General features: G+C 41.4%; 2 protein-coding genes across 9 annotated transcripts; one reads left to right on the forward strand and one right to left on the reverse strand.

Annotated features, from left to right (window-relative positions):
- Positions 1 to 4,467: 4,467 nt before the first annotated feature.
- On the reverse strand, positions 4,468 to 27,952 carry LOC123462149 (MLV-related proviral Env polyprotein-like). 7 transcript variants are annotated; one of them, XM_045154498.1, is made up of 5 exons: positions 27,721 to 27,915; positions 26,851 to 26,908; positions 19,203 to 19,286; positions 7,158 to 11,838; positions 4,468 to 6,713 (listed from the first exon to the last, which is right to left on the reverse strand). In XM_045154498.1, exon 5 carries the CDS (start codon positions 6,651 to 6,653, stop codon positions 5,625 to 5,627), a length of 1,029 nt encoding a protein of 342 aa, XP_045010433.1. In that variant the 5' UTR covers positions 6,654 to 6,713; positions 7,158 to 11,838; positions 19,203 to 19,286; positions 26,851 to 26,908; positions 27,721 to 27,915; the 3' UTR covers positions 4,468 to 5,624. The 7 variants fall into 7 exon arrangements, with proteins under 7 accessions (XP_045010433.1, XP_045010431.1, XP_045010432.1 ...); XM_045154496.1 differs by lacking the exon at positions 7,158 to 11,838 and adding an exon at positions 11,882 to 12,116; XM_045154497.1 differs by lacking the exon at positions 19,203 to 19,286.
- Positions 27,953 to 28,330: 378 nt separating this feature from the next.
- On the forward strand, positions 28,331 to 119,113 carry Arid4a (AT-rich interaction domain 4A). Of its 2 annotated transcripts, none has more exons than XM_045154492.1 (24): positions 28,331 to 28,467; positions 29,569 to 29,625; positions 31,759 to 31,869; positions 36,595 to 36,660; positions 39,230 to 39,320; positions 63,009 to 63,088; positions 63,179 to 63,273; positions 66,068 to 66,200; positions 69,443 to 69,522; positions 70,937 to 71,013; positions 71,492 to 71,658; positions 85,817 to 85,889; positions 87,240 to 87,334; positions 87,482 to 87,579; positions 89,246 to 89,477; positions 95,638 to 95,885; positions 99,204 to 99,398; positions 103,855 to 103,939; positions 105,555 to 105,696; positions 108,677 to 109,804; positions 110,166 to 110,270; positions 111,148 to 111,354; positions 114,669 to 114,815; positions 118,588 to 119,113. In XM_045154492.1, exons 2-24 carry the CDS (start codon positions 29,620 to 29,622, stop codon positions 118,689 to 118,691), a joined length of 3,765 nt encoding a protein of 1,254 aa, XP_045010427.1. In that variant the 5' UTR covers positions 28,331 to 28,467; positions 29,569 to 29,619; the 3' UTR covers positions 118,692 to 119,113. The 2 variants fall into 2 exon arrangements, with proteins under 2 accessions (XP_045010427.1, XP_045010428.1); XM_045154493.1 differs by having other exon boundaries at positions 28,335 to 28,463.
- The last annotated feature ends 2,783 nt before the right edge of the window (positions 119,114 to 121,896 follow it).

Raw genomic sequence — 121,896 nt, forward strand, 5'->3', positions numbered from 1 at the left:
TTAATTGGTGTATATACCCAATCTACGTGGGCCTCTGGATTGTGTCTGGACAACAGAACCAGATTTACCTAAGAAACAAAGATATACAGTACAGTGGGGCGCCCAACTTACCGATCTGGAGAACCAAATGTTCCTTGAAAAAAATGATCCACTATTGAGTCTTGGGGGGGGGGGGGAGTTACCCAGATATCCCGGATGAGCCCCCAAATGTAAGGGTCCAAAAATCGCTGAAGACCCCGGACTCAAATAGTATGTAAAAGCCAAGAGCATTTATTCTGCAGAATCAGCCAGCATGCGGGAGTCAACCATGCATACAAAATGGTGACCGTGAAAGGAACATGCGGGCCCCTTTTAAGCATAGCTAGGGGAATTCCGGGTGGGACAGGGAATCTAATGTGATTGGCTGGGGTGAAAGGCACGAAAGGGACGTTTGGGCATGTCTCCAGGAACTGACTCAGGACCCTGGGTGACTACTTTCCCCACCACATGTCAGGGTCACTGTTGATTGATAGCCCTTTGTTCGTGGTTTTTCCCAGAAGTCTTGCTTTCTTCTCTGGAAATTGAAACTTAGGCCTAGTTGAGGTGGCACCCTATTGAAGCCTGTCATGGCATTAGTTTGGTACCTTAGGTAGCACATTTGTATTCTAACTGACATGAACGTGAACTTGTCCCTATTTTAAGTGGAGGAAATGTAGTTGAATGTAGTTCTTGCATATTTCTGGGAGTATACTCAAACACAGATCCTTCCTTCACAAGAAATACAATACTGAACCATACCTTTGACATGTAAAGCCTAAAGGGCTGGCAAGTCACACACCAAAAATTTCTGACAACAAAAATTCTCTTCTTTACAAGCCTCTTTCATGGTACAAAACCAAATGAAGAAAAATGACCATGAGGATCTCGTGTGCCATTTTCTTTCCCCTCTAGATATTTGGATCCTTTCCAAAGTGAATTTCAGGGGCCTTAAACATAAAACTCAAACTAGCTTACTCTAAAACCCATTCTTTTTCCCTACATGGAAGTTTGACAAAACATGAAGTACACAGCAGCACAGAGAAGAAAATTTTGAGGCTAAAGTATTTACTGGGAATAGTCTAGCTCTTTCTATGTAATTAAATGCAGAATTTCAAACTTGGGAGAAAAACCGACAAAGTTTAGTTTACTAAGATCTCAAAATCATATAATACACAGAGGAATATGAAACAGGAAGATAGCTTTTCATTGTTAGGCCCCTTCTACATAAAATTCCCCTTCCCTCCTTTTGACCAATACATAAACTACCAAAATTATACAGACACTGGATACAGCCTAACAAATATATATAAAAAATCAGAAATACAGATCTTTGAAAACCAGAATTGTACTTTGGTTTGAGGGAAACAAATTGGAGGCTCCTCCAGTTTTTCCCCTTGCTGTAGTATTTTGAGATAACCATAAACATAAATACCTAAGAGAGCTGTTAACATTGATGACTCACTAACAGTATTATCCAACATACCACAAAATCAACAAAGAAATTGAGCTCTCAACATAGTTGTATAAACTAATTAAGCTACCACAGTTATGTCCAGTTCTTGGCACCCCCAGTGACCACCAAAGAGAACCAGACACGTATGTAAAATCAAAGAGCTTTATTTCGGGCTTAAGCTTCACCAACACAGTGGATGGTACAAGAGCCCCAAGTAGCAGGAAGGTAGGGGTTTTATAGGGATTTGAACAAAGGAAAAGGGTGTTTCCAGCTTGGCAGTTACATCAAGTCCTTCTAATTCCAGAACGCGCACTTGCTGTGAGTGGCTGTTTTTCTGAGGAGGCTTTTTAGGGCATTCTTTTATTCAGTGTTCCATCTCTTAACAATAAGCACATTGGTTGCATTGGATCTTGGGCCCATCTTGTGGAGGTCCACTCTTACCTTGCTCTCCTGCAAGTTTCTTGTATTGCTGGCTTTGGGCATCAGGGAACTCCGCAGTGGCTGCCTGGAGAATCTTGGCCAAATTGTGAGTATTCTTTTCATTCGCTGAAGCAATGGCTCAGGCTTGGCGTTCCTTGGGACTCTTCATATTATACACTCCTGCCAGTAATACTAAATCCTGTAAACTCTTATCTGATAATCTGTCCAAATTTTGACTTTTCCTCCTAAGGCCTGGGGCTACTTGGTTAACAAAACCGAGGATAACTGCCATCTTATTTTCTGGAAGCTCTGGGTCCATAGGAGTGTTGTATTATATGCCTCCATGAATCTTTGCAGAAAAGTGGTAGAAGTCTTGTCCTTACCCTGATGAACATCAAACCTTAGTCACATTAGTGGGCCGCCTAGTGGTGGACCTGAAAGCCCCCATTAGAGTTCTGTGGTACACTTTATTTTGGGATTAAGCTCAGTCTCTCAACTTCACCAAAGCTGTGGATCAGTACAAGAGCCCTGAGTAGCAGGAGGGTAGGATTTTTACAGGGATTTGAACAAAGAAAAAGGGGTTTTCCAGCTTGGCAGTTACATGATTGGTTGGTTTGAACAGTAACTGTACTTGTATTCTTTAGATTGGCTTTAAGATGTTGGCGGGCAGATTAAGTAAACTTCATTGTGATTGGTTAAGCAAGCAGCAGTAACATTTGTATGCTTTTGACTGGCTGGGGCAGAGAGGCAGAAGGGACAGTCTTAAGCATGTCCTGGACATATCTAGGGCCTGACTCAGGCCCTTGGGCAGATTATCTTTGCTTGCCATGTCAAGGGAGTTGCCCTCTCCTTAAGCGGGAACTTGAAATTTAGGACTAGCCAGGGCAGCGCTCTACTGAAGCCTGTCATGGTGTCACTCTGGTTCTTGGGCCCTTCATTTCACCACATTTAAACGTACAGCAATATATCAAACCGTTTAGCAAGCATTAAAGTACCAAAAGAAAGCCAGGTGTGGTGGCGCATGCCTTTAATCTCAACACTTCAGAAGCAGAGGTAGGAGGATTGCTGTGAGTTCAAGGTCATCGAGAGTCTACATAGTATATTCCAGGTCAGACTGGGCTAGAGCAAGACCCTGCCTTGGAAAAAACAAACAAAAAAACATACCCACAAAATAAAAAAGTAAAGCATGATCACCTAGTCAGTTATTTTTATCAAAACGCAGGAAGCCAGAAACCAATTATGTGTATGACAACACATTAAAAAGAAAATCAGGGCCAGGGAGATTGGCTCAGCAGTTAAAGGTGCTCACTCGCAAAAGCCTAACTGCCTGGATTTGATTCCCCAGTACCCACAGAGACCCAGATGAACAAAGTGACACATGCACCTGGAGCTTAAGACTCTATTATGCCTATTCATTCTCTTTTTGGCTTGCAAATAAATGTTAAAAACAATTAACCACAGCAGAAAATTTCAGTTAACTGAACAGTATATACACAACAGGAATTTCATTATAATAAAACCAGTAAGTTATCTTACTTTGCTACTATTTGAAACATCTTTTTTACTAGGTAATGAGAACAATTATAAAATCTAGACCTAGCTTAATGACAAAGCACTTGCTTAGCATACATAGTTCTGAGTTCAATCCTTAGCACTTCCAACAAACATCCAGGTCCTTCCATCCACCCTCTTGGACAGTAACCTAGGTGGGACATTAAAATTGTGTGAATTTAGTCCTATATAGTAAACACCAGCAATTTTCTTTTGTGCTAAAATTACTGAGTGTCTGGTATTTCTGATTCTTAGCAGATCTAAAACAACAGTTAATGTTTTAGAGATGCATGGGCATGGAAGGTATGCTTAGGAATTACTATTAGAAAATTATGGTGCCGAATTGGAATCTTAAAATATGAACAACTGTTTCATGGTCTAGCACCATGAAACTCATTCTCTCAAAGGAAAATTCATTAGCCATGTATCCCAGGCCAAAGTAAGTGCAGACTTATGATTTTAGTACAGTTTTCAAAACCAGTGTTTCTAGATTAGGATGTTTATTCAATACAAAGTCCTGATTATTGAAAAATTCTAGGTATTTTTTGGTTATGAGTACACAATTACCTCTTTAGCTCTATGAATCTCTATTATATAGGTCTGGAATTTTATCACCTCAAATCCCTACCATTTTATATACAAGCCATTATGAATTTCACAGCAACTAGGGCTAAAATATGTGTCCTCCCTCCATCCCTCCTTTCTTTTTCTTTTTCAAGGTAGGATCTCACTGTAGCTGAGGCTGAACTGGAAATCTCTCTGTAGTCTCAAGGTGGCCTCAAACTCGTGGCAATCCTCCTTACTTCTGCCTCCCGAGTGCTGGGATTAAAGGTGTAACCATGCCTGGCTCACTTTTTGGTGTTTTAAAGTAGGGTTTCATTCTTGCTTAGGCTGACCTGGAATTCACTATGTAGTATCAGGGTGGCCTTGAACTCATGGTAGTCCTTTTGGAGTGCCAAGACCCCCAGATGAAGTTGGGGTCCTTGGGAGTCACCCAGTGAACCAAGAAAGCCAAAACACTCAAATTGCAGTAACAGGATTCTTTATTGTCAAGCCTAGGCAGGGGATGCAATCCACACGGGCCAATGCAGCGGGAGTGGGAGAGGCCCTTGCTTCGGGGGGGAAGGGGCTTATATAGGGATTTAACAAAGAAGTAGGGGATGGGCACATGATTGGCTAAGATTTAAAAGCGCACACATGGGAACATTCCAGACTACTGATCCCATGTCAGCAGTTTGTCTTATCTATCAGTTGCAGGTGGTCAGAGGCCGGAGGCCCCCACAGTACAGTGTTTCTGGAATGTCCTTGAAGTGGAGACTCCTCAGAAACTGACCGGGGCGTGGTAGAGGATTCTGGGTAATAACCTGACCATAATGCAAAAGTCTTTTGTTAGGTTAAAGGTAGGTAGGTACAGACAAGGGGTCAGGCCAGTGGAACAGGCCCACCAAGTGTCATTATGGGGGACCAAATATTTTGGGGCCTGACTTACACGGTGAGTTAGGTTACAAGAGGGCTAAAGGCAGTCGGGGCTTTGCCTATACATGTACCTCCCGTTAGGCTATTAAGTTATCTGCTGGAGAGTTATTTTAGGTCCCAGAATCCATCTGCATTGGGAGGGCTCACTAGCTGTAGAGAAGGTTCCCAGGATAGCAGTAGCTTCATAATAAGGAGGGGCAACATCATAGCATAACCAACAGGAGGTAGTTAATTCTGGCCTAGAAGCGTTTAAAAAAGAAAAGCCTGTTGCAGCATAGCTAGGAGCCGATTATTAAGATTGGGATTAGAGGGCTGGAGAGATGGCTTAGTGGTAAAGCACATGTGAAGCCTAAGAACCCCGGTTCAAAGCCCGATTCCCCAGGATACATGTTAGCTAGATGCACAGGGGGCACATGCATCTGGAGTTCGTTTGCAGTGGCTAGAGGCCCTGGCGCGCCCATTCTGTCTCTCTCTGTTGCTCTCAAATTAAAAAAAATAAACAACAACAACAAGATTGGGATTAGACTTGGCCTTTGGGAGGACATATTATTTAAGAAGCTAGCAGCTGCTGTGTTGTTATCGGCACCATGTGTAGTAGGAGCTGCTAGCAGGCATTTCTTAGCCTATAGGAGTATTCTTTGTTGTGGAAATGCATTGTCTGTCTTTGGGCTAGGTGAAGTGGCCCCCTGTACCAAACAGTTAATTGTCAGGTCAGTTTTCGTGGTGGGGCCAGAGTAGAGGGTACTGGCTTTGTTGTGGGGAGAAGGGGTGTGGCCACAGCTGGTTTGTGGGCAGACCATGGTGCAGCCAGGGCCTTATTGGGACCTAGATATGGGCTATGTAGGGGTCTACTAAGTAATTTAATAGTAAATAGGCCGCTGGAGCCACTGGGATGGGTAGATAGGCCCCACATTTTTCCAGCCTCCCAAGTAGAATCCTGTTTCCCTCTCTTTGTAAAGCGAACCTGGATAGGGTTACAGGTATTTGAAGTTGCTCCAGAGCATGCCCTGATTCTTCTGCCTCTAATATAAACATCTGGAGGGTCATTACGTTTTACCTGGATAAGATCCGTCTTAACAGGGGCAGTCCAATAGAGGTCCCCAGTACTCACACAAGACCAGGACCGGCAGAAGAGCTCATGTGCCTCTCCACATTGTTTTCTCCAATCCTTGTCTGTCTGACCTGCCTGTGGTCTACCAGGGCATACATAGAAATAGGTATGTTTAAGTGACCAGTGAGACTTTTCAGGGAGCAGTTCTGACAAATCAAACTGTAGGTCTGGAAACCAGGTATTAACAGGTGCTATCTTAGATTTCTGAACTAGTATGTCACCTGTGGAAAAATCTGTTATTACCCAAGTAAGGTTGACTGGCTGATGTGGATTAGAGGGAGAAAGGGGGCCACAATAGGCACAAGTGGTGAATAATACAAGCGTTAAGAGTGTATAAGCTTGAGTTCGAGAGGGGCACTTAAGGGGAGATACAACCGGGGAAGCATTTTTGACCTGAGGGAGGGAGCAACAAGCAGTCAGGAGCATCAGGAGGTTGAGGCCTGGAGTGCAGCATCTCAGTTGAGGCAGAGCTTGAGTGGATCCTTTCGGTCGGGGTGACTCATTCAAGACTCTCCAGCTTTCCAGGGGACTGTCTTTACATGGGTCCAGTGGATCCATGATGCGATGCCGTCCACCTTCACAGCCGTGGGAGTGGTCATCAGTACGATGTAGGGACCTTTTCATCTGGGTACTAGAGTCCTCTGGTGGTGTCTCCTGACAAGGACTTTATCTCCACGTTGAAACCTATGGGGTTTTGGAGGGGCAACAGTTTTATAGATGGTCTATAAATGGGACCAGACTTCCTTGTGGGTCAGCTGTAGGCACTTTAGAGATTGAATCAAGTCTTGGTCATCTATCTCTGACAGGAGATCAACCTGTAAACTGGGGATAATGGGAGGGGGGTGCCCCGGGTATTATTTCAAAAGGGGTCAGACACTTATGGTACGGGGAGTTTCGGACCCTGAATAATGCAAAGGGGAGGAGAGATACCCAGTCAGTGCCGGTTTCTAAAGCCAATTTTGTTAAGGTCTCTTTTAGGGTTCTATTCATTCTAAGTGTCCTGAAATCTGAGGGCGATAAGCACAATGTAATTTCCAAACAGCCCCCAGTACAGTGGCTACTCCCTGACTTAACTGTGATATGAAAGCCAGTCCTTTATCTGAGCCTAAAAAGACTGGGAAACCATACCTGGGGAGTATTTCTTCCAGTATCTTCTTAGCAACCACCTGTGCAGTTTCAGCCTTAGTGGGGAAGGCTTCCACCCATCCAGAGAATGTATCTATAAATACTAAGAGGTATTTATATCCTGATTTACCCATCTTAATTTCAGTGAAATCTAGTTCCCAGTAGGCTCCCAGTCTTGTCCCTCTCAATCTGGTTCCTGGATTAGAGGGGAGAGCATTAGTCACGTAGCAACATTGACAACTGGAAACGATTTTTTAAATAATTTGGATAGCATTCTGTATTTTCAGGTGAGAATTTTTCAGTAACTCCTGCATTTGCTTGATTCCCAGATGGGATGAATGATGGACCTTTTTTTTTAGGATTCTTTGTCCAAGCTTCTAAGGCAGGATGAAGCGTCCATCCACCATGTTCCACAAGTCATTTATTTTATTAGTTCCTTTTAGTTGATCCATGCAAGATCCTCTGAAGAACATTTAGGAACATCTGGGAGCTTTCTGCTTCCGGGATCAACCAAGACAGGGGCCACTTTAGCTGAGAGGGCCACTCGTTTGGCTGTCTGGTCGGCTAAATTGTTTCCTTGGGGAATTAGTCTGTTCCCTCTCTGGTGTCCTGGGCAGTGAATGATAGCTACCTGAGTGGGACCCCAGAGGGCTTGGAGTAGATCCAGAATCTCCTGCTAGTTTTTAATAGTCCTTCCTTCTGCTGTTAAAAGTCCTCTTTCTCTGTATATTGCACCATGGACATGAGCCATAGCAAATGTATACCGGCTGTCCGTGTATATGTTCAGTCTCTTGTTGGCCCCCAGTTGTAAAGCCTTAGTGAGGGCTGAGTTCTGCCCTCTGGGCTGATGTGCCCATTGGGAGAGGCTCCGCCCAAATGACATCTGTCTCTGAAGTGACTGCTGCGCCCGCAATACCTGTGTCCATCCTTGATGAAACTGCTGCCATCTGTGAACCAAGTCACCTCCACATCCTTTGGGGGGCGTCTTTGAGATCTGGCCTCACGTTGTATACATGAGCCAGTATCTCTGTGCAGTCATGGAGAGGAGTCTCCAGGTCTGGGTCAGGTAACAGAGTGACGGTGTTCAGAGCTGTGGGAGTCTGGAAAGTTGTTCTGGCCGGGTTTAGCAGCAGAATCTGGTAATGGATCATGAGAGCATGCTAAGCCAACAGTCAGGTGGTTGTTTCAGTACCCTCTTGGCGTGGAGGACCGCTACCATCAAATTTTGTCCCAAAGTCAGCTTGTCTGCATCCTTGACTGAGAGGCTGTAGTGGCTATAATTCTCATGCATGGGGGCCACCCAGCCGCAACAGGGTCTCATTTCTTTGACAGGTAGGCAACAGGATGCCACCGGGGTCCTAAGTTTCATTGAGGACCCCCTTTGCTATCCCACTGTGCTCATCTACAAAAAACATAAATGGCTTGGTCACATCAGGGAGCCTTAAAGCAGGTCTTCTAAGAGGTGTACATTTAGGTCCTGGAAGGCTTGTTGGCAATGATTTGTCCATTGGAAAGGTTGGTTTTCCTTGGTGGCTTCATATAGAGGTTTTGCCAGTTCCGTGAATCCGGGGATCCACAGATGGCAGAAGCCCGCTGTACCAAGAAATTCTCGTACCTGTCTGGCTGAAGTTGGCGTTGGGATATGGAAGACAGTTTCTTTTTGTGCATCTGACAGCTACTGCTGGCCATCCCGGAGAATATATCCCAGTTCTCCCAGAATCCCCAGATCTCTGGTCCCTACCAGGCACGTTTTGTCGTCAGTAGCTGCTACTAGATGATCATCTACATATTGTAACATGTATGTACCTGAGTCTGACAGGTCTTCATGTAAGGCCTCATGAAAAATGGTAGGGGTGTTTTTGAATCCTTGAGGCAATCGAGTCCAGGTGAGTTGACCATTGATGCCAATTTCTGGATCATGCCATTCAAAGGCAAAATAAGATTGACTCTGTGGAGCTATAGGTAAGGTGAGGAATGCATCTTTTAAGTCCAGGACAATGTACAAAGTAATTTCAGGTGTTAGACTTGCCAATACAGTATAAGGGTTAGGCATTGTAGGGTGAGTATCAATTACTCTTATTAGCTTCTCTTAAGTCCTGTACTGGGCGGTAGTCATTTGAATGAGGCATTTTCACTGGTAGGAGGGGGGTGTTCCAAGCTGACTGGGTTGACTTTAAGACCCCTGACTGAGGAAGCCACCCTATGTGGGGAGTAATTCTGTTTGGCCTCTAGTGACATGGGGTACTGGCAAACCCTGGCTGGCGTACTTCTGGGTTTTAATTTTATTAGTATGGGGTGCCTATGCTGTGCCTATCCCACCCCACCAGTCTCAGCCCAAGCTTGTGGGTACTCAGTTAGCCAGGAAGGGTCTAAGGACTCAGGGCTCGCCACATGTTTTTGAAAGAGTCTATATTCCTCTGTCAGATTGGTGGTTATGAGAACTTGGGTCAGTGCAGTTTTTAGTTTAGGTGAGGGTCCGCCTGCTGTGGAAACCCTTGCCCCATGTTCTGAGAAAGAAATTTGAGCTTTCATTTTAGACAGCAAATTACGTCCCAGCAATGGGTAGGGACATTCAGGTATGACCACGAAAGAGTGGATTACTTGATTGGTACCTAAATTAACAGTCCTCTGGGTTGTCCATTGATAGGGTTTGGTACCTGTTGCTCCCTGAACCCAGGTGGTTCTTTTAGTCATAGGTCCCTCTGCTTGTAACAATACTGAATTTTCAGCCCTGGTGTTGACCATAAAGGCTATTTTCTTCCCTTCCACTTCAATGGTTACCCTGGGCTCAGGGAGGGGGACTGAGCCCTGTCTTCTTGTGTAGCTGCCAGGATGTTTGCCCACTGTTTCTTTTGGGAGCGATCCCTGGCCCAGTGTCCCTCTTCCTTGCAGTAGGCACATTCACATTGGTTCTTCCCTACCTCAGGCTTTGCTCTCATGTTGTTTCTTCCCTGACAGGTGTTGTCTCTGGTAGTAGGATTTCCTGTAGTCACCAAAATTTCCTTGAGTTCCTGGTGGTGCTTAGTCTGTTGGAATTCTAAAATCTTAAACATTTTTCCTGTCTCTTTTCTCACTTAATTTCTTTCTCCTCTGAACTTTCTCTCCCATCAAAAACCTTTTCCGCCACTGCATCTAGTTCTCTACTGTGTTTTCTCCTAGCCTTTCTAGAGACTGTAAGTTTTTATGTATCAGGAGCAGCCTGATTAATGAAGGCAAACACAACAGCAGTGACTGCCTCTCCTGACTCAGGTTCATAGGGAGTATACCTCCGAAAAGCTTCCTGAAGTCGTTCTAAATAAGCGACTGGACTTTCATCAGGTCCTTGTCTAATGTCATATAACTTAGACATATTAGCAGGCTTTCTTGCTGCTGCTCTGAGACCTGCCAATAGAGTCCGGCAACAGACTAGGAGTCTCTCCTTACTTTGTGCCATGTTGTAATCCCAAGTGGGACGATTAGTTGGGAAATAACTATTAATAATAGCTTGGTCTGGGGTGGGATCTCCCGATGGCCCTGGAATGAGTTTGTGGGCATTTTCAATGATTCTGTTCTGTTCCTCAGGGTGAAGAGGGCCTTTAGGAGCTGCTGAAAGTGGTCCCAGGTGGGCTGGTGGGTAAAAAGTACAGTTTCAATTGTATAAGTCACTAGTGGCAAAGGGCCATTAGTGAAAGGGCTGGTTTCCATCCACGTCCATGAGTCCTGCAGGTTAGAGTGGTAGCGCCACTGACTGGTCAGGGGCCTGAAGGGTGGCTGCCCTCTGGCTCCGGGTAGCCTGTGCTGGGCCCTCCAGATTGGGGGGGAGGGTGGTCCAGCCAGGGCCTGAGCACCTGCTGGAGGTTGGGGAGGGTTAGGAGGAGGTACATAGGGTAGAGGGAAGATATCTGCTTTCTCGTTGCCTCATGTAAAGATTGGGGCCGACGCCGCAGCAGCAGGCTTGGCGTCCTTTATAGGGGAAGTGGCCAATACCTGTGAGGAAGGGGGTGAAGGGGAGAGGAAGGGTTTTATGCAAGGGAGAGGCGCTTCTATCAGATTTCTCCAGGTAATGATGTAAGGAATTTGGTCAGGGTGTCCACTCCTAGGATGAAGGACAATTTTTTCTATTTCCAACATGTTCAGGTGGATGGTTCCCTCTGGTGGCCATACCACATTGAAGGTGAGCCACTCAGAGGGGTAGAATGTGACCCATTTGCTTTTTGAAACAGATGCCCCATTCTTTTGGGCAATGTCCTTGATGTCCTTCCAGTGGGCCAGGCAGAGACCTAAAGGAGGAGTCGTCTGTCCCATGTTATTAAAAGTCAAGAGGGGAGCATCCATAGGAAGATCAGGGCAACAAAGACATACAAGTACAACACAAACACAGAGGGCCCCAAAAAAGGCTAAGCGCGCTGCAGAGTCAGATTCCAATCCATGGTGGCCGTAAGAGTCCGAGTCCTTAGGGGATGGCTCAATAATGCCAAACACGGTACAGATGAGAGCAGGTCTCCCCAGCAGGGTTGTTCTGTCCTCTGGGACAGAACCCCTAATCAGAGGTAGCAGGTTTGCTCTGTCCTCCAGGACAGAGGCCCCACTCAGATGAGGCGGCAGGGTGTCTCATGCCTTCTGCAGGTCTGTCCTTAAGGTGCGGCCACCAGGACTTATGACCTGTTCAGAAATGCAGGCGCTGCAGATGCAACTTGCTGGCAAACTGAAAGTAAAAAGAAAAAGGAAGGGAGTGCTCAGATACTCACTCGACCAGTTGGAGAAGAATCCCTCGAGCCTCAGGTTTGCTGGGGTCTCTGGGGATCCCAGATGAGCCCCCAGATGAAGTGCCAAGACCCCCAGATGAAGTTGGGGTCCTCGGGAGTCACCCAGTGAACCGAGAAAGCCGAGACACTTGAATGCAGTAACAGCAGGATTCTTTATTGTCAAGCCTAGGCAGGGACTCAATCCACATGGGCCGACGCAGCGGGAGTGGAAGAGAGCCTATATAGGGATTTGAACAAAAGTAGGGGATGGGCACATGATTGACTAAGCAAGCAGTGGTCCATTGCAACTTTTGAAATGATAGGTTCAAAAGACTGCACGGGAACATTCCAGACTACCGATCTCATGCCAGCAGTTTGTCTTATCTATCAGTTGCAGGTGGTCGGAGGACAGAGGACCCCACAGTAGAGTGTTTCTGGAATGTCCTTGAAGTGGACAGTTCCTCAGAAACTGACTGGGGAGGGGCAGCAATTGAGCAAGCAAGCAAAGTTTACAGAAGCAAAGGTCAGCACATTAGTTGGCTAGTTCCCTATCTATGTCAGGCCTGGGCCTTTTTTACTTAAAATGGTTATATTTAGTCTCTCACTTTTACCTCTACCTCCCCAGTGCTGAAATTAAAAGCATGTACCACCACACCTAGCTAATGCTCTTTATAATAACTTATACAGTTCCTATTATGGGCTTCAATTCATGCCTAGAGGCACTATGGCATTGTGATTTAAAAGTACACTCAGGCACTAGAGAGATGGCTTGCCTGTAAAGCCCAAGGACCCTGGTTCCAGGCTCGATTTCCCAGGACCTATGTTAGCCAGATGCACAAGAGGCGTCAGGAGTTTGTTTGCAGTGGCTGGAGGCCCTAGCGCGCTCATTCTCTATCTGTCTCTTTCTCTGTCACTCTCAAATAAATAGAAAAATAAATAGAAAAATACAAAAATTTAAAAAAAAACTTTAAAACAAGTACCCTCAGGCTGGACATGTTGGTACATACCTTTAATCCCAACACTTGTGAGGCACAGATAGGACTGCTGTGTGTTTGAGGCCAGTTTAGGACTACAGAGTGAGTTCCAGGTCAGCCTAGACTACAGTGAGACCCTACTATGAAAAAAACTAAAATAGTTAAAAACAAATAAAAACAAACAATGTACTCAGACAGATGGCAAGATTCTGAATAAAAGAATTTCCTAAGCCAAGTGGCCTACATAAATTCTGTTACTGGGAAAAGACTCAAGTTAGTCCTTGCCAAATTTGTCTCATGTTTCTGGCAATAATGAAGACTTACAAAAAAAAAATCAGGTGTCACCAGAAAAATACACCCCCTTTTACTTATTAGACATATTATCTATTAAAATATAAGAACACATTCTAATGAAAATTCTGTTTTTAAATTTTTTTTTATTTCATTTATTTATTTGAGAGCGACAGACACAGAGAGAAAGACAGATAGAGGAAGAGAGAGAGAATGGGCGCGCCAGGGCTTCCAGCCTCTGCAAACTCCAGACGCGTGCGCCCCCTTGTGCATCTGGCTAACGTGGGTCCTGGGGAACCGAGCCTCGAACCGGGGTCCTTAGGCTTCACAGGCAAGTGCTTAACCACTAAGCCATCTCTCCAGCCCATAATGAAAATTCTTAACAGATACATATTCCCCTCAAGTGGTCTACTGCTCTCTCTCAATCCTGACCCAATTCCTTAAATTTTAATGGTCTCATTTTCAGTTACCACAGTGTTCTTGAATGTGTAACGATTAACAAAGCACAATTTTACTGGCATTTGTCTATGATATGTCTGCTTTTCATTTATTACACCTTTTATACACTTTTGCTCCACAACCAAGCATCTAACTACTAAGGTCTATTGATAAGTTCAACCTACAAAGGAGGGATGGCTTAGCAGTTAAGGAGCTTGCCTGTGAAGCCTAAGGACCCAGGTTCAGTCCATCAGTACCCACATAAGACAGATGCACAAGGCGGCACATACATCTGGAGTTCCTTTGCAGTGGCTGAAGGCCCTGGTGCACCTATTCTCTTTACCTATCTCTCTTTATCTCTTCCTCTCTCAAATAAATAAAAATACTAAACCTACAAAGGTAAACAAGATACAGTTTTTTCTGCCTATAAGGATTTCTTCAGAATGTAGAGGATATTTAAGTAAATAAAAAGCTAAAATATAATACACAAAGTAGTAGGAACCACGTACGTACGAGGAAGTATGAAGACAACAGTGGTGGCGAATACCTTAATCCCAGCACTTGGAAGCAGAGATAGGAGGATCCCTGTGAGTTTGAGTCCACCCTGAGACAACATGGTGAATTGCAGGTTAGCCTGAGCTAGAGTGAGATTCTACCTTGAAAGATAAAAAAGAAAAACAAAAGAATGTTCCACTTAGGCTAAAGATGATTTAGTGGTTAAGGCACTTGCCTGCAAAGCCAAAGGACCTAGGTTTGATTCCTCAGGACCCAAGTAAGCCAGATGCCCAAGGTGGTGCATGTGTCTGGAGTTTGTGTGCAGGGCTGGAGGCCCTGATGTGCCCGTTCTCTCTGCTTGCTTGCTTCCTTCTTTCTTCTCCTTCCCTCCTTTTCTCTCTCTCTCTCTCTCTCAAATAAAGGAAGAAAGCTCCACTTAAGGAGCTGGGAAGATGGCTCAGTGGGTGAAACAATTACCATGCAAATATGAGGACTTTAGTTTGGAACCCAAGAACCCATGTAAAATTCAGGTATGGTGGCACTAACCCTTAATCCTACCTAGCACTGGGAAACAGAAGCAGTTGGATCACTAGGGCTCACCGCCTAACTAATGTAGCTCAATCAGTGAGCTCTATGCTCAGTGAAAATAAGGTGGTAACTGGCCATGTAGAAGTCTCCCACATACATGTGTTCCACCCCTACCCCCAGAGTGCTTCACTTAATGACAGTATTTGAACATGCAGATACAACGGCATTGTAATTGGTTGGAAAAGAGTGAATAAAAAGGGAGAACAATGACATTAAGAAGTGACTGCAGCGCATGGCATCTGAAGTGAAATAAGGCTGAATGAAGAAAGGTTGCTAGGACCTTCAGAAGGGTCTTGAAAACAAGGCAAGAGTCTAGCATACTTTAATCCCAAGGCTCCTTGAAAAAAGACTCATATAATAGCATCACATACATCAATAATACTGAGTTAAGTCCTTAATACTTAGCATCATTCTAAGCATGTTACATACACTAACTTACAGAAAACTAATTCCAGACTGGAGAGATGGCTTAGTGGCTAAGGCGCTTGCCTGTGAAGCTGAAGGACCCAGGTTTGATTCCCACGCCCTACGTAAGCCAGATGCACAAGGTGGCATATGCATCTGGAGCTCATTTGCAGTGGTTAGAGGCCCTGGTGCATCAACATTCTCTCTCTCAAATAGAAAAGTGCCATAAACTATACCTCTTTACAAAATTCCTGAGCCATACCTACATATTCTGACATGCTAGAATTATCTTTTTTGCTATCCCTAAATGCTTTGCTTTTTTTTTCAAGGTACAGTCTCTCACCAGCCCAGGCTGACCTGGAATTCACTATGTAGTCTCAGGGTGGTCCCAAACTCATAGTTATCCTCCATCTCTGCCTCCAGAGTGCTGGGATTAAAAGTGTATGCCACCACGCCCTCATTGTTTCTGAGACATAGTCTTGCTATGTAGAGCAGATCAGTATAACAACTTGCAGTAACCCTCTTGCCTTTGCCTCATTAGTATTGGAGTAACAGAAACGTGCCACATGCCTTACCCTAACTTAACTGACCTTAAAGGTAGGGTCTTGCTATTACCCAGGCTAACCTGGAGTTCGCTATGTAGTCTCAGGGTGGCCTCAAACTCACAACAATCCTCCTACTTTTGTCTCCCAAGTGCTGGGATTAAAGGTATGTCTGCACCTGGCTGAAAGCTTTTTTACAGAGGAATAGGAAAAAATGTTAATCCTACTAAGAAACTCAAATGATTTAGAAAAGATATCAAGTGAACAATCAAAGTAAAAAAATAAAGGCATACATTTAACTGCATATTCATTAAAAACTCAGAATGCTAAAATGATGCATAAGAATTTATTGTATTAATTTTCTGTTTATAAACAGATATGTTATCTTTGGAACTCAGAGTTACTTTTATAATAGAAAAATATTAAATCCCAAGCTTCTAAATGAGATCAAATTTCATAAGTTCACATGCTATCCTTAAAAGAAAGTTTTAAAAGGGTTAGATTTTATGGTAGATTATACACGGTGCAATCAAAAAGGAAAAATAACTTAGAACTGGGCATAGTGGCAGACCTTTAATCCCAGCACTTGGGAGGCAAGAGATAGGAGGATTGCAGTGAGTTCAAGGCCACCCTGAGACTACATAGTGAATTCCAGGTCAGCCTGGGCCAGAGTGAGACCCTACCTCAAAACAAAACAAAACAAAAACTGGAAAAATACTTAATACTGTTACTGGTACCTAATTGATCATTTAGAGGATTTGGTTTTTCTTTGAAAACAAAACCAGAACTTTCCTCTTGCTAAACAATGGGAGTTGGGGTATGGGTGGCAGGAGTGAATGGGAACTAAATCAAAACCAAGTAAACTCACATTTTAAAGCTTTCAGGAAAAAAAAAAAAAAAAAGGTAGAGGGTATGTGTGTTGCTGGTTGAAGAGTCATACGGCTCTTGGCTTCCCGTTCATCACTCCACAACCTTCAGGTTCTGGTAAGTCTCCGCATGTCTTGGCCCTAAACCCTCTCTACCCACTTCTGCCCTCCACATGGCAGGAGCTCTCTGTACTTTGTTTTCTTTCCTACATTTTTTAAAAATGTTTGGCCAGAGCCATCACATGGGCTCTCTAAACCCTCCTGCCCTTCACGTGGCAGGAGCTCTCTGTATTTTCTCCTCTTTCCTTCTCTTAATCTAATAAAGTCTCTCTAAACCTTAAGAAAAAATGCCGGGTGTGGTCGTGCCCACCTTTAAACCCAGCACTTGGGAGCTTGGGAGGCAGAGGTAGGAGGACTGTCATTGTCTTGAGTTCAAGGCTACCCTGAGACTACATAGTGAATTCCAGGTCAGCCTGAACTAGAGTGATATCCTACCTCAAAAAAAAAAAAAAAAAAAAATCATAGGGGATTAACTGTTGAAGTCAAGATCTTTCCTGCTAGGAACACTCAAAAGTTGGCATATTCCATGTTTTGGTATTTGTAATTATTAAAATATTTCCTTATAATAACATTTAGATCGTATCAGGACAATTAACATCTTTACTTGGATTTCAGATACTGAAAGAATCTTAGCTAAAGTAATTCATACTCTATGAACTTGTTACTTCTCTCTTTGGGTTCTATTAATATCAAACAAATCAGAGAGACCAAAAATTAGTCCACAAAGTAGGAGGGAAGAAACTGTACTCCACATATTCGTGTGTGTGTATGTATATGTAGATAAAGGGTATTAAATATATATGGGGTAGGGAGATAGCTCAGCAGTTAAGCATGCAAACATACTACAAAACCTAAAGTTAGATGGGAATTTGTTTTCATACATACACAAAAATTAATATATATATAATTAATATATATATATATATATAAAGGGCTGGAGAGACGGCTTAGCAGTTAAGGTGCTTACCTGAAAAGCCAAAGGACCCAGGTTCCATTCGCTAGAACCCATGCAAGCCAAATGCACAAGATAGAGCATGCATCTGGAGTTCATTTCCAGTGGCTGCAGACCCTGGCATGCCCATTTTCTCTCTCTCTCTCAAATAACTCAAAATATCACCATGAGTTTCAGGCCACATAGTGAATTCCAGATCAGCCTGAGTTAGAGACCTTACCTTAAAAAACCAAAAAATAAAAACAGGGCTAGAGAGATGACTTAGAGGTTAAGGCCTTTGTCTGCAAAGCCTAACGACCTGGGTTCAATTCCCAGTACCCACATAAAGCCAGATGCACAAACTGGTGCATGAGACGAGTTCATTTGCAGTGGCTGGAGGACCTGGTGTGCCCATTCTCTCTGTTGTATCTCTTCTCTTCTCTCTCTACTTGAAAACAACAACAACGAAAAATTTCGAAAATAAATTGCTTCCATGGGATATTTTTTATAAACATGAAAAATTTTAATAAAAATTGAGAAAAAAAGAAAAATGCTTCAAAAAGTAATTTTTTAAAATCTAGTTTGAACTACATCTAATTTCCTGAACCTATTTTCTTTATGATCTATCTTTTCTAATTCAAGTTGAATTTTAAAAATTAGTAGAAGATTCTGTTAAGATTACCTATGTCTTATAATAAACTGGAATTAAAATTAAAAATTAAGCCAGGCATGGTGGCCTGGAATCCTGGCAACTGGGAGGCTGGGTCAAAGGAATTACAAGTTTGAGTCCAGCTTTGCTTACATAGAGAGATACATAGAGAGATTTGGGCCCTATACCCCACACAAAAATACAGCAGTAACTTAAGGGACAGCATAACATTTGTCCCAATTAGTGACACTATATGTAATTTGACCAAAGAAGAAACAGATGCTTACATTCAAAGCTACAATTTGAAGTTTAAAAATAGATTTCATCAGCATTACTGAAACAGTGGCGGCTCCTTACTTTTCAGATCAGCTCCCAGTGTGTTATTCCTTGCTCTTTAGTCCTTGGCAGTGGGCTTTGCTTTGTATTCCCAGAACTATTTAGACCAAATGTTGTCAGCTCTTTCTTCCTCTCCCATACCAGTAAGTTCTTGCTTACCTCCTTTTTGCTCCTACTAGTTCCCACTAAAGTTTTATCACAAGCTAAAATTTTATAGAATCTTGTCTTCCTACATCCAATTTGTCCTTTCTTCAATTACACAGAACACTGTTTTCAAATACTTTTCCAGCAAAATACTGGTGTAGATTATAATTGCGTCTATTCAAAAGTACTCAACAAAATGAGGGCTGGGGACATAGGTTAGTGGCAGTGCAGTCCTTGCCTAGCACAAGTAAGGCCCTGGGTTCAATACACAGCAAAGAGAGTGACTGCTTTCACAGCACATATACTAAAACTGGAACTACACGGCAAAGGGGAAAAGGGAACCAAAGTCAAAAGAGAAACTTTTAGCCTAAGAACCCTGGTTCGAGGCTTGTATTCCCCAGAACCCACGTAAGCCAGATGCACAAGGTGGCGCATGCATCTGGAGTTTGTTTGCAGTGGCTTGAGACCCTGGCATGTCTACTCTCTATCTGGACCCCCCTCGGTTGCTCTCAAATAAATAAGTAAATAAATAAATAAATAAATAAATATAAAACAAAAAAGTTTAATATAGGAGCAGGTATAGGGGCTCATACCTATAAACTCACCATTCGAGAGTAGGAGATAGTTATGAGTTCCAGAACAGACTGGACAACATTGTGAGTTCCACATCAGCTTGGGGTAGATGAGACCTGCCTCACAGAAGGACAAAAAATATATAATAGGGCTTGAGCCAGGTGTGGTGGTGCATACCTTTAATCCCAGCACTTGGGAAGCAGAGGTAAGAGGATCACCACAAGTTCGAGGCCACCCTGAGGCTACATAGAGAATTCCAGGTCAGCCTGAGCTAGAGTGAGACTCTACCTTGAAAAACCAAACCAAACCAAACCAAATACATATATAATAGGGCTACAGAGATGGCTTAGTAGGTAGAAGTTCTTCACAAGCATGACAATTTAAGTTGGATCCCCCAAACCCATGTTAAAAAAACCAGACTCCTCCCTCCCTCCCTTTCTTTCTTCTTTGTACTTGTTCTGATACTTTATGGCCTTTCCACCTGTTTCTCAATAAATCTGATTTACCTTATTCAAAAAACAAGTAAACACACAAACAACAACAAAAAAAATGACAGATGTGGGCTGGAGAGATGCCTTAGTGGTTAAGCGCTTGCCTGTGAAGCCTAAGGACCCACTTCAAGGGTTGATTCCCCAGGACCCACATTAGCCAGATGCACAAGGGGATGCACACATCTGGAGGCCCTGGTGCACCCATTCTATTTGTTGCTCTCAAATAAATAAATAAAAATAAACAACAAAAAAAATTTTTAAATGCCAGATGTGCCTGTAATCTGTGTGCCTATGGCGAGATGGGAGGCAGACAGAAGCCCAAACCTACAATATGCAGGTAGGAGATCCTGCTTCAAAACAAGGTGGAAGGACACGGAAAGTTGTCATCTGACCTCCAAATGAGCACTGTGACATTTGTGAACCACTCCCACTTAGGTAAAACTTTTCAGAAGTTAAATATAGTTACAGGGTTTGAATAAATATTTTATACAAAAATCAGTAAGTGAAATCATAGAAAAAGGCCCCAATCCACTAGTTATCAGACAGCTTAAAAAGAAAAAAGGCTTAATAAATTTTGTACCTATTAAAGTACTAAAAATTATTTCTAGACTATTAACTGCTAGTAACTAAACTCCCAAGGAGGGTGATAGTATAAATGACCTTTATGAAAACAACATTGTGATATTTCAAGAGTCATAAAAATATTTAATTAACTCTTTAAATAGATCCTAAAAATACAGTCTAAAAGGCAGAAAATAAATGTACTGAAATATAACTACAGCAAAATACTGAAAAATTGGACACCTAAATGGTTAGGCAATAGGAAAATAAATTTAAAAAATTTTATTTATTTATTTATTTGAGAGCGACAGACACACAAAGACAGATAGAGGGAGAGAGAGAGAATGGGCACGCCAGGGCTTCCAGCCTCTGCAAACGAACTCCAGAGGCGTGCACCCCCTTGTGCATCTGGCTAACGTGGGACCTGGGGAACCGAGCCTCGAACTGGGGTCCTTAGGCTTCACAGGCAAGCGCTTAACTGCTAAGCCATCTCTCCCGCCCGGAAAATGAAATTTTAAGCCAAAATATTTTCAGGCATTAAAATCATTATGGAGTGTGTGCTGCTCCTTAACTTAAAAGGCTGCAGAAGCCAGGCATGGTAGCACATACCCATAATTCCAGACTAGGGAGGTTAAGGCAGAGGCCAGCCTATACTAGTGAGACCCTGTCTCAAAACCCCAACCAGATTAATGAAGGACTAAAGAAAGGATACAACTGATTTATAAAATTTGAAACAAAAGTAGTATTAAATTTTCTTCTTATACCCCAAATTTCAAGGCCTTCAAGAAATCTGTACAGAAAACCCCAAAGGGTTCTCTCTGTACGGCTAGCTCTAGAAACCTAAAAAGGCTGGCCCCCAAACTCTTCCAACTTAATTTTAGCCAGTCATTCTTTCCTAATGGTTCATTGTCCAAAACAGCTCTCCTTATATATTCACATTCTTTTGGTCAAACTTTCATTCAACTAGAATGATTTTCTTCTAATTTGTCAGACCATATCTCATCATTCTTAAAGAGCCTTCATTTACTACAGAAATTTTTGTTTTGTTTTCCAAATAGGTAGAGTGTCACTCTAGCCCAGGTTGACCTAGAACTCACTCTATAGTTCCAGGCTGGGATCAAAATCATGATCCTCTTACCTTAGATTCCTGAGTGCTGGAACTTAAAGGCATATACCACCACCAAACCTGGCTATTTTTTTTTTCCTATTTGCTTTTTATTTTGTTTTTTTCAAAGTAGGGTCTCACTCTAGCCCAAGCTAACCTGGAACTCACTCTGTAGCCCCAAGAACTCACAGAGATCCTCCTACCTATGCCTCTTGAGTGCTGAGATCAAAGGCATGCACTACCATATTAGGCTTAAAAGCTTATTGGTTTATTAAGTTCTTATTCTAGCCCAGGCTGGCCTTGAACTCACAGTGACTCCTCCTTGTTCTGCCTCCCAAGTGCTGGGATTAAAGGTATGTGCCACATGCCTGGTCACTACTCTTTTTATATTTACTTGTTTTATGGCACTGAGGACGTAGCCTAAGACCTTGTATCTGTTAAGCATATGTTCTAACACTGAACTATAACAAAACTTCTGTCCCCCACCCCTTCAAGGTAGGGTCTTGCTCTAACCCAGGCTGACCTAAAACTCACTATGTAAATTCAGGGTGGCCTTAAACTCACAGCAATCCTCCTACCTCTGCCTCCCAAGTGCTTGGATTAAAGGTGTGCGCCACCACACCCGGCTTTCTGTTCTGCTTTCTAACAACATTGTTTCTTGAAAGTCTCTATCCTACTGTATGTGGAATTGTAACCAACCCATTGCCAAGAGCCACTACTGGAATCTTTAAAGCTATCTAACTTGCCTAAATCTTTTCAAGTAACTTTACTTTTACTGATGGTGATGGTAAGCTTCGTAGGCAGGCAGGTCTTTGTAGAAATGCCATTAGGTAAGCCTGGACCTACTTTAATACAAATTCTGAAATATGCTACGATTCTAGTTTAAATTATATGAATGAAAACCATTATATAAATAGTCAATGTGGCCATAAAATCATTAGCAAAGTCCAACAGGTCAAAAGACTCTCAAGATACTGCAATACAGATTTTTCTTTCTTTCTTTTTTTTTTTTTTTTGCAGTGCTGGAATTTGAACCAAGGGCCCTGTGTATGCTAAGCATGCATTTTTACCACTAAGCTGTATCTTTAGCCCCAAAGTTTCATTACATGTATGTTATGTAATGTTCCTCAAAATACTTAAAATTTTCTCAACATACTGACGCTTGCACAAATTATAAATACATTTTCCAAAACGTTAAGACACATACACACAAATAAATCAAAGTGGTCAGTTGATTACATAAGGTTAAAGCAAAATTACCCCCTAGAAAACAGAAGTTTTCAACAGTCAGCAGATTAGTCATTTAAAACTGTAATACTTTGATTCATTTTTCCCACAAAATCAATTTTATTCTGAAAGAAAGACTTCTTTTAACTTTGAATATAACTTAGATATTCAAAACAGATCATCATTAAAAAATTATTTTGTGGGTAGAGAGATGGCTTAGTGGTTAAGCTGCATGCCTGAGAAGCCTAAGGACCCAGGTTCATTTCTCCAGGTCCCACGTAAGCCAGATGCACATGGTGGCACATGAGTTCATTTGCAATGGCTTTAGGCCCTGGTACGCCCATTCTCTCTCTCTCTATCCCTCTCTGTCTCTAATAAACAAAAAAAATTTTTTCATGCTAAGTATGGCAGCTCATGCCTTTGATCCTCTTAGCACTTGCGAGGCAGAGGAATGTGATCAATATAAGTTAGAGGCCAACCTGGGACCAGAATGAATTCCAAGTCAGCTTGGGTTAGACAACCTGCCTCAAAAAAAAAAAAAAAAAAAAAAAAATCAGCTGTAAACACTCTTCACTTATAAAATCTTTTTACGTTAAGTTTTCTAAAGAGCATTTGTATTTGCTTATTTAGAGAGGGAGAGAGCCACAGACAGAGAGAAAATGGGCACACCATGGCCTTTAGCCACTGCAAACAAGCTCCAGATGCATGCATGCCTGTGCATCTGGCTTTATGTGGGTACTAGAAAACTGAACTTAGGTTGTCAGGTTTTGAAGGCAAGGGCCTTAACTGCTAAATCTTCTTTCCAGCCCTGTCAAGTTTTTATGCATAAAAACTCCCATAGGGGTGGTAACACATACCTATCTATAATCCCGTACTTTGTAAACAGAGGCAAAAGCATCAGGAATTCAAGGTTATCTTCGGCTATACAAGGAGTCTGGGCTATATGAGACCCTGGCTAGCACAAACAAAACAGAACCACAATCAAAAATACAAAATCAGGGGCTGGAGAAATGGCTTAGCAGTTAAGGCACTTGCCTGTGAAGCCAAGAAGCCAGGTTTGACTCCCCATAACCCACGTAAGCCAGGTGCACAAGGTGGCACATGCATCTTAAGTTTGTTCATTGCAGTGGTTAGAGGCCTTGATATACCCATTCTCTCTCTTAAATAAATATTTAAAAAATTATAAAGCCACACACACACACACACACACACACAAAAAAAAAACAAAACATGGAAATCTTCAGTATCCCGTGATATAATTAATACTTAGAAAGTGAGAAGCAGAATTAAGGCATGGCAGTGTATAGTTACAGTAGCTCCTAATACTTGGGATTTGAGGCAGGAGGATTTCTTAGGGAGTTAGGAGAATAAAGTGATGTATGTTAAATAAAATTCAAATATGTCAACTACACAAATGGGTATCCAAACCCATGAAGATGTTCCAATTTTGGAGATTTTAGTAAAAAAAGTACTACACAGGCAGCTAATTTAACATTCTCATCCCCCCCCCCTTTTTTTAAGTTTTTCAAGGTAGGGTCTCATTCTAGCCCAAGCTGACCTGGAATTCACTATGTCGTCTCAGGGTAGGCCTCGAAATCATGGTGATCCTCCTACTTCTGCCTCCTGAGTGCTGGGGTAAAAGGTGTGCACCACACCTGGCTCCCATGAACTATTCTTTGAAAATTCAGATTTGACAATCAGATTTTTTAAAAATTTTATTTTTTAGGTTAGGTTTACCAAAATAAGTAAGAGGCTGGAAAGATGGCTTAATGGTTAGAGTGCTTGCTTGCATAGCCTAAGGTTCCAGGCTCAATTTCCCAGTACCCATGTAAAACAGATGCACAAGGTGTCTGGAGTTCATCTGCAGTGGCTAGGCCCTGGCATGCCAACTCTCACATAAATAAATAAAACATTAAAAAAGTAGGCTACAAAGGTGCAAGTCTACCATAGTTTCTTTAATTTATATGTACACAATGATCTAGTAAATTTTAAGCTAATATTCATCTGTTGTGGTCTTCCATTAACCTATCATCAAATCTTTAGAAGGCCAGGATAATTTAAAAAAATGCATTTTTTGTTTGTTTCTGAGATAAAACTTCACAATGTACCAAAGTAGTCATGAACTCACAATCCTCCTTGCTTTGGCCTCCATGTCCATTGATATATTGAAAAGGTCTCTCTAAGTCTACACATTATTAATAATTACAAATTAATATACTATTAAGTTGCTTGGAATATTAAAAATGTGAAGGTAAGGCTGGAGAGATGGCTTAGCAGTTAAGGCGTGTCCTGTGAAAAGGCCTAGATTTGATTCCCCAGTACCCATGTAAGCCAGATGCACAAGGTGGCACGCTTGTCTGGAGTTCGTTTGCAATGGCTGGATGCCCTGGTACACTCATTCTCTATCTACCTTCCCCTCTCTCAAATAAATAAATATATTTTTAAAATGTTTAGGTCAAGACAGTGTCTGAGGAATATTAATTTTCAGAAGACTCACTCTTTCTTTCCTTTTTTTTTTTTTTAATTTTTATTCATTTATTTACAAGTGACAGAGAGAGAAAGAGTTAGAGAGAATGGGCACGCCAGGGCATCCAGCCACTGCAAATGAACTCCAGACACGTGTGCCTCTTGTGCATCTGGCTAACATGAGTCCTGGGGAAACGAATCGAGCCTCAAACTGGGGTCCTTAGGCTTCACAGGCAAGTGCTTAACCCCTAAGCCATCTCTCCAGCCCTGTGTTTTTTTTTTTTTTTTGAAGTAGGGTCTTGCTGTAGTCTAATTTGACCTGGAATTCACTCTGTAGTCTCAGGTTAGCCTCGAACTCACAGCAAGCCTCCTACCTCAACCTCCTGAGTGCTGGGATTAAAGGTGTAAGCCATCACACCTGGCTAAGAAGACTTTCACTGTGGAATATACCCTAGCTTATTATGATACATACTTTGTATACAAACATACATAGAGAACTTACTATGTATCAGGTGGGAAAATGTGATATTGTTTCAAAATTATTGATACCTTTCTGGGAACAGGGTATTAAACTACGTTAGAACCAAATAATTGTTAAGGGAAGTGGGCAAAAAGGATAAAAATGATCCTGTGAGGGCATAAAAGCTCTGAGGGCATGTACATAATAAGGGAAACTGTGGGAAAGGCTCCAAGAAAATATAATCTTTCACTACAGCATAGAAAGAACTTGTTGTCAGTATGTCCTAAGTGTCAAATTGTCAATTAAAATGTTTCAACGAAGTAATGCCTCAACTACCCCAACTAAACAATAAAGAACTTTACAAAATGATTCCTAAGGTCCAGAAAATAGTTCATTTTTCACTGCTTGAAGGTTATGTCATTTCTGTGCAGTGGTGAATATGTAGTCTTAGCTACCTGAGAAAGTGAGGCAGGAAGGACTGCTAGAATCAAAGAGTTCTGATCAGCTGGGGCAACATACACTGCTAAATCACACACACCCATTTTGTGGCATTTCTTTTCTTTAAAAGAAAAGTCATTGTACGTGAATAAACAAGATTCTAAACTAGAAAATTCAAAAATAAGGCTATAGAAGACCTAGAAAATTGGCAGTGTATTAAAAATACAAATTCAGTAAGAGGCAAAGCTTTCTGATCAAACTGAAATGTCAAATTCTCTAGTTCTTATATTTCCACTTCTTAGGATTTAGTCAAAAAAACAATTGGGAAGCCGGGTGTGGTGACGCATGCCTTTAATCCCAGCACTGGGGAGGCAGAGGTAGGACTACCAAGAGTTCAAGGTCATTCTGAGACTAGTGAATTCAAGGTCAGTCTGAGCTACAGTGAGACTGTACTTCGAATAACAACCCCCCCCCCAAAAAAAATACAACTCACTGGGAAGACCTTTTCTGAAACTTTTAAGTAGGAGGGAAAATCATGAAAATATTCAGTGTGTTCCTGATTAAATGCTTAAAAGTCCAGAAATGAATGCTGGGCATGAAGGCTCACACCTGTACACCCAGCAAGTGGGAAACTGAGGAAGAAGGATCATCTTCAGGTACATGAGACCCTCTCAATTAAAAAAAAACAACAACAAAAACCCCTAGTACTGAAACGAGAAAAACATGAGTGGGTAAACAAGTAAATATGTCCTTATTTTTAGATTTCACTGTAAAACACAACATTCAGAGGGCTAATGAAACATACTTCTTGATCATACAAACAATCTTTCAAAAGCCATTCCTACTGGATTTAGATTTAACCTATGGTACACTGAAAACCTTTCTTGGTAGTATTCCTAATCCAACGGATTCTAATAGACAATAGGACTCACCTATGTAATGGTGGTAAGATACATGTCACCAAGATGTTGTGTGTTTTCTTCAGTAAAACTGGCAAAACAAAACAAAACAAACCATAAAAACTTAATATATTGGTAAATCACCCACGCCCATTTTGTTGCTCTGGGCTGCACCAAATACAGCATTAAGCCTTAAAACAGAGTTAAGTGCGACTAGGAAATCCAAGAAAAAATATCAAGTTATGAATAAAATAGTTGATTTGGCATTAGTTCCGACGTTTAACACCTTCGTTCTTTTAAACAACTTTACAACTAAAGAAAGGCCGGTTTTTTTGGTTTTTTTTTTTTGCCTCCTTTGGCTGACAAGATGCTGATGGCCGACTAGTCTGGACCACGGGAGAAGAGTTCTTTCTTTCACTGAGCCTCGGGCGGTGCGACATAAGTGCTCATCTTCGGTCGCAGCAGCGTCGCTCCCCGGGCAGGCATTCCTGAGGCCGGGGCTCGGGTTCGCGCACAGCTACCGAGCGGGAGCAGGGGGCCGAAGCGCGCAGCCGCCGAGAGCCACACCTTCCCGGCGCGAACCCAGGCGGCTTCCGTAGCGGGGCACCTCGGCTCCCGACAAGCCAGGTTCTTGAAAGACCTTCCGAGAAGAGTAGAATAGGGACACTGGCTCGGGACGGGCAGGAAAGGATCACGGCCGAGAGCGAGCAGGGCGTCTCCGGGAGTCGGACTCCCAGTCTCCGCGGGAGAGGAAGCCTCGCCCCTTTCTCGCGCCCCGCCCCCCACTCGCTCCGCCGCCACCACTTTTACCATGGCTGCCGCGGCCCCATCATTTCCGGTGCCGGGGCTGCGAGAGCTGCGCCACCCCCTAGTCATCCGCGCAGCCACAGCCTTCCCACTGACCTTCCCGACAGCTCTGCGACTCCTCCGACCGTCACTAAGTGCTGCTCCGCGGCGAACGGGGTACTGGTGCTGCGCTGGAATCCACCGACCGGAGGACAATCCCGCTGCCGTCGCTCCACAAACATAAAACGTGAAAGAGCTACGGCCACCGCTGCCCGGACAAAATGGCGCCGATATACCAGTTAAGCGCAGGCGCCTTGGGAAGAGCCGGCCCCGCCCCCTGCAAGCCGCTGGCTGCAGTTCGGGGGTTCCGTTTCCATGGGACACTGCACCGCCAATCCTCGTGCCGAACAGCTCTTCCTGACCCCTCAATTCTCCAATCAGTGCTCAGTCAAGCACATCCGGAGTTACCTCTACCAATCAGTTTCCAGCACTCTCTTACTCAATTCCTGATCCTCCAATCACGGCGGTCTTCGGAGCTGGCCAATCATAAGTGGGAGATGTCCTACCTGCTGTTTTCCGTACCAATCGTTGAAGTTTCGGAGCTACATCCAATGAGAACCGCGGGTCCCGAGCTCCAATCCGAAGCCATTCGGCGTCATGACCAGCCAATGGGAGTTCGTGTAGAAGCGAGTCTGCTCAACAGCTTGTTATTTGGTGGATTGTGGCAGTAAATCGGGGCGAGTGGGGAACCCGGGCGCAGGAACTGTCGCCGCGGCCGGGAGTGGTGCTGCCCGGACGGGGGCCCACGGCGGTCAGTGGGGCGGAGGACTGGAGAGCTGACAGCGCGCACTTTACCCGCAGTAGGTGGGTGGGGAGGAGGGAAGCGAGGGACACTGAATGGGCGAAGCGGGCAGTAGCAGCTGGTGCTGCTGACGGGGTCCCGGTGCAGTTGGAAGCTTTGGAGGTGGGGAGGGGATGCTGGGCTAGCGGTGCAGCCGGCGCCGGACCGGTGGGACAAGTCCGGGAGCGGCGGCAGCAACTGCAGCCGCCGCCGCCCGCCGTGTCCTCGGCCGCTTCCCCGGGAAAATGGCTGTGGGGCTGGCCGCGCCGCTAAGTTTGCTCCGACGCGGCGGGGAGCGGGCTGCCGCGGTGCTGAGAGCAGCCGGCCCCCAACTCGGCGGCGCGTCCTCTCCGGTGCAGTCCGTGGCAGGACCCCGGGGCTCGGCGCTGGTGGCTCTCCGGGCTCTACAAAAAGTTGAGGCGGGCGCGGGAGGCGGCGGCGGCGGCGGCTCCCCTCCCCTCCCACACCCTGTCCGGGCCGCCTCCCCCCCTCCCGCTCCCCGCCCCCCACCTCGCCGCGCGGGGTCCCCTCGCGCCCCCCGCGCCGGGCTGCAGGCCGCCGCCGCCCCGGCCCCTCCGGGTGCAGGAGCGCTTCTCCTTCCCGATATGGTGCAGAGCGGAGGAAGGAGAGCAATGGCGCCGTGACACTCCGCTGCCGCCACCGCGGGCCGGGGCGGGCGGAGGGGGCCGAGCGGCGGAGGCGGGGCGCGGGCCAAAGTCGGGGGATCCTAGCGGGAGTGTGTGTGTGTTGTGGGGGTGGCCGATCGGGGGGCTCGGCCGCTGCTCCTCGCGGGAGGACCCCGGAAGCCCCGACCCTGCCCTGCCCCGCTCCGGGGCGGTGGGTCCTGGCGCTCGGAGTTGAGCATTCCGGGTCCGGGCGGGCGGGCGGCGCGGCGGGGGCGCGGTGGGCCGCCGGCGAGCGCAGGGGCGGATCGGGCTGCTCTTTGGCGCGCGTGGGGCTCCCGCTGCCCGCCCGGCTCCCGCGTCCTGCCTCCCCCCCGAGGGGGTCTTCCTGCTGGGCTGCGTCCCCCCCCCCAGATGCCGCTTGTTTACTTTCTTTCCTCGGTCCTCGCCCCGCTCCTGACCGATTCTCTCTGCCTGTCTTTTCCCCTCCGGTGCTTGCAGCGACCGCGGAGATAACTCGTGGAGCTGGAACCCCACAGGTCACCGGTCAAAATGAAGGTAAGCGGCGGAGTCAATGCTCGTGAACCGGGCGCCCCGGGCGCTGCCAGTCGCGAGGCTGCTGTCGTGGAATGGCAGCTTTTTGTTAACTCAAAATTGATTTCTCTACTAAGCACTTTCGGGAAAATGACGTGTGAATGGGTGAGAAATATGTGTGTAAACGCAGTCAGTTCAGTCCTCTTGTAGCAGCACTTTGCAAAGGCTGGTGCAGCCTTCCGATTGTTGTCCATTCGGCTAGTATTTTTAAACACTTCCTGTGTTGGCCAGCAACCTTTGCAGAAGTAAGGCTTTTGTCTTGCTTTGGTTCTTTGAAGGATTTTGTGGTATATCTTTTTTTGAAGTATTTTTTCTTCCTTACTGCTAGTGCTGTTTCGCAAAGGGAATATGTAGATTTAAAGGAGCTTTTTTTTTTTTAATCTTCCTAGGAATAAAGCAAGCTTCTGTGGTTACAGTATTTAGGTTGAACTGAAACTAAAAACGCTCAGTCTTTATAGTAAACATATGGATATTTGTATGTATGTGTATGTTTCTGAAGAATCTTACAAGAATCAGTATGTAGATGTTTAAAAGGACAGGCAGTAGTCTTCAGAATGCTTGGCTAATGTTTCAGGTCAGACATTTATTTGGTGAAAGTATTCTTCAATTCTAATCCTTTGCAAATGCATTGATTTTTACATGTGTTCAATCCATGTCTTATTTACCGTTGAAGTATATATATTAAATATATGTAAGTCTATATGTTGTTTAAGGGTCTCCTGTAGGTGATACTGACCTTGAACTACTGATCCTCCTGCCCCTGTCTCCTAAGTGCTGGGATTACAGTCATGACCCACCACACTGACTGTGTTTAAGTGTATTAATTTTTGAAATTCTCAAACTTTTTCTTGCTTTCCTATTTTCTTGAAGTGACAGACTTGCCATCCTTTAGTATTACTTGGGCAAAGGAGAAACGGTTTTCTACTTAAAAGTATGTAGTTGGTTGTAAATAGTTATCTTTGTACTTGGTAACGTTGGACTTGTGTGCATACAGCTAAGGATGAGGTAAAATGACATTGAAGTAGTACTCCTCTTGTTACTGTCAAGATTAAAATGAATAGCTTAATAAAACTTCTCATCCTTCACTCTGATCATGGATATTTTCTTTTTGTTTTTATTTGAGGCAGGGTCTCTCACTCACTTCAGACTTACTTTCCAAAAATAAGCCTTTTTTTTCCCCTTTCCTTTTTTCTTTTGATAGACACCCAGGCAGACCTGGAACTGGAGCTCACTCTAGTCCAGAGTGCCCTTAAACTGAAAGCAGTCCTCCTACCTCAGCCTGCTGAGTGCTGGTATTATAGGTGTGAGCTACCATGCTTTACTGGCTTTTTTTTTTTTTTTTAGTGAATTTATTGTTTGCTTTTGTGCTGGAATAGAACTCAGATTCTTGTGTATGTTAGGCTATTTACAGGGCAGTTTCTTTTTGTAAAGCCAAAAAGATGGATGTGGTAAACTGGATACAGCCAGTCTTGAGCCGTCAGTATATATTTGCATTCATAGCTATGTTCAGACTTAACTTTCAAATGTAGCCTGTAGTCAGTGAATCTTTCAAGTTGGCTTGGCTTCTTGTCTGTACAGATACATTGTAACCAAAACCAAAACGATATGGCCCTAGCCTCCAAACCAGCATTTGGGAAGCAGGCAGCACCAAGTCTAAAAAACAAATGAAAATACTGCCTGTTGAAAACTGTATCAGTAAACATTTAATTATGTATTGTATAGCTTTTAACAATAGCATTTCTTTTATTTTGAAAATACAACTTCTAGAAGGCCAGAAATAAAATTTGACACATTTAATACATTGTTTTCTGGGTTTTTTTTCCATTTTTTATAAACTGTAGAATTTTTAAAGATACCTTGTATTTGAAAAAAATCATAATATTTTCTTACAGTTCACAGTTACAGCTTTAGAACATTTTATAGTATCAGAAAATGAGCATATAAAATGAAGTGTTTGTTAATGTTTACGTTCAACTTATCAGTAGTATCAATTGAATTATTTCAGTGTTCTAATTATTTAAATATAAACCTTTAAATGCTGCTGGAGGTAAGGGCAGGAAAGAATGGTGACATTGACAGTTTCTGTTCTTTCATCAGGCGGCGGATGAGCCTGCCTACCTGACAGTGGGAACTGATGTCAGTGCCAAATACCGAGGGGCCTTCTGTGAGGCAAAGATTAAGACTGTGAAAAGGCTGGTGAAAGTTAAGGTAATATGCTTATGTGTATATTTTTACTACCACAGCTTTTTTGTGTGTTTGCTTCTCAGAAAGCAAGAAGGTTGGTTAAGCAGGTATGGGACCTGAACAGTAACAAGAATAGCTTCCATATAGAGCAACAGTTTTAATAACTGGATGGAAGTGATTGGCGTTTTTTTAAGCTGGAGGGGGAGATTACAAGTCATCAGTTGTCAGTCCATTGGGGAAAGCATCATTGAATACTACACTTCCAGGAAAGACACAGTAAGAACTGAAAATGGGAGATGATTATAAAATGTTTCCGTCAAAGTACTATGATCTTCATACTTAAATTATTTGGATCATTCCGTGTTTGTAGCATGCTTAAGCTATGATCCGATCTCCTCTTTGGTCATAGCTGGTTTCAGTGACTAGTGAGAACGATAGAGTAGGAATTATGATTCAGGTTTTATGTATGTGTATAGTTTTTGAGATAGGGTCTCACTGTGTAGCTCTGGCTGGCCTGTAATTTGCTCTGTAGATCTGTTAGGATGATAGATATTGGTCACTATGTGCACGCGCGCGTACACACACACACACACACACACACACACATATGAGGATCTCTTGCCTGCAGATGAATACCAGATGTATGTACCATTGCTTGCATCTAACTTTTACATGGATACTGGTGAATTGAACCCCAGGCTAACAAGTTTTGTAAGCAAGCACCTTTAACTGCAGAGCCATCTCCGAGTCTCATTCTAGCCCAAGCTGACCTGACACTCACTGTGTATTCCCAGGCTGCCCTTGAACTCACAGCTGCTGTACTCCTACCTCTAGCTCCATAGTGCTGGAATTAAAGGTGTGCACCACCATGTCTGGCTAGGATGATTTTATATATTTGTTTATTTGAGGGGAAAAGAGAAAGACAGAATGGTTGTGCCAGGGCCTCTAGAAACTGCAAATAAACTTCAGATGCCCCTGCCACCTTGTGCATCTGGCTTTACATGGGTACTAGGGAGTCTAACCTGGGTCCTTTGGCTTTGTAGTCAAGCACCTTAACTACTAACTAAGCCATCTCTGTAGTTCTAAGATGATTGTTAAGACCAGAAAAAAATTTAAACTGACTGTATTCCTGTACAATATTGAGGGATGCAGAAAAGTACAGATAAATTAATATCCATAGCTTATCAGAAGTTAACATTTTTTGTTTCCTTTTAGCGGTGTTCTGTATGTAGACTTCTTTTCTGTTTATGTGTGTAGGCATGTGATATATGCACACGTTTGTAGATGCAAGTACCTCATGTGTACATGTGGAGGCCAGGGGAAGTGTTCTCTTGTCAGTCTTCCACTTTATTACCCTGAGACAGTACTTCACTGAGCCTGGAATGCCCTGTTTCTGTGTTGGACTGGCTGACCAGTGAGCCCTAGTGACCCTCTTGTCTGCTCCGCTAAGCACTAGGGTTACAGGCATGTGTGACCACGTTTTTCTTTTGTTTTTTAATAAAATCCTGTTTTAAAATTTTATTTATTTATTTGATAGGGAATGGACATTCCAGGGCCTCTTGACACTGCAGACAAATTCCAGAAGCATATACCACTTTGTGCACATGGCTTTACATGTATACTGGGCAATCAAACTCCAGACCACCAGGCTTTGCAAGCAAACACTTTAAACCACTGTACCATCTTTCCACACCTTTTTTAAATTTTTTTGAGACAGGACCTTATGTCTCCCAGGATGGTTTTGAGCTGTCTGAATTTCTGATCCTCTTGCCTTCACCTCTCCAAAGTTGGGATTACAGGTGTGTACCACCATGCCTGGTTTATGCAGTGCTGAATTAAGCCCTGGGTGTCATGCATGCTGGGTGTTGCAGTCAGGTTCGCATTGCTGGCAGACATCACCCGACCAAGAGCAGCTGTAGGGGAAAAATAAGGTTTACTTTGGTTTACAGACGGGGAAAATAATAATGGCATGAGCAGAGGGTGGACATCATTTCCTTGGTCAACATCAGGCAGACAACAGGAACAGGAGAGTGTGCCAAACACTGGCAAGGGGAAACTGGCTATAATACCCATAAGCCCACCCCCAACAGTACACTGCCTCTTATTTCCCAAATCTCTATCAGCTGGGAACCTAGCATTCAGAACACCTAAGCTTATGGGGGACACCTGAATCAAACCACCATACTAGGCAAGAATTCAAACCAACTGAGCTACATCTCCACTGTCTACCTATAGTTCTAAATACTTTAAAATATGTATATAGTTTTACTTATTTATTTGAGAGAGAAAGAAGAGAAGGAGAATGGACACACCAGGGCCTCCAGTCACTGCAAACTCCAGGTGCATGTGCCACTGTGTGCATCTGATGATATATACGTGGGTACTGGGGAATTGAACCTGGGTCCTTAGGCTTCACAGGCAAACACCTTAACTTCTACCTCTGCCTCCCAAGTCCGGGATTAAAGGTGTGCACCACTATGCCCAGCCATATAAACATTTTTAAAATTATGAAGCTGTAATAAAAATTTTCAAAGTCCTTAATAATACTACAGATATTTGATGTCCTCTTCCAGATCTTATACTGTGCCTGCCATATTGTTATTGCATCACACTCCACCTACAGTTTGTTTTTTGTTTTATTCATTTATATAGCTGATGTTTTCTTAACAGGAAATACAGTGACAGGAGACATGTCAGAGGGTATGTCTTTAATACTTAGCACCTGATACATAATGTTCACTCAGAATTTGTTGACTGAATGAATGAATGTACTAGAGCAGTGATTCTCTAGCAGCATTAGCTTCACCTGGGAATTGTTCTAAATGCAGTTCTTTGGTCCATAGCCCAGACTTTCTGAATCAGAAACTAGGGGTGTGAGGTTCAGTAATTTTTTTTTGTTTGTTTGTTTGTTTTGTCTTTCAAGGTCGGGTCTCATGCTAGCTCAAGCTGACCTGGAATTCACTGTGTATTCTCAGGGTGGCCTTGAACTCATGGTGATCCTCATACCTCTGTCTCCCAAGTACTGGGATTAAAGGCATGCGCCACCACACCTGGCTCTTTTCTTTTTTATTCCATTGTCTTACTTTGTGCTGATGTGTTCATGTGTGAAAACACATGTATATGCAAGTGCACTTGTATGTAGAGGCCAGAGGTCAATGTCAGTGCCCCATTCACTCTACTTTAGTTAGCCTGTCTCTTTCTCCCAGCATTGGGATTACAGACACATACCACTACATCTGGCATTTTGGATGGGTGATCGGGAAGTGAACTCATGTCCTCATACTTGCAAGGCAAATACTGTCCCCACTGAGTTCAACCCCTTATGTGTTCTTCTAACTATATAAATACTATTAAATTTGATTGTTACTAAGTACTTAAGATTCTTTGACAATTTTAAACTTTTTTGGTATTGTGACTCCCTTTTTAAAACTATTTATTTAGTTGCAAACAGAGAGAGAATAAGAATAAGGATGTGCCAGAGCCTTTTGCCACTTCAGACAAACTCCAGATGCATGTACCCCTTTGCATCTCGCTTTATATGGGTTTTGGGGAATTGAACCCAGGCTGTCAGGCTTGGCAAGCAGGTACCTTTAGCCACTAAGCCATTTCTCCAGCCCCAGTATTGTGATTCTCTACTGATTATTTAAATTGAGTACGATGATTTTTGTTAGGTCTCATTTTTTATTACCCAGAATTTGGGTTTATGTATTTAGGTCATTGTTCTGTTGTGAGGTTTAATTTTTTTTAATTTATTTATTTGCAAGCAGAGAGAAATAGAAAAAAGGGAGAGAAGGAAGAGAGACTGAGCCTTCCAGGGCCTCTAGCCACTTCAAATGAATTCCAGATGCCTGGGCCACTTTGTGTATCTGGCTCTACATGGGTACTGCAGAATTGAACTTGGATCATTAGGTTTTGTAGGTATGCACCTTAAAGGCTGAGCCATCTCTCCAGCTCCCGCCCATTATGAGTTTTTTTTTTTAATTTTTAAAAATTATTTATTTATTTATTTATTTGAGAGCAACAGACACAGAGGGAAAGACAGATAGAGGGAGAGAGAGAATGGGCGCGCCAGGGCTTCCAGCCTCTGCAAAGGAACTCCAGATGCGTGCGCCCCCTTGTGCATCTGGCTAACGTGGGACCTGGGGAACCGAACCTCGAACTGGGGTCCTTAGGCTTCACAGGCAAGCGCTTAACCGCTAAGCCATTTCTCCAGCCCCATTATGAGTTTTTGAGACACTACATACCCTGGTGTTTTGGGGAATATGAAGGCAGTAAGGGTAAGAAAGGATAGTTGTTCCTGAATTGCTTCCAGTTATTTAGATTTAAGGACTGAAAGAGTTCTGGTTTTAAGTAGGCAATAAAATTTGGTACTTTTTTTTCATACTTGGTAACAATCAGAACGTTTTATGATTTATTGATGAAATACACAAGAAGCAATTTTATATTTTTATTGTAATCACTATTGATTATAAATCCTGTAGTTTATTCAGTGGTAAGCACTTATTAAATGCCTGTAATATGCTAACAACTGGGGTAATAGTAATGAAGGAGGCTCCAGCTCTCCAGGAGCTTAAGTTAATAAGAAAGAAAGACAGTAAACATCAGTACAGGACAGCGGAATAACTGCTGTTCCAGAGGTTACCACAGGGTATTAAGAACGTGTGAGTTAAAGACATCACTTAGAAGCACTTATTATAATGTATTGTTTTAAAAGTAGCTTGCAAATTATTGTGCATAAATGTTTTTCAGGTACTCCTGAAACAGGATAACACAACACAGTTGGTGCAAGATGATCAAGTAAAGGGTCCTTTAAGAGTACGTATGTTACATGGTTTAGAGTCTAAAATAATCATAAACATAAACCATAACTTACTGAATTTCACATTTATAAGTACACTTAAGGTTTTTTTAGTTATTGTTTTAAATTTTTATTATTTATTTTTGAGGAAGGGTCTTACTCTAGCCCAGGCTGACCTGGAAATCACTCTGTAGCTGGCCTCACAATCATGTTGATTATCCTACTTCTGCCTCCTGAGTGCTAGTATTAAAGGTATGTGCCACCATGCCCAACCAGTTTAGGTCTTTTTGTTTGTTTGTTTGTTTTTTGGTTTTTTGAGCTAGAGTTTCAGTTTCACTGTAGCCCAGGCTGACCTGGAATTCACTGTGTAGTCTCAGGGTGGCCTGGAACTCACAGCAGTCCTAATTACCTCTGCCTCCTGAGTACTGGGATTAAAGTTGTGTGCCACCACACCCGGCTTTTTTTTTTTTTTTTTTTTTTGAGGCAGGTTCTTGCTCTAGCCCAGCCTAACCTGGAATTCACTGTGTTGTCTCAGGCTGTCATCTAACTCACAGCGATCCTCCTACCTGCCACTTTTAGGGTGGTTTTTTTTTTTTTTTTTTTTTTTTTTTTTTTTTTTTTGGTTTTTCGAGGTAGGGTCTCACTCTAGCCCAGGCTGACCTGTAATTCACTATGTAGTTCAGGGTGGTCTTGAACTCATGGCGATCCTCCTACCTCTGCCTCCTGCGTGCTGGGATTAAAGGCATGCGCCACCACACCTGGCTCATTTTAGTTGTTATAAGTTTTAATCAGAAAACAAAAATACAAATGAGATGTTTGTATTATGATAAATTACGATATTGCAGTGATTGCGTTTTTAAGAACATCAAACATATCAGGTTATTTTATTTTTTTTGTTCTGGTTTTCTGAGACAAGATTTGATAACCTTGACTTATCAAGAACAAGCATTTAATGCAATCCGGCCTTAAAGACAGGATCCTCCTGCCTCAGAATCCTGAAATTGGGGATTACAGATGTGGACCACCATGCTTGGCTGTCAGAGCAGCTGACTACATGTATTAACATGTTATGTTTTCACTCAGCTTTTGAAATGTTAAGCAGATGTTAATTTTTTTTTTTTTACATTGTTGTCCTATATGAGGTGATGGAATAGTTTACATTCCAATATCAGAAACTTGAATTTCTTTCTTTCTTTTTTTTTTTTTTTTTTTTTTTGAGGTAAGGTCTCACTCTAGTTCAGGCTGACCTGGGATTCACTCTGTAGTCTCAGGGTGGTCTCGAACTCATGGCAATCCTCCTACCTCTGCCTTCTGAGTGCTGGGATTAAAGGTGTATGCTCCCACACCTGGCTTATCAGCTTGAATTTTCTATGTAATAAACTATTCATATCATAATTGATTTTAAAAAAGATTTTGTTTATTCATTTATTTGCAAGCAGAGTGAAAGAGAGAGGGAATGGACACCCAGGGCCTCTTGCCACTGCAGATGGACTCCAGATGCAGCAACCACTTTGTGTTCCTGCTTTTACTTGTTACTGGGCATTTGAACTGGTCTGCCAGACTTTTCATGCAAGCAGCTTTAACTACTGAGCCATCTCTGAAGCCCTCCATTCATTTTAATAAGTACCTGTGTTATGTGTTCCATCAGTCTCTGACCATTAGTTTATGTAATGAATCTTGTTGCATCAGTAGCACTTCCATTAATATCTGATATACAGAGTTCTGGAACGTGACTGGTCCATCCCTGTCCTGGAGAACTTTTATCTTAAAGGTCCCTTAAGTACAATAGCTGATTCCAGTATTAACTTTCTCTGTAAAAGAAAATTTAAACTATTTTTTTTTCTCTCAGGGTGGCCTCTTACTCACAGTGACCCTCCTACCTCTGCCTCCCAAGTGCTGGGATTAAAGGCGTGTGTCACCTCGCCAGGTTCAAAAATTGGAACTATTATGGTTGTCCTATAGTCTTGTATTTGTTGTATTTAGTTTTCCTGAAGGGAAATAATAATATGGTGAATAAACTGCAGTAATATTTGAGAGTTTGGGTTCACATCCTGTACTCTGCAAATTGCCTTCTCTTTCTGAGATACAACTTTTATTTATTTATTTATTTATTTTTATTTATTTGAGCGTGATAGAGAGAGAGAGAGAGAGAGAGAGAGAGAGAGAGAGAGGGAGGGAAAGGGAAAGAGGCAGAGAGCGATGGGCGTGCGAGGGCTTTCAGCCACTGCAAAGGAGCACCAGACGCGTGCGTTTCCTTGTGCGTATGGCTAACGTGGGTCCTGGGGAATCAAGCCTCGAACCAAGGTCCTTAGGCTTCACAGGCAAGTGCTTAACCGCTAAGCCATCTCTCCAGCCCCGAGATACAACTTTTAATTTGTAACATACAGGTAGAAATAGCTCCCTTACTTACACCACAGTGCTGTGGAGCTTCATACTATGTACTGGAGATATGCGCATTATGACTGAGAAAGACATGCCAGAATAAGGAAGACTTACTAGAAGTTCTCTTTCCTGGATCATGTTGCTGGGTGTGATTTGGTTTGTTTGCTCAAATGTGGTTAAGGGAGTTTGGGTTTCATGTTTTAGGTCGGAGCTATTGTTGAAACAAGGACTTCCGATGGATCCTTTCAGGAAGCTATTATCAGCAAGTTGACAGATGCTAGTTGGTATACTGTGGGTAAGTAGTTAAGTCATTTAATACATAGCTTTGCTCTGGAGGCTGCGTATACCTCTGCTTTGTGAATACACTGAGGCATTGTGTGGGCAAAGAAGCCTGTATCCTTTCCTTTCAATTTACTGGATGTAGCTAGCTAAGATTTTAATGATGCCCTGCTGGTAACAAAAATAGTTATCATTTAGAGTAACCTGGCCATTTATGTCTTTCATCTGTTTTAGGTGATTTGGACATTTATTTTCAAGAAAGTTAAATATATGATTGTTTTTCTTTCATAAGAAACATCAACACTAGTATAATAGTCAGACTTTTACTTTTTCTGTAAGGAGCAATGTAGGTGCTGTAATGGAATTGATAGACCTGAAACCTGTACCCAGACTTTTGTTACCTATTTAGTGTGGATTCTTCTGTATAATCACTTTTATCAGAGTTATATGTGCTGTTACTGTGAATGCATTCGTGTGTGTGTGTGTGTGTGTGTGTGTTTATATGTGTGGATGCTCATGTTTGCAGCTGTGTGTGTGCACGCATGTGGAGTCCAGGGATCTACATCAGGTGTTTCCCATTTATAGTTTTGCTTCTTTACAGAGTCCCTCACTGAACTCAGAGCTCACTGATTCAGCCAGTCTAGCTAGCCGTCCTGCCTCAGGAACCCACCTGGCTCCACCTCCTGAGGGGTGGGATTTATGTGGATGCTACCATAGCTGACACTTACGTGGTTGCTTGGGATCTCACCTCAAGTTCTCATGGCTTGCATAGCAAGTGCTTTACCAACCAGGCCATCTCCCCAGCCCCCACATTCTTTAAACATTTTGTGTGGAAATGTAGGCTAGCTTTAATAAACCTTTATGAGGGCTGTGGAGATGGCTTAGCAGTTAAGGCATTTGTCTGCAAAGCCAAAGGATCCCAGTTCGATTCTCCAGGACCCACGTAAGCCACATAAGAGGGCACATGCTTCTGGAGTTTGTTTGCAGGAGGCCATTGCACAACCATTCTCTCACTCTCTCTCTGCCCCTTTCTCTCTCTCATATAAATAAACAATAAGGGCTGGAGAGATGGCTTAGAGGTTAAGCACTTGCCTGTGAAGCCTAAGGGCCATGGTTTGAGGTTCGATTCCCCAGGACCCACATTACCCAAATGTACAAAGGGGTGCATGCATCTGGAGTTCGTCTGCAGTGGCTGGAGGCCCTGGCACACCCATTCTCTCTTATCTGCCTCTTTCTCTCTGTATGTTGCTCTCGAATAAGTAAATAAAAAATAAACAAAAAAATTTAAATAAATAATAAAAATATTAAAAAAACAAAAAACCTTCACGATCAGGGTGTGGTGGCCCATGCCTGTAATCCCACTACTCAGATGCAGAGGCAGGATCCAGAGTTTAAGGTCATCCTAGCTATATAGTGAATGTAAGGCCAACCTGGGCTACATGAGACCCTTTCAAAAAAAATAACAAGAAACAACTTTAGTGAGAAGCAACAAGTGTCAAGATACATATAAATTAAAACCTAAAAGTAAAACTAGGGTTGAAGAAGTGCCTTAATGGTTAAGGTGCTTACCTATGAAGCCTAAAAACTCATGTTCACATCTCCAGGTCCCATGTCAGCCAGATGCACAGTGGCACAAGTGCACAATATTGCACATGTGCACAAGGGGCACATGTATTTGGAATTCGTTTGTAGTGGCTGGAGGCCCTGGTGTACCATTCTGTCTTGCTCTCACTGCCTCTGTCTCTCACTCGCTCAAATAAATGAAAATAAATAAAAGTAATACTACTTGAGCTAGGGAGATGGCTTAGCAGTTAAGGCACTTGCCTGTAAAGCCAAAGGACCCAGGTTCAATTCCACAAGACCCACGTAAGCAAGATGCACAAGGTGGGATGTGTCTGGAATTCATTTGCAGTGGATGGATGCCCTGGCGCTCCTATTCTTTCCCACTCTCCCTTTGTCTCTCTCTAATAAATAGAAGCAAAATATAAAAAAGTAATACTACCCGGGTGTGGTGACACACGTCTTCAATCCCAGCACTTGGGAGGCAAAAATAGGAGGATTGCCATGGGTTTGAGGCCACCCTGAGACTACATAGTGAATTCCAGATCAGCCTGGGCTAGAGTGAGACCCTCCCTCTGGGGGAGAAATAATACTAAAGTAGTTAATATTATACAGGTGAGAATAGCAATTTCCACATCTCTTCCCAGTGCTTTCAATCTGTATAGTCTTATGGTTTATATCTATGACTGTCTTTTCTGATGGACAACTATAGTCTTGTTGGTTTACATTTATGTAAGTATTAATAGGTTCCTTTGTTTTTGTTTGTTTGTTTTTAACTTTTTAAAAATTTTTATTTATTTATTTGAGAGCAACAGACAGAGAAAGATGCAGCGAGAGAATGGGCCTCCAGCCACTGCATATGAACTCTAGAACTCCAGATGCGTGTGCCCCCTTGTGCATCTGGCTAATGTGGGTCCTGGGGAATCGAGATTTGAATGGGGTCCTTAGGCTTCACAGGCAAGCGCTTTACTGCTAAGCTATCTCTCCAGCCCTTTCTTTGTTGTTGTTGTTGTTTTGAATATATTTTATTTTAAAAATACATTTTATTTATTTGAGTGGGGGGGGGTCAAAGAGAGAGAGTGAGAGAGAATGGCCATGCCAGCCTCCAGCTGCTGCAAATTAACTCCAGACACATGTGCCACCTTGTGCATCTGGCTTATGTGGGTCCTGGGGAATCAAACCTGTTTCCTTTGGCTTTGTAGGCATGCACCTTAACTGCTAAGCCATCTCTCCAGCCTAACAGTTTCCTTCTTAAAGGAAAGGAAAAAATTATTTGCTCCAAAGATAGTATATGAGTATTTATAATAACATCTTGTATTCTGTTACTGAACAGTAAATAGTTGCAGTTCATAGAGTTTGTGGTTTGTTGTTTGTTTGCTTTGTTTTTTTAAATATTTTTTAAAAATTTATTTGACGGAGAGAGAGAGAGAGAGAGAGAGAGAGAGAGAGAGAGAGAGAATGAGAATGGATGCGCAAGGCCTCCAGCCACTGCAAATGAAGTCTAGATGTGTGCGCCCCCATGTGCATTTGGCTAACATGGGTTGTGGGAAATCGAACCTGGGTCCTTTGGCTTTGCTGGCAAACACCTGAACCGCTAAGCCATTCCTCTAGCCCTGTTTGATTTGCTTTTTAAGATAGAGTCTCACAGTGTAGCCCAGGCTGGTCTCAAGTTCACAAACCTGCTTTAGCCTCTTGTGTAGCAGTTATAGTTTTTTTTTGGTGGGGGGGCCATTAGAAATGTTTTTTCAGTCTAGAAAGATGGCTTAGCAGTTAAGACTAAAGATCTAGGTTCAACTCCCCAGAACCACCCACATAAGCCAGATGTACGAGGTTTTGTATGTATCTGGAGTTCATTTGCAGTGGCTGGAGGCCCTGGCACAGCCATTCTCCCTCCCTGCAATAAATAAAAATTTTAAAAAATGTATTTTCACCACACTTGATGGCATGTGCATATAGTCTCAGTATTTGGAAAGCTGAGGCAGGAAGATTGGTGTAAGTTTAAGGCCAACCTGGGCTATGCATGCAAGACCCTGTCACAAAAGAAATGTTTTCTCTTTTGATGATTAAACTGATTAAACTTATATCCCAGCTTAGTTTATGGATTTGACACATCTCATCCTTACATTCGAGGTGAAGAATCTGGAGTTCCAGGTCTAGCTCTGTGAGGCCCTGAGCTCTATCCCTAGCACTGCTCAGTAAGAAAAAGCAAAACCAAAATATCTAAGTGGCCAGGTTGCCTATGGCCATGGCTACTAAGCAACCTCCCTAAAAAGCCATTTAAAAGGAAAATATGGGGACTACCAATACAGTTCAGTGGTGAATGGCTTGTCTAGTAGGTTCAAACTTCTGGGTTTGATCACCTGCACCACTTAGTACTAAGCATCAAAAAACTATTCAGGGGGCTGGAGAGATGACCCAGCAGTTAAAAGCACTTGCTTAAGGGCTGTAGAGATGGCTTACTGGTGATATGGTTAGCCTGTGAACTCTTAAGTACCCAGGTCTGATTCCTCAGAACTCACATAAGCCAGATACACATGGTGGTGCATATGTCTGGAGTTTGTTTGCAGTGGCTAGAGGCCCTGGTGCACCAGTTCTCTCTCTCTCTCTTGCTAATAAGTAAAAATAATATTGTTTTAAAAAGCACTCTCTTGCAAAGCCTAATGACCTGGGTTCAGTTGCCCGCTCACCCACATAATGCCAAGTACACAATGTGGTGTATGTGTCTGGAGTTCATGTGCACTGGCAGGAAGCTCTGGCTAGTACACGCTCATTCTTTCTCTCCCTTTGTCCCACTCTTTCTTTCTGAAATAAATAAATAAATAAATTAAAAAAAATCTACTCACTTTGCTGACAGAACCTAACCCATTGTTTATATATCCTTTCATAAGATTTAGTATTCCCGGGCTGGAGAGATGGCTTAGCGGTTAAGTGCTTGCCTGTGAAGCCTAAGGACCCCGGTTTGAGGCTCGGTTCCCCAGGTCCCACGTTAGCCAGATGCACAAGGGGGCACACATGTCTGGAGTTCGTTTGCAGAGGCTGGAAGCCCCGGCGCGCCCATTCTCTCTCTCTCCCTCTATCTGTCTTTCTCTCTGTGTCTGTCGCTCTCAAATAAATAAATAAAAAATGAACAAAAAATATTTAAAAAAAAGATTTAGTGTTCCCTTTGTTAGTGTAATTATATATTTGAGTGTTAATTTCTTAAGGTTTTTGTTCTCAGTTACTGAGGGACTTCTGTAATTATCACAGTTGATTTTATGACTAAAAAACTATTAGAGGGCTGGAGAGATGGCTTAGCGGTTAAGGCACTTCCCTTCAAAGCCAAAGGATGTCTGTTTGATCTCCCAGGACCCATGTAAGCCAGATACACAAGGTGGTGTGTGTGTCTGGAGTTCGTATGCAGTGGCTGGAATCCCTGGTGTGCCCATTCTCTCTCTCTTTCTCTCCCCCTCTTTCTTCTCTCTCTGCCTCTTTCTCTTTCTCAAATAAATAAATAAAAATATTTTTTTAAATTTTTTTTGTTTATTTAATTTATTTATTTGAGAGCAACAGACAGAGAGAAAGAGGCAGATAGAGAGAGAATGGGCGCGCCAGGGCTTCCAGCCTCTGCAAACGAACTCCAGACGCGTGTGCCCCCTTGTGCATCTGGCTAACGTGGGACCTGGGGAACCGAGCCTCGAACCGGAGTCCTTAGGCTTCACAGGCGAGTGCTTAACCGCTAAGCCATCTCTCCAGCCCCAAAAATATTTTTTAAAAGCTATTAAAGCAATCACTTATAAAAAGTTTTTTTTTTTTTTTTTCCTTTTTGAGGTAGGGTATCACTCTGGCTCCAGCTGACCTGGAATTAACTATATAGTCTCATGGTGGCCTTGAACTCATGGCGATCCTCCTACCTCTGCCTCCCAAGTGCTGGGATTAAAGGAGTGTGCCACCATGCCAGGCTAAAAAGCATTTTTTGAAATAAACTGTAGGTCAGCATACAAGCATAATAGGTTTCATTATGACAGCTTCCCACATATGAGTCACTGCGCCTTGTTCTTCTTGCCTTCCCTGTACTGCCCTTGCCACCCATCTCTCTCTCACCCTCTGGTGGCTCCTCCTCCCTCATTCCCTTCGGCATTCTTTATCATGTGTACTCCAGCCTCCTCTCTTTTCTTCCCTCCCTTAACTTCTCCTTTCCCCTCATGATCCCTTTTCTGGGTTCATGGTCTATACAACCATTTTAAATCTAGTTTCTGCACATTAGAGGAAATAAGTATATTTGTCTTTCTGAGTCTGTCTTATTTTGTTTAACGTAGTGATTTTCATTTCTTTTTCTTACAGATATCATAATTTCTTTCTTTCTTTTTTTTTTTTTTGAGGTAGGGTTTCACTGTAGCCCAGGCTGACTTGGAATTCACTATGTAGTCTCAGGGTGGCCTGGAACTCACAGTGATCCTCCTACCTCTGCCTCCAGAGTGCTGGGATTAAAAAGGCGTGCACCACCACGCCCAGCAACATTTCATTGTTTTTATATACCTTGTTTTACTCATTTATGTGCTGATATCTAGGTTTTTCTTTCCAGCTATATTGAATAATGAAGCAGTAAACAGGGTGGATATACAGGTATCTTTGTGGTATATTGACTCAGGGGCCCTCATATGGTATTTGGATTTTTAGTTTCTTAAGGAACCTTGACACTGACTACACTGGTTTACATTCCACCGAGCACTGTATAAGGATTTCCAGTTCCCCACATCTTCTCCTGCGTTTGTTGTCATTTGTTTTCTTTCTTTTTTTTAAAACAACACATTTTATATTTTTTTTATTTATTTGAGAGAGAAAGGGGCAGATAGAAAGGGAGAGAATGGGTGTGCCAGGGCCCCTTGCCACTGCAAACGGATTCAGACACATGTGCCACCTACTGTATCTGGCTTATATGGATCCTGGGGAATCGCACCTGAGTCCTCTGGCTTTGCAGCCAAGTGCCTTAACTGCTAAGCCATCTCTCCAGCCCTCAGTAACCCATTTGTTGGACTAATTTTTATTTTTTGGTGTTCACTGTTTACAACTCTGTATATCCTATATATTAATCTATCTGATGTATATTTGGCTGTTGTTTTGCTCTTACGATTATTCTCTTGCTGGGCAGAAGCCTTTTATTACATATCATCGCATTTGTCAATTTTGAGATTACTCCCTGAGCTATTGGAGTCTTTTTCAGATTAATCTGATATTTTGAAGTGCAGTGTTGGGGTCTTTGATCCATTTTGAATTGATTTTTGTGCACTATAAGAAAGAAGATCTAGTTTATTTTATTTTGTTTATTTGTTTTATTTGAGTGAGAGAGTGAGGCAGATAGAGAATGGGCTCTCCAAGGCCTTCCAGCTTCTGCAAACAAACTCCAGATGCATGCACCACCTTGTGCATCTGGGAATCAAACCCTGGGTCCTTTGGCTTCACAGGCAAGCGCCTTAACCACTAAGTCATCTTTCCAGCCCCTGCCCCCCTTTTTTGAGGTAGGGTCTCGCTGTAGCCCAGGCTGACCTGGAATTCACTATCTAATCTCAGGCTTTCCCTGCAACTCACAGTGATCCTCTATCTCTGCCTGCTAAGTGCTGGCATCAATGGCGAGTAGCACCTTGCTGGCTCTAGTGGCATTCTTTCACATGCATCTAGTTTTCCCATCATCCTGCATTAAAGGTGCTTTTTTTGTCAATGTGTATTTAGACACACCATTGGAGTGGGATTGTGGCTGCTGGACAGCTGATGCTATGGCTTTGGGCCTTTTCTGGACTGAAATGTGGTAGAAATGTCCAAGGATTTGAAACCTTGGCCTAAGAAACGTCTTGCAGTGCTGTTAGCAGAGTTAGAGGGCCGTTCTGCAGTGAACTGCGCCACCACTGAGCTCTACCCCCTAGAGGACCATGCTTGTTAGCGTTGAAAGACCTGAATGTAGAAAGAACTGTGAACTGTGAGGCTTGACTTACAAGGGGAAGAAAGAGCTTTGGATGGACTAGGCTAGAAGTAGTTTGTGTGAGAGTAGCTGTGCTTTTCTCATGTCGTGAAAACTCGAGCAGGGTTGGATTTGGAAGAAAGAAATAGACTGGCGGGAGGAGACAGATAGGACGCAGAAAGAAATGAAAGTTCAGGCTGAAGAGGACGGCGCTATCAGCTGTAGTTATTTGAAGATTAAAATTACAATTGAGGGCTGGAGAGATGGCTTAGTGGTTAAGCGCTTGCCTGTGAAGCCTAGGGACCCTGTCTTGAGGCTTGATTCCCCAGTAAGCCAGATGCACAAGGGGGCGCACGCGTCTGGAGTTCGTTTGCAGAGGCTGGAAGCCCTGGCGCGCCCATTCTCTCTCTCTCCCTCTATCTGTCTTTCTCTCTGTGTCTGACGCTCTCAAATAAATAAATAAATAAAATTAAAAAATAAAATAGAATAAAATTACAATTGAAACTGAGCCAGCAGTTCTTCACTGGGACAGTAGGAACAGCGCTGAATTTTTTAAAAAAATATTTATTTATTTATTTATTTGAGAGAGTCAGACACAGAGAGAAAGACAGATAGAGGGAGAGAGAGAGAATGGGCGCGCCAGGGCTTCCAGCCTCTGCAAACGAACTCCAGACGCGTGCGCCCCCTTGTGCATCTGGCTAACGTGGGACCTGGGGAACCGAGCCTCGAACCGGGGTCCGTAGGCTTCACAGGCAAGCGCTTAACCACTAAGCTATCTCTCCAGCCCAGCGCTGAATTTTTGAAAGCAGGGATTTAGAGCGCTGAAATAGTTTTCCTGTTTTTTTCAAAGTTGGTTTTATTTCCCACCCTGGATTAATAAATTTTACAGCCCACTTGAAATTATGAATTAGAACAAATGCAGAAAAGAAGGGCTAATTGGCTTTGTAGCGTGGTTCTTTTGAAAGTGGCCACTGGGCCATGAGGCAAAGTTGTTAAAGAGTCCCTGCATGGAAGTCCAAAGGAGCCATGAGGATGAACTGTGGCTTGAAGTATGTATTACTTTAGGAATTTTTTTTTCCCCAAGGTAGGGTCTCACTCTAGTCCAGGCTGATAATTCACTATGTAGTCTAAGGGTGGCCTCAGACTCGCTGCGATCCTCGTAACTGCCTGTCCAGTGCTGGGATTAAAGGCGTGCGCCACCATGCCTGGCTTGACTTTAGGATTTGTAAAGCTAACAGGACTATGAGGTAGCTGCTAAGAAGGGCTGTTGGCTTTAGATGGAATTTTTCCCAGGTTCTGAAAGCAACTCAGCTGGAGGGGCGTCATTGGAACCTCAGTCTTTGCTGTGTATCAGCTGGGCATAGAGCTTCAAGGGTTTATACTTGCCTGCTTGTCGTAGCTCTTGCATTGGCTCATTTCCTCCTTGCAATGCCATCTTTGTAGTGTGAATGTTTACTCTGCCATTATGTGGCTTTGGTTTTGCAGGCTAAGAGATAAGAGACCTTGGACTATGAGGATATTTGAACAGTGTCGGAATGGATTAAAAACTTTAGGGAATTTTTTTGTTTTTTGTTTTTTTTTTTAGTTTTTTGAGGTAGGGTTTCACTTTAGCACAAGCTGACCTGGAATTCACTCTGTAGTCTCATGGTGGCCTTCAGCCCATGGCAATCCTCCTACCTCTGCCTCCTGAGTGCTGGGATTAAAGGCATGCGCCACCATGCCCAGCTTAGGGATTTTTAAGAAAATTTTTTTTGGTTTATTTTTATTTATTTATTTGAGAGTGACAGACAGAGAGAGAATGGGCGCACCAGAGCTTCCAGCCACTGCAGACGAATTCCAGATGCGTGCGCCCCCTTGTGCATCTGGCTAATGTGGGTCCAGGGGAAATCAAGCCTCGAACTGGGGTCCTTAGGTTTCACAGGCAAGCGCTTAACCGCTAAGCCATCTCTCCAGCCCTTAGGGATTTTTTTTAAATTTTTTTTGTTTATTTTCATTGATTTATTTGAGAGAGACAGAGAGAGAGAGAGAGAAAGGATGTGCCAGGGCCATCAGCCACTGCAAATGAACTCCAGACACGTGTGCCCCTTGTGCATCAGGCTTACGTGGGTCCTGGGGAATGGAGTCCAAGGGCAGAATAAGGTGGCTTGAGTTAGGTGTCCCCCATTAACTCAAGTGTTCCGAATGGTTGGTCCCCAGCTAGTGGCTATTTGGGAGGTGGAACCTTGGTGGAGGAGGTATGTTCTGGGGGCAGTCTTAGGGGTTTATAGCCAGTACCCCCTTGCCTGAGCTCTGCTCACTGTCCTGCTGGTGTTTGCCCCCTGCTATCCCATCTTTCCCCTGCTATCATGAGGCTTCCCTTGTTACTGTAAGTCAAAATAAAACCCTTTCGGGATGGAGAGATGGCTTAGTGGTTAAGGCGTTTGCCTGTAAAGCCAAAGGACCCAGGTTCAATTCCCCAGCACCCACGTAAGCCAGATGCACAAGGGGGGGGCGCGTGTTTCTGGAGTTTGTTTGCAGTGGCTGGAGGCCCTGGAGTGCTCGTTTTTTCTCTCCTTCTTTCTGCCTCTTTCTTTCTCTCTCTCTCAAATAAATAAAAATAAAGTTTTTAAAAATTTTATTTAATTAAAACCCTTTGCTTGTATCATCTGCTTTTGATCAGGTCCCAGCAATGAGAAGTTAATTGCAACAGACACCTTTCTCAAACATTTAGTGGCTGTAGCTATTAGTGTGTATTTTGGGTCTTCTGTTCAATTCCATCAGTCTTTTTGTCCTATTTGGTGTCAGGACTATGCTGTTTTTGTTACTATGATTCTGTTTAGGATTGCTTTGGTAATTCATAGTCTTACATGCTTCCATGTCAATCTTAAGATGTTTTTTTTTTCTAGTTTTGTGAAGAATGTCATTGTGTGATGAAGATAGCATAAATTTCTAGTTTTTTTTTTTTTTTGGTAATAGAGCTACTTTCATAATATTAATCAGTGAGTATGGGAGGCATATCCATCTTCACTTTCTTTCTGTGGTGGTGGTGGTTTGATTCAGGTGTCCCCCATAAAATTAGGTGTTCTGAATGTTAGGTTCCAGGCTGATGGAGATTTGGGAATGAACACCTCCTGAAGGCAGTATATTTTAGGGGCAGGCTTATGGGTCTTAAAGCCAGTTTCCCTGTGCCAGTGTTTGGCACACTTTCCTGTTCCTGTTGAACACCTGATGTTGGCCAGGAGGTGATGTCCACCCTCTGCTCATGTTATTGTTTTCCCCTGTCATAATGTAGCTTCCTCTTGAGTCTATAAGCCAAAACAAATCCTTTTTTTCCCCAAAAGCTTCTCTTGGTTGGATGATTTCTGCCTGCAATGGGAACCTGACTGCAGCAATAGTGTTTGACAGTTCATTTTAGAAGCATTTGGCCTCCTTGGTTAGATTATTCCTACAGAGGCATGTGTGTAGAAGCTATTGTGAATGGGATGTTTTGCCTGATTTTTAAGATTTGTATTGTATGTGTGTGTGTGTAGGCATGTATGCTGCAGCCTGTGTGGAGGTCAGAGGATAGCCTTAGCCTGTTTATACTGCCTGTCCACCTTTTTGTTTTTTTCCTGTGTGTGTGTTTTGCTTTGTTTTTCATATGGTCTCACTCTATCCCAGACTAGAACTCACTCTGTAGTCTCAGGCTGGACTTGAACTCATGCTGGCTCCACTTAATTGTCAAACATGTTCTCTTGTATTTATGCCACTCCATATGTGCCAGTCTAGTCCACAAGATTGCGTAGTCTCCTGGCTCTGCCTCCCATTGCCTTGTTGGGTTCATTGGTATTATAGACACGTGAGCTACTTTTGCTTCCGGTTTTACATGCGTGCTGAGGAATTGAACTTGGTTGGCAGGCTTGCAAGCAAACAAGCACCTGGAATTACTGAGCCTACTCTACAGCCCTCCCTTGTCTTTTTTTTTTTTTTTTTTTCCTGAGCAAATTTGGTTTTAGTATATAGAAAGTCTACTGATTTTTTTTTTTGTTTGTTTGTCATTTTACTGCAAATATTTATCAGGTCTAAAAGTTTTCTGGTGGAGACTTCGGTTATAAGATTAAAGCAGTTATTAACAAGAAAGACAAATATTGAGACATCTCACTACCTGATTCCAAAAAGCTACAGTAAGCTAGGTGTGGTGGTGCATGCCTGTAATCCCAGCACTTGGGAAACTGAGGTAAGAAGATCGCTGTGAATTTGAGGCCAGCATGAGACTACATAGTGAATTCTAGATCAGCCTAGGCTAATGTGAGACCCTACCTCAAATACATAAGTTTTACATATTTTATATATGTTTATTAGTATAATTTTTTATTGACAACTTCTATACTTATAGGCAATAAACCATGATAATTCTCTCCCCTCCCCCACTTTCCCTTTCACAACTCCACTGTCCGTCATATCCCCTCTCTCTCTATTAGTCTCTCTTTTGTAGTCTCAGAGTGGCCTTGAACTCACTGTGATCCTCCTACCTCTGCCTCCCAAGTGCTGGGATTAAAGGCAAGTGCCACCACGCCCGGCTACAACAGCTTTTTTAAAAATACGTTTTACTGGGACTGGGATGATGGCTCAGTAGTTATGGCACTTGCCTGTGAAGCCTAAGGACCCAGGTTCGATTCCCCAGTGTCCACATAAAGCTGGATGCACACGGTTGGTGGCTGCATCTGGAGTTTATTTGCAGTGGCTAGAGGCTCTGGCACACCCATTCACTCTCTCTCGCTTTCTCTCTCGCTTTCTCTCTCTTTGTCTCTTAAATAAATAAAAAAATTATATATATATATCATGCTGGGTGTGGTGGCACATGCCTTTAATCCTAGCACTTGGGAGGCAGAGGTAGGATGGATCACCATGATCTCGAGGCCACCCTGAGACTCCATAGTGAATCCCAGGTAAGCCTGGACTAAAACAAAAACAAAAGCAAAAGCTATAGTAACCAAAATGTATGATGTGGATATCAATGTGGATATATAGACCAGTAGAACAGAATAGAGAGCTCAGAAATAGATCCACACATTTGTGGTCCATTGGTTTTGAGAAAAGCGTCATGAATTTACACTAAGGAAAGGATAATCTTCAATAAATGGTTTTGAGAAGACTTGAAATCCACATGAGAACAGACTGAAGGTCTACGTGGAACTGTCTCCTCTTCAGTCCATCAGAGGCTGAACCAGTGGATTAACTGGTCTCTTTCCCACCAACAATGTGAGGTAAATAAACATCAGCATCCTGTATTCCTTTCAGGGAGGAAAGTATCTGAGTGAACCCACAAAAATGTCCACATGAGAGTAAATAAAAATAAAGATCTCCTGTACAGCCAAGGAAATAATCAGGAATAAAGAAACATCTTATGTGCTGGGCATGATGGGGCACACCTTTAATCCCACCACTGGGGAGACAGAGTTTGGAGGATCACCTTGAGTTTGAGGCTACCGAGACTGTATAGTGAATTCCAGGTCAGCCTGGGCTAGTGTGAAACCCTTACTTCAAAAAATCAAAAAAGAAAAAAGAAAGAAACACTTTATGGACTATGAGAAAATACTTGTCATCCACACATCTGATAAGGAGTTAATGGCTAGAATATATAAGGAACACAAACAGCTAGGTGGCAAAAAACTGCTATGGTTTAAATGTGCCCTTTAAAAGCCCACTTGTAAAGGCTTGGTCCATAGCATGTGGGATACTGGGAGATGGTGGAACCTTGAAAAATTGGGCCTAGTGGAAACTAGAAGTGATGGTTCCTACCTGTAATCGCAGCACTCAGGATCAGAATTTAGAGGACTGCAGGGCTGAGGAGATGAGTTAGCTGTTAAAAGGGCTTACTTGCAAAGCCTGGTGGCCCAGGTTTAATCCCCCATACCCATGTACAGTCAGATGCAATAAGTGGCACATGCCACTTATTTGCTGTGGTGGCGAGAGGCCTTCACTCCTGTCTCTCTCAAATAAATAAATTAAGTTATTTTTAAACAAATTTAACTACAATGTGAGACCTTGTCTCAAAAAAAGAATAACAACAACAATAAAAAGGAAGGAGGGAAGGAAAAAGAAAAGAAAGAGAAAAAGAAAAGGCAGGAAGGATGGGTGAGTGGGGCTTATTCTGAGGCGTCTGGGCATTGGGTTCGTGTCCTGGAAGTGTCCTAGCCCCTCATCTTCCTTGCTGTCACATTGCGCCTGACAGGCGGGTGACTTTGCTACTTCCCAGTGCCACGGTGTTCTGCCTCACCACAGGCACAAGAGCCATGATCCCAGGTGGTCATATGGACTACCAACCCCTAAAACTGAGCCAAAAGGAACCATTTTCCTTTGTAAGCTGATTACTGCCAGTATTTGCTACTGGTAATGGGAAGGTGATTAACACAGTTTATTTCTTAAAGATGACACATGGCCAACAGATGAAATGGTATTCAAATAATGTTTTGGTCACTGACTGAATGTGTAAGTGACAGCAGTTCCACAGGATTATAGTAGAGCTGAATAATTGCTATCATCTGGTGACTTCAAAGCCATTATAATGTGACACATTACTCATGTGCTTGTGGTGAGTCTGAGGTAAACAGACATGTGCTGCTGGTCAGGTAAAACTAGCACAATTACAAAGTGTCTGATGACAGTAAATGACTTTGTGACTGGTTGTTTACTCTTTATCCATTTTTTATTTATTTATTATTATTATTTTTATTTATTTGAGAGCGACAGACACAGAGAGAAAGACAGATAGAGGGAGAGAGAGAGAATGGGCGCGCCGGGGCTTCCAGCCTCTGCAAACGAACTCCAGACGCGTGCGCCCCCTTGTGCATCTGGCTAACGTGGGACCTGGGGAACCGAGCCTCGAACCAGGGTCCTTAGGCTTCACAGTCAAGCGCTTAACTGCTAAGCCATCTCTCCAGCCCATCTTTATCCATATTTTAGTGTTTACTTAAAAAGAAAAAGTTAGCCTGGCATGGTGGCACATGTCTTTAATCCCAGCACTCAGGAGGCAGAGGTAGGAGGATCGCTGTGAGTTTGAGGCCAGCCTGAGACTACATAGTGAATTCCAGATTGGCCTGGACCAGAGTGAGACCCTATCTCAGAAAAAAAAAAAGTTAACTGTAAAACACTGTGAGACAAGCCTCTTAGGAAATATTCCAGCTTATCAAAGGAAATGACCACACCACGTATTTTACTGCCCCTAAAGACCTTCCAGTGGGACAGGATGTGGAGGAGGAAACTAATGATATTGGTGATACTAACCCTACATCCGCCTAAGCTAGTATGTATTTGTATTCAAGATTTGTATTCAAGCTAAACTTAAAAAAAAAAAATTATAAAGGGGAAAGTTTGTAGACTAAAGATAGAAAGCAAGGAAATAATCTTGTACACTTATTGTGCACTGGGTTATCAAATAATTCAAGAAATCAGGGGCTATAGAGATATCTCATTGGTTAAAGGTGCTTGCTTGCAAAGTTTGCAGGCCCAAATTCGATTCCCAGTATCCTTGTAATGCCAGATGCACAGAGTGACATATGCATCTGGAGTTTTATCTGTAGTGGCAAGAGGCCCTCTCTCTGCTTGCATATAGATAAATGTTTTAAAAATAGCTTAAGAAATTAAAGGCAGCTTTATAAATTATAGGTAGCCAAGTTTAATTTATTGTGACAGAAAATAATTTTTATAAATTGTGTGTATCCCCAGCATACACAGTTCATAAATTTTTTTAATTTAATTTTTTAAATTATTTATAACTTATATGATTGTAAACAATATCCCATGGTAATTCCCTCCCTCCCCCCACTTTCCCCTTTGAAACTCCATCATATCCCCTCCTCCTGTCAATCAGTCTCTCTTTTTATTTTGATGTCATGATCTTTTCCTCCTATTATGATGGTCTTGCATAGGTAGTGCCAGGCACTGTGAGGTCATGGATATCCAGGCCATTTTGTGTCTGGAAGAGCATGTTGTTAGGAGTCCTACCCTTCCTTTGGCTCTTACATTCTTTCAGCCACCTCTTCCTTAATACACTTAACACTTCCTGAACCATGGAAGTGTGATTGAGATATTTTAATACTGAGCACACCTCTGTCACTTCTTCTCAGCACCATGTTGCCTTCTGAGTCATCCCAAGGTCACTGCCATCTGAAAAGAGAAGATTCACTAATCAAAAGTGAGAGTTGTATTAATATATGAGTGTGAACATTAAGAGAGGTGCTTACTGGACACTTTGGTGAGCATAGTATATACATTTAGCTAGACAGCAGCAGACGTTACACCCCTGGGACTCATGACTTACCCCTGTTGAAGATTTTCAGTATCAGGGGTGTACTCCCTCCCATGGAGCGGGCCTCCAGTCCAGTTACAGGGCAATTGGTTTCCCCCATAGCAGAAGTGCCATTATTGTGTATAGTAGTGTCCTGGGTCTTCATGTTCATTCATTGTTTACTGGCTGGTTTAGCCAAAGCAACTTCTAGTCCTTTGAGTTACATTTATAGATAAGCACCCCATACCAGTCTATCATCTTTCTTTCTTGTTTAGGTAGGGTCTCACTCTAGGTTGACCTAGAACTCACTCTGTACTTGCAGATTGGCCTGGAACTCACAGCAGTCCTAGCTCCCTCTGCCTCCCAAGTGCTGGAATTAAAGGCGTGTGCCACCATGCCCAGTTGGTCCACTATGTTTTAATCTTTTTTTAAAAAATGTATTATTATTATTATTTTTTTTTTTTGGTGATCCTCCTACCTGTGTTTCATAAGTGTTGGGATTAAAAGCATGCACCACCACACCCGGCTTTGTTTTAATCTTTTGTAGTATGTTTTTTCTTCCTTTTCTGTGTTTAGATATGTTAAATATACAAATGTTTATGATTACATTTCCATGGCCTACAACATTTATTACAGTAATATGCTGTATTATTGTTTAGGAGCAATGAACTATGTACTATGGCCTAGGTGTCTAGTAGGATAGACTATCAAGATGTGTGTAAATAAAATGTGATGTTCTCATAGTGATGAAATTGCCTAACCATACATTCCCCCCCCCCCCCCCAGGTAGGGTTTCACTTTAGCTCAGGCTGACCTGGAATTCATTATATAGTCTCAGGGTGGCCTTGAACTCATGACGATCCTCCTACTTCTGCTTCCTAAATTCTGGGATTAAAGACATGCGCCACCATGCTAGCAACCATATATTTCTTAGAACATATTCCTTTTGTTAATTGATGCATGGCTTTATACTTAAAACCATCCAACATACTAATAATCTTCAAGGAGGTATAATGTCATAACTATTAGAATGGCTACTCTCAAAAAACCCGAGTATATGATTATTGATAAAGATGGGGAAAAGGCAACCCTTGTTATTGTTGTTAAAAATATAAATGAGTAAAATGATATTGGGGAAAACAGTATGGCAGCTCATCAGATAATTAAACACAACTTTCTTTGCTGTTTATTTGAATGTGTGTATTTGTGTATGTGCATGTGTGGGTGCCAGGACATCTTGCTACTGCAAAGAGCTTACATGGATGGCTTGGGAATTGAACCCAGGCCAGCAGGCTTTGCAAGCAAGTGCCTTTAGCTGCTGATCCATCTTCCCAGCCCTTTTTTTTTTTTTTTTTACATTTTTTTTTTCTTTGCTTATTTATTTGAGAGCGACAGACACAGAGAGAAAGACAGATAGAGGGAGAGAGAGAGAATGGGCGCGCCAGGGCTTCCAGCCTCTGCAAACGAACTCCAGACGCGTGCGCCCCCTTGTGCATCTGGCTAACGTGGGACCTGGGGAACCGAGCCTCGAACCGGGGTCCTTAGGCTTCACAGACAAGCGCTTAACCACTAAGCCATCTCTCCAGCCCCCTTTTTGTTTTTTGAGATAAGATCAGAAACTGTCAATCCTCTTGTCTCAGCCTTGTAAGTGCTGAGATTACAGGAATGTTCTACTACACTTGACTTAAAAAGAGAACAACGGACTGGAGAGATGGCTTAGTGGTTAAGATACTTACCTGTGAAGCCTAAGAACCCCAGATTGATTCTCCAGGTCCCACGTAAGCCAGATGCACATGGTGGCACATGTGTCTGGAGTTCATTTGCAGTGGCTAGAGGCCCTGGTGCACCTATTCTTAATCTCTCTCTCCCCCCTTTCCCTCTCTGTCTCTAATAAATAAATACAAATTTTAAAAGAGAACAACTATATGACTCAGTACTTCCATACATACATACATACATACATACATGTATATATATCCATATATGTATATATGTATATGTATATATGTGTATATATATATCTCCAAAGTAAAGTTAAACCAGTATCTCCAAGAGCTATTTGTACTACTATGTTCATTGAAACATTAGTTGGAATAATAAAGGTATGGAATCAATTTAAGAGGCCATCAGGGCCCAGCATGGTGGCGCATACCTTTAATCCTATACTTAGGAGGCAAAAGTGGGAGGATCTTTTGTGAGTTCAAGGTTACTCTGAAAATACATAGTGAATTCCAGGTCAGCCTGTGCTAGAGTGAGATACTATCAATTTTTTTTAATGATTTAAAATTTTTTATGAGAGAATTGGTGCACCAGGGCCTCTAGCCACTGCAGGCGAACTGCAGACACATGCGCCCCCTTGTGCGCCTGTGTGACACTAAGGGCTGGAGAGATGGCTTAGCAGTTAAGGCGCTTGTCTGCAAAGGACCCAGGTTTGATCCACCAGGACCTACATGAGCCAGATTGCACAATGTTGCACATGCTTCTGGAGTTGTTAGCAGCAGCTGGAGGCCCTGGCGTGCCCATTGCTTCCCTCCCCCCACTGCTTTCTCAAATAAGTAAATATAAGTTCAACGTTTTTTAAAAAAAGGAATCCATCAAAAGGACTTGAGAGATGGCTCATCAGTTAAAGGCAGTTGCTTGCAAAGCCTGCTGACCCAAGTTTAACTCCCTAGTACCTACATAAAAGGTAGATGCACAAAGTGGTGCATGCATCTGGAGTTTGTTTGAAATGGCAGAAGGCCACCAGTGCACCCATTCCTTCATTCTTAACCACTAAGCCATCTCTCCAGTCCATTCCTTCATTCTTACTCTCTCTCACACACATACATGCACAAATCAAAACATTTCAGAGTTCATCAGAAGATGAATAGATAAATAAGGTGTATGGCAGTTGAATGTATTTCTGCCACTTGTAACAGCATAGATGAAGATGGAGGACAATTAATTAAGAGGTGTAAACTGAGTGTAGCAGGGTAGGGCACTCTTGTAATGCCAGGACTAGAGACAGGAAGAGTGTGAGGTAAAGCCAGCTTGAGCTACTTAACATGATTCTTGAAGAAATAAAAATGGAGGGAGGGATTTGTAGGAGAGAGAAGCTTAGAGATCTGTGAGTAATTAATACAACAAGGCACTGTGTTCTTGAAAATGGCTGAGGCAAGAGTTGAACAGATTTTAAGCGAGGCATGGTTGCACATGCCTTTAATCGCAGCACTTGGAGGGCATAGGTAGGAGGATCGCTGTGAGTTCGAGTCCATCCTGAGACGACATAGTGAATTCCAGGTCAGCCTGGGCTAGAGTTTGAGACCCTACCTCAAAAATCCAACAAACAAAAAGGTAGGGGAGTTAACCAGATTTTAGATTTTCTTACTTTAAGATGTATGAGGTTATATATGTGTTAATATCATGTTAACTAGAGTAACTAGATGTATATATTATTTCAAAATATTGTTACAGGGGCTGGAGAGATGGCTTGGTGGTTAAGGTGCTTGTCTGAAATGCCTAAGGGCCCATGTTCATGTTTCCAGGACCCATGTAAGCCAATGTACAAGGTGGCATATTCATCTGGAGTTTGTTTGCAGTGGCTGGAAACCCTGGCACACCCATATAGTCTCTCTCTCATAAGTAAAATAAATTATTTTTAAAATTATTGTTATAGACCATAAACATACACCATTATTGTTAGCTATCTAAAAGCAAATCTTTTTTTTTTTTTTTTTTTTGAGGTAGGATCTCACTCTGGTCCAGGCTGACCTGGAATTAACTATGTAGTCTCAGGGTGGCCTTGAACTCACGGCGATCCTCCTACCTCTGCCTCCCGAGTGCTGGGATTAAAGGCGGCGTGCACCACCACGCCCGGCAAGCAAATCATTTTTAATACAAGACACATACTATACCTAGGATATACATGCATATATTCATTTGCTTTTTGAGATAGTGTATTTAGCCCAGGCAGGTCTCAGAATTGTTGCACTTACCTTCTAGTTGTGGGACAAGCATCTGTCCAGAAGTGGCTCATGGGAGGAAATGGTTTATTTTGGACCTACCGATTGCAAGGGAATGTTCCTCAGGATGGAAGAAGCTGGTTCACTTCCACACACCATAGTAGAGAGACAAAAGCCAGCAGCCAGCAAGGACAAGCAGCTGGAGCGCAAACTGACTGTACACACACCTTGGACAATGCCCTCCACCTTGCTTGAGACAAGTCTCTGGGCCTGTGGGCTTTGGGCTGTTTCTGACTGTGCCTCCCATCGCTGTTGGCATTTCGGGATTGAAGAGGCTTGCGCTACTTCTGTGTGGTTCTGGTGATCAAACTCCAGTAGTCAGGCTTGTGTAGCAAGGGCATTTAGCCACTGAGAATTCTCCTCTGTCTATATTTTTTGTTTGTGTTTTTTCAAAGCAGGGTCTCATTCTAGCCCAGGCTAACCTGGTGCTTAGTCTGTAGTCCCAGGCTGCCCTCAAACTCACAGGAATCATCCTACCTCTGCCTCCCAAGTGCTCGGATTAAAGGTATTGTGCTGCCACGCCCAGCTAGATTATTTATTTATTTAGCTTTTTTAAAATTTTGGGCTGGAGAGATGGCTTAGCGGTTAAGCGCTTGCCTGTGAAGCCTAAGGACCCCGGTTCAAGGCTCGATTCCCCAGGACCCACGTTAGTCAGATGCACAAGGGGGCACACGCATCTGCAGTTCGTTTGCAGTGGCTGGAGGCCCTGGCGTGCCCATTCTCTGTCTGTCTCTCTCTACCTCCTTCTCTCTGTCTGTCACTCTCAAATAAATAAAAATAAACAAACAAAAAAAATTTTTTTTTAATTTTATTTATTTTGCAAAGAGAGAGAGAGAATGGGCACTCCAGGACCCCCAGCTGCTGTAAACAACTCCAGACACAAGCATTGCCTTGTGTATCTGTCTTTACTTGAGTACTGGGGACTCAAACTGGTCATTGGGGTCTATAGGCAAGTGCCTTAACCACTGAACCATCTCTCCCGCCCTTAAGTTTCTTTTTCTTTTTTTTAACTTTTTTTTATTGACAACTTCCATAATTACAGACAATAAATTATTTAGGTTTTTTTTCTTTTTGGTTTCTCAAGGTAGGGTCTCACTCTAGCCCAGGCTGACCTGGAATTCACTATGTAGTCTCAGGGTTGCTTCAAACTCACGGTGATCCTCCTACCTCTGCCTCCCAAGTGCTGGGATTAAAGGTGTGCACTACCACGCCCAGCTCAGTTTTTTAAATATTTATTTATTTGAAAGCAGAGAGAGAGAAAGAGAAAGGGCTCACCAGAGCCCCTTGCCTCTGGACAATTATGTTTTTTTGGGGGAGTTATTTTGTGTTCATTCGCTGTCTAAGATAGGGTCTTTTTCCCAATGTCTACATAGGAAAAATAAAAGACATTAAATGAGAGGGGGAGGGGTTATGACAGAGAGTAGATTTCTGAAGGGGAAAGTGGGGAAGGATGGGAATTATCATGGTTTATTGTCTATAATTATAGAAGTTGTTGATTAAACAAAAAGTTAAAAGCCAGACATGGTGGTATATACCTTTAATCCCAGCATTTAGGAGGCAGAGGTAGAAGGATCGCTGTGAATTTGAGGACAGCCTGAGACTACATAGAGAATTCCAGGTCAGTCTGAGCTAGAGTAAAACCAACCCTACCTTGAAAAAAATTAAGACAAAAAAAAAAAAAAACAACTCACCTATTTTAGCTAGCTGTCCTGGTACATGCCTTTAATCCCAGCACTCTGGAGGCAGAGGTAGGAGGAAAGATAAGGTCTTTTGTTTGTTTTCTAGGTAAGGTTTCACCCTAGCCCAGGCTGGCCTAGGATTAAAGGCATGTGCCACCTTGCCTGGCTAAAATAGGGTTTTTTAAATTTAAATTTTGTTTTTATTTTTTTTTTTTGATGTAGGGTTTCATCTCTAGCCCAATCTGACCTGAAATTCTCTGTGTCATCTCAGGCTGGCCTTGAACTCAGGCAGATCTTCCTACCTCTGCCTCCTGAGTACTAGGTTTAATGGCATTGACCACCACACCCAGCTAAGATAGGGTCTTTTTAAAAGATTTTTGGTTTGTCTTGTTTTATCGAGGTAAGGTCTCACTCTACTCAGGCTGACCTCCAACTCTCACAGCAAGCCTTCTACCTCAGCCTCTGAGTGCTGGGACTAAAGGCGACAGAGTTTTGCTATGTAGCCTATGCTAGCCTGAAGTATGTGATTGTTCTGCCTCAGTCTCCTCATGAGGTAACCATAGGATTACAGACACCTACCACCATACCTGCTAGCTTCTTTTTATAATCTTTCTGATGTTTTTTTCTAGCCTTTACTACAACTTTGTATCCTTTTCTAGTAAAAGAAAAAATTCAATCAGAACTTCAAAATTTGTCAGCCAATGCTTTTGTTATAATATATTATCAGTCAAATAAGGTCAAATAGCATACTCCAATAGCATTATCAACAATCAGTCATTTTTGAGAAATTAAAGATGTTGATAACTTGTAGAGAAATTCATACTTTGTTTTTAAATTTGTGTGTGTGTGTGTGTTTGTGTGCACGCCCATGTGCCACATCTGCATGTGGAGGTGTTTGTGCTCTACCTTTTGAGGCAAGATATCTTGCTGCAAACATGGCCAGACTGGCTGGACGTGGTGGCGCACGCCTTTAATCCCTGCACTCAGGAGGCAGAGGTGGGAGGATCGCTGTGAGTTGGAGATCAGCCTGAGACTACAGTGTTCCAGGTCAGCCTAGCCTAGAGCTAGACTCTACCTCAAAACAAAACTGACTGCCAGACTGTAAACAAATGTCAGACTTTGGCCTGCAGGCTTGGAATAGTCAAAAGCATGTTGGTATCCCAGATACACACATCACTTGGCATCTAGCTTTTGTGTGGGTGCTTGAGATGGAACCCCAAGTGGACGATTTTGCAAGCAAGCAGGTTTGACTGTTGAGCCATACTTGTTTGTTTGTTTGTTCCTTTGTTTCTTTTCTTCCTTCCTTCCCTCCCTCCCTCCCCCCCCCCCCCCTCTTTCTCTCTTTCTCTCTTTCTCTCTTTCTCTCTTTCTCCCTTTCTCCCTTTCTCTCCTTCTCTCCTTTTTCCTTCCTTCCTTCCTTCCTTTTCCTTCCTTTTCCTTCCTTTTCCTTCCTTTTCCTTCCTTTTCCTTCCTTTTCCTTCCTCCCTCCCTCCCTCCCTCCCTCCCTCCCTCCCTCCCTCCCTCCCTCCCTCCCTTCCTTCCTTCCTTCCTTCCTTCCTTCCTTCCTATTTATCTATAAGCAGAGAAAGAAAAGCAAAACAAAAAATGAGAATGAATCTGTATGCCAGGGCTTCTAGCCACTGTAAACAAACTCCAGATGCCTGTGCCACTGTGTGCACAGCCTGATTTAGGTGTATACTGAGTAATCAAACCCAGGCTCTTAGACTTTGCAAAGAAGTGCTTTAACTGCTGAACCATCTTTCCAGCCCCCATACTTTTAAAAATAAAATGAAAACCCTGGTATTAATTCCAGGATTCAAAGCAATTTCATATTTGTGCCTTGACTAGGTTGCTAAATGGGTTAAGAAGATGATTTCTGGGAGCCGGGTGTGGTGGCGCACGCCTTTAATCCCAGCACTCAGGAGGCAGAGGTAGGAGAATCACTGCAAGTTCAAGGCCACCCTGAGACTACATAGTGAATTCCAGGTCAGCCTGGGCTACAGTGAGACCCTACCTTGGAAAACCAAGGGAAAAAAAAAAAAAGATGATTCTGCAGAGGTAGAATCTGAAAAGCAAATCAAGATTCTTAAGTAGTTGGGGTCAACCATTTAACCTGTGTGTGTTTGACATCTATTAAAAAAAGTGATATGTACCTAATTAGAAGGAATATTAAAATGGCCAGCAAATAATGCTCTATATGTATTTTTAGCTCTAAATAACTAATAATAATATTGTTTACATTTAGTTCTTGGTGTACACATTCTTTGGTATCCTTTGCTTACAGTGTTTGATGATGGAGATGAGAGAACATTGAGGCGTACCTCACTTTGCCTGAAAGGAGAGAGACATTTTGCTGAGAGTGAGGTAGGGTAGCAAGGATGGACTTTTGGGGTTGAACTGTAACTACTGGTATAGAGGTAAAATATGAATTTAACTTGTCTCTTTCTTACACAGACACTTGACCAGCTTCCTTTAACAAATCCAGAACATTTTGGAACTCCAGTAATTGCAAAGAAGACAAACCGAGGAAGGAGGTCCTCACTACCTGTGTGAGTTTTTCATATAATTATATAGTTGTCATTATAGATGTAAAATGTCCTAAAAAGATAAGATTAGGGTTGGAGAGATGGGTTAGGGGTTATAGCACTTGCTTGCAAAGCCTGACAGCCTTAGTTCAATTCCCCAGTACCTACATAAAGCCAGATGCACAAAGTGATGCATGTCTCTGGAGTTTGTTTGCAGCAGCAAGAGTGGTGTACTCGTTCCCTCTCCCTCTCTCCTTGCAAATAAATAATAATAAATATATACCATTCAGGGCTGGAGAGAGAGCTCTTAAAGGTGCTGTTGCAAAACTTGATGGTCCTTTTTGTTCTAGCATTGAAGAGTTCAAAGAACTCTGTTTTGTAGACTGTTCTTCAATATGGGCTTGTCTGGTTATTTCTTCATATATAGATTCAGGCCATACATTTTTGACATTAATACTATTTAAATGATGTGTCCTCTATGTAAGCACATCAGTAAATGTATGGTATCAGACTGTTACGATTGGTGATACTAACTTTGATCAACTGGTTAAGGCAGTGCCTGCCAAATTTCTCAACTTAAAATGGTAATAGTTACTTTTTATCATGTTGTAATTTATAAATAATCTGTGTGGGGAAACTGTGTAACTTTTTAACTATCCTGTTCTTTATAAATGCCTCGGTTAGTGGTTTTATCACTGGTGATAACTCTTCACTAAATTAACTGGTACTGTTAAGATAGCAATATGGTGATTTTCTGATCTTATAATTTATTATATTATATATATAGAGAGTTAGTACACCAGGGCCTCTAGCCAGTGCAGTCGAACTCCAGACATGTGCACCACCTGTGTGTCTGGCTTACATGGGTTTTGGGGCGTTTAACCTAGGTACTTCGCAAGCAAGCACCTTACCCCACTCCAGCCCAATTTTCAAACTTAAATTTATTTATTTATTTGAGAGAGAGTGAGTGTGGGTATACCAGGCCTTCTACCAGTTTTTTGTTTTTTTTTTTTTTTTTTTTGAGGTAGGGTCTCACTCTAGCTCAGACTGACTTGAAATTCATTATGTAGTCTCAGGGTGGCCTTGAATTCATGGTGATCCTCCTACCTCTGCCTCCCAAGTGCTGGTATTACGGCATGCGCCACCACATCTGGCCCTCCTATCACTTCTAATGAACTCCAGATGCATGTGCCATTTTGTGCATCTGGTTTTTCATAACCATCAGGCGTCACGAGCAAGTACCTTTAACCACTGAGCTGTCTCCTTGTTTTCTGATTTCTTTATTCTTGCTTCATTTCCTGCTTATTTTTTATTGCCATTTATCTATAAAGAAAGTCTTCCTTACCATCACTTGGATTTGTGGTTTCTTTTTTTTGTTTTTTGTTTTGTTTTTTTGTTGTTGTTTTTCGAGGTAGGGTCTCACTCTAGCCCAGGCTGACGTGAAATTCACTATGGAGTCTCAGGGTGGCCTCGAACTCACAGCAATCCTCCTACCTCTGCCTCCCAAGTGCTGGGATTAAAGGCGTGCGCCACCACGCCTGGCGGATTCATGGTTTCTAATTTTACCTAATGGGCTACAATTCATTGTTTCAAAAATTAATTTTGATGTTTATGCTATCCCAGATTTAGCCAGTGGGAACCTGTCCAGGCTAGCTTCTCAGCTCTTTCTCATACGTTCTCACCATTTCTTAAGTTCATTGTCACTTTCTGACACCACAAGGCATTGTTGTAGACTTGTGATAATTTTTTTCTACCTTTTTAAAAAAATTTTATTAGCATTTTCCATGATTATAAAAAAATATCCCATAGAAATTCCCCCACTCTCCCCTTTGAAATTCCATTCTCCATCATATTACCTCCCCATCTCAATCATTGTACTTACATCTATACAATATCAACCTATTAAGTACCCTCCTCCCTTCCTTTCTCTTCCCTTTATGTCTCCTTTCTAACTTACTGGCCTCTGCTACTAAGTATTTTCATTCCCACACAGAAGCCCAATCATCTGTAGCTAGGATCCACATATAAGAGAGAACATGTGGCGCTTGGCTTTCTGGGCCTGGATTACCTCACTTAGTATAATCCTTTCCAGGTCCATTCATGATAATTTTTTTCTGACCTCTTCCTTGGTCCTGACCATTCTTTCAGGGGATCTGTGTTTCTTTTATTGGGAAATACATATTTAGAAATCAAGATAAACTTACACTGGGGGGCTGGAGGGATGGCCTAGCAGTTAAGGCATTTGCCTGCAAAGCCAAAGGACCCAGATTTGATTCCCCAGGACCCATGTTAGCCAGATGCAAAAGCGGGTGCACACATCTGGAGTTCATTTGCTGTGGCTGGAGGCCCTGGTGTGCCCATTCTCTGTCTGTCTGTCTCTCTCTGTCCTCCTTTCTCTGTTAAATAAATAAATAAATAAATATTTTTTTAAAAAAAGATACATTGGGACCAGTTGTGGTGAGCACTTGGGAGGCAGAGGTAGGAGGATTACTGTGACTTCAAGGCCACCCTGAGACTACATAGTAAGTTTCAGGTCAGTCTGAGTTAGAGTGAGACCCTACTTCGAATTAAGAAACAAAAGGAAAAGAAATGTGTTTGGCACAGTAAGTACTTCCATGTTTTCCTGTCCCATTTGGTTCAAATACTCATTGACTTAAGTAAACTCATAGTTACATATGTAACTGGGACCTGGTGTGGTACTTCACAAATGTTCCCAGAAAGATTGGAGCTGAACTGTAGCATATTGAAGTCATCTCTCTCTGATTGTTTAAAACAATGACTGATGTTAGGATAATGATCAAAGTATTCTGACTTACAGTACTGAAGATGAAAAGGAAGAAGAAAGTAGTGAAGAAGAGGATGAAGATAAGCGGCGTCTCAATGATGAGTTATTAGGGAAAGTCGTGACTGTGTCATCTGCATCTGAGAGGACCGAGTGGTATCCCGCTCTGGTAAGTATGGTTTCTTTGCAAAGTCAGTCAGCTATATAAATAAATAAATGCTTACTTAAAGCCAAGCTTTTGCCAGGCATGGTGGTGCTTGCCCTTAATCCTAGCACTCAGGAGACAGAAGTAGGAGGATCACTGTTAGTTCAAGGTCATTCTGGGACTACAGAGTGAGTTTCAGTTTCAGGTCAGCCTGGGCTGGAGTAAGACCCTACCTTGAAACAAACAAACAAACAAAAAAACAACTTTTAAGTCATTTGAAATATCTTGGAAGCATTACACAATTTTAAAGCTCTGCTGCAGATTAAAAAAATTTAAACCAGATGGGTGGTGGCACACGCCTTTAATCGTAGCACTTGGGAGGCAGAGGTAGGAGGATCGCTGTGAGTTTGAGGCCACCCTGAGACTAGTGAATTACAGGTCTGCCTGAGCTAGAGTGAGACCCTACTTCAAAAACCAAAAAAAAAAAAAAAATTAAAAATTAAAAATTAAACCAGTCAGTTAGGTATATAAAAACTGAACTATTGGGCTGGAAGGATGGCTTAGTGGTTAAGGCATTTGCTTGCAAAGCCAAAGGACCCAGGTTCGATTCCCCAGGACCCACATAAGCCAGATGCACAAGGAGGTGCATGCATCTAGAGTTCATTTGCAATGGCTAAAGGCCCTGATGTGCCTATTCTTTCTCCCTCTTTCACTGTTGAATAAATAAATTAATTAAAAATAAAATATTTTTAAAAAACCGAATCATGTAGTCTTCTGTTCTTAGTCATTTGAGATCATACAGCTTTGCTCTCAAATTTTGTCCTGTGGCATCTTTCTCTCTATCTCATGACCTTTTGTACCTCCAATTAATTTCCCCTAGCTTGATTACTGCATTTTTGTTTTATTTTATTTTATTTTTTGATGTTTTGAAACACGTCTCATCCTATAGCTCAGGGTAGGCTCAAACTCATGGCAATCCTCCTGCCTTAGCTTCCTAAGTGCTGGGATTACAGGTGTAAGCCACCATATCTGGCTTTTAATTTTTCTTTTTTTCCTAATTTTTTTACTAAATTCAGTTTAATTTTTTAGAATCAATTTTCAAGGAAAAATACTTTAAAATAATTTATTTTATTCATGGTAGTCATTATCAAAAATCTTCACTTGTGGACAAGAGAGACGTCTTAGCGGCTAAGTGCTTGCCTGTGAAGCATAAGGACCCCACAGTTCAAGGCTTGATTCCCCAGGACCCACGTTAGCTAGATGCTTGGGGGGGCGCACATGTCTGGAGTTCGTTTGCAGTGGCTGGAGGTCCTGGCGCGCCCATTCTCTCTCTCTCTTTGCCTCTTTCTCTCTCTGTCTGTCACTCTCAAATAAAAATAAATGTAAACAAATTTTTAAAAAATCGTCACTTGTGTGGTGATGCATGGCTATAGTCCCAGTTATTTGTGAGGCTGAGAGAGGAGTTTCAGGTCACTCTGGGCTACAGCAAAACCCTACCTTGAAAAATAAAAAATACTTGGCAGTTCTTGTGTCCACTGAGAATCCATTTTGGCTATTAGATGAGAGTAGGGAAATAACAGGAAATAATTTTTATCTGAAGCAGAACGGTCTCCACAGCCCATCTAAAATGTGGGCATAATTCTACAAAGAATTTGGCAGAAGAAGCTGGGCGTGGTGGTGTATGCCTTTTAATCCCAGCACTCGGGAGACCAAGGTAGGAGGAATGCTGTGAGTTTGAGGCCAGCCTGAGACTACCTAGTGAATTCCAGGTCAGCCTGGGTTAGTGCGAGACCCTACCTCGACAAACCAAAAAGATAAATAGAAGATCTCTTGTAGGTAATTTATTAGTAATTGGAGCTATTTGCAGTTGAGCTATTTCTCATGTAATGTAATCCCTTGAGACATAGGAAATCAAAAATTTTTCTTTTAAAAATATATTCATCTGTCTGCCTCTTTCTCCCAAATTTTGTGTGTGTGCGTATGCATACATTTTATTTATTTATTTTTTTATTTGTAAGTGACAGAGAGAGAAAGAGGCAGAGAGAGAGAGAGAGAGAGAATGGGCGCGCCAGGGCTTCCAACCACTGCAAACGAACTCCAGACTTGTGCACCCCCTTGTGCATCTAGCTAATGTGGATCCTGGGGAATGGAGCCTCGAACCGGGGTCCTTAGGCGTCACAGGCAAGCGCTTAACCACTAAGCCATCTCTCCAGCCCACATTTTTTTTTTAAAGAGAGTGATGGCTTAGTGGTTTAGGCACTTGCCTGTGACGCCTAAGAACCCAGGTTCAATTCAGAAGTATAAGCCAGATGTACAAGGGGGGTTGCATACATCTGGAGTTCATTTGCAGTGTGTAGGGGCCTTGGCACTTTCATTCTCTCTCCTTTCTCTCTCTCTCTCTGCTTCTTTCTATGTGCCCCTTTTTCTCAAGTAAATAAATAAAATACGTATTTTTAAAAAATCTAGGGCTTGAGAGATGGCTTATCAGTTAAGGCACTTGCCTGTGAAGCCTAAGGACCTAGGTTTGACTCCCCAGATCCCACGTAAGCCAGATGCACAAGGTGGCCCATGCATCTGGAGGTTGTTTGCATTGCCTAGAGGCCCTGGTGTGCCCATTCTCTTCCCCCTTCTCTCTCTCCCTCTGTCTCATAAATAAGAATAAAATGTTAAAAAAAATTAGGAGTGGTGGTGTATGCCTTTAATTGCAGCACTCAGGAGACAGAGTTAAGAGGATCACCATGAGTTCAAGGTCACCCTGAGACTACATAGTGAATTCCAGGTCAGCCTGAGCTAGAGTGAGACTATACCTCGAAAAATCAAAAGCCAAAAAAAAAAAAAATTATAATTTAAAAAATCTGGTCATGGGGCTGGAGAGATGGCTCAGCAGTTAAGACTCTTGCCTGCAATGCTTAACAATCTGGGTTTCATTCCCAGTACACCTGTAACACCAGATGCCCAAAGTGGAGTATGCATCTGGAGTTTGTTTACAGCAGCTAGAGGCCCTTATGCACCCATTCTCTGTCTGTCTTGTCTTCTCTCTGTTTCTCTCTGCTTGCCAGTAAATAAATAAGATATTTAAATATGTGTGTATTTGTTTTTTTCATTCATTCATGGCTGGGAGATAGAACTCAATGGTGAGCACTTGCCTCACATGCACAAGGCCTTAGATTTGATTTACTGGCACCACAAAAATAAATAAATGAGTAAATAAATAAATGTCCTTTTTCTAAGCTAGGGAATCAATTGTTTCTGATTTTATATTTCAGGTAGTTTCCCCCAGCTGTAACGATGACATCACCGTGAAAAAGGATCAGTGTTTAGTCCGATCTTTTATTGATTCTAAATTGTGAGTAATGAATCTCTCAGTGATAACATGGGAGAAAAATAGGATCATAGTGATAGACTCCTCCATCAAAACTTTCTTGTTATTTTTAAAGTTAATTTATTTGCATGTACATATATATGTGAGCACATACACTCATGTGCCAGGGTATCTTGCCATTGCAAACGAATATCAGACTTACTTTGCTTCTGGCTTCATTTGGATGCTGGGGGATTAAACCTGGGGCAGCAGGTTGTGTAAGTAAGCATCTTTAACTTTTGAGCCATCTCCCCAGCCCCCGAAACAGAATCTGATTGCTCATGAATTGCATTGCATTGTTGTCATCTAATATAGTTTGAGTTTTTATGGTTGGTTAAGTACTTTTTACTGATAATGTTCATATAAAAACTAAATAGCATTATGTGAGAAAAATTAGAAAGATTTTCTTCTAAATGTATTTTTATTGGAAAAATAAGTATTTTTATTTCTATTTCAGATTATGAATTATAGTGATTATTTTTAGTAGAATTTATAGTACTAGCATAACTAATGACTTTTATTTTAAAAGTATCATTAAAGCCAGGTTTGGTGGCATATGCCTTTAATCCCAGCACTCGGAGGCAGAAGTAGGATCACCATGAGTTTGAGGCCACTCTGAGACTACATAGTTAGTGAATTCCAGGTCAGCCTGGACTAGAGTGAAACCCCTACCTTGGAAAAAAACAAAAAAAAAAAAAGAAAGAAAGAAAAATAAAAAAGAAAAACCAAAAACTAAAAATGAAAAAAGAAACATTAAAAAACTTATTCCTAATCTTACTGTTTTCTAGAAAACAGTAAAATTAAATACATATTTGTTATAATTCTCTGAAAAACTCAGTACTAAATATTAAAATACATATTATTGGGCTGGAGAGATGGATTAGTGGTTAAGTGCTTGCCTGTGAAGTCTAAGGACTCTGGTTCGAGGCTCAATTTCCCAGGACCCATGTTAGCCAGATGCACAAGGGGGCGCACACATCTGGAGTTCGTTTGCAGAGGGTGGAGGCCCTGGCACGCCCATTCTGTCTCTCTATCTGCCTCTTTCTTTCTTTGTCATTCTCAAATAAAATAATTAAAATACATATTATTATCTGTATTGATAGCATCATGTTAACATAAATTACCCTGTATTGTTTGGAAAAGGTTGTATAGATGAAAATAGTATGAACTTAGAGCTTTTAATTTAATTTACCTTGAGTATATAAAACTGTAGATATAAAGGTTCTGCTCATTATTACCCCTTACCCTTTTTGAGTATTGGAATATGCATGGTCTTAGATTTTTAATAGCAGGTAAAATATTTTTGTTTTGCGTTTGGTATTTTATATGTTAACATGGACTGCTTAAGTAACTGCTATTATTTAATAAATGGCTTTGCTTCCTTTTCTTCTGTAATCAGTTATTCTGTAGCAAGAAAGGATATCAAGGATGTAGACATTCTCAGTCTTCCAGAATCTGAGCTCGCCGCTACACCAGGTAAAAAGAAAGTTGAATCAGTTATTTCATAATATGGACGGCTCTACATGGAAACAATGCTAACTGTTCTCTAGTACCATATTAACTGAGATGGTAATCATTCTTATTTAATGACCATTGTTTTCATGTCTACATAAGCAACTTGGTTTGTAATGTTTATGACTAACTTTTCATGTTTCACCATTAAGATCTCTAAAAGCATTTGCTAAGTATCGTGGCACATACCTGTCATCCTGGCTCTCAGTGGGAGGAATTCTAGACTAGCCAGGACTACATAGCAAGATCCTGTGTCAGTGTTTCAAAAAACAAAATTCTAATGAAATTTTATAATAATATAATAACTAGGAGCTATTTATTACAATGTTTTATAAGTAATTGCTGAATTTGATTCAGATTTTTTTGACTGGCTGTCATGCCTATTCCATCATTCTGTGCTATTAATCCCAAAGCAACTGCTCAAGTACACTTTTACTCTTAGGGCTGCAGAGAGCGAGTATCTTCTTAAAAACTAGAATTGTTCCTGAGAATTGGAAAATGGATATAAGTGAAATCCTTGAGTCATCCAGTAGTGATGATGAAGACTGCCCAGCTGAAGAAAATGATGAAGAAAAGGAAAAAGAAACCAAAAAAGAGGAGGAGGAAATGGTAGGTACAATTCCACACCTGCAATATAACAACATTGTTTTGTTTGTTTTGTTTTGTTTTTCGAGGTAGGGTCTCACTCTAGCTCAGGCTGACCTGGAATTCACTTTGCAGTCTCAGGGTGGCCTTGAACACATGGGGATCCTCCTACCTCTGCCTTCGAGTACTGGGATTAAAGGTGTGCGCCACCACGCCCAGCTTGTAACAACATTTTATTGCTCTGTAGCAAATATAATACCTAAATATATTTTCCCTTTGTTGAAATTCTGTTATTTCTTTTTGCCAAAAAGTGATTTTGGGGTTGAGGATGCTTTTTGGCTCTTAACTGACTGTGTAAATCAGGTCTAATTGGTAGCAAGTGAGAAATTACAAAGAAGTACTTTTCAGGGTCAGACAAGCATAGACTGTTTGGGGGAGGCGTTTTCCAAACAGGAAGGGGAGAAAAGTAATTTTTAGGTACTTTTGTATTAACTCCTTTAAACTATTAGGTTTGGAATTTAAGTGTTAACTCTACTTGGAATCAAGTGAGTTACAGAAAGATTAAATAACTTTCCTCAAGTGCCACAACTGAAATGTGGGCCATAGGATTTGAACCTGGGTCTTATTTCACTTAGCTAGAAAGCCGTTTTAGGAGTAAAAAAAAAAAAATCATTTGACAACTTGGAAAATCATTGAAAAGACATAGATTGTGAGTATGAATGATTATCTTTGTAATATTGCCACGTCACTTACAATATCAGTAGAGAAGGCTTGTGTCTTGTGGTACACCATCGTTGCTTTCATGATGATTGTCTTGTTTACTCAGCAATATCTTGTTACATTGGATACATTGTATGTTACCTTTTTGGTTGTTGTGGAGTAAAGGAAGAAGCTTATAGGCAAAACAAAGAGAATGAATATTTTTAAAAAGAGGACCTATTTGAACATGAACTATATTTGCCTGGGGAAATGTGGGTGCTTGTTTCTATTTTACATACAAAAATAAGAACTTGGGAATTAGTATGATTAGGTTTGTGTGTGATGAAGGGTATATGCTGTTTATTTCCTTGTACTTGCTCTGCAGTATTTGGTTTTTTACACTCTGAAATCAGAATGGCGGTTCATACTTAGAGGCTGCCTACAGAGTTGCCATAGCAACATGCTGTTGGTTTTAAGTGAGCATGCTCGGAAAGACAGGAAGGTTTAGCAGAGGCTTGGCAGGTTGCCAATGGAGGTTTGCCAGATGCTTTGAAATGGGCTGTCTTTCTTTTCCTTTCATGTAATGTCTGATTTTTATGTGGAAGAGAATGTAAGTAGTGCTGTATAACCCTGCGGATGCTATGCCCTAAGAGGGAAAGCAAATATTTGCAAGTCAGACTGAAAAATGTCCAGACCCTGTACTGATTAAGTAGAAGGGGAATCTAACCATTTTGCATTTGAAAGAAAATGCAGCACATAGGTAAGAATTTTTTTATATTTAGTTACCATTTTGATTGACAAAATGGGATTAAAGTAAGAATTTTAGATGCTTATGATGTGGCTGGTATGCTAGGGTTTAGAACCAACGTAATTGTTTCTTGTGTAAAAAGACAGAATAATCTATTTTTAGAATATTAAAGGATGAAGGCTATTTTTCTAACCATAAGACAGGTGTTGGAATGACAAGGACAATAAACAGTTTTGGAAATTTCAGGATTTAAAGACTAAATATTAGATGTGGTATTTGTATTTTCTCTATTTGCAGTTTTGGATTATATGTTTTCAGGGTAAATAGGCCACATTTTCAGGGTGTGAACTGCTGTAGTCTGTGGTTCAGTCTTTAGTTTTTTAATTAACATTAGTTAGAGTCTTATATTGCCAAATACTGAAGAAATAATTAGTCTCTTTATTTTTGCTAATACTTTTAATCGGTGTTCGTTCCAGAATGCATTTTTCTTGCCCCCCCTCCCTCCAAAAAAAAAACCCTGAAATTTTAAACAAAGAGGATAAAAAGAGCTGTGCAGGAAGTTACAGAGGGTGGCTATCAAATAGTAAATAGTGCTCATATTATAGTGATTAGTTTTATAATTATTATAATGTTTTATTCAAAGTGTGAGCAGATGTTAATAAAAATGAATGAAGACTAGAGACACAGCTCTGTACCTTTGTTGTAAGGAATAGTTAAGAAATTTCCAAAGGTAAGGGTACATGGAAGAATAGTATCTTTTAAAAATGTGTTACTCATATTAAAAACCTGTTAAAATTTAGTTAGCCTGGATGCTTTGTGTTGAAAATGACAGCAAAAACTGCATATTTAGGCACTGGTTTATTTTAAATTATTTTTAAGGTGGTCATTTCATAGCCCATGCTTTATTGGTACGTGCCTGATGTAAACTACTTCTTCTTCTCTCAGGCCATACAAGTAGGTTTTCTTAAGTGAGGTTTTGTTTGCTTTAGGAAAAATAACAGCTGCATTTCTTTCTCTTGGATTTCACAGTTAGTTGCTGAATCATTCTAACTTACCTCGAACAATAATTTTAAAATATTTAGTATGCTGGTAAACTAAAAAGCACTTTAATCTGCACATGACAAAGTAGGGAAGAGAAGTATGTTATAAAGTGAATAATCTGATAAGCTAGGGCCTACCTGGCTTAGTCATTATGGGCCTTTACCACATGAGTGAGACCAAGCTGTTGTTTTATATTACTGATCATAACTCTTCCCAAAGCGAGGTGATGCATGCTTCTCATGAAGATTTAACCTTGCTTAACAAGGATCAAAACTATCTTTTATATCATTCTGTAAGCCATAATAAGAATACTGTGGCATGTAAGTTATCGCTCTGTGTTTGTAGTGTGGCAAGCAGTCTTATGCAGTCGAATCATACAAGTGTTAGGTATTTCTGCAGTGCCACAGAGCAATGCACAGTGTTTTTACATTTGGTGCTTTGGGTATTTTAATGTCAGTAAACATGGTAAGGAGATTTGAGATTCTATATATTTGTCCTGGAGGAACATCTTTATACCTGATATTTAGAATTCCTAGCCATTTGGCAGTTTAGGACATTATGCTTAGGAAAAGACTTGAGGATCACACAGAAAGTCAGTTCTATCGATGTTGATGAGTTTAATTGCCACACAGTGATAATTATGTTGAAAAGCCCCAGAGAATATTTTTGAGGATATTACCTAAATGTCTTTGTTAATAAGATTTTATATTAGAAAAGATATTAATGAATTGTGAGCTTTGAAATTTATTTAAAAATCCAGGTAAACATAAGATATGGGATCAATTATTTATTTACTCTTGACTTATATTTACTTTGGATAAATGAAGTGAAGTTTTCTAAGAATAAGATAAATTACTGGTTGTTAGAAGACTATCAAGGGGGATATGACTAGTTTTAGCTTACTAAATCATTATTGTTTGATATAAGTAGGCTTTATATGTCCATTTTCATATTTAGCAGTGAAAATTAGATGCTAATGAATTTTTTACAAGAACTGTTCTTTTTAGTGTGAAATATTGTCACTCATTTCTCCAGAAATTTTCAAGAGATTACTATTACGTTTAGTGTCTAAGATTATATTCCATTATTATAAAAATCTCAAGTGCTTGAGTTTATTAACTCATGGAAATATGTTATGTTTTGTGTTTAAATCAAGTATTTTATCTTATCTGTGGCCTTTTGTAGATAGAAAATACTTGCTGATGATCATTAAAGATCACTTTCAGCTTAAACTTAGAACGATCATGCTAAGTCAGTAAAATCAAAAGTCTTTCAGTGTTGTATACAACATTTTCATTTTGAATTATAACTCTAATTGCCAATCAGATTTTAGGCAGGTCCTAAACACCCTTCAATGAATAACTGAGATGTGAGCTTGCATTCAAATATAAGGAAATAAAGATGTCTTGTTGAGTTAGCACACAGTATCAACCCTAGATTTTAGCCAAACTATGGTTACTCAATGAGATTAATAAGAATTGTCCAATATTACACATGAATATAGTTATATTTTAGTGTACTTTGAAAACACTTTTGATACCATAGTTTAGACATGTGTTCATATAAGTCACTAATACTCAAAGGTGAATTTGATAGCATCTAAACCACATCTTGAAGATTAAAATGTGTGTACCTTTTCACTTGTGCAAAAAAAATTATTAGGCTCAGTTAACTGATGTAATTTTAAGAGTCATGCAATCTTTTATTTTACAGTGCTGTTAAGTTGTAATACAGTATTTTTCCATGAATATGTCACATCTTAAGGGATCCCTATGAGCGTATAACAGAAAAGAATGGTGTCCTTGTCAATTTTAGGATCACTAAACTTTACTAGACCTTCAGCTTACAATTTCTGTAATCAAATCATCTGTTTTATTAAATCATCATGCACTCCAACTTCATAAAGAAACTCTAAGCTTCAAGTGGAACCAGGCTTTAGCACCCTACCTGCCTGTTCTCTTTCCCACAGTACAGAATTGATGGTATATGAGACAAGTCTTGGTTTATGCTCTGGATCTCTTTCTTCTAGGAAGTCTTAAATTTTAAGCTCTTTTCCCCCAGCATCTTTAATTGGTTCCCTTTTATTGACACCCAGCAGTTATTGAATTCTTCTCAATAGTTCTGTGAAACCTATGTTCTCTCTCCCAGTTCTAACATTCCTTCCACCAGTCTCCTCACAGCCTTTACTTTCTGTTCCCGAGGATGGGCTGTTACCTCTCTCTCCTGGCCAGATTACTCACTTTTGTGTACACTTGTCCTGGTCTTCTGGTCACTTATGTGTCTGGTCCTCTGATCATAACTAGAACAACTTTGCTAAAGATCACCAGAGATTTTTCAACACACTCCCTTACTAAATCAAACAAAATTTCTACCTATCCATTTGACTACCTATTAGCATTGAGCACCCCTGAACATTTCTAACTTCTCTGACATCCATGACAGCATTTTTGCAGGCTTTCTTCCTAACTCAGTGCTGTGAGGACTACAAGTCCTGTATGCACATTGGCGGTCTCTCCTTGGCTGCAGACATGTGTTTCAGACTAGTTTGTGCAGACTCTTCTTGTCATGTAAGTACTCCAATTCAGTATGTGCACAGCCGCACTCCTCCCCCTTCCTGCTTGTCCCTAATTCATTTTCATAGAAATACCATCCATTTACTTCCAAGCCAGATAATGGGTGTCACCTTGATTCTTTTCGCTTGGCCTTCCCTGCAGAATCCAATCAGATATAAATCCTTTCTCTTCTACCTACTTTAATAATGCTCAGATCTGCTTGCTTCTCTGAGTTTCTACCCTGCCATCCTTCCTCCAGGCTGAAACTGTCTTTTACCTAGACTGGTGCTGCAGGATAGAACTGTGTCTGTGCTTATCCTCCTGCAATCTGTTTTCTGTACTAGGTCTACAGTAGATGTTTTTTCATACTGAAACTGATGTGATTCCTTTGGCAATAAAATAATTTTAGGGTACACAGTGGTTGTGGTTTTTACTTTTAAAAAATATTTATTTTGAGACAGATGTGAATGGGTGTGCCAGGGCCTCCAGCCACTGCAAATGAACTCCAGATGCATGTGCCACCCTTGTGAATTTGGCTTGTGTGGGTACTGGGGGATTGAACCTGAGTCCTTAGGCTTCTCAGGAAAGTATCTTAACCGCTAAACCATCTCCAACCCTATTTTAAAAAATACTTTATCTGTAAGAGAGAGGAAGAGAAGGAGCATGGGTCCTTCAGGGCCTCTTGCCTCTGCAAATGAACTCAGATGCATGTGCCACTTCATGAATCTGGCTTTACGTGTGTACTAGGGAATAGAATCCAAGCTATTAGGCTTTACAAGCAAGCACCTTAACCTCTGAGATATCTCTCCAGCCCTACTTTTTTCTATCAAGACACTTGTAAAACACGGTATATAATACCATCTCTTTCTCAGAGTAGTGTGCTGAGCATTACTTAACCATACATTTACTCCAGATAGATTTTATTCATATAATAGACTCTGTTATGCTTGGCTTTCTCCCCCCGCCCCTTTTCGGGGTAAGATCTTGCTCTAGTGCAGGCTGACCTGGAATTCACTATGTAGTCTCAGAGTGGCCTTGAATTCAGCAATCCTCCTCCTCCTGCCAAGTGCTGGGATTAAAGACGTGCACTACCACGCCCAGTTTATGCTTGGCTTTTATACAAAGATGGTCAAATGTGAATTTGTTTTTATTAAATTTTACTAGTTTTTATTTAAAAAAATTTTTTTTGTTTAATTTTATTTATTGAGAGCAACAGAGAGAGAGAATGGACTCATCAGGGCCTCCAGCCACTGCAAATGAACTCCAGATGCATGTGCTACCTTGTGCATCTGGTTTACATGTGTACTGGGGAATCGAGCCTCGAACTGGGGTCCTTAGGCTTCATAGGCAAGTGCTTAACTGCTAAGCCATCTCTCCAGCCCTATTTATTTATGCTTTCTTGAAGTAGGGTCTCACTCTAGCCCAGGGTGACCTGGAATTCATTTAAGAGACAGAGAGCATGAGAGAGAGAATAGGTATGCCAGGGCCTCTCGCCACTGCAGACAAACTCTAGATGCATGTACCAGCTTGTGCATCTGGCCTTACGTTGGTACTAGGAATTGAAGCTGGGTCCTTAGGCTTTGCAGGCAAGTGCCTTAACTGCTGAGCCATCTCTCTAGCCCCTACCTTACCTTTTTTAAAATTAATTTTTATTAACATTTTCCATGATTATAAAAAGTATCCCATGGTAATACCCCCCCCACTTTCCCCTTTGAAATTCCATTCTCCATCATATCCCCTCCCTACCTTTGTTTTTTTTTTTTAATTGGCCAACCTTTTAAAACATATTTATTGGAGAGAGAGAGAGACAAGAGAGAAAGAGGCTGGCACAGAAAGAATGAGGATGGGTGTGCCAGGGCCTCTTGCTACTGCAGATAGCTTCAGGCCAGTGTGCCACTTTGTACATCTGACTGTACATGGGTGCTGGGTATTCGAACCTGGGGCATCAGGCTATGCACTTTGCAAGCAAGTACCTTTAACTGCTGAGGCTATCTCTTCATACCTTTCTTAATTTCTTTCAGACTGGAACTCATGCAGCCCCAGCTGGCCTCAACCTCACTCCATATTTGGGGATGACCTTGAACCAGTAACCTAGGTCATCTTCATTCTTTTGTTTTTTCAAGGTAGAATCTCACTATATCCTTGGCTGACCTAGAACTCTGTTGCCCCAGGCTTTCCTCAAACTCCTGGTGATCCTCCTCCCTGTGCACAGGGATTAAAGGTATGTGCTACCACTCCCTGCTCAATTGTCAGTTTGTATACTAACCTTTGTGAGTCGTTCTTACATTTCCCGAGCTGAGCTCATTGATCTAAGGAGTCATGTTGCCTTAGGGATCAGTTGAGTTGAACTCAAGGAAGTCCTACTGTGCCACCCGAGTGCTGGGATTAAAGGCATGCACCACCATACCTGGCCTTTTTTCTTTATTATTACTATTTTTTATTGATAACTTCCATAATTATAGACAATAAACCATGATAATTCCATGCCCACCTGCCCTCCACTTTCCCCTTTAGTATTTCATTAAAGGGTAAGGTTTTAATTTTTCTCTTCTCCTCTCCTTCCTTTCTGTCTCTCTCCTCATTTGTGAGACTGGGAATTGCTATATTACCCAGGGTAAACTTGACTTCTTGGGCTGAAATAGTCCTCCTGCCTGAGCAGCCCGCCCTTCCTTCCTTCCTTCCTTCCTTCCTTCCTTCCTCCCTCCCTCCCTCCCTCCCTCCCTCCCTCCCTCCCTCCCTCCCTTCCTTCCTTCCTTCCTTCCTTCCTTCTTTCCTTCCTATTTTGAGGTAGGGACTTGCTCTGGCCCAGGCTGACCTAGAATTCACAATGTAGTCTCAGGATGGTCTAAACTCATGGCAATCCTCCTCCCTTTGTTTGCTGAGTGCTGGAATTAAAGATATACAGCGAAGTGCCGGGCGTGGTGGTGCACACCTTTAATCCCTGAGCTAGAGTAAGACCCTACCTCCAAAAACCAAAAAATAAATTTATGAAAAGATGTAAGGCAAGCATTTTTTTCCCACTCTAGTTCAGGCTGACCTTGAACTCACTATGTAGTCTCAGGGTGGGCTCGAACTCAAGGTGATCCTCCTACCTCTGCCTTCTGCGTACTGGGATTAAAGGCGTGCACCATCACGCCTGGCTAAGCTTTTTTTTTTTTTTTTTTTAATTTAAGCTTTTATTTGCTATTTCACCGAGGTGCTTTGACAGTAAAATACATGTTTTATTATAACATATATCTTCAGTAAGATGTGTCTTTTCTTAGATCACTGTTAAAATATTTAGCTTCTGTTAGTTGACTGTACCTAATATTTATCTATTTATTCTTAAGGACATGGTAGTTTTTAAATGAAAAGTAAGCCAGGGGGCTGGAGAGATGGCTTAGCGGTTAAGCGCTTGCCCGTGAAGCCTAAGGACCCCGGTTCGAGGCTTGATTCCCCAGGACCCACGTTAGCCAGATGCACAAGGGGCCGCACATATCTGGAGTTCGTTTGCAGTATACTATGTCTGCATATATATGAGAGACATTTTGAAGGAAAGTTAGATGTGTTATCCCATGGTTCCTGTCAAGCAAACTTACTGGAGCCTACAACAGATTATCTATACGTTCTCTGTTTTGGTTTTAACTTACTGTATAGGCCAGGTGTCATGGTGCATGTCTTTAATACTAGCACTTGGGAGGCATATGTAGGATGATTGCCATGAGTTCAAAGCCACCCTGAGACTAGAATGAATGAATTCTAGGTCAGCCTGGGCTAAAGTGAGACTCTACCTCAAAAAAACAAAAGAAAAAATTGTCTTATCAGTGAGAACACTATACTGAGGATTAAGTTTCATAAGTATTTAAGAATTTTTTTTCTAGGCTGGGGAGATTTCTCAGTGGCTAATGTGCTTGCCTGCCAAGTGGCCTGGGTCTGATTCCCTAGTACCCATGTAAAGCCAGATGCACAAAGTGGCACATACATCTAGAGTTCATTTGCAGTGGCCCTGGTACACCCATTCATTAATTCATTCTTGCATTCTCTCTCTCCTTGTAAACAAATAATTTTTTAATAAATTTTTTATTTTTATTTATTTATTTGAGAGGGAGGGAGGGAAAGAGAATGTGTGTACCAGGGCCTCTAACCACTGCAAATGAACTCCAGATGCATGCGCCCCCTTGTACATGGTTTATGTCGCTCTGGGAAATGGAGCCTTGAACTGGGGTCATTAAGCTTCACAAGCAAGCACTTAACTGCTAAGTCATCTCTCCATCCCCAAATAAACACTTTTTAATTATTTTTGGGGGTTAAAGAGATAGTTTAGTGGGTAATGTGCTTGCCTGAGGAGCCTAACGACCTAGGTTCAATCCCCAATAACTCAATTATAGCCAGATGCACAAAGTAGTGCATGCATACGGAATTCATATGCACTGGCAAGAGGTCCTAATGCACTGATTCCATCTCATTTTCTGCTTGAAAATAACTTTTTAAAAAATTCTCAGAAAATAGGGCTGGGGAGACGGTTTCATGGTTAAGGTGCTTGCCTGTATAGCCTAAAGACCTGGGTTCAGTTCTCCATTATCCACGTAAAGCCAGATGCACAAGGTCACACATGCATCTGGAGTTCCTTTGTAGTGGCTAGAGGTCCTGGTGTGTCAGTTCCCTGCCTCCTATATCTCTCAGCATGCAAATAAAAAAAATTAAAAAAAAATTTAATCTCACAAAGTAGATAACTATTTAAAACAAATTACAGTGTCAAAAGCTTTAGCAGCCCACTATGTAAAAATAGAGAGGATGCAATGAAGCGAGCCAGAAGAGAGGTGAAGGTGAAACATAGCTACTTTGGTTTAAAATAATATTTTTGGGCTGGAGGATGGCTTAGTGGGTAAAGTGTTTGCCTGCAATGCCAAAAGACCCAGGTTCTATTTCCCCAACACCCACATTAGCCAGACACACAAGGGGGCACACGCATGTGCAGTTCATTTGCAATGGCTGGAGGCCCTGTTGCACCCATTCTCTCTTTGTCCCTCTTTCTTTGTCAAATAAATAAATTTTAAAAAATAAAATAATATTCTACAACGGAGTGTGGTTGTGCATGCCTTTAACCCAGCAGAGTTAGGAGGATCACTGTGAATTTGAAGCCAGCCTGGGACTACAGAGTGAGTTGCAGGTCAGCCTGGTTAGAGTGAGACCCTGCCTTGGGGAAAAAAAAAAGAGAGATAAATAAGCTAGGCATGGTGGCACATACCTTTAATCCCAACACTTGGGAGGCAGAGGTAGGAGGATCACTATGAGTTTGAGGCCACCCTGACACTATATAGTGAATCCTAGGTCAGCCTGGGCTAGAGTGAGACTCTACCTTGAAAAACCATAAATAAATACATAAAGTAAAATAACATTTTACCCCCAAATTTAATATTTTTGTATTGAAAATAAACATAGTATACTGAACTCAAACAGAGGAGGGGGCTGTGCTTTATATATAACCCAAGTGCTGTAGGGTCCTTGAAAGCTGAGATGCCCATCATCAAACACTGTGACATGTCACATGACACACAATACAGGAAAGTCACACAGATGTAATTCAGTTACTCTTTGCCCATCAGCAGAGTATGGCTTCGATATAATACATGCTGGAAATCTGGTGCTGAGTCAGGTAGGCCTCAGGCTTTGTGTAAAGTGAGTCACTTTTTACTGATCGGTATTGATAGTCGTGACACCGTGTGACTTGGTACTCTGGAAAGTAGAGTTTCTAGCTAAGAAAGTTAATAGTTAAAACAAAGTATGTGTTAGCTTTTCTAAAAATAAGTTGCATTTCTCTTCCATCCCACTTCTAGCTGGGCATATCTGAGAAAGGTGAATGACAGGAAGTGACTGTCACTTGTGCCTTACCAACATCTTTAGCCATTCTTATTTCTTCCCCTTTTGGGTCTCCAATAAGACCCTTGCCATAACTCCTCTCCTCCTTAGCTGGGGTGATCTTTCTCCATCACCACCAAGAGTCAAGACTAATTGAGTCATCCTCCTCCTTGTGGTCTGTTGTAATAACTTCATTGTTTCATTCTACTAGTTTCGTTCTTTGCTAAAACCTTGTAAAAACACTGACGTAATTCTTCTGTAGCCTGCTTAGACTTTGCACCCAGCACGTGTGTGTGCCTTCTGGATTCTTAACCCCCCTTCTTCCTCTGATGTGGAGTTACTCTTCACATGCTTGTTTAAGTGCCAGGATTAAAAGACTTCTTGACCATTCTAGCCAGTCCTTCTTCTACTTCCCCTTCCGAGGGTCCTTTCCCACTCTAAAGCCCTTGAGAGATGGCAGAGATTCTGTAGGTATGAAAATGCCATGGACAAAGAAGGAAACCTGCAGTAGCATATGCCAGCTGCATATAAAGGTTATAGAGGTGTGTTCTAACTAGAAAGCATTTTCTAGCATGCCATTTCGTTCCACAAGAGGGTTAATAACAGATACCTTCAAAAACGTGTGTGTGTGTGTGTGTGTGTATGATCGGTGACGTACTACTACTACTTCGAAGCAATTAAGTAGTTTTAATTTTCGTAAAGTCACATAAATTTAAAACTTTATGTTTAAAATTATGTTTATATTTATTTTGGCTGAAAGTGTCCTGTCATGCAGGTCTTTATGTTCGTTACTTATTTTTACATCTTACAATTTTACCTAAACTTAAAATTTTATGGCCATGACTCCTCATAGATCCTAGAATACTCTTTGCTAGCCATTAATATAATGACTTAACTATCAAGTATTTTATTATTTATTCGTGTGTATGTGAATGTCTATGGATGTGAGTGAATGTGTGACCACACATGAACCATGGTGTGCTCATGGAGGTCAGAGGGCAAATTTTGGGTCAGTCCTTGCCTGTACCCCTCATGTGAGGTAGGGTTTTAACCTCTGTATTCCCCTGCTGTTTGCTGGGCTTGCCTTGGGCTTACAGGCAGTTCTCCTCTCCACCCTTCTTGTGTCAGCCATAGCTTCCAGCTTTTTACATGGGGCCTGTGAGTCATACATGGGTACTCCAGCTTCAGTAGTGAGTGCTTTATCCATTGAGCCATCTCTGCAACCCTTAACCTTCAGATTTTATCTACAAAAACATGTAGCTGGGCTAGGGAGTAATTAAAACACCTACCACTGAAGCCTGAGTAACAGCAGTTCAATTCCCAGACCCCACATAAAAAGCTGGAAGTAATGGCAGGCTTCTGTAATGCCATCACCCTGAGGGGAAGATAGGAAGAGAAGACAGGAGGATTTTCCAGAAGCTCAGAAGTGTGTGCCAGGTACAGAGCAGAACAAGAACCCTGCCTCAAAGGAGGTGGAAAGCAAGGATCACTCCCAGAGAGTTGTCATCTGACTGCCACGCGTGCCCTGTGCCATGTGCACACCCACATTTACACATGTGAACACACACATTATATATTTGTGTATATATGTCACTACAATTTACCAGAGAATGATCCAGCCTTACTGTGTTCAGTAGTTGTAGTTGGTGGGCTGATTTTATTTGCTTGTTTGGGGAGCAACTTTATTTATTTATTTATTTATTTATTTTTAATTTATTTTAGAGAGGGAGAGAGACAGAGAGAGAATAGGCATCCCAGGGCCTCCAGCCACTGCAAGCGAACTCCAGATGCATCTGGCTTACATGGGTCTTCTTGGGGAATCAAACTTAGGTCCTTTTGGCTTTGCAGGCAGGTGCCTTAATTGCTAAACCATCTCCCTTAGCCCACAACTTTGATTTTAAATTAATGATTTTTGTAAAAGACTTGTTTTCACATATATTGGACAAAACAGTTTTGAGTTTCCTGAAAAAAAAAAAAAAAACTTGGAGTGAAAATTTAATACTCCACTCCATTCCTGAATCTTGTCCTCTTGGCTACTCTCACTCCTTAGGATGGTACTCAGAGGCCAGGCTAGCATTAAGTGGAATAAAGATAGAGACTGTGTATCTAATTTAAAATGGCTAGGGATGGGCCTGGAGAGATGGCTCAGGGGTTAAAGGTGCTTGCTTGCAAAGCCTGACAGTCTTTGCTTGATTCCTCAGTACACAAGCAAGGCCAAATGCACAAAATGATGCATGAATCTAGAGTTTGTTTGCAGTGGCAAGAGGCCCTGGTGCGCCCATTCCTTCCCCCTACCACCCCAATTGCAAATAAATTAAAAAGAATTTTTTTTTTTTTTTTTTTGAGGTAGGATCTCACTGTTAACCCAGGCTGACTTGGAATTCACTATGTAGTTTCACTATGTAGAGCTCAAGGTGCTCCTCTTTCCTCTGTCACCACACCTGGCTCTGTTCATACACTGTCTCTTCTCTGTCTCTTTCTGCTTGGGGGGGGGGCGGATTTCCTGGGGTCAGGAGTTGTGGTGTACACCTTTAATTCCAGCACTTGGGAGGCAAAGATAGGATCACTGTGACTTTGAGGCCAGCTTAGGACTATAGAGTGAGTTTCAGGCTGAGCTAGAGTGAGATCATACTTAGGTTGGGGGGAAAGGGAGTTGGGGCTAGGGATAGAGTCTGGTAGGTGTTAATTGGAATAAAGCTAGAGACTGTATAGCTAATATGACAGGCCAGAGGGCTGGAGAGATGGTTTCGCAATTAAGGCTCTTGCCTGCCAAGTCTAAGGACCCAGTCTTAATTCCCTAGTACCCATGTAAGCCAGATGTTTACGAGTTCATCTCCAGTAGCTAGAGGCCCTGGTCCATTCTCATTCATCCTCCCCATAATAAATAAATTAATTAAAAATAAAATAAAATATTTAAAAGGCATGCAGGTGTGGTGGTACTCACCTTTAATCCCTTTAATCAGCACTCGGGAGGCTGAGGTAGGAGAATCACTGTGAGTTCTAGGCAACCCTGAGACTACATTGTGAATTCCAGGTCAGCCTGGGCTACAGTGAGACCTCACCTCAAAAAACTAAAAATATGTATGTGTGTTGGTGTGTGTGTTTATTTAAAAGGCTAAGGATGAAGCTGCTTAGGGATGGTTGGAATACTGGGCTAGCATTTGTGAAGCCTTGAGTGTGATCCTCATTACAGCCAAAACAAAGCATTAAAACCTACCATTGTCCATTGGTTTCACAAAAGCAGATGATGATGATGCATCTCTTCCTGATTACTGTGTCATACATTCATCTTTTGCCATTACAGCCTGAGGAAGAACTTGATCCTGAAGAGAGGGACAACTTCCTCCAACAGCTTTATAAGTTTATGGAAGACAGAGGTATGTCATTTTTATAGCTTGATTTTTCTAAATATATGCATTGTTTTTGTTAGTAATCATTGGGTTACTATATTCCAGTTAAAGCCTATGAATCAATTATACCTGATAGTTAAAGCTTCAGAATAAAAACAGTATTTACTTGCATAGAAACACATAGAAAGTCAGTTTTTATGTAATTAAATTTGGTCTCCCTGGCACCTAAAGAGAAAAATTATAATATTCAGAAATAGAGCTGGGCATGGTGGCATACATCTTTAAGCCCATCACTCAAGAGGCAGAGGTAGAAGGATCGCTATGAGTTCAAGGCCATCGTAGGCCTACAAAGTAAGTTCCAAGTCAGGCTAGGCTAGAGTGAGATCCTACCTTGAAAAAACCAAAAACAGACAAAAAAAAAGGAAATAGAAAGTGAGTAGTCATAATGTTAATGTATATATCCACTTATTATTAGCAATATGTTTGTGGCATGTAAACTATCCTGATCCTTGGTATCCTAAATAGATTGGTCTCTGTCTGAGTTGGATAGGATTCTCTTTTTTTTCTTCTTTGGTTTTTTTGAGGTAGGGTCTCACTCTAGCTCAGGCTGACCTGGAATTCACTATATAGCCACAGGCTGGCCTCGAACTCATGGCAATCCTCCTACCTCTGCCTCCCAAGTGCTGGGATTAAAGGCGTGTGCCACTACACCTGGCTTTGGATAGGATTCTAATAGCAGTGATAATACTAGAAACATAACTAGAAACTCCTTGAACATTCATTAGTTCTAGAACATCAGTGCTAGACATTCTGTGACTTTTAGAAATCCTGCAATTAACTGCTAAGAGCTTTTTATTTGTTTATTTTTTCATTTATTTGCATGTTTGTGTTTGTGTGTGTGTGTGGGCATGTCAGGGTCTCCTGCTCTGCAAGCACATGTTCTTCTGGCTTTACATGGGAAGCTGGAGAATTGAACCTTGGTCAGTAGGCTTTGTGAGCAAGCACCCGTAACCTCTGAGCAATCTCCCTGGACCCTAATTGTCTTAACATTTGTATTTAGCTAATAAGAATGGTACTGTGGCTTAAAAGCCATTTTTTTTGCTTATGCTGAAATGAATGAGCAACTCTTGGCCATACCTTGCAGCCTCAAAATTTAGCCCTTTTCATTTGAAGAAAAGTAATGTACTGTTAGAGAAGTACAACTCCTAAAACTATTAAAAGTCCCCACTAGAGAACATAGAGAAAATTTCGTGTTGTCTTACATGATTTAAGGTCCTTTAAACATATACCTCTCTGTAACGAAATATGGTGAATTAGAAGTCAGTGTCCTCACTCACTTGAATAAACATGTTATTTTTACCATCTGATGTTGAAAAGGTACTCCAATCAACAAACCACCAGTTTTGGGCTATAAAGACCTCAATCTCTTCAAACTCTTTAGGCTGGTTTATCATCAGGGTGGATGTGACAATGTGAGTATAACATTGATCTTAAGTATGTGTTGATGTGATAAAAACTTAGATCATCTAATGTTGTATTGAGACATATAATTCATAACATAGAATGTTAGTGTAAAGGTATATGTCTTTGCAAACATTAACAAGAACTTAATTTTCCAGATTGATAGTGGTGCTGTATGGAAGCAAATTTATATGGACCTTGGCATTCCAATTTTGAACTCAGCTGCTTCCTACAATGTAAAAACTGCTTATAGAAAGTAAGTCATAGTATCATTAAAAAATATTCTCCTTTTAGTTGTTTAACACTTGGAACCGCAGTGTATCAAAGAACATGATTACTGGGTGACACTGAAGATTTTCCTGAAAGCAGGGTGCAGGCAGTGCTCGTGGGCTGTAGTTAGGTACATATTTAGAGCAGTATGACTGCTGTGTGCATTTGTTGTAATTATGAATTTCTCAGGATGACATTTTGTTTGTTTGTTTGTTTTCCGAGGTAGGGTCTTGCTGTAGCCCAGCCTTATAACCAAATTCACACTGTAGCCTCAGGGTGGTCGCCAACTCATGGCGATCCTCCTACTTCAGCCTTCTTGGTGCTGCCAGCAGTATTTATGATTGTTTTCTTAATTTATTTATTAGAGACAGAGAGAAAGCATGTACACATTCCAGGGCCTGTAGCAAATGAACTCCAGATGCATGTGTCACCTTGTGCATCTGGCTTACATGAGACCTGGAAAATCAAATTTGGATCCTTAGGCTTTGCAGGCATGCACTTTAACTGCTAAGCCATCTCTCCAGCCCAGTATTTATTTATTCATTCATTTATTTATTTATTTTATTTTTTAATTTATTTATTTGAGAGCGACAGACACAGAGAGAAAGACAGATAGAGGGAGAGAGAGAGAATGGGCGCTCCAGGGCTTCCAGCCTCTGCAAACGAACTCCAGACGCGTGCGCCCCCTTGTGCATCTGGCTAACGTGGGACCTGGGGAACCAAGCCTCGAACCGGGGTCCTTAGGCTTCACAGGCAAGCGCTTAACCGCTAAGCCATCTCTCCAGCCCCCAGTATTTATTTTTTTAATCCTATTTAATGCACCTAGAAGGTAGTAGGGTAGAAAAAGTACTTGAAAAAAATGACTTGGGTGGTGGGAGAGTAATATCATGGTTTATTGTATATACTTAGGGGAAGTTATCAATAAAAAAAAGAAGTGCTTTAAAATAATGAGTTGGAGCCGGGCGTGGTGGCGCACGCCTTTAATCCCAGCACTCTGGAGGCAGAGGTAGGTGGATCACTGTGAGTTTGAGGCCACCCTGAGACTACCTAGTGAATTCCAGGTCAGCCTGGGCTAGAGTGAGACCCTACCTCGAAAGACTAAAATTGGATGTTGTGACACACACATTAATCCCAGCATTTGGGAGGCAGAGGTAGGATGCTCACCATAAGTTCAAGGCCACTCTGAAACTACATTGTGAATTCTGGGTCAGCCTGGGCTAGAGCAAGACCCTACTTAGAAAAAAAAAATGTTGCCAAACATAGTGGCACATGCTTTTAGTCCCAGCACATGGGAGGCTGAAGTAGGGGGATTACTGTGAGTTTGAGGTCAGCCTGGGCTAGAGTGAGGCTTTACCTTGGAAAAAAAAAAAAAAGGGCTTGGATTTTTATCTTCTTTTTTACATAATGTTCAATTAAATGCAAGGACTAAGGTTTCTTTTATGTATACATATGTGAGAGAAAAAAGAGCATGGGTGTTCCAGAGCCTCTTGCCACTGTAGATGAACTCCAGACCCATGCACCATGTAGTGCCTCTGGCCTTATGTTGGTACTGGGAAATCCAACCTGGGCTGGCAGGCTTTATAAGCAGGTACCTTTAACCACTGAGCCAAGTCAAGACTATGATTTCTTAAGATGAAATATTTTTTGTTTAGGTATCTCTATGGTTTTGAGGAGTACTGCCGTTCTGCAAATATTCAGTTCAGAACTATTCACCATCATGAACCAAAAGTAAAAGTGGAAAAAAAAGACTTAGAAGAATCAATGGAAGAGTCTCCGAAGGTAGATCAAGAAATGCCTCTACTAGAAGTGAAGAGTGAACCTGAGGAAAATACTGACTCAAACAGTGAAAGTGAACGAGAAGAGATAGAATTAAAGTCACCAAGGGTAAGCATTTAATTGTAGCATCTGGATTAAGCAGTAGTTCACATTTTTCTTTTCCTTGTGGAGATAGATAATGACAGATAGATAGATAGATAGATAGATAGATAGATACATACATACATACATACATACATACATACATACATACTAGTTTAATTTCTGGTATTTAGTGTTGCTTCGGCCAGACCAGCTTAATTGCCTATCTACAGATCACACATGATTTCCTGTACCTGAATTCCTCACCAGGCATGGTGGCTCTTGCCTGTAACTTCAGCGCATTTGTTTAGGCTGTCCTCATCTGGCACCATCTCACATACTCTTCGTAGTCTCTATAGGTCTTGCTGAAATGTATTCATTGAAGTCTTTACTGATGACCTTTTTAAAAATTCCCACCTGCTTCCTTTCTTTGGCATCCTCCCTCCTTCCCTCCCTCCCTCTAACACACCCCCTTTCCATAATTTACTTACGTGCTCCTTGTTTGTTATATACTCTCTCTTTTCCTCACACTGTTCAGCGAGGTCAAAGACATGTTGATTTTGTTCACTGACAAGTTCACAGGCTTGTAGAATAGTGCTCAGCGCAGTAAGTGTGCACTAAACTGTTTCTCAGTGGATATGTCTCTCACCCTGGGGCCGTCTGAACTTCTGGCACTCTGTAGGTGCAGGGGCATGCTGCTGACATGCACATTGGCTCATCTTCTGACTGTTTCCTTCCTCTCCATCCGTGCACAAGCTTTATGAGAATTGACATTTTACCATGCTGATCTAAGGGACCAGAAATCAGTCTATCAGAGAATTCCAATTCCTGTAATGTCTTTATTTTTCATTGAGTCATATTTTATGAAAAGGTAGGTAAAAATCACCTTTCCTTGTACTTGTTTAAAAATCCTATTTCTAAGCCTGGCATGGTGGTGCACGCCTTTAATCCCAACACTCGGGAGGCAGAGGTAGGAGTATTATTGCCCAGAGTTCAAGTCTACCCTGAGACTACATGGTGAATTCCAGGTCATCCTGGACCAGAGTGAGATCCTACCTCGGCCCCCGCCCCCCCAAGAAAAGAAAGAAAGAAATTCTATTTCTAACTGATCATCATTCTACCTGTTTTCTAGTATGTGTAATCCTATAGTAAATTTTTTAAAATGTGCCAGTTAGTTTTTTGGCTCCTTTAATATTTTTTTTTTTTTTTTTTTTTTTTTTTTTTTTTTTTTTTTTGGTTTTCTGAGGTAGGGTCTCACTCTAGCCCAGGCTGACCTGGAATTCACTATGGAGTCTCAGGGTGGCCTCGAACTCACGACAATCCTACTACCTCTGCCTCCCGAGTGCTGGGATTAAAGGCGTGGGCCACCACACCCAGCTTTATTGTTACTTTAAAGTGTTCAGTTTCTTACATTAAGTTCACACTGCTGTGCAGTTGTCATTGCCTTCTGTCAGCATCCAGCCCAGGATTGTTTTGCCTTCAAAACTGAAAGTCTTGCCAGTGGTGGTCACACACACCTTTAATCCCAGCATTCGGAAGGCAGAGGTAGGAGGATCACTGTGAATTGGAGGCCACTCTGAGACTCCATAGCGAATTCCAGGTCAACCTGGGCTAGAGCAAGACCCTGCCTCAAAAAATCAAAACCAAACAACAAACTGCAACTCTTTGCTGTCTTTAACTCCTCACTCTTTCCTCCTTTTGCTTCCTGAACCCATGAAACTAATGACAAGTAGAATAATTTTTCTGTGACTAGCTCATTTTACACAATATAAATAAAGTCTTCAAAGTTCATCTTTGTTACTTCACATCCTCAGAATTTCCTTCTTTTTAAGATGATTAATATTCTGTTGTATGGGCTGGAGAGATGGTTTAGTTGTTAAGCGCTTGCCTGTGAAGCCTAAGGACCCCGGTTCGAGGCTCAATTCCCCAGGACCCATGTTAGCCAGATGCACAAGGGGGCGCACGAGTCTGGAATTCGTCTGCAGTGGCTGGAGGCTCTGGCGCGCCCATTCTCTCTCTCTCTCTCTCTCTCTCTCTCTCTCTCTCTCTCTCTCTCTCTCTCTCTGCCTCTTTGTCGCTCTCAAATAAATAAAAATAAACCAAAAAAAATTAAAAAAAAAATATTCTGTTGTATGTCTGTAGACAGAGTTGTCTTGTGTGCAACCTCTGCCGTGTAGTCTGTGTGTGGACATATGACTCGACCTTCCCAAGATATTCTCCAATTTTTCACTAGTGCAAAAAGATGCTGTAATTGGGGATGGGGAAATGACTCAGTTCCTGAAGGTACTTGTTTGCAAGGCCTGACAACCCAGGTTTGATTTCTCTAGTACGTACATAAAGAGCCTCCCCTCCTCAAATAAATAATTTTTTTAAATAACACACTGCTTATTTTAAAAAATTTATTTATTTATTTTTATTTATTTGAGAGTGACAGAGAGAGGAAGAGGCAGAGAGAGAGAATGGGTGCTCCACAGCCTTCGACCACTGCAAATGAACTCCAGATGCGTGTGCCCCCTTGTATATCTGGCTAACGTGGGTCCTGGGGAATCGAGCCTCCAAGTAGGGTCCTTAGGCTTCATAGGCAAACGCTAAACCACTAAGCCATCTCCAGACCAAAATTTTTTTTTGGTTTTGCAAGGTAGGGTTTCAGTGTAGTCCAGGCTGACCTGGAATTCACTATGTAGTCTCAGGCTGGCCTTGAACTCACGGCCATCCTCCTACCTCTACCTCCCGAGTGTTGGGATTAAAAGCATGCACCACTATGCCTGGCTAACAATAAATAAATTTAAAAATATATTTTTATTATTTATTTGAGAGAGAGAGAGAGAGAGATAAGGAGGCAGAGAAAGAGGAAAAAATATGGGCATGCTAAAGCCTCTAGCCGCTGCAGTGGAACTCCAGGCATATGTGCCATCTTGTGCATCTGGCTTACGTGGGTCCTGGGGAATCAAACCTTGGTCTTTGACTTTGCAGGCATGCTCATTAACCACTGCTAAGTCATCTCTCCAGCCCTAAATAAGTATTTCTAAATGCTGTATTACACTTGTAAAAACATTTTCTTCATTAATCTGCATACTGAAGCTGTGTTTCTAAAATGGGATTTCTGGCACAAGGGTATGCAGACTTATATTTTAGTAGATCAGTTGTTTCTATTCATTTACTTGCAGATAGTCACATCACAGCTATCTCATGTAAGGCACTGTCTAGACTGGGGTTACATAGTTTGCAACACAGCCTCTGCTACCGTGCAGCTTGTGTTCCAGTGCTCTGTAATGTGCATTTCATCTGATTCTGAGGTGCAGATAGCACTAGGGTAAACTTAATTTTCTGAGATAATTGTGAAGTGCTCCCCTATTGCTTTCTAAGTTGCTGGCCCTTGGTGTTATTTTTTAACTTATTTTACTTTTCATAGTTTTAAAAAAATTATTATTAACAATATATTTTGTATGGATACATCATGTGTTGGCACCCTCTTTTCCCTCATCTCTGCCCCCATTCCGTTGGGGATGCTTCTCAGTAGGGTTGCAGGTATTCCCCATGGGGTTGTGATTTATGCATTGTGGGAGCATCAGTAAGTTATTTTTGAGGGGGAGGGAATGACTCTGGGAATGATGTCTCAACCTGTGGCTCTTACAATCTTTTGTCCCCCTCTTTTGCAAAATTTCCTGAGCGGTGGTGGGTGAGTCTTAATTCTATTTCAGTGATGAGATCTTAGGAGCCCCTGGATCTTTGTTTTGGTAGGTGTTGAGTATCCTCAGGGTCTGTCTCCTACACCCTGGTGCATGGAAGCAGTACTCTTGCTTGTCTTCCCAATTCCTTTGTGGATTCAGCTGTGGCTTGGCTGAAGTGTGAGGGGTGGTTTGTCTCCTCCTGCCTCCTTACCTTCTGAAAAAGAGCAGACTCTCCAAGGGGAGTGAAGTCAGCGTAGTTTAAATGGGATAAGCATTATTCATTTAGGGCAAATTTGATGTATGTAATTCTTCTTTTAGCCAAAGACTAGTGAGTGAGAGCTTGACCCTGGAGAACATAATCTTTGTCTTCATAGGATTCTGATCTGGTTCCCAATTCCAGATACGGGTTCCTTTACACTGAGTGGATCTCTTAGCCAATCAAAAGGCTATTGGTTACCTCATGAGACTGTGAGCCACTATTGCACTGGTGTGTACATCCTGTCATGGTGTCTGTTTCTGAGTAGCTTAGACCTCTGGTTGCTCAGACCGTTGTTGACCACTTTCCCCCAGCAGCTCATGTAGCACTTTCCAGCACTAGACAGGCTAACTGTCTGGGGACTGGCTTTCTTCTGAATTCCAGCCAGGTCTCTCCATGCTCTGTGTCAGCAGCATATGGTGTCTTTATCAATAAGGTCTTAGCTTTTGTCTTAGGTGGGTTTTATTTATTTATTTATTTATTTATTTATTTATTTATTTATTTATTTATTTGAGAGAGAGGTGGGGAGGGAGAGAATGGTTGTGCTAGGGTCTCTAGCCACTGCAAATGAACTTTAGATGCATATGTTACCATGTCCATCTGGCTTACATGGGTACTGGAGAATCAAACCTGGGTCCTTAGGCTTCACAACACCTTAACTGCTAAGCCATTTCTCCAGCCCTGTTTTATTTTATTTATTTTTCTGTGGTAAATATTTAGCCATTACACACAGTACATCTATTTCAAAACATCACATTGTACACCAGGAACATACAGAACTTTTTCATCAAATTTATTTAGTTACAAATGGCCTGTGTAAATCCAAGTTAGTTTAGAACTCCTAATCCTCCAACAACAGCCTCACAGATGCTGGGATTGTAGGTTTGCACCACCATGACAACATCCATATTTTATTTATGTATTTATTAGAGAGAGAGACAGATAAAGGAAAAAATGGGGGCACCAAGGGCTTTCAGCAACTGCAAACAAACTCCAGATGCATGCGCTGCCTTGTTCATCTGGCTTTACATGGACACTGGGGAATCAAACTTGGGTCCTTAGACTTTGCATTGAGTGTCTTAACCACCGAGCCATCTCTCCAGACCCTTATGTTTTATTTTTATTTATTTTTTAATTCTTGCTGTATTCTAAGTAGAAGAGAAGTCTGCCATTGTGTGAGGCTGACTTGAAGAAAAATCTTGCAGGTTGGCTTCCCAGTTTCATAGATAATGGAGCATGCAAGAGGCTACTAGTCCTGCTAGAGCCATGACAGTTCTTGCTGTGACCCAGTGCATGCTTTGCATACCCAACATATCTTCTCACATTGGCCATTGATGAAATTACATTCTTTTAATTAAAAAAAAAAAAATTGGAGACCACAGCACTTTCAGAGAAGAGTTAGTTTAGAAGGCTGATTTGTTTAGGTTATTATTGGTGACTTTGTTTTTTCTCAAGGTAGGGTCTCACTCTAATCCAGGCTAACCTGGAATTTACTATGTAGTCTCAGGCTGGCCTCAAACTCTCAGCAATCCTCCTACCTCTGCCTCCTGAGAGCTAGAATCAAAGGCATTCACCACCATGCCTGGCTGTTATTGGTTACTTTTATCTCTGGCATGTAGATAATTTATTTAGAGTTTTTGTTGTAGTAAACAAAACAAAGAATGTTCTCAGCAGTAGAACACTTGCCTAGCATGTGCAAAGTGTCATCTGTAAAAAAGAAAAGAAAGTGGGCTGGAGAGATGGCTTAGTGGTTAAGGCACTTGCCTGTGAAGCCTAAGGGCTTACTTAGGTCCAACTCCCCAAAACCCACATAAACCAGATGTACATAGTGGTGCATGTCTGGTGTTCATTTGCAGTGGCTGGAGGACTTGGTGCACCCATTTTTGGTCTCCCTTGCCCTCTAATAAATAAATAAATGAAAATGTGCTTTTTTTGGTGGTGGAGAGTGTGAGGCACTTAAATCAGGCTTTTGTACTGGCTAAGCATGTACTCTACCACTGAGCTGCACACCAAGAGAAAATGTTCTCTCTCATGAAGTATATAGCCCAAGAATCATGGTAGATTTGAGTGCAATTAGCAGTTTGTCTTGATTATTTTTTTACTTTATGAGAGTTAGTTTTGTTTTCAGCCACTTAACCCCAGCCAAAAAGCACAACTGTCAATGCTTTGATGTACAGGGAATAGTATAAAGACGCCTCTTTGTGTTCTCTCCCCTTGTGTAGTGATATCTGTCCTATAATGTTTTTATCCCCTCTACTAGGGACGAAGGAGAATTGTTCGAGATACAAATTCTATTAAAAAGGAAATTGAAGAAGAGAAAACAGAAAACAAGTTAAAAGATGATACAGAAAATCAGGATATAGATGAGGACTATGAAATTTCAGAGAAAAAAGAAAATGAGCTATTGCTGGGGAGAAAAAATACACCAAAGCAAAAAGAGAAGAAGATGAAAAACCAAGAGGATTCTGATAAAGACTCAGATGAAGAGGAAGAGAGAAGCCACGAGAGGTACATTATCTTATGTTTGTTCTCCAGAAGCACCTGTCTGGGTACAGCAGCGCTTGTTCCTGCTTAGAAATTCAGGTTTGAGGGAATGTCTTCTTATTGGGACTTCCATTCCTCTTGTCTAATGAAGGTGAGACACATTGTGAAGATGATGTGTATTGCCTTTCGGAATTGGAGAATATACTGGTCGCACCGTTTTAATAGCACTTGTGCCCTAAACAGTGGCCTCAAAGAAGGCTGCGCCACCCAGTCAAAAGAAAGGTCCTGCAGTTGACAGCAGGGAAGGGAGCTGGAGAAAAATGGAGGAAGTGGACAAGAGGAAACAGCGACAGCAAAAATTCCATTTTAAAAAAGGTACAATGTGGGAAAGCTAACAAACACATGGGTGCACAGTCCTGGCAGATGTTTCTGTGTGTTAGCTTTATTTAAGACATTTTTTTCTTTTTCAAGTTACTGTATTAGAGTAAGTGGCATGCACCCCTGATTCAAGTTTGGAAAATACATTCTTGCCCCACATCACATCAATAAATTCCAGCTTTTTAATGTTCATCCTATTTGCTGTTGAGTAAAAACTGTGTTTTCCCCCCTGTGTTATTAGACTTGCATGGACAATGAGTTGACTTAAAACATAGCTAAAAATTAGGCAGCCTAGTTACTGTCTTATTATATTGTACATGTTATCAAATGAACTTACTAATTTTTAGATACTACTAAAATCAAAATTTAAATGACCAACGCTAGTATCACACATTTACTTGAAATAAACATTCTTTCCAGCTAATTTGATTTTTTTTTTGTAAGACTAAATTTTCTGGAAATTAAGAGTTGTTAAGCCAAATTTTGACAAAGTAGGCTGCTGTACCCTACTAGTAGCTGACACTCTCTGAAAATAAAACCAGTCGGACGTGGTGGTGCACACCGTTTATCCCAGCACTTGGGAGGCTAAGGTGGGAGGATCACTGTGAGTTTGAGGCCAGCCTGGGACTACAGAGTGAGATCCAGGTCAGCCTGGGCTAGAGTAAAACCCTACCTGAAAAAATAACAACAAAAACCTAAAAATAAAATACTTGCAGAATAAATGTTTAGAAAAGTAGAAGTAATTGGTGAGTGTGTGAAGTATTTGGTTCAGTATGAATAGGTACATTTGAATTACATTTGAATTACTTTAGTGAAAAAAAACAAATTATGCACTGCAATATAATTGGTATTACAAAAAGAGAAAAGAATTATAATTGAATATAATGAGTACTTTATTTTAAATATTTAGGCAAAGGTGAGGTACTTTAAAAGAAAAAACAGGGCCTACCTCCTGTCCAGTTAGGGAAGAAAAAGTGCCTTAAAGTGGCCTCTACCTGCTTCCTATGCATTATAGCATAAAAGCACTTCCTCCCACAAACACCTCTATTGGGGACTCCAATGACATGTGCACCCGAGCTGCTTCCCAGTCTTCCTCCACCCACAGCCCTGTGGAGGAATCTTATCAACAAGATGTTTCTGAACCCTTATTCCCAAAATGCTGGCCAAGGTGGCCTACAAACCTGGCATCATACACCCTGCATGCCCAAATGCTAGTTGGAGGGATCTACAGACTAGTCATGCCCTCTGCTGCATACCACACTTGCTTGTTGTTAAGGAGTGGACCCTGTTTTGTGAATTGACTACCTGTGGAAATGTGACCACTTAGATAATGCATGTTTACCAAGTGCTAGGTATTATATTTGAACCAATAAATGTGAATTCTTTTGCATATGTAAAAAAAAAAAAAAGTAGGATCTAGCTGGGCGTGGTGGCACATGCCTTTAATCCCAGCACTCCAGAGGCAGAAGTAGGAGGATCACCTTGAGTTCAAGGCCACCCTGAGACTACATAGTGAATTCCAGGTCAGCCTGGGCTAGAGTGAAACCCTACCTTGAAAGAAAAAAAAAAGAAAAAAGAAAAAACAACAACAACAAAACCAAAAAAGGATCTAATTATAATTTGAAGTTTTGTGCATAATAAGCCTCAAAATCCAATGTAATTCACAATATTTATTATAAAATGTAGTGATTCCATATATATGTGTGTATATATAATGCATATATGTATATGAATAGCATATAGTTTTAAAACAGTAATTAAACAAATATTTTGCAGAGAAAAGTACATTCAAATATGAAGAGTACTGCATCAAATAAAAATTGAATATGCAGACAACAAATTGTAGTCTCATCCCATATCATAACTCTTAAAGGTAGAGAGTTTATGGAGCACCTATTTTAAGTAATTTTTCTTCTGATGTTTTGAAATTACTTCTTCAGTATATTTTTAAATGTCCTTGGAGAGAAAATGTCCCCATTGCAAGTGGGTTGTCAAAGCATCAGTCATGTCCCTTATGGGCTACTAAAATAATGTCCTTTATTTACTAAAGTGCTTAATATATCTCCTTAAGCTCTTAAAACTCTTGTAACACTGAATTACTTTTGATGTAATTCTCTTCTGAATCCTTTGGATGCTTTAAGGTAAAGGTTTGAAATACTATTGTACTTCCCATGTGAACTTTTATATCTAATTATCAAAGAGAGCTGCTGAGAGATGTTTAAAAATAGAAAGTGTTACAAAACTTAAAAGTTGTATTCTCCTAGCACTATCTTATAGCAGCTTCGTATTTAAAACAAAAATTAGTTTAAGAGACTTGGTTACTAAGGTAGGTAGCCATTGTTCATTATTGTTCCCACCTAACCAATGTAGATGTTTTAAAGTGAGCCCAAAGTAGTAGTGGAGCAGCCGTCTGGTAATGTTGCTGGAAGCTACCTTTAGATAATTTTCATAAGTAATATTTGAATATAAATCCCAAAGATCTTCCAGGACATTTTTTTGGGGGGGGGGATATGGTTTTGAGTTGAGGCAGGGTCTCATTGTAGCCCAGGCTGACCTAAAATTCATTATGTAGTCTCAGGCAGGCCTTGAAGTCATACTGATCCTCTACCGCTGCCTCCCTAATACTGGGATTAAAGGCATGTGCCACCACACCTGACTTAAGGCATATTTTTACCTTGTTGTTTTAAAAAAGACTTTTTTTGACTCTCTGTCATCATTAACTGTGATTATTGATTGTAAGACATAGGGGCTTACCTTTGTGCAGTGCACCTTTACATAATAAATTCCATACTAAGTAGTCCATAAAAATCTTCTCCTTCTCCTCCTTCTTCTCCTCCTCCACTGACATGTTATTAAGGTGATACTTAGGTTGTAAATATTCTGCACCTTGGAGTCTTTTAACATTTATTAATTTGTTCTCCACCAAAATATTAGAAGCATTATCAATGTTGTAATTTACTACAGGGAAGAAACTGAAAGCAAATGTGACTCTGAAGGGGAGGACGGTGAAGACATGGAGCCCTGCCTAACAGGAACTAAAGTGAAAGTAAAATATGGACGAGGGAAAACTCAGAAAATTTATGAAGCCAGCATTAAAAGCACTGAAATTGATGATGGAGAAGTTTTATACTTGGTACATTATTATGGATGGAATGTGAGGTAAGCAATAACTATTACTAGTGAAATGTTTTCAGTGGTTTAAAAGATTAAGATTGTGAAGATGTGTGGGGTGGGGGTTGTGTGGATTTACAAAGCCCACTTGGGTTCCAGGTTACAAGGACTTTGTGCTTCCTGTCAGAGACCAACAGGATCTTCCATTGGAACAGCTCAGGTTTGATACTCAGAGAGGAGAGCATGGAACAGGGGAGCCATGGAACACTATGCCCAAAACACAGGGTAAAAAGTGAATTCATGCCTGGCGTGGTGGCGCACACCTTTAATCCCAGCACTTGGGAGGCAGAGGTAGGAGACTTGCCATGAGTTGGAGGCCAGCATGATACTACCTAGTGAATTCCAGGTCAGCCTGTGCTAAGACGAGACCCTACCTTGAAAAACAAAACAAAAAACAAACAACAAAAGTGAATTTATGAATGCTTAGGTCAGGTCTTGTGGAAACAAGGATTGCCAGGATTCCTTGGAAACACTGCAGAACACAATCAGGGAGCCAGACCACAGCTCTCAACTTTGTCCGCATTTCTTTTCTTTTTAAAATATTTATTTATTCATTAGAGAGGGGGGAATGGGCTTGACAAGGCCTCCAGCCACTGCAGACAAATTGCAGACACATGTGCCACCTTGTGCATCTGGCTTTATGTGAGCTTTTCAAACTTCAGCCTTTAGGAAGTCAGTATGGTCTGGAGTCTTAGGTAGCTCTGGATCTCCTTAGAGCCATGTTTCTTTATGGTTTCTCTGCATAGCAGATGTGTGTTCTGTATGACTTGATTCCCTCACCTCCATATGAGGGGGACAGGGGAAGTGCAATTATTTATTGAGAAGCTGGAAAATTATACCTGTATTGACATGTAAAGTACTTAAAGCAACACCAGCACTTAGTAAGTGCTCAGTGACTGCTGATGTTCTCACTTGACACCACTTACAAGAATGTTGATGAATAAAGTATAAAAGCATAAAATTTCTATTGTCATTACCATGTATTTCTGAATTCAGGTGGCAAGAACTACCTACCCATTTTGTATCACTGGATTTGCAGTCTCAGCTATTATGTCCGCCTTCTTTTCCTCAGATTTATTTGGTTCACAACTTCCACTCTATAGTGTCTGAGTATATCTCTGTTTTGCTTTACAGAATTTCTCTCTGATATCATCCTTCTTACCTTTTTTTTAAAAATATTTTTATTGCCAGGCGTGGTAGCGCACGCCTTTAATTCCAGCACTTGGGAGGCAGAGGAAGGTAGGAGGATCGCTGTGTGTTTGAGGCCACCCTGAGACTACGTAGTGAATTCCAGGTCAGCCTGGCTAGAGTGAGACCCTACCTTGGGAAAAAAAATAACAACACCACACACATACATATATATTTAATTAATTTATTCACATGCATGCATACATACATACATACATACGTGTAAAAAGGGAGAGAGAAAAAATGAACACACTGGGGCCTCCTGCCACTGCAGACAAACTCCAGAAGCATGTGCCGCCTTGTGCACCTGGCTTATGTGGGTCCTGAGGGATTGAACCTGGGTTCCTAGGCTTTGCAGGCAAGCATCTTACCCACTAAGCCACCTCTCTAGTCCAGGTTGTTATTCTTACCTCCCTCACTAGTTACTTGCTTACTCACATGGATTTGCATTTTCCCTACATCTTCCTGAAAGATAGTAAAATTCTGGCTTTCTCATTGAAATAGAACCCTTATAGTTTCTAGAGAATTTTGTCCCGATTTCTGAGAGCATCTGGAAGCATCAGGGGAGTCCTAGTTTCTAGTTGAGAGATCCTAGGATCATCTTATTAGGCAATATTGGTTCTATGAGTACCTTCCCAAAGCACCACTTTGGCCAGGCCATTATAGGCTGCACCAAATTACTTCAAATCAAGCCTGTACTTTTTGGCGATCTGGTATGTTCTGGATGATTTTGGACGTTAATTCTTTGTTAGCCCTAGATTGGGTAGACAACTTCCTTGCTGTGTCCACTTAAGAGGCTATCCTTAATTGCATTATCTATGTCATTTATATCAAATTGAGATGCATGACAGTGAGACTTGGTTCCCTCTGTTCTCTGCATATTTCTCCATACAGTGCCTAGCATTACTAGTAAGCTCTCAGTAATGTCCAAATGAATTGATGTCTAAATAAGATAACAAAGCACAATAGGTACTTAAAAGTCTGATACAGTATTTACAGCCTGTTCTGTATCAAAAATTTTAGGTATTGGGTTAATCCAGCAAGAAATAGTTTTGGGAAGCTGGAGAGATGGCTTAGTGGTTAAGGCACTTGCCTGCAAAGCCTAATGACTCAGGTTCAATCCCTCAGTAGCTACATAAAGTCAGATGCAGTTGGGGGAGTTTGTAATGGCTTGAGACCCTGGCATGCCCATTCTTATTCTCTCTTACCCCTCTCATCTCTCTCTGCTTACCAATAAATAAAGAAAGGGAGAGGGAGAAAGAAAGAAAATAAAAAAGAGAAGCCGGGCATGGTGGCACACACCTTTAATCCCAGCATTCAGGAGGCGGAGGTAGGAGGATCACAGTGAATTCAAGGCCACCCTGAGACTCCATAGTGAATTCCAGGTCAGTCTGGGCCAGAGTGAGACTCTACCTTGTAAAACAAAAAAGAAAAGAAAGAAAGAAAAACAAGAGAAGAAAGAGAGAAAGCAATGGCGCATGCCTTTAATCTCAGCCCTCGGGAGGCAGAGGTAGGATTATCACCATGAGTTTGAGGCCACCCTGAGAGTATATAATGAATTCCAGGTCAGCATGATCTACAGTGAAACCCTGCCTTGAAAATCCAAAAAGAAAAGAAAAAAATTAGTTTAGGGGCTGGGGAGATTACTCAGTGGTTAAAGGTGCTGGTTTACAAAACCTGACAGCCCAGGTTTGATTCCCTAGTACCCATGTAAAGCCACATGGCACAGAGTGGCACATGCATCTGGAGTTCAGTTGCAGTGGAAAAAGGACCTGGTGTGCCTATACTTTCTCATATAGAAGCTGGGTGTGGTGCCACATGCCTTTAATCCCAGCACTAGGGAGGTAGGAAGATCACCGTGAGTTCGAGGCCACCCTGAGACTCCATAGTGACTTCCAGGTCAGCCTGAGCTAGAGTGAGACCCAAATAAATAAATAGATAAATGATTTTTTGAAAAGAGGAATTGTGATGGGGAGATGGCTAGCAGTTAAAGGCCCTTGCTTGCAAAGCCTGCCTACCTGACTTCCATTCCCTACTACCCATAATAAATCAGATGAACAAATTGGCACAGGCATCTGGAGTATCTTTGCAATGATAAGAGACTTTGGTGAGCTCATTATCTCTTGCTGCTTGAAAATAAAGTTTTAAAAAATTACAAAAATACCTTTTGTGCAGTAGTATAGGTACTGAGATAGTATTTCAGTGGAAACCTGTGTACATTGGAGTTAACTACTTCCCACATTTCCATGATAACTGGATATAAAGTGAGGGTGTGATTTTCAGATACGTGAGTTATTCACATGATATAGTCTAAAGTAAGACTGCCTACAGTTTTACTTTACTTAAATATTCAAATCTAGCTGGGTATGATGGCGCACACCTTTAATCCCAGCACTCAGGAGGCAGAGGTAGGAGGATCACCATGAGTTCGAGGCCACCGAGTCTACATAGTTAATACCAGGTCAGCCTGGACCAGAGTGAGACCCTCCCTCAAAAAAACAAAAAAAAAAGAAAAAAAAGAAAAAAAATCCAAATCAAGTCTTAGATTTTGATTGAATACTATAAATATCTGTTACATTTGTATAATGTAGTAAGTGTTATGTAGTTCTAGAAAGTTTAATTTCTTAATAATCTCTTAGTGACTTGGGTTGATTATATTGAAATTTAAAAGTGATGATAATCTTTTGTAAAAAGGTACATGGAAAATGAGTCTTCAATTTGAGTTAAAGAAAACAAACTTAAAATTACATCTAAATACCTCTAAATGACTTCAGATTCTAAAGTGGCATGGTTCAGAATAAAGTTTTATTAGAAACACTAAATACTAGGGTTCTGGAGAGGAAAAGAAAGTAAAATGTGACTTGATAACTAATTAGGAACTGATCATACTGCAAATTTAAATTTATATTATCTTTAATATTCATTCATTCAGTAGAATGAATTCAAGTATAAAACTTGCTTAGAATCTCAGATGTTTGAATATTGTGTAAAACAAAGCAGTTCAAATAGTTTGGGAGGTCTACATAAGCAAACTCAACATTCAAAGCTGAGAAGTTCTCTCCCTTGATGGTAGCTATAGAGTGCCTGGTCTAGTTGTTGGCATGTCTTACCAGCAGACCAGTTCTTGTGCCCTTTATATTTTTGCCAGTGATTGAAACAAAACTCATTTATCTTCCTGGTGTGTGTGTGTGTGTGTGTGTGCAGTGAATATCTTCTATTAGTGTATCATTGTGAAATTTAATACTTCTTCTTTAAGGTATGATGAGTGGGTGAAGGCTGACAGGATAATCTGGCCTTTGGACAAAGGTGGACCAAAGAAAAAACAAAAGAAGAAAGTTAAGGTATGTTTAGAGATTCGTATGATCTTGATGAGTACATGAATTCTTCAGATGATATAGTAGCCTTGTGTAAGGAACTTCTATAGAAAATTTTTACATTCTTAGTAACCGTGAAAAGGTACAGGGATTTACCGTACAATTTCCCTTAGACCCTCTCCCGCATACATGTGTAGTGTTCCCCATTGTCAACTCCATTACCACACTAGATTGGTGTACTTGTTGCATTTGACCAACCTACAGTGACACACCACAGTCCCTAGTTTACTTTGGAGCCTGTGCACCTAGGAGGTACAGCTTGAGTTTGCTGTGCCATCTGTGAGTTTGGACACATGTGCATTAACATGCACCCATCCTTTAGTATCATATGGAGGAGGTTCATTGTCTTGAAAATCCTCTGTGCTCAACCTGTTCTTCCTCCTGCTTCCACCACAATCTCAGGCAACCTCTGATCATTTTACTGTTGGCATAATTTTAATTGTACTAATAGAATATAGACTTTTCAGATAGGCCTCTTTGACTTAGTAATGTGCATATATTCAAGGTGTTGAATTATATGTTGTTTTTTAGGAGGTAGGGTCTCAATCTATCCCAGGCTGACCTGGAATTCACTATTTATTCTCAGGGTAGCGTCCAGTTAACAACCATCCTCCTACCTCTGCCTCCTGAGCACTGGGGATTAAAGGCATGCACTACCATGCCGAGCTTTATCTTGTTGTCTTTTTAAAGGATAGTTGGATAGTTGTGGTTTTTGTTTTCTTTTTTTTCTTTTATTTTTGCAAGTTAAACAAAAAAATTTTCATTTATTTGAGAGAGAAAGTGGGCATTTTGAGAGAATAGGGGCACATCATTGCCTCCTGCTACTACAAATGAACTGCAGACACACATGCTACTTTGTGCATCTGACTTTACATGGGGACTGGGGAATCAAACTGACCTGCTGAGCCATCTCTCCAGCCCTTGTTCTGATTTTTCTATGGTGTATTCCAAGAACCAAAAAAGTAAATTTAAAACACAGTACCACATGTTTTCTTGGGAATGTGAATGCTAGGAACCTCTGAGTAAGCATGGGTTTTAAGCTGAGTGCCTATACAGCCTTAACAGCAAAGGACAGAGGGAGACTGACAATAGTGACACGGAGACTTAGCTCTCACTGGAGTAGTGGCACTAACCACTGCTGCCCTCTGGTTGCCAGACTGTAGGATGTGGAACCTGACTTTTCAGTGCTAGAGGCTAAAACTAGAATCTGCTGGCCAGTTACACACCTAGCCATACCGTCAATCTTCAACTCCTACTGTAGAGGTTTGCCTAGTGTTTTGTCTGAGTTTGACATCTTTTATTTTCCTCAGCAGAAAGTAAGGAGCCAAGGGGGAGTGCTAAGTAGTTGTATACTTTCTAATTCACTTCCTGCAACCAGAATAAAGTTGCAGTATGGTAAATTCTAGAACATCACATTCGTGATATAATCAGAAAACTTTTCTAGATGTCTTTATAAGTACAAATGAAAAGTTGACATTTCAAATAACCTTTGATTTTGAGTTACAGTTTTTCTGAAGAAAAATAATGTTCATTTTTCAAAAAACATTGGCCCTTCTCATGCATTTTTATTGTTGTTACCTAGAATAAAGAAGATAGTGAAAAGGACGAAAAGAGAGATGAAGAGAGACAGAAGTCAAAACGGGGACGACCTCCTTTAAAATCTACCCTTTCATCAAACATGCCATACAGTTTATCTAAGACAGCAAACAGTGAAGGAAAATCAGGTACCAGCTGTGCTTACAGTAATATTTCACAGTTCACCTTGTCAAATGGAATGGAAGATGTTCAGTTTTGAGGATTAACATACACACACACACACACACACACACGTATACACATACATACACACACACACACATATGCATCATTTAAAATGGAGACATGCTGGGAAATGCATCGTCACTGTGCAGACATAAAATGAGAGGCTACAGTGTCACTAGGTGATAGGATCTTACAGGGACACTAACCATACATGTGGCTATCACTGACTAAACCATGTGGCACATGAGAATAATAAAAGTACCACTTTGTAAGAGGCATTGTAAATCATCTAGAATTTTAATCTCTTCTGATTTAAACTACAAAATATAAATGGAAGCTAACAATTATTTTGTATGTGGGGTTTTTTTGGTATATGGTTTTAATTGAAAATTTAGTAGTTTTTATCTAATAATACCTTTTTCCATAAATATTTCCCAAGTATTCAGTTTAGTAATAAGTAAATTAATGCAAGAATCCTAGTGTGTGCTATAGTGTGCTTCAGACAATTCATTGCACCAGTGTCTACTGTTAATTCAGTACCTGTAGTCTTTGAACAAAGCTGAGACTTGTTCAGAGAGCTTAAGATAATGGGTATAGTGAGGAATGTAGGTGAGCATATTTTCCTTCACTTTTCCATTTTCATATACATTTTCCCGCGTAATTTAAGAAGCTTTAAATGGTATTATAAAATTTCCCTTCTGTAAGAGAAAAGCTATATTAAACTCTAGGTTTCCCATTAGTATATAAAGTGCTTTTCTGAAGATGACTGAAGGGTATCTGTCCTCTTTACTGCCATCTGCTGGTCAGTTATAATAATCTGTAGATATTATATGTCCGCAAAGTGAAGTCTGCTTTCATGATGTTGTTGAGGTACATAGCCTATACAGCTAAGTACATCAGCCATATTTAACTACCTCATTAAACAAGATTTTTTGACATTTTATGTGAAAATGAATTTAAAGCCACAAAAATTTATCTGCCTTTTTCATGTTGAACGATTCATTATTTGCCTTTTTTTTCCCCCTAGGGTCTCACTCTAGCTCAGGCTTACCTGCAATTTACTATGTAGTCTCAGGGTAGCCTCAAATTCACAGCAATCCTCTTACCACTGCCTCCCAAGTACTGGGATTAAAGGCATGCACCACCATGCCTGGCTATTATTTGCCTTTTTAAACTTCTTTGGGATATGAGCACCATACAGACAAACCTTTTACATTTTGTAGTTCATATACAGCCTTTCTTTGCCACAAAAGTAAGTTCTTTTGCAAGCAGGTGACTTTCTCATACTCTCTTGTCTGTTAATATGAATACTTAAAATTCTGAGAATTTACATCACCCATTTTAAGCACCTCCTCTTTCCAGAGTAACTTTTGAGTTGGAATGTCATATTCCCTTCATAGGATACAAAAATAGTCAGCCATGTGTTTGGTAGCCGTTATATTATATTTTATTTAAAATTTTTAAAATTTTTATTTATTTATTTGAGAGTGAGAGAGAGAGAGAGAGAGAAAGAGGCAGATAGAGAGAATGGGTGTGCCAGGGCTTCCAGCCACTGCAAACGAACTCCAGACGTGTGCGCCCCCTTGTGCATCTGGCTAACGTGGGTCCTGGGGAGTCAAGCCTTGAACCCCGGGGTCCTTAGGCTTCACAGGCAAGCACATCTCTCCATCCGCCATTATATTTTAGATCAAGTCACTTTACATACTAGCTTCATCTCTATATACTAGTCCTTTGGTTTTTCTAAGTGCTATGTCACTTAAAATAATACTAACAGAAATAGCCCTTTTTAAAGAATTGAGATAGCATTAGACTATATGATGTATTTCACACTTTTTTTGTTTTGTTTTTGTTTTGTTTTTCAATGTAGGGTCTCAGTCTAGCTCAGGTTGAGCTGGACTTCACTGTGTAGTCCCAGGCTGGCCTCAGACTCATGGTGATCCTTCTGCCTCTGCCTCCCAAGAGCTGGGATTAAAGGCGTACACCACCACACCCAGCTTTCACACAGTTTTGTTGTTTTGTTTTTTTTCAAAGTAGTGTCTTGCTCTAGTCCAGCCTGATCAGGAATTCACTATATAGTCTCAGGCTGCTCTCAAACTCAAAGTGTTCCTCCTACTTCTGCCTGATACTAGTGCTGGAATTAAAGGCATTCACCACCACACCCGACTTACACATTTTAAAGTTTTCTCCCCTTTGGTTTTTTGTTTGTTTGTTTGTTTTGTTTTGTTTTTTGTTTTGGTTTTCTGAGGTAGGGTCTCACACTAGCTCAGACTGACCTGGAACTCCCTAAGTAGTCTCAGGGTGGCCTTGAACTCATGGTGATCCTCCTACCTCTGCCTCCTAAGTACTAGGACTAAAGGCGTGCACCACTACACCTGGCTCCCTTAATTTTTTTCAAATACTTTATTATTTTTTTTATTTTTATTTATTTATTTATTTTGTTTTTGGTTTTTCGAGGCAGGGTCTCACGCTAGCCCAGGCCAACCTGGAATTCATTATGTAGTCTCAGGGTGGCCTCAAACTCATGGCAGTCCTCCTACCTCTGCCTCCCAAGTGCTGGGATTAAAGGCATGTGCCACCATGCCCAACAAATATTTTATTTTAATTAATTTATTTGACAGAAAGAGAGAGAGAGAGAGAGAGAGAGAGAAATGGGCATGCCAGTAACTCCAGTCACTGCAGACGAACTCCAGACACATGTGCCCCCTTGTGCATCTGGCTAACTTGGGTCCTGGGGAATCAAACCTGGGTCCTTTGGCTTTGCAGGCAAACGCCTTAACTGCTACGCCATCCCTCCGGCCCTCCCCTTAATTTTTAACACGAATGTTATGATTTATTTTATATAGAAAATTCACAGGTCCTTGATTAATTGCTTTATTTATGGTTGATAGGTTCTTATTACATTGGCTATTGGGTTGAAAATCTATATAATGTTTCCTCTTGCAGACTCTTGTTCATCTGATAGTGAGACAGAAGACCCCTTAGAAAAGAATTTACTAAATGAAGAACTTTCTCCTGATATTAAAGAAGAATTAGAAAAAAATGAAAATGTAAATGATGACAGACTAAATGAAGAAAATCCAAAGATTTCCCACCTATTAAAAGAGAATGAGCGGACTCAGATGCAGCCTTTGGAAACCCTGGAGTTAGAAGCTGAAGAGAGTGAGCATGTAGTACAGATTTATGGAAACAAAGTGGAACAAGTAGAAGAAGTTAAGAAAGAGGCTGAAAGGTCGCCTAAGGGAAAGGGGAGGCGAAGTAAGACAAAAGATCTTTCTCTAGAAATTATAAAGATTTCATCATTTAATCAAGATGAAGCAGGAAATGAACCCCATATAGAAGCTCATAGTCTTGAATTTTCTTCTTTAGACTGTAAAAGCTTTTCTTCTGCCACTGAAGATGAAATTGACCAATATAGCAAAGAAAAAAAGATAAAACGGAAAATACTTGGACAGTCGTCACCAGAGAAAAAACTGAGAATTGAGAATGGAGTAGAAACGACAGGTAGTGTATCTCATGAAAGAACTGGTGATTGCATTGGATCTGAGGGAATAAAGAACTTAAATTTTGAACAGCACCTTGAAACTGAAGGAATGCCCTCACTAATAGCAGAGTCCAACCAATGCATCCAAGAATTGACTAGTGGAAAGTTGAGCAGTCCCGCCACAGAAACTATACACACCCCAGTCAAAGAAGAAGAGGATGCCATGCCTCTGATTGGGCCTGAGACCTTGGTTTGCCACGAAGTGGACCTGGACGATTTGGATGAAAAGGACAAGAACGGTGTTGAGGACGTGGCAGTTGAAAGCTCCGAGTCTAGCTCTCTCCTTTCGATCCCTCCCGCCCTTCCTCCTGTGGCACAGCACACCTTCTCGGTAGCTTCACCACTCACTCTCAGTCAAGACGAGTCTCGAAGCGTGAAAAGCGAGAGTGACGTTACAGTTGAGGTTGACAGCCTTGCTGAAGAGTCTCAGGAAGGCCTCTGTGAGAGGGAGTCCGCAAACGGGTTTGAAGCCAGCGTGACCCCGGCTGCTGGCAGTATGATTCTACAAGAGCGAGAGGGCAGAGAGAAGGGTAAGACTTGGGTTTTTGTTTGTTTGTTTTGGAGGTAGGGTCTCGCTCTGGCCCAGGCTGACCTGGAATTCACTATGGAGTCTCAGGCTGGCCTCAAACTCACAACGATCCTCCTACCTCTGCCTCCTGAGTGCTGGGATTAAAGGAGTGAGCCACCACGCCCAGCAGGGTAAGATTTGAGGGAAAAAATTGCCTTTATATCCAGACTAACATTAGTGAGAGTTTTAGGTATTATTGACTTTCACATGTTGTCTTCTCAAAAAATATGTATGTAGAAATAGATGTAGACAGCTGAGCAAATACATACTTGCTTGTTTGGCTTACATTTTGTTTTCAAGTTTGTTCTTTCCCTTGATTTTAGGTCAGAAAAGGCCAAGTGATGGTAATAGTGGATTAATGGCAAAAAAGCCAAAGCGAACTCCAAAGCGAACAAGCACTGCTGCCAAGAGTGACAAGAATGGGACAGGTTTGTGGTGGTCAGTGAGGGCTGGCTGGCTAGTAGCAAGCTAACAGCGGCCGGTTTTGCTGGGATCAATGGGTCACTTCAAAAGTAGGTTTGGTTTTTTGTGTTGCGAAAATAGCCATATTTCCATTATTGATAATCTGAAGATGCATATTACTTTTATTTAGAACTAGGATAGTTATCATTTGTATTTCCTATGGGGAACAGTTTATTGTAAAACACTGCCTAACCCTACTCTCCTCCAAAACTTCAGAAATTTATATATTTATTTATTTTTGGGTTTTTTGAGACAGGGTTTCCCCAGGCTGGCCTCGAAATCATAGTGATCCTCCTACCTCTTTCTCCCTAGTACTGGGATTAGAGGAGTATGTTACCACACCCAGGTGAATAATATGTAAATTTTTTTTTTTGGTTTTATTTTTCAAAGTTAGGTCTCACTCTAGCCCAGGCTGACCTGGAATTCACTGTGTAGTCTCAGGGTGGCTTCGAACTCACAGTAATCCTCCTACCTCTGCCTCCTGAGTGCTGAGATTAAAGGCGTGCACGACCATGCCTGGTTTATTTTTGCTTTTTGGGGTAAGAGTCTCGCTATAGCCCAGACTGAACTGGAATTCACCATGTAGTCTCAGGCTGGCCTTGAACTCACAGCAATCCTCCTACCTCTTCTTCCCTCCCACGTGCTGGGTTTAAAGGCATACACCACCGCGCCCAGCAAAATACAATTTTTAACCATTTATCTATCTGTGGACTTCAAGGTTTTGTGTGTTTATACATTTATTTTCTCCTGAATGTTACCAAAAAGTACAGTTGCTTGATCTGTTGCATTTTGATACTTGAGTTTTCACCACTTATGATCTCTGAGTAAACTTTATTATTGCAGGACAGAGCAGTGATAGCGAAGATCTCCCCACCATGGACCATTCAAGCAAGGGTACTCCAGTAAAGCATCTTAGTGTATCTAAGCCACAGAAACTGGCACGGTCTCCTGCAAGAATCTCAGCCCACATCAAAGATGGCGAGAAGGAGAAGCACAGAGAAAAACAGCCGAATTCATCCCCTAGGACTTACAAATGGAGCTTTCAACTGAGTAAGTAGCTTATAGATAGCCTGAATGTATATTGTAAATCATTACATATTTTAAAATGTCAACTTGGGGGCTGGAGAGATGGCTTAGCGGTTAAGCGCTTGCCTGTGACGCCTAAGGACCCCAGTTCGAGGCTTGATTCCCTAGGACCCATGTTAGCCAGATGCATAAAGGGGCGCACGCATCTGGAGTTCCTTTGCAGTGGCTGGAAGCCCTGGCGTGCCCATCCTCTCTTTCTCTATCTGCCTCTTTCTCTGTCTGTCACTCTCAAATAAAATAAAAAGTAACAAAAAAATTAAAAAAAAATAAATAAAATGTCAACTTGGATTGATGTAAAAAGTAAGCTATTCAGGCATTCATCCAAGTCAGTGACCATCACTTTTTATTTTAAATAGAAACCTGCATCTTTTTATAGCACTAATTATAATTTTGTTGTTTTTAAGGTAGGGTGTCACTGTAGCCCAGGCTGACCTGGAATTCACTATGTAGTCTCAGGGTGGCCTTGAACTCACAGCCACCCTCTTACCTTTGCCTCTCAAGTGCTGGGATTACAGGTGTGTGCCACCACACCTGGTTTACTAACCATAAATACTAACAAAAATCGATAGGAAGACTGGGAAAAGGGCTCATTGTTTAAAGGTGCTTGGTCACAAAGTTGATTACCCTGGGTTTGATTCCCCAAGACCCACATAAAGCCAGATGCATGAAGTGGTGCATACATCTGGAGCTCATTTGCAGTGGCAGGAGGCCTCTCACATGCGCGCACGCACACTCACGCGCGCGCGCGCGCACACACACACACACTTTGTTTTTTTTTTAAAGGGCCAGCATGGTGGCACATGCCTTTAATCACAGCAGTCTGGAGGCAAAGGTAGGAGGGTGGCTGTGAGTTCAAAGCCAGCCTGAGGCTATACAATGAAATCCCAATTAACCTGGGTTAAAGCAAGACCCTACCTTGGAAAAGAAAAAAAGATAAAAAAAAAAAAAAGAAGAAGAAGAAGACAGGAGAGCTGGATATAGTGACTCGCCTTTAATCCTGATACTAACACTCAAGAGGCTGAAATAGGAAGATGGCAATGAGTTTGAGGCCAGTTTAAGACTACAGAGTGAATACCAGGTCAGCCTGGTCTAGAGTGAGACCCTACCATACATAGGGGATAGGTCATTTAGTAAAGTGCTTTTTTTTCAAGGTAGGGTGTCTCTTTAGCTCAGACTGACCTGTAATTCTCTGTGTAATCTTAGGGTGGCCTTGAACTCATGGTGATCCTCCTACCTCTGCCTCCCGAGTGCTGGGGTTAAAGGCTGGTGCGCCCAGCTCTAGTAAAGTACTTTTTGTGAAGGCATGACAACAGGTTCAGATCCCCAGAATCCCCATGTTAAAATGCCAGGTGTGGCTGTGTGTGCCTATTACCCCAAATATGGGATAGCAGAAACAAGAGGATTCCTAGAAGTTGCTGGCCAGCTAGTGTACCCAAATTGATGAGCTCTAGCTTCAGTGACAGACTTTGTCTCAAAAAATCAAATGGAAGGCCGGGCGTGGGAAATAGCATATTGGCTCAAGCTGAGTTGAGATCTCCAAAACCCATGAAGAGCCAGATACAGTAGTGAGCATCTGTGATCGCAGCCCTCCCTATGACAAGATGGTAGTGATGGTGACAGAAGAATCAGGGGCCAACTAGCCTGAACATTAAGAGTCCCTGCTTCAAACAAGGTGGATGGTGAAGATTGACCCCGGAGGCTGTCCTCTGACCTCCACATATGCCACATGGCATCCACATACCTGCACTGAGACACACAAACCCCATATATACACAAAAGATGATAGTAAACTGGAACTAAAGGTAGAGAGTAGTTAAGGAAGAGACCTAATATCTACCTCTGGCCTCCATGTCATACACATACATGTGTACCCACATACATATGAACACACATGCACACACCACACACATACAAATGTAAAAAATGACAAAAGTAAGACAAGGGTCAGGTATATAGGCCTATACCTGTGTGCCAGCACCTGAGTCTGTGGCAGTAAGATCATAAGTTCAAAGAAGACATGTATGATTTATATAAATCAGTGAAACTTATGTGCCCTTCATAGTACTGACAATTGAAAATAATTACCATTATTGTTTGGTTATTTATTTATTTATGAGCAATAGAGAGAGAGAATGGGTGCACCAGGGCCTCCAGCCACTGCAAACAAACTCCAGATGTGTGCGCCCCCTTGTGCATCTAGCTAATGTGGGTCCTGGGGAATCGAGCCTCGAACCGGGCTCCTTAGGCTTCACAGGCAAACACTTAACTGCTAAGCCATCTCTCCAGTCCAGATAATTTTTGTTTGTTTGTTTGTTTTTCAAGATAGGGTCTCACTCTAGCTCAGGCTGACCTGGAATTCACTATGGAGTCTCAGCGCAGCCTTGAACTCACGGCAATCCTCCTACCTCTGCCTCCTGAGCGCTAGGATTAAAGGCGTGCGCCACCATTCCTGACTTTTTTTTGTTTTTTGGAGGTAGGGTCTCACTCTAACCTAGGCTGACCGGGAATTCACTATATGGAGTCTCAGGGTAGCCTTGAACTCATGGCAATCCTCCTACCTCTGCCTCCCAAGTGCTGGGATTAAAGGTGTGTGCCACCACACCTGGCTAATTACCATTATTGATATGGTTGATTTAGTTTGATATTTCTTTGTGGTTAGTTTTTAATATTTTTATTTCTTTGCAAGCAGAGAGAGATAAAAGAGACACAAATAGAGAGAATGGACATGCCAGGACCTCTAGCTGCTGCAAACAAACTCCAGATGCATGCGCCACTTTGTGCATCTGACTTTATTTGTGTACTGAGGAATTGAATCCAGGTCATTAAATTTTGCAGGCTGGTGCCTTAACTGTTGAGCTATCTTTCCAGCCCTGCTGTATGTTTTTTTTTTTTTTTTAATCATTTTAGTAATACTCAATAGAGAAAATTTGTGATAAAAAACTTTTTGTTGTTATTGTTTGAGGTAGGGTCTCACTCTAGCCTAAGCTGGCTTGAAATTCACCATGTACTCTCAGGCTGGCCTTGAACTCACAGCAATCCTCCTGTACTCTGCCTCCTGAGTGTTGGGATTAAAGGCATACATCACCATGCCCAGCAAAAGAACTTTTAGTCATAAATTTAGTTCAAATCTTTTTGTTTAAAGGGCTTAATACGGTATGTTGGAATAAAATGAAACTTTCGCTCATTTATGAATTAAGTTTTGATGGATCTGTCAGGTTTTTTTTTCTCATGGAATTACTTAATTTTCAAATCTAGATTAACCTTTCCTTTCCTTTTAGATGAATTGGATAACATGAACAGTACAGAGAGAATCTCTTTTCTTCAAGAAAAATTACAGGAAATTAGAAAATATTACATGTCTTTGAAGTCTGAAGTTGCTACCATAGATAGAAGGAGAAAAAGATTGAAAAAGAAAGATAGAGAAGGTAACTTTATTAAAGTTTCTCCCTTTATTTTCCCAATACTTGTCCTATCATTTTGGTAGGTATGTTTTTGACTGAGTATATTGCACATTCAATAGTAATTGCTTTTAGAGTCCTCATGTTGCTTCCTCTTTGCTTTGGTTAAGAGTGTCAGCAGCTGGATTGATTAGAATGATACCATGAAAGGAGCATGAACTATGTTAGAAAATGTGTGATTGTACTAAACATAGTGACTTTTCAAGAAGAGCTTATTTGTTCAACAAATATTTATTGGCTGTCCCTATATTTGTTATTATGAAGTTCACCAAAGTGAGGCATATGTCTATATTCAAATTATGTAGTTGGAATTGTAAGTGATTATATAAGCAACTGTAGTATAATTTAATGCAGCTCAGTAATATTAATGAGCATATAATGGACACTTGTCAGATACTAGATGTACAAGCTGAATTATATAAAGATATCAGATATTTAATATCCATTGAGACATTGTACCCTGAGTGATACTAACCAGTCTATCAGTTCATAGAAGGAGATGTGACTTGAAGGAATCTTAGAAAGAGAGAGGATAGTGTCTGTGCTAGGCTTGAAAAAAATGTGTAGGGTTGACTTGTATTACATTGAGCATCCGCTGTATATCCAAGCTCCACTAAGATGATAGTAAAGGAAATTCAAAGTCCTATGCCCCAAACTCACTAATAATCTAGTTTGAACAAGTAAAAATCATTATATTGCCAGTACAATTATAGGGGAAAAACATTGTCAAAGCTGATAATGCTGAGAATATAGGGAAGGGGAATTTATATATTGCTTGTGGTCAAACATATTGGGACAACTACTGTATTACTTTTGCCCTGCTATGACCCAAATACCTGAAGACACGTTTAAGGGAGGGGTTGTTTTGGCTCATAGTTTCAGAGGGATCATTCTGTCATGGCTGCAAGGGAAAGCAGAGAAGTTTCTACCATGACAACCAGGAAGCAGAAGAGGAAATAGATTCTAAAAGACTTTTGGTGTATGTGTGGTTGGGGAGTACAGGGGTAGTTTTCTTTTATTAATTAATTTATTTATTTTGAGAGAGAAAGAGAGAATGGGCATACCCAGGGCCTGCAGCTACTGCAAATTAACTCCAGATACACATGTGACCTTGTGCATCTGGCTTATGTGGGTCCTGGCAAATTGAATCTGTGTCCTTTGGCTTTGCAGCCAAGCACCTTAACTGCTAAGCCATCCCTCCAGCCCAGGGCTAGTTTTTTTATTTTTTATTTTTTTTTCAGGGCTAGTTTTTGAAAACCAGGGTTTGACTCTAGTCCAGGTTGGCCTGGAACTCATAGCAGTCTTCCTGCCTCAGCTTCCTAAGTGCTGGGATTACAGGCAGAAACCACCACATACAGTTTAGACACCAAAAGTTTACCATATAAAGTAGATACAAGAGAGATGTCAGACAGCATCATGCTACCTTTTTTTTGAGGGGGAGGCTATTTTTCGAAGCAGAGTCTTACTATAGCCCAGGCTAACCTGGAACTCACTCTAGCTCCAGGCTGTCCCTGAACTCATGGTGATCCTCCTGCCTCCTCCTCCTGAGTGTTGGGATTAAAGGTATGTGCCATCATGCCTGACTAGCATCACATTTCTTTTTTTGTTTTCTTTTTTGAGGAAGGATCTTGCTCCAGCCCAGACTGACCTGAAATTCACTGTGTAGTCTCAGGGTGGCCTCGAACTCACAGCAATCCACCTACCTCTGCCTCACAAGTGCTGGGATTAAAGGTGTGCGCTACCGCGCCTGGCTGAGATTTCTTTTTCTTTTTTTCTTCCTCCTCCTTTCTTCTTTTTAGTTTTTCAAGGTGATGTCTCACTCTGGCCCAATCTGAAATTCACTCTGTAATCTCAGGGTGGCCTCCAGCTCATGACGATACTTCTACCTTTGCCTCCTGATTGCTAGGATTAAAAGTGTGTGCTACCACACTTGGCTTCTGACATCACATTTCTTAAGTCATATTTCTCAATGGTTGTACTGGACATAAAACCAAGCTAAGAAAACAGGATTAGCAGATAAGGAGTCCTACATAGGAAAGTCTCTGGGTGATGGTGAGAGGAGGCTGTAGGGTGCCCATCGCATAGCAGTCCTACAAAGTAACTTCCTCAGCATTCTGATGGAATAGTTGTGCAGAAAACTCCAAAAGGATGTCTAAATAAACACAGTGTGCACGCAGGTGCCCTGACATTTGACCTTCACACATATGCACACCTACACCAACAGAGGGAACCTTCATACACGTGAACACAGACACTGACAGAGCTGACTTTCACACATGTGTGCACACCCTGGCAGTTGTCCTTGTCACATGTGCGCACACACACACTGACAATTGACCTTCACACATGTGCACACGTGCACTCTTGACAGTTGACCTTCACACATGTGTGCATACCCCGACAGTTAACTTTGAGGTTTTGTGCTGCTGGCAGAGAGTCAGGGGCTGACCTGTGACATATGTAGTCTTGAGTCATTGTACTTCAAGGTTTTTAATTCCTGGTGATAGCTTGGGACAAATGGAGGAACACATTTCAGTGTTCGTCCTCTGCGAGTAAACCAGTAGCAGCTGCTGAGATGGCTCAGTGGGTAAAAGCCCTTGTGCAAGTGTGATGACTAAAGTTTGGATTTCTGGAACGCATGTGAACGTCACATGCAGAAGCCGGGTGTGGTGCGCATGCCTTTAATCCCAGCACTTGGGAGGCAGAGGTAGGAGGATCGCCGTGAATTCGAGGCACCCTGAGACTACATAGGGAATTCCAGGTCAGCCTGGGCTAGAGCGAGACCTTACCTCAAAAAACAACAACAGCAACAACAACAAAAAGTCTCATGTAGTAGCAAGCGTCTGTAATCCCAGTGTGCCTACTTCAGATGGCAGGCTGAGACAGGTGCGCCACGGGAGCTCAGGTGCCAGCTAGCCTAGCAAATACAAGAGTGGATAAGAAAAGAAACCCTGCCTCAAAGAAAGCGGAAGGTGAGGACCAGGGCTGACGCCTGCAGTTGCCCTCTGGCCTCCACATGGTGTGCCTTGCATGCATGTGCTTGTACTTTCACACAGCAGTACACACATGCACATCACACATACACAATTAAAAAAAAAAACCCTCTACTTAGCAAAATGTCTTTATGGGCCCAGCACGCTTCCGCTGCGCAACTCTGCTTACTTAGCAAAATGTCTTTATAGTACTTGTAAACACAAAAAGAAAAGCTGAGAGTGTTAACAGGTGGTAGACTGCTTATGTAGTATTAAGTAAGACCCTGGGCTCAGTGCCCCCTCCCCCACTTAGAGTAGTTTTGTCTCTAATCCTTGCATTTCATGATGTCCATATTGTTCTTGCAGTGCTGGGATTGGAACCCAGGCCTGCGCGTGCTCTGCACTCACTATGCTGAGCTACACCTCCTGCCTTGTGATTGGTTTGGTTTTGAATTGTGAAGTCTCTTAACTAATCACAAACTGACTCCTCTCAATTGACCAAACAAAATACTTGCTGACAAGTTGTTAAGAGGCCTATGGTTGGAGTGAGTAAGTGGTGACACATGCCTGTCATCCCCAGAACTTCGGGCAGGAGGATCAGGAGTTCAAGATCATCCTTGGCTTCATAGTGAGTTGGTATCCATTCTGGGCTACACAGAGCCTCTTGCATAAAAACAAAACAAATGAAGAGAATCGTATTCTCATTTCGCATTGGCCAGGTCGCATCTATAATGTTTTTCAGTCTAACCTAGTTGTTTTGATTTCAGTGTCTCATGCCGGAGCCTCCATGTCATCTGCTTCGTCCGACACTGGAATGAGTCCATCGTCATCATCTCCCCCCCAAAATGTACTTGCTGTAGAATGCAGGTGATAAAGGGTTTCTCTGCCTTTCCAGCAGTCTGCTGCCATGGACATAAATTCCAAAACCCTGAAATACAACCACAAAAAGCACTCAACTGGCTAAGTATATCCTGTATATTTTTCCAGGACTATATCTATTACCTTCTCTCTCCTTTTTTTTTTTTCCTTTTTTTTGTTGGCAAAAAAATGAGCTGATTAATAATTGAAGGTTAGGCAGCCTGCTATATTTGTCATAATTTTTCCTCTTTATTTCTTTTCACTTTTGTGATACAGAAAAAAAGGGCACTTAGCAAATCTGAATTTGTACAATAAAGCTTTCAGGTGTTATAGAAATCATAGACAAGCGAGTGCACATGACAAACATCCAAATATTATCCGGCTGAATAGTTACTGCTGCACTTTCACTAAGATGTATTTGAACACTTGGTGAGTAGGGGGTTGTTTTGTGTTTTTTTTTTTTTTAAATTACTGTTGTTATTGTTTTTGTTTTTTATTTTTGTGGAAGCACTTGCTATGTAGAACTGCCAAAGTATGTGTTCAGCAGTGTGCCCAGGTAAATGGTGTAAATGGGACAAAATAAATTGTGAAAGGAAGTGTAGTTGACTGAAAACTACAGTTGTAATAAGTCTTCCACTTTTTATAGGACTTTTGAGCACACAATTATGCAAATATTTTAATGTTTATTAATGTTTACAGTGGAATTGTGAATAAGTTTTCAGTGGACTATCTTATCCCTTGACAAAAATATTTTGTCTTTTTTCTATGTAATTTCAGAGTTTTTATTTTGTTACAAAAATACAAAAATGAAATATATAACAACAATGAAGTTATTTAACAAGATTTCTAAAGCTGAAAATTTTGTGTAAAATAAGGTATTATCTTGCAACTTGTTAAATATATTTATTCAGACATTGGATGTTGTATTTTTATGTATTTTTTAAAATATTAATAAAATTGAAAAAAAGAAAATTCTAGGTTAATTCACTCTTTGGATAACAGTAGGTCTCAGCTGTCCCTTTTGCAGGAGAGTGCGTCTGGCACCCTGGCCTGTGCTGAAGGGAGTCTCGGTCCTCTAAGCAGAAATGTATGTGGGCCTCTGGGTCATGAAGTTACGTCCTTGCTTAGAAACTTTGGCAGTCCTAGTATTTAAACTGTTTTGAGAATCACATTTTTGGTTGCCCTTCATATACTTTGTCAGTTTTGTTTGCTATACTGCCGAATAAATTTATATCTCCCAAAGTTGAGATACAACTACTAAGTAAAGCTATGTATGCTTTGTCTGTGAATTGTTCCACAGACTGATGCATTTGTAAATAATTATTCTAAAATCACGTATTTAAAGCAGTTTTGCATATACAGTATGTAAAAAAATGATTTTTTTAAAAAGCAATTTTTAAATTCATGTTTGTACATCAAAAGGGTTTTTTAAACCTCTTTTTCTGTGTTTACTATGCTGTAGAGTAATAACCTAGATACTTTAGAGAGAGACTGTATATCAGGATCTGATTTACAAGAACAAAGTCAGAGCTAAACACTAGTGATGGCATAGTGTTACTGAAATCAGTGTTTCTTCATTTCATTTTACCACATTGTGAACTTGTGACTCAGATTTCTTCCGTTTTCTCAGAGAATTAAAAGCAAAAAGTACTCTTGTAATACAAATTTTTCTGTCTTTTCTTTGCAAAACAGAAGTATTTCAGTTTAAAATAAAATTGGAGCACAGTGGGCAGAATTAACAAAAGATGTTTTATTTTTTTGAGAGACACAGACAGAAAGAGAATAGGCACACCAGAGCCTCCAGCTGCTACAAACAAACCCCAGACACATGTGCCACCTTGTGCTTCTTGCTTACATGGGTCCTGGGGAATTGAACCTGGGTCCTTTGGCTTTAGAAGCATGCGCCTTAACCACTAAGCCCAAAGGCTTTTATATGTGTGTGTGTGGTTTTTTGAGTTAGGGTCTCACTTTAGTCTAGGCTGACCTGGAATTCACTATGAAGTCTCAGGGTGGCCTTAGACTCTTGGTGATCCTCCTACCTCTGCCTCCCGAGTGCCACGATGCCCAGCCCAAAGGCATGTTTTATAACATAAACTTTATATTTTCAGTTTCCATTGAAGTGATTGATTTTCTCCAAATGCCTTTAACTTAGAGTTGGAAAGTCAGATTTCATTAAACAAAGCACCTTAACACATTTCTCAATCCTAAAATACTTCCAATATAAAATTGAAAAAATGTCATTCAAAGCTAGTTGGAACTAGGAAGCAACCTTAGATTTAGTGACCCTTCAGCAGCAATTCAGCAAATCTGAGATAAGTAAATTATTAGTGTCGTTACTGACCCTCTAATTGACATAAATTTATATATCTGAAGTACACAAAATTATATATTCATTAAATAGGTATGTAGATACTATTTTAACTCTTACTTGGAGGGTGAAAATGTGTGAAACAAAATGAATATTGACTAGGAATTATGGTTCAAATATTGAGCATATTTTAAGTTTCCTTAAACTTTGAATAGACTTGAATGTATCTAAGAAATTAAAACCATAAAGCTAATAATGTAAAAAATGAAATGTACTATTTATACCTAGGTATTTAAAGATTATGTACCTTTCAGTGTTAATGTTCCATTGTATGTGTTATTGCTTATTATTTTTATTAAATTTCCAGTTTTTCTTTTACAAAGAGAGTGCTATACTTAGCACATTATAAGACTAGTACATATGCCATCTTCTGTGAAATTGCTTGAAATTAGGGAAGTCTATATGATCAGATACATCATGGGAAGAGACATGTGGTTACTAACCTGCTTATGTGCTTTTCTTAAGTATCTGTAGTTCAACATAGCTTTCAGTTTGTGTAAACCTCCAAAACTATATTCAGCAACACACCACACCTGTACCAGAATTAATTCTCTGACAGTTGAGTGAGAATCTGCTGTGCAACAGGCATTATGTATGCTGAGACTCACGAGCTGGATAAGTGAACAAGACAAGAGACTGATCTTTGTCTTCATGGATGTGTGATCAAATGGGATAGATGTTAAAACAACCCATTCAATTCTTCTCTCTCTCTCTTTTTTTGTGAAACAGGGTCTTATGTAAGCTAGGCTGGCCTCAAACTTATTAGTAGCCAGAAATGAACTTAAACTTCTGATATTCCTGCCATCACCATACAGTTAGGCAAGTACTATACTAACTGAGCTGTATTTCT

Source organism: Jaculus jaculus, chromosome 7 (genome assembly GCF_020740685.1).
Source record: "Jaculus jaculus isolate mJacJac1 chromosome 7, mJacJac1.mat.Y.cur, whole genome shotgun sequence".
Taxonomy (NCBI): Eukaryota; Metazoa; Chordata; class Mammalia; order Rodentia; family Dipodidae; genus Jaculus; species Jaculus jaculus.

Bases quoted from the DNA above. Each gene is read 5' to 3' on its own strand.
- LOC123462149 (XM_045154500.1), bottom strand. From the start codon at position 6,653: ATGAAAAGGTCCCTACATCGTACTGATGACCACTCCCACGGCTGTGAA.
- Arid4a (XM_045154492.1), top strand. The intron at 36,661-39,229 runs GTACGTATGTTA...TTCATGTTTTAG, and splicing joins AAGTAAAGGGTCCTTTAAGA to GTCGGAGCTATTGTTGAAAC. The intron at 63,089-63,178 runs GTAGGGTAGCAA...TTTCTTACACAG, and splicing joins GACATTTTGCTGAGAGTGAG to ACACTTGACCAGCTTCCTTT.